The sequence below is a fragment of the Bufo bufo genome, chromosome 1 (assembly GCF_905171765.1).
Source record: "Bufo bufo chromosome 1, aBufBuf1.1, whole genome shotgun sequence".
Lineage (NCBI taxonomy): Eukaryota > Metazoa > Chordata > Amphibia > Anura > Bufonidae > Bufo > Bufo bufo.
In genome coordinates, this window is record NC_053389.1 from 620,829,182 (window position 1) to 620,973,360 (window position 144,179).

The window sequence follows — 144,179 nt, forward strand, 5'->3', positions numbered from 1 at the left end:
GGGGCCTCCGATGCATCATGTAAACCTATATAGGGGACAGTTGGCAGACTTGGAGGTGGCATCTTTTATTGGGGGACAGTGGGCAGACTTGGATGGGGGCATCGGACACTTAAAGCAGGCCTCTGATGCATCATGTATTCAAAGCAGGGCAGCAGATTTGCACGGTAGCCTCAGTGTATTTTATCTGTGCTAAAACCTATATAGGGGACAGTTGGCAGACTTGGAGGTGGCATCTTTTATTGGGGGACAGTGTGCAGACTTGGATTGGGCATCGGACACTTAAAGCAGGCCTCCGATGCATCATGTATTCAAAGCAGGGCAGCAGATTTGCACGGTAGCCTCAATGTATTTTATCTGTGCTAAAACCTATATAGGGGACAGTTGGCAGACTTGGAGGTGGCATCTTTTATTGGGGGACAGTGTGCAGACTTGGATTGGGCATCGGACACTTAAAGCAGGCCTCCAATTCTTCATATATTCAAAGCAGGGCAGCAGATTTGCACGGTAGCCTCAATGTATTTTATCTGTGCTGAAACCTATATAGGGGACAGTTGGCAGACTTGGAGGTGGCATCTTTTATTGGGGGACAGTGTGCAGACTTGGATTGGGCATCGGACACTTAAAGGGGGCCTCCGATGCATCATGTAAACCTATATAGGGGACAGTTGGCAGACTTGGAGGTGGCATCTTTTATTGGGGGACAGTGGGCAGACTTGGATGGGGGCATCGGACACTTAAAGCAGGCCTCTGATGCATCATGTATTCAAAGCAGGGCAGCAGATTTGCACGGTAGCCTCAGTGTATTTTATCTGTGCTAAAACCTACATAGGGGACAGTTGGCAGACTTGGATGGGGGCATCGGTCACACTTAAAAGAGGCATCGTATCTTCACAGGGGATGTATTCTCATATTAACAGCGGTTGTCAATGTGACAGAGAAGCTGCACCTTCTATTTACCCAGCATTACCAGATCAGCACATAAAGGAGCATGGATTTGCTTGACTTTTAATTTTGGCGGGAAAATACACCTGTGCATTTTGCACTATGTTTAAATCACCTCATAACTGCAGTTATAGCTGTAGAAAAGCCGATTGGCTGGCAGCTTATGGCCTAATGTAATAACATGAACCTTCATTGGTCAAAGGGTCATGTGAAGACTGCTGATTGGCTGTGCAGGAAAGTATATAAGAGGGTGACTATCATTCATCCCTTTGTGGGTGTTGGATTTTTGTTATGACCACAGGTTCATACTGTGTTTCAGAGAGTCTCCAGCCTGCTAATTGAATTTGAAAGGTTTTTCTAATATCTCAATTATATTCTGCGAGTTTTCCTTATTGCAGCAAGAGTGAAGTGCAAGCAGGACACAAAGTAAGTCTATTTTTCTTCAAAAAATGTACTTTTCAGACCACTCATTTATGTATACTGTTTTTGGCAGTCTATATAGCAAATGTTTACTTATTTTTAAGCTTGTGTTACTGCTTGTACAGCACCATATGTGCCACTTTTCATTCAAATGTGCCAGCATGCTGTCTTGCAAGATTTGCAAGCTTGTCCAGTCAATCAGTGTTGCTGCGTGTATAGCAAACATGTTCCAATTAGGGCTGCACGATATGGGAATTTTGTGCGATTGCGGCCCTTTTAACCACCTCAGCCCCTATAGCTTAAACCCCCTTAATGACCAGGCCACTTTTTACACTTCTGACCTACACTACTTTCACCGTTTATTGCTCAGTCATACAACTTACCACCCAAATGAATTTTACCTCCTTTTCTTCTCACAAATACAGCTTTCATTTTGCGGTATTTCATTGCTGCTGACATTCTTACTTTTTTTGTTATTAATCAAAATTTAACGATTTCTTTGCAAAAAAAATGACATTTTTCACTTTCAGTTGTAAAATTTTGAAAAAAAAACCGACATCCATATATAAATTTTTCTCTAAATGTATTGTTCTACATGTCTTTGATAAAAAAAAAATGTTTGGGTAAAAAAAAAAATGTAGTGGCAATTCTGGAGGAGTTGCTCAACCCCTAACACTGTAGCGTGTTTTACATTGGGGGAGCAGCCCCACCGCATGTGGACCGCAGCAAACTACTATCCCCAGCAAAAAATGCATACGGTGGAGGATGTCGGCGCGATGTGGCTTACAGTCTGGCTTTGTTCACATTGCACTAATTGTCCTGCTAGGCGTTTGCGTGGAAGCCTGGCTGTGAACTGGATTACATCACCTTCAGACCGTGTTCACACCATAGTTAGAGCAGTGGTAGGACCCTCTGCCATGCTGAGTGACCGTGACGTGGTGCATGAAGGGCTCCGATATTTTCCTGACAGGAATATATTGGCGAAAGTCTCAGCTTTTAATATCTGCATTTATGACTAGCCAGTATAGTCAGTGGTATATCCGTTTGGTGCATTTTTTTTCTGTGATTTATAAAAAAAAAATGGTTTGGCTAAAAGTTATGTGGGGTATCTGTGGAGGACGCTGTTATGTGGGGTGTCTGTGGAGGACGCTGTTATGTGGGGTGTCTGTGGAGGACGCTGTTATGTGGGGTGTCTGTGGAGGACGCTGTTATGTGGGGGGTCTGTGGAGGACGCTGTTATGGGGTGGATCCGTGGAGGATGCTGTTATAGGGGATGTGTTCTGACACATAGGGCCATGAGGGGGGCCAGCATAAGACATATAGCATCTTATGCTGGTCCCCCTCATGGCCCTATGTGTCCCCTCATGTGTCCTAAACTGCGCACATAACTGGCTTTGTGTAAAGTATTTTACTAGTGTGTGAAACAATCTCTCTCCTATTGATAACATGGCCGCCTCTGTACTCACTGTCACTATGAATGCACTGAAGCGAGCGGCAGCGAGCAGGAGCGTTACTAAGTGATGTCAGTCATGCGCCGGCCGGCCCGTTCGCTGCAGTGCATTGCATTCATAGTGACAGTGAGTACAGAGGTTGGCCATGTTATCAAAAGGAGAGAGATTGTTTCACACACCTGTGAAAAAAAAAAAACCTTTTTGATCCATATACAAATGACCTGATATGAGTCCTGTATCCGGAGAGGAGTCAAGCGTAAAGGAGCCTAGCACCGCCCCGCGTCCTCCGAATCTCCTCCTTGCTGGCTGACGTCACAGAGCTGTAGCGCCGAAATCTCGCGATGCGCGAGCTAGCGCATGCGTAGTTCGTTCCCTGTGCTGATGCCAGTACAGGGAATGAACATGATGCCGACACTGCGCATGCGCATTGCGAGATGCAGCAGGGATCCGGTTGTCAGTAACAGCCGCAGATTGGTGGACCTCACACGCGGGGGGAAGGAACGACTACAGGACGATAACGCTCGTCCTTTAGCGCTAAAGTTTGTTTATCCTCCTAAACAAAGGATTGTATTGTACAATGTGTTAAAGGTTTCTTGTTTGCGTACCGGTGTGGTGTGTGTGTGTGTGTGTGTGTGTGTGTGTGTGTGTTTATATATATATATAGTAGAGACTCCTTCACTGCCGAATAATAATATTATGTAGTACATAAAAACATCTGTGACATGTGCCGTGTTTCTTTATTCTTTATTCACAGGCTTGGTATCTTATTCAGTAATTTGCCATAGCAGTGTCCTGTTTGTTTAGATTCTGTGTTGGTGAGTATTCCCAATACAGTTAAGTAAATTTTTCAATCAACTAATAATATTGAATCGTTATAGGCTCCAAATGTAATTTGCTCAGAATTCCTTGATCCTTGTCTGGGGATTTCATACGTCTAAACCGTGAGTTATTACAATACATTATTTTTTACATTGTTAGATTTTAAAATATTTTCTTTTTTTTCTAATAAAGGATTTGTCGTTGATTCATCTGTCTAAAAGTTTTTGATTTCATCATGAGCAGTGAGTATAAACCTATCTTACAACATTCACTCCAGGTTAAAGTATAGTTTGGTCAATTTCCTTGTTATAAGACAGTTTTAGTATAGTGAAAAGGATAGTTATTTAGTACTTGGGGCTCTTTCACACTTGCGTTCTTTTATTCCGGCATAGAGTTCCGTTCGGGGCTCTATGCCAGAAGAATCCTGATCAGTTTTATCCCAATGCATTCTGAATGGAGAGAAATCCGTTCAGGATGCATCAGGATGTCTTCAGTTCAGGACCGGAACGTTTTTTGGCCGGAGAAAATACCGCAGCATGCTGCGCTTTTTGCTCCGGCCAAAAATCATGAACACTAGCCGCAAGGCCTGATCCGGAATTAATGCCCATTGAAAGGCATTAATCCGGATCCGGCCTTAAGCTAAACGTCGTTTCGGCGCATTGCCGGATCCGACGTTTAGCTTTTTCTGAATGGTTACCAAGACGCTAAAGTCCTGGCAGCCATGGTAAAGTGTAGTGGAGCGGGGGAGCAGTATACTTACCATCCGTGCGGCTCCCCGGGCGCTCCAGAGTGACGTCAGGGCGCCCCACGCTCATGAATGACGTGATCGCATGTACACGTCATCCATGCGCATGGGGCGCTCTGACGTCATTCTGGAGCGCCCCGGGAGCCGCACGGACTGAAACTATACTGCTCCCCACTACTACTATGGCAACCAGGACTTTAATAGCGTCCTGGGTGCCATAGTAACACTGAACGCATTTTGAAGACGGCTCCGTCTTCAAATGCTTTCAGTTCACTTGCGTTTTTCAGGATCCGGCGTGTAATTCCGGCAAATAGAGTACACGCCGGATCCGGACAACGCAAGTGTGAAAGAGCCCTTACCGATGTAAAAAGGTGATGGATTGCAGGAAGAGTTATTATGTTTTTTTGGTCTTCTGACCAAAGGACAATGAGCATTGTGTTTTCTTTTTAAAGATATGGAGAAAATCTACAAGGAAGTCTTCAATTTCATCAGCTTTGGAGAGTACCCGTCTGAGTCTAAGAAGATACAGAGGCAGGCACTACGACGTACCGCATCAAAATTTGCCTTAAAGGGTTAGTATTACAAAGACACTCCTTCTGATTATCTGTGCACATACAATTTTTCACTAAATAAAGCTCTAATATTTAAATTTTTCTTGTAAGATGGAGAGTTGTTCTTAGAAAACCGAAGATTTGTGAAAAACGAGGAAGAGGCCTGTAGAATCTTCGTGGAATTTCACGCGTCGCCCATTGGAGGACATTCCGGGATCAACCGAACACGATCGGCCATCGGATCGCGATTCTTCTGGCATGGAATGCATGTTGATATTACTAGATGGGTAAGAAACCATTCTAATCCGTATTTGGTATTAGGAGGAAAGGTGTACACCAATAACATGCCATTTTCATTAGATCCAGGAATGCCCTCAATGCCAGAAGTCTGGAAAACCAATCGCTGCTCCACAGCCGTTACAGTGTATAAAGGTAAATATCTTGTCTAAAATTAAATATACCCTTGGTGTTACAAAATGTAAGTCCAAAAATTATAAATAACAGATTCTATTCCCAATAGGTATCTGCTGTCTGGGAGCTTGTCGGGATCGACCTAACTGGTCCTCTTCCTAAGACGGTTGATGGCTTCCAATACATCTTGACGGCTACGGATTATTTCTCCAAATGGGTGGAGGCATTCCCATTGAGAACAAAGACTGCTGCGGAGGTCGGACGCCATATCTGCTCCATGGTATATCGACATGGTTGTCCCAAGAGAATCCTTTCGGACCAGGGTAGAGAGTTTGTGAACCAAGTATGTGTATTTCCCCTGTGCTCTTGTATGTTAAATCGGTTAGTTAACATGTAAGCTGTTTGCTATGATAATGGCACTGTAAAAAATTTTTTTTTATTTTTTGTTAAAGCTGAACAGCCAACTGTGTTCCATTTTGGGTATCGAAAGAAGTGTGACAGCGGCGTACCACCCACAGACGAACGGATTGGATGAAAAGACCAATCATAATATCAAAAGGCAAGTGTTCAAAATAAGTAGTATGCTCTCGGTCAATCACATATTAAGAACATAATTGCTCTTAAAATATAAAAAATAAATTTAATAGATCCATTCTGGCACATTTGAAATAGTTCATTTTATTATTTCCTTTTCCTAAACCTAGGCCATCTCTTACTGTTTTAATGCCCCAACTCCTTCAAAATTAATTTTGAACTATTTAAAAGTTAGAAAGAATCACTTATTTTTTTTCAAAGAAGCATTGTATTTTCACTATAAGAATTTATTTTATTTTTTTTAAATCACCGTCCAACACAATTTCATATGTCCTATTGTACCAGATGCTTGGCAAATTATTGTATAGTAATCTGATATTATCTGGCAATCGTTCGTTAATTACAATATCAAAGGTAATGTTTTTTGTTATGCCATTCTTTTTAGAGCCCTGACGAAGCTGGTAAATGAGAAGCAGAACAACTGGGACGTGTTTTTGGACGCTACCTTATTCTCCATCAGATCGAAGGTCCAAACCACCACCAAGTACTCGCCATTTCGTTTGATGTACGGGAGAGAGGCTGTATTCCCCTCCGAGGTTCCAGTTGAACTTCCGGTGAATTTTTTTTTTTTTTTTTTTTTTTTTTTTATGGTGAATTTGTAAAGTAACTTTAATATTATATACATATGGACAAAGTTTTATATAGACAATGTAATTTAAAATAAATTTTTGCCTTTTATTTTGTATATTCTACACAGCTTTCGAGCATCATTCTTCCGGATGAGAAAACGTACACTGCCTTCGTTGAGGAAAAGACATCATCGATGGAGAAGATCAAGGAAAGCACCAAGGAACACATTGATAAAGCCCAGGAAATACAGAAGACGAAGCATGCCAAGAAAGTGCTGAAGAAATACAAAGATGTGGTGTATAGTATCGGCAATGAGGTCCTCCTATATAATATGAGAAAGAGTGGTAGGAAAGGTGGACAGATGGAGCCTGATTTCTCTGGTCCTTATGTTATCAAGGAGCTGTGCGGCAAGGTGGTGAAACTTGCGAATTCCAATGGCGTTACGTTAAAGAAGAAGATCAACGTTGACCACATAAAGCCATTCAGAAGAAGTGAGAGGATCACAGTCAAGAAGTCGGAAAAAGATGTGACCATGGCTCAGGAAGACAGCACCCACCTGTCCCCAGGACCACAACGGACCTCTGTCATCAACTGGATAGGAACAGACAAGGAAAGCACTTTACAGGTATGTCAACATTGAGTTGAAATTGGTACAGACAAATAAGTTCATAGTTACATATGTATCTATAATACATCTGATTTTCATAGATATTTTATGTGTACAATTGAAAAGGGGATTAAGAATAAAGGTACTTTACACATTATGTATTAATGTCATAAGTGTAGGCGAAATCTTACTTAACCAATACAGGAGTGAAGGTAACCAGTGAGTGGAACAGGGAACAAGGGATACAACAGGTCACGTATTCACGAGATCAGAGACACAATAATAATCGGCCGGAACATGTCATTTAAAGTAACGAGTTGGGAGTGTCTGACATGTACTGGTACCATCCACAGTAAATTACGTGGCAATTGTAATATTCTACTATGTGCAATTGAAATTATAATATGTTAACAGTAAGCAATGAATATTGATTTTGACATTTATTTTAAAGCCCTCAGTATCAATCAATGTGGAACCCAGCATAGAAGAACGAGGTAGCATATACTGGTTGTAAAAAAGTTTGTTTGACCACGTTGGTCTTCTGTTTGGCCGTGCCCTGTTGGTTTGGCCTTTAACTCTTTAGCTATTTCTGCCCTTTAATATTTAGGCTTTCAGTATTTGCCACCGTTTGGCATTACATTAAATAAAATCAGTATGAATTTGAACAATACATGTTCTGGTTTTTTTATTTGACCCAATACTGGTTGAGTTTTTCACCCTTTGCATAACAGCAGCACTACAAAAGTTTTTATTTACAGTGATTAAGTAAAATTCATGGTAGGTGGTTAATATTTGTAGGACTGAACTCAAAATTTTAGATTTCTTAACCTTAAGTAAATTTTAGGATTGGGCAGACTCAACCAGTATTAGGTATTGGTCCCAGATTGCTATTACCGACCAGGAGTTTCAAATTATTTTTTTTTTTCTATTTTAGTTCATATGCTGTGGAAAGCTGAAGACGACGGCTCTGTGCAAGCAGTTGTTGGACCATACAAGCTGTATAGTTCATCCTTTTGTACACTACATGGCAATAACTGGCTGGTGGACGAGGTAAAAAAAATACATAATATTGACAAGTATGATTAACTGATGTGTATATGTGTAATCGATTTTATATTGTATGATGCAGGTTATTGACGCCTATATCCATCATCTGATAGCGAAGCATGAGGCAAGTGTTACGTACATTACTTCATTTTTTATGTCCTTTGCTTTAGTTAGATTACTTGCTAACTTTTATTGCATTTCAATAGGAACCTGTGCGCCAGTTTGATGCTGTTTTGTCCTCGGTGTTGTTTTACGGAAAAATAGAAACACTTGGAAAGGTTGGTTACTGTTTAAATTTGTATTTATAATATATAATTCTATAATAAAAATCCTTTTTTTTAAAATTATCAATAATATTGGTGATGGATCCCCAGGGTAACGAAACCTGCTATCTTGACAAAATTCAGAAGAACTGGAAGTACGGTTGTTTCCATTAAGACTTAACGCTGTCCAAGAGACTAGGCAAAACATGTATGTTGTAGTATACATTTAAAGCCATTATCAAAAAAAATGTTTTATGCTTGATTGACAGTCTATTCTTGAGCAAGTACAAGCCAGAAGAACAAGCCGCAGAGTGGAAGACCTGGATCCAGTATCACAACAACCAGCAAGATTCGAGTAGCTGTGGCGTTTTAGTTCTGCTGGTAAATTTATTTATAACCAACTTAAATTCTATGCAAAGAATCATGTCACTGTCGTTCAAAATCAGAAATGTTTTTAAAAAATTTTATTTTTATTTTTTGAAGTTCGCCAAGGAATTCCTACAAACAAGGACCATCTGGGAAGTCAAGACCACGGAGGAACATATAAGGGATGCAAGAATGGAAATAGCATGTGCCCTACTACAGTACAAAGGTCCGGTATATCTAACTATCTCCAAATGGTTAATCTAGATAATTACATTCATACAAAATGTGCACATATAATAACATCCAACTGTAAATTTATTCTTAAAATAATCCACAAGACATACAGACATAATAACATCTAGGTATGACCCTTTACTTGTTCTCATAAATATATATAGCAATAAACTCCTTCCCTTGAAATATCTGATCAATCTAATAATTACAGTTAATTGAGGTTTGTCATTTTCTCATTTGGAAAAATTTTCTCTCTAACATTATCTTTTAGCATGCTGATTGCACAACTGCTGTGTCCTGCGACGGAGGAGGAAGACTAATGAAGAGCTCCAGATCATTTTCTAAAAACAAATCGGTAGAGTTTAGACTACCTTACGTGCACTTTCAGTCTTCAACAGGTAACTATTCAAGCTAACAATCTTACCTTTTTCTTTGTTGGATCGACTGAGGCTAACGCTGTGTCCTGCGACTGAGGAGGAAGACTAAGGAAGAGCTCCATGTAAGATACTTGTCTAAGAACAAAGCGGTAGAGTTTAGACTACCTTACGTGCACTTTCAGTCTTCAACGGGTAACTATTCAAGCTAACAATCTTACCTTTTTCTTTGTTGGATCGACTGAGGCTAACGCTGTGTCCTGCGACGGAGGAGGAGGAAGACTAAGGAAGAGCTCCATGTAAGATACTTGTCTAAGAACAAAACGGTAGAGTTTAGACTACCTTACGTGCACTTTCAGTCTTCAACAGGTAACTATTCAAGCTAACAATCTTACCTTTTTCTTTGTTGGATCGACTGAGGCTAACGCTGTGTCCTGCGACGGAGGAGGAAGACTAAGGAAGAGCTCCATGTAAGATACTTTCACTTGGATTCCCATTTAGCAAACAAAAATTTAATTTTTTTTTAAATTTTGTGATACTATAGTAATTGTCAATGTCTCTCTAATATTGTTGTAGGTTTGTAAACTAACCTCAAATTTTTTACATTTTTGCTCAACAGAGACAACCAGTGTCCTCCAGGTGACTACTTTGAAGAAGGGATACATCTTAAATGGTCATATATAAAAAGATTAATACTATACCCTAGTTATCACAATATACTAATCTAATAATAAGTATATAGCCTACCACATGTCATACACTGTAGTATGTAGCCCAGCACATGTCATACACTCAGGGCCATCTTTAATATTGATTGGACCCTGGGCAAGAATTTACTTGGGCCCCCTGGATCCCGCCTTTCCACACCCTAGCATGCAATCATGCCCTCCACGTTGTGCAACACTGCACTAGGAAGCACCTATAGTGACCATCTGATGAGTGGCCACTAGAGGTGTTCCATGACCGGGCTGAAAGAAGCGTATTTTAAACATCCGCTTGTAGGATGATGCCACACAGACTGTTGTTGGATGCAAACGGGAAATGTTTGACACCTGTTGTACAATTGTGAACACAGTCCATCGAATTTGAGAATCTGCTTTTTAGAACAGTTGGAAAACAGGACTCCCCATTGTGTTGAACGGTTGCCGAGTAACCTTTTCCTTGTTTTTGTTTCTATATGAGTTATAGTTAAAAACTGTAAAAAAATAATTTGGTACTATTATTTTTTTTATATAATTTAATCTACTAATCTAATTTTTAAACAAATATGGACATATCAAATTGTGCCAGCCAAGCTGTCATTATTTGGTGTCATCTGAATACAACAGAACTGTTAATATCTTAACGTATTAACAGTATACAAATCACCTGATTGCTAACAGTATTTTAAAGGAAAAGAATAAATGAAACAAATTTTTTTTAACCCCCCCCCCCCCCAGAGCACAACAACACATGGTGAAAGGGTGTATTTTTAGCTAATACTTATGACATTGTGATGTATTGTACGTGTCCTGTTGAAAACAATATTATTTATGATTTAAATATTAATCAATACAATATCTATTAATAAAATACAGTTGTGGAATAAGATGACTCCTGTTTTTATTTAAGTAATCTTCAAAGTTGCGGTCAGCCAAGCAGGCACAGGCAGTAGCCTGTGAATGTGAACCACCCCCTCCCCCCCTTTGCGATCCCACTATGTCCAAATTAGTAGCGATTGTGTCAATCGGGTGATGCTGGCCGTAGTGACCCTGAGAATATAAGCTGGTCACCACTCCTTGTGCTGTTCTGCTTTTGGCCACTGCTCCCTCTTTGTCTTTTGCTACGCTGTAAGCGGTGTGTAGGAGATACAGTCACGGTGTAAGCAGTGTGTAGGAGATACAGTCACGGTGTAAGCAGTGTGTAGGAGATACAGTCACGGTGTAAGCAGTGTGTAGGAGATACGGTCGTTTAATTCTCCATCGTCACAGTATTTAGTTACCTCATCAGTATTACAGTCACTCACATTGGTTGAATTGGCACATGGACACACATGTGAGCAGTAACGCCACGTCAAGGCTCCAACCCTTGTTACTGACCAGTCACACACACCATGCTTTTCATTCATCCACATTTGGTATTCCAGATGTTTTGGACTACACCTCTCATTATGATTTGCCAGCATGATGGGAGATGTAATTCACAGCATGTGGACGGCCTATGGTTGCCGACCTCTGACCTCGCGGTGATCACCGTACACAATGCTGAAGTAGCGGTGCAAACAGGAGCAGCTTGTCACCTGTCAGATGCCCCTTCACTGCTCCAGCCGGGGGCGCGGGCCTCAAACATGGGCTTCTTCAATCCACTTCAGGTACTTCGTGTTCCATAGGAGAACATGCTGGTCAGAGTTGGGACACACAAAAAAAAACAGGTTAGAGTAAATGGCAGAACAGACGCAGTGCAGCAGACGGTCCACATATACAGCAGACAGACACACGGATTGTGGGAGACACAGAGACGGAGATGACAGAATCCAGTGAGCGACGGATTTGGTGGCAGATGTGTCCCTCTGGCTGGGGGGCAGCTTCTCATCCTTCTCCAATGAGTGACGAGATGGCTGCAGTTTCGTAGCAAAAAGCATGCCATGGCAGAGGAGATCTAGGAAAAAAATATTTTTTGGTGAAACTAGGGTTGTACACATCTTACACACAGGCCACACGTGCTGCACAGCTCCCCCAAATATAATACACTGCCCCCAAACATCTAACGCACAGGCGACCCCAATATACTTCACAGACCACCCCAATATATAGCACAGACAACCCCCAATATACTGCGTAGACCCCCAGAAAATATACTGCGCAGACACCCCCCAATATATTGCTACCGTGCAAATCTGCTGCCCTGCTTTGAATATATGAAGAATTGGAGGCCTGCTTTAAGTGTCCGATGCCCAATCCAAGTCTGCCCACTGTCCCCCAATAAAAGATGCCACCTCCAAGTCTGCCAACTGTCCCCTATATAGGTTTTAGCACAGATAAAATACATTGAGGCTACCGTGCAAATCTGCTGCCCTGCTTTGAATACATGATGCATCGGAGGCCTGCTTTAAGTGTCCGATGCCCAATCCAAGTCTGCCCACTGTCCCCCAATAAAAGATGCCACCTCCGAGTCTGCCAACTGTCCCCTATATAGGTTTCAGCACAGATAAAATACATTGAGGCTACCGTGCAAATCTGCTGCCCTGCTTTGAATATATGAAGAATCGGAGGCCTGCTTTAAGTGTCCGATGCCCAATCCAAGTCTGCACACTGTCCCCCAATAAAAGATGCCACCTCCAAGTCTGCCAACTGTCCCCTATATAGGTTTTAGCACAGATAAAATACACTGAGGCTACCGTGCAAATCTGCTGCCCTGCTTTGAATACATGATGCATCAGAGGCCTGCTTTAAGTGTCCGATGCCCCCATCCAAGTCTGCCCACTGTCCCCCAATAAAAGATGCCACCTCCAAGTCTGCCAACTGTCCCCTATATAGGTTTTAGCACAGATAAAATACATTGAGGCTACCGTGCAAATCTGCTGCCCTGCTTTGAATATATGAAGAATTGGAGGCCTGCTTTAAGTGTCCGATGCCCAATCCAAGTCTGCACACTGTCCCCCAATAAAAGATGCCACCTCCAAGTCTGCCAACTGTCCCCTATATAGGATTACATGATGCATCGGAGGCCCCCTTTAAGTGTCCGATGCCCAATCCAAGTCTGCCCACTGTCCACCAATAAAAGATGCCACCTCCGAATCTGCCAACTGTCCCCTATATAGGTTTTAGCACAGATAAAATACATTGAGGCTACCGTGCAAATCTGCTGCCCTGCTTTGAATATATGAAGAATTGGAGGCCTGCTTTAAGTGTCCGATGCCCAATCCAAGTCTGCCCACTGTCCCCCAATAAAAGATGCCACCTCCAAGTCTGCCAACTGTCCCCTATATAGGTTTTAGCACAGATAAAATACATTGAGGCTACCGTGCAAATCTGCTGCCCTGCTTTGAATACATGATGCATCGGAGGCCTGCTTTAAGTGTCCGATGCCCAATCCAAGTCTGCCCACTGTCCCCCAATAAAAGATGCCACCTCCAAGTCTGCCAACTGTCCCCTATATAGGTTTCAGCACAGATAAAATACATTGAGGCTACCGTGCAAATCTGCTGCCCTGCTTTGAATATATGAAGAATTGGAGGCCTGCTTTAAGTGTCCGATGCCCAATCCAAGTCTGCACACTGTCCCCCAATAAAAGATGCCACCTCCAAGTCTGCCAACTGTCCCCTATATAGGTTTTAGCACAGATAAAATACACTGAGGCTACCGTGCAAATCTGCTGCCCTGCTTTGAATACATGATGCATCAGAGGCCTGCTTTAAGTGTCCGATGCCCCCATCCAAGTCTGCCCACTGTCCCCCAATAAAAGATGCCACCTCCAAGTCTGCCAACTGTCCCCTATATAGGTTTTAGCACAGATAAAATACATTGAGGCTACCGTGCAAATCTGCTGCCCTGCTTTGAATACATGATGCATCGGAGGCCTGCTTTAAGTGTCCGATGCCCAATCCAAGTCTGCCCACTGTCCCCCAATAAAAGATGCCACCTCCGAGTCTGCCAACTGTCCCCTATATAGGTTTCAGCACAGATAAAATACATTGAGGCTACCGTGCAAATCTGCTGCCCTGCTTTGAATATATGAAGAATCGGAGGCCTGCTTTAAGTGTCCGATGCCCAATCCAAGTCTGCACACTGTCCCCCAATAAAAGATGCCACCTCCGAGTCTGCCAACTGTCCCCTATATAGGTTTCAGCACAGATAAAATACATTGAGGCTACCGTGCAAATCTGCTGCCCTGCTTTGAATACATGATGCATCGGAGGCCTGCTTTAAGTGTCCGATGCCCCCATCCAAGTCTGCACACTGTCCCCCAATAAAAGATGCCACCTCCAAGTCTGCCAACTGTCCCCTATATAGGATTACATGATGCATCGGAGGCCCCCTTTAAGTGTCCGATGCCCAATCCAAGTCTGCCCACTGTCCACCAATAAAAGATGCCACCTCCGAATCTGCCAACTGTCCCCTATATAGGTTTTAGCACAGATAAAATACATTGAGGCTACCGTGCAAATCTGCTGCCCTGCTTTGAATATATGAAGAATTGGAGGCCTGCTTTAAGTGTCCGATGCCCAATCCAAGTCTGCACACTGTCCCCCAATAAAAGATGCCACCTCCAAGTCTGCCAACTGTCCCCTATATAGGTTTCAGCACAGATAAAATACATTGAGGCTACCGTGCAAATCTGCTGCCCTGCTTTGAATATATGAAGAATCGGAGGCCTGCTTTAAGTGTCCGATGCCCAATCCAAGTCTGCACACTGTCCCCCAATAAAAGATGCCACCTCCAAGTCTGCCAACTGTCCCCTATATAGGTTTCAGCACAGATAAAATACATTGAGGCTACCGTGCAAATCTGCTGCCCTGCTTTGAATATATGAAGAATCGGAGGCCTGCTTTAAGTGTCCGATGCCCAGTCCAAGTCTGCCCACTGTCCTCCAATAAAAGATGCCACCTCCAAGTCTGCCAACTGTCCCCTATATAGGATTACATGATGCATCGGAGGCCCCCTTTAAGTGTCCGATGCCCAATCCAAGTCTGCCCACTGTCCACCAATAAAAGATGCCACCTCCGAATCTGCCAACTGTCCCCTATATAGGTTTACATGATGCATCGGAGGCCCCCTTTAAGTGTCCGATGCCCAATCCAAGTCTGCCCACTGTCCCCCAATAAAAGATGCCCCCTCCGAGTCTGCCAACTGTGCCCTATATAGGTTTAAGCACAAATAACATACACTGTGCTTACCATGCGAATCTGCTGCCCCTGCGCGTTCACACAGCCCTGCGCTGTGCAAATCTGCTGCCCGCGCGTTCACCGAAAGCAGCTGTTAAGATCAGCTGCCCTGAGACAAGCCCTCCATATAGCCAATAAGATTACAGGATTTAGAACACACCTACCTAAGAAGCCGCACGTACAGACAGGAAGTGACGCGGGCAGCAGATTTGTATGGGCAGCAGATTTGCACAGAACACCGGACGCCACCTCCTGAGTCACTTCCTGGACTCGCCGGAAGGGATGATGTTTAAGAGCGCTTAATGCGCCAGGCACTCACTCCAGCTTAAACCAAGAGGGGCAAGGAGAATGCTGCCCTGGGAGCAGGTCCCAGATTAACCAAAGAGTCCTCCCATCTCTCCCCTGCTCAGCATTGGTACGAGACTGCCAGAGAGCAAGGGAACCTCACGGAAAAGTGCCACATCTCCATGACTCCCCCCCCCCCCTCCCCCACAGGGAACTCCATATAAAATCTTCATCCTTCATCTCCCTGCTGACAGGCAGGAAGACCATTCTCTGCCCTGGCCTCTGTAGGGACAGGAAAAAACACTGGTGTATGGTGGAGGGAGGGGGTGTTTTAATCTCTGTTCCTGCCCCTACAGAGGTCAATCTCCTTGTTATGCAGTCATGGTGAGATGGAAATAAAAAAAAAAAACTCTTCTGAACGCCCATTAACAGATTGCAACCTTATGGAAACAATGCATTATGCCAGACCAGTGTCTTACAAAGTTTACGTATCTATATAGAAATCAGAGCGCCTTTCCTGACAGAGCTCTAAATACACTGCAGATAAATTTAAAAATTAGCATGTTGGATGTCTGGAGCAATCACTAGAGGGAGCATGGGAGTCTTGTAGAACTCAATGTATGACCATAGTTCTCAAGACAGATCTGACCACAAAGAGATTACAAAATTTAGCACAGAATTAACCCCATTTAGATTTAAACTCCCCTACTCCTAGTTAGAGTAATCAGGATGCATATTAAAATGTCCCCATTCTTCATTGCTTCAAATCCATTACCCCCTTCCAACAGTTGTGTGGTATAAATAATTCTACTAGTCATTAACATTGCCAAATGTACAGTATTAGTTGCTGTTTGATGACTGGGTTCACACATTGGTCCCCAAACCATTAACATCCAGATTGAATTTCATTGTAAATCAATTTGTACAACAACCAATTTGATTGGTAAGGAATACTTTTAAGCTGCAAAACCACACAACCATGAATAAAAACGGCTTTTAGTTTCAAGCAGAGATCCATTTTTGAGGCGTATTTAGCTGGATTACAAAATTTGCAGTAATTCAAATACATAATACGTAGGCCTACACTTTGTCACATCTGCTTGGAGGCTGCGTTTGGGGCCTCTCCCAGATTGTGATGTGGTCAGCGATTTCGATCAGTGATTTTGAGCCAAATATCAGGTGTGGCTCTAGACAGAACTGGGGCAGATCTTTCCTTTACACCTTATGCCGCTGGAGGCTCCAATAGTGGTTTTAGATTCCAATCATGGATGGAAATCACCAACTAAAACACGGACATGTGAATGAGGCATTAGTCTGGTAAAAGATAGGATCCCTAAGACTCCATTCTCACGTCCGTAATGTGTTTTGCGGACCGCACACCGCCAGAACTAATAGAATATGCCTATTCTTGTCTGCAATTGTGGACAATAGGACATGTTCTATTTTTTTTCGGGAACGGAAATGCTGTGTATACGCTATGCGCTTCCTGTCCCCGGGAGAGTGCAGGAGCGGTCAGGTTTTCTACAGAAAAAAAAGCCATTTTCCGTACGCCTCCCACAACAGCACTTCAGCAGGAGGGTACCCCACCCCCAGGGACAGGAAACGACGTAGAAAGCAGAAGTTTAAATGCCTCCTCCCCATTCCCTTCTCCAGTTGTTTCCTGTCCCTTGGGATGAGTGGAAAGCGGGCAGGCTCCCTCCTGCCGAAGTTCCATGCGCCCAGCCTGCGGTGAGTATTCCCTGCTTGTCAGGAGGGCTGCGGCGGACGCTGGGGGCGAGATACGGCTCCCACCACATGCTTGTGGCGTAAGTCCTGAGTTCAGGCAGCCCCAGACGGTGCATGGGCTCAGAGGAAGCCAATTGCAGGGCCAGAAGGCACGCGGAATCTCTGGGCCGAGATCCAGTCACGTGACCTCGGCCGGGCCATGTGACGTGCAGGCAAGTCATGTGACCAGGAAGTGATTCAAATTTGGCTTTGAGCTGCAAAAAAAAAACGCAGATTCCCTTACGTCCTAACCAGTGGCACAAATGGGGTATTCTGCCCCTGTGGACTGGTTAGGACAGGTGGAAGTTTAATGAACAAATAAAAAAACACCGGCATGCACACGCCCTCCCTGCCCCCAATAAAGAGGGGTGTGACCCTCCAAAGAATGTGTTTTTTTCTGTCCTGCGGACAGGACGGGACGGGACGGGTGGTGCACTCCTCCATCCCTGCGGTGGAGAGAGTGTTGTTTTTTTCCCCCCTTTTATTCTATTTTGAATCTTATAAGGTTTTACATGTTCCCTTGGGAGCTGCTCCGCTCCTCCGATGCGGCGGAGGGGGTCCTCCGGTTATGCCGCTGTTTGCCTCCCTTGCAGAGAGCCCTGCTACTGTGGGGCTTACCTCTTTTTCCGTGCTGGAGCGGCGGTGGCTGCGTCCCGCATGTCCTGCTGGACGCCGCCATCCTGCGGAAGTGACGTCAGGTGACGTCACTTCCGGGTTTTAGCTCCGGCCGATCGGATCATCGGCCGGAGGTGTATTTTCATATTATAGGGCCGTGGGGGGCCTTTAAATGTTTTCAGGGCCCTCTCTGGGTCCACAATATAAAGTTATTTCTTTTAGTTAGTCTTTTATTTTGATTTTTACGGATCCACTGATAGATGGATCGGATCCGCAAAACGCATCCGGACGTCTGAATGAAGCCTTACAGGGGCATGATCAATGACTGTGGTTATCACCCCATATAGACTCCCTGATCACCCCCCTGTCATTGATTACCCCCCTGTAAAGCTCCATTCAGATGTCCGCATGATTTTTACGGATGCACTGATAGATGGATCAGATCCGCAAAACGCATCCGGACGTCTGAATGAAACCTTACAGGGGCATGATCAATGACTGTGGTTATCACCCCATATAGACTTCCTGATCACCCCCCTGTCATTGATTACACCCCTGTCATTGATTACCCCCCTGTAAAGCTCCATTCAGACGTCCGCATGATTTTTACGGATCCACTGATAGATAGATCGGATCCGCAAAACGCATCCGGACGTCTGAATGAAGCCTTACAGGGGCATGATCAATGACTGTGGTTATCACCCCATATAGACTCCCTGATCACCCCCCTGTCATTGATTACCCCCCTGTAAAGCTCCATTCAGATGTCCGCATGATTTTTACGGATGCACTGATAGATGGATCGGATCCGCAAAACGCATCCGGACGTCTGAATGAAGCCTCACAGGGGCATGATCAATCACTGTGGTTATCACCCCATATAGACTCCCTGATCACCCCCCTGTAAAGCTCCATTCAGATGTCCGCATGATTTTTACGGATGCACTGATAGATGGATCGGATCCGCAAAACGCATCCGGACGTCTGAATGAAGCCTTACAGGGGCATGATCAATGACTGTGGTTATCACCCCATATAGACTCCCTGATCACCCCCCTGTCATTGATTACACCCCTGTCATTGATCAACCCCCTGTAAAGCTCCATTCAGATGTCCGCATGATTTTTACGGATCCACTGATAGATGGATCGGATCCGCAAAACGCATACGGACGTCTGAATGAAGCCTTACAGGGGCGTGATCAATGACTGTGGTTATCACCCCATATAGACTCCCTGATCACCCCCCTGTCATTGATTACACCCCTGTCATTGATCAACCCCCTGTAAAGCTCCATTCAGATGTCCGCATGATTTTTCGGATCCACTGATAGATGGATCGGATCTGCAAAACACATACAGGCGTCTCCCTGGAGCCTTCCAGGGGGGGGTGATCAATGACTGTGGTGATCACCCCATATAGACTCCCTGTTCACCCCCCTGTCATTGATCACCCCCCCTGTCATTGATCACCCCCCCTGTCATTGATCACCCCCCCTGTCATTGATCACCCCCCCTGTCATTGATCACCCCCCCCTGTCATTGATCACCCCCCCCTGTCATTGATCACCCCCCCTGTAAGACTCCATTCAGACATTTTTTTGGCCCAAGTTAGCGGAATTATTTTTTTTTTTCTTACAAAGTCTCATATTCCACTAACTTGTGTCAAAAAATAAAATCTCACATGAACTCACCATACCCCTCACGGAATACAAATGCGTAAAAATTTTTAGACATTTATATTCCAGACTTCTTCTCACGCTTTAGGGCCCCTAGAATGCCAGGGCAGTATAAATACCCCACATGTGACCCCATTTCGGAAAGAAGACACCCCCAGGTATTCCGTGAGGGGCATATTGAGTCCATGAAAGATTGAAATTTTTGTCCCAAGTTAGCGGAACGGGAGACTTTGTGAGAAAAAAATTAAAAATATCAATTTTCGCTAACTTGTGCCAAAAAAAAAAAATTTCTATGAACTCGCCATGCCCCTCATTGAATACCTTGGGGTGTCTTCTTTCCAAAATGGGGTCACATGTGGGGTATTTATACTGCCCTGGCATTCTAGGGGCCCCAAAGCGTGAGAAGAAGTCTGGTATCCAAATGTCTAAAAATGCCCTCCTCAAAGGACTTTGGGCACCTTTGCGCATCTAGGCTGCAAAAAAGTGTCACACATCTGGTATCGCCGTACTCAGGAGAAGTTGGGGAATGTGTTTTGGGGTGTCATTTTACTGATACCCATGCTGGGTGAGAGAAATATCTTGGTCAAATGCCAACTTTGTATAAAAAAATGGGAAAAGTTGTCTTTTGCCAAGATATTTCTCTCACCCAGCAAGGGTATATGTAAAATGACACCCCAAAACACATTCCTCAACTCCTCCTGAATACGGCGATACCACATGTGTGACACTTTTTTGCAGCCTAGGTGGGCAAAGGGGCCCATATTCCAAAGAGCACCTTTAGGATTTCACAGGTCATTTACCTACTTACCACACATTAAGGCCCCTGGAAAATGCCAGGGCAGTATAACTACCCCACAAGTGACCCCATTTTGGAAAGAAGACACCCCAAGGTATTCCGTGAGGGGCATGGCGAGTTCCTAGAAATTTTTATTTTTTGTCACAAGTTAGTGGAAAATGCTGATTTTTTTTTTTTTTCATACAAAGTCTCATATTCCACTAACTTGTGCCAAAAAATAAAAACTTCTATGAACTCACTATGCCCATCAGCGAATACCTTGGGGTCTCTTCTTTCCAAAATGGGGTCACTTGTGGGGTAGTTATACTGCCCTGGCATTCTAGGGGCCCAAATGTGTGGTAAGGAGTTTGAAATCAAATTCTGTAAAAAATGACCAGTGAAATCCGAAAGGTGCTCTTTGGAATATGGGCCCCTTTGCCCACCTAGGCTGCAAAAAAGTGTCACACATCTGGTATCTCCGTACTCAGGAGAAGTTGGGGAATGTGTTTTGGGGTGTCATTTTACATATACCCATGCTGGGTGAGAGAAATATCTTGGCAAAAGACAACTTTTCCCATTTTTTTATACAAAGTTGGCATTTGACCAAGATATTTCTCTCACCCAGCATCGGTATATGTAAAATGACACCCCAAAACACGTTCCTCAACTTCTCCTGAATACAGAGATACCAGATGTGTGACACTTTTTTGCAGCCTAGGTGGGCAAAGGGGCCCATATTCCAAAGAGCACCTTTCGGATTTCACTCGTCATTTTTTACAGAATTTGATTTCAAACTCCTTACCACACATTTGGGCCCCTAGAATGCCAGGGCAGTATAACTACCCCACAAGTGACCCCATTTTGGAAAGAAGAGACCCCAAGGTATTTCGTGATGGGCATAGTGAGTTCATAGAAGTTTTTATTTTTTGTCACAAGTTAGTGGAATATGAGACTTTGTAAGAAAAAAATAAATAAAAAATCATCATTTTCCGCTAACTTGTGACAAAAAATAAAAAGTTCTATGAACTCACTATGCCCATCAGCGAATACCTTAGGGTGTGTACTTTCCGAAATGGGGTCATTTGTTGGGTGTTTGTACTGTCTGGCCATTGTAGAACCTCAGGAAACATGACAGGTGCTCAGAAAGTCAGAGCTGCTTCAAAAAGCGGAAATTCACATTTTTGTACCATAGTTTGTAAACGCTATAACTTTTACCCAAAGCATTTTTTTTTTACCCAAACATTTTTTTTTTATCAAAGACATGTAGAACAATAAATTTAGACCAAAATTTATATATGGATCTCGTTTTTTTTTGCAAAATTTTACAACTGAAAGTGAAAAATGTCATTTTTTGCAAAAAAATCGTTAAATTTCAATTAATAACAAAAAAAGTAAAAATGTCAGCAGCAATGAAATACCACCAAATGAAAGCTCTATTAGTGAGAAGAAAAGGAGGTAAAATTCATTTGGGTGGTAAGTTGCATGACCGAGCAATAAACGGTGAAAGTAGTGTAGGTCAGAAGTGTAAAAAGTGGCCTGGTCTTTCAGGGTGTTTAAGCACTGGGGGCTGAGGTGGTTAAAGATATAAACTCAGAGGCTTACCCCGCCCCCTTGTGGGCGGGGCTTTCTTTTTTGGCGCCAACAACCCTATTTAAACTGGATGAAGCTCCAGGTTCAGTCTCCTGGAGCGCAGCTTGCTGTTAACCTTGAGTGTGGTTTGGTGCTAGAGTGTTGTTACCTCTGTGCTGAAAATTCTTCTTTGTGCTGTTTATATTGAGCTTGCTAGGATCTTCTGGGTAAAGATCCTAAAGCCTGCGATTAAGCCTTGTCTTCTTGAATTTTGCTAAATTCATCTCTCTTTTTAATTTTCAGCCATGTCGTCTAACGGTGACGGTGAGCGAGAGCCCAGCAGGAAGTCCGCGGGCAAGAGGCGCCACCTGCAGTGCCATGACTGTCAGATTGTCTTGGAGGACTCTTACGATTTCTCCCGGTGCCCATCCTGCAGGGCCAAGACCCTTCCCCAGCTGGAGCCATCTGTCCACGACGTGGTCGATTGGGTGAAGGGGTACATGGAGTCCAACATGTCCCAGGTCAACGCCTCCATACAAGAATTGAAGAGTGCCCTGGTCTCCAAGCGTCATCGTCCCTCCTCCCCCCATCGTGCTATGGAGGTCTCAGGGGCTCAGGAGGCGAGAGAGGGTTCAGCCTCTTCCTCCTCGGATGAGGAGGATGGTTTCGCATATTTTTTCCCGCTGGAGAAGGCCCAGCGACTACTAAAATCCGTCCGGTCGGGGGACCAGGACGTTGATCCGAGGGAAGCCTCAGCCTCTGCCTCTAGGGGGCCTAGGGCCTTTAAAGCGGATGATTCTCTCCTATCTCTGATGAAAACAGAGTGGAGAAAGCCAGAGAAAGGTCCAGTGTTGACCAAAAGGTTCAAGGCGGTGTTCCCGATTAAAGAGGATCAGGTATCGTCCTGGGGGCCTGTCCCTAAAGTGGACATGGCTATAGCAAAGTTATCCAGAAGGACCCTGATCCCTTCAGACGACGGGTCAAGTTTGCTGGACCCAATGGACCGGAAGGCGGACTGCGCCCTTAGGCGCACTTACTCCTCGGCGCTCTAAGGCTTCAGGGCCTGAGCATAGTTCCATACCTGGACGACTGGCTCCTCAGAGCTCCTTCCCAAGCGATCCTGTCCCAACACATCCAACAGGCTGTTACATTCCTACATCAGTTAGGATGGATAATCAATTGGGACAAATCCCAACTTCAACCAGCCACCTCGGTAAGGTTCCTGGGGTTCATGGTGGATTCAATCAGGATGACAATTCATCTCACTCCCGAAAGAAGGCAATCCGTGCAACAAACAGCCCGTTCTCTCTCTGTACCAAAACAGGTAACGATTCGAACGTGGATGAGGATGTTGGGACTAATGTCTTCAACCGCAGAGGCGGTACCTTGGGCATTATGGCACCTACATCCGCTCCAGTCGGAAGTATTAGCCAAGTGGAATCACAGTCCGGTGGGACTCAATTCCGTGCTCTCCCTGCCTTACAAAGTCCGATCCTCTCTGAGGTGGTGGTCCCACCTCACGGACGGCAAGTCCCTGATCCAACCCTCTTGGATCATACTTACTTCAGACGCATCCCTAGTAGGCTGGGGTGCGCATCTTCAGGACAAGGCAGTCCAGGGAACTTGGACACCTCAGGAGAGGTTATTGTCATCGAATCTCCTGGAGATCAGAGCAATCAGACTAGCTCTTCTTCATTTTGCTCCCATCATTTGAGGGAAAGCAGTAAAGGTACAGTCAGACAGCATGACCGCTGTACTGTATATCAACAAGCAGGGAGGCACGAGGTCACAAAGTCTCCTGAGAGAGATAGGTGTGATTTTGGATTGGGCAGAACTGAACCTCACCCACTTATCAGCCGTTCACATTCGCGGAGTTCACAATGTGATTGCGGATCGTCTGAGCCGAGGTCTTCCAACCGGAGAATGGTCACTCCATCCAGAGGTCTTCAAGGAGATAACTCTCAGGTGGGGCATGCCAGAGATCGATCTCATGGCAACGAGGTTCAACACCAAGGTGGAGAAGTATTGCTCCCTTTACAGGGAGGACAACCCGGTGGCAATAGATGCACTGTCAATCCCATGGAGGTTCAGGCTGGCCTACATCTTCCCTCCAATTTCCTTGATACCAAGGGTCTTGATGACGATCAGGCAGGACCAAGCGTCAGTTATCGCCATTATCCCATACTGGCCGAAAAGAGCTTGGTTTACCCAACTCTTACAGATGAGTCGGGGTCAATTTCTGAGGCTTCCCCCAGAGAGAGTACTGGTGTCGGGGGGCACCCAGGTCTCCTCAAATCTTCAAATGTTCAACCTGACAGCCTGGAGGTTGATCAGTCCCTTCCACGGATAGAAGGGCTATCGGGGTCTGTCTTGAGAACCCTGGAGCACTCCAGATCAGAAGCTACCAATAAGGCCTACTCCAGAATCTGGAAGATCTTTTCATCCTGGTGTACAAGACATCAGCAAAGATCCGCTGAAGCTTCCATCCCGATGATCCTCCAATTTCTTCAAGACGGTCTGGACAGGGGGCCATCACCAGCTACCCTTAAAGTGCAGATTTCAGCTATCTCTGCTTGTCTCAACAGAGCTATTTCTCAAGACCCCCTTATCAAGAGATTCCTGAGGGGAGCCTCAAGATTAAAGCCTACAGTAATCAGACCTATCCCGGCCTGGGATTTGTCGGTCGTGCTCAGGGGGTTATCATCTCCCCCCTTTGAGCCCCTAGAGGAGGCGGGATTCAGGTTCCTGACCTGGAAGATCACCTTCTTGTTAGCTGTTACCTCTGCAAAGCGAGTTGGGGAACTCTAGGCTTTTTCTGCCTTTGAGCCATATACAAAGTTCCTACAGGATCGGGTACTTCTAAAATTTCTACCTACCTTCATCCCAAAGGTTCCTTCCTTTGACAATATCAATCAGGTGATCTCCCTACCAACTTTGGCTCCACCCCCCTCCTCTGAGGAAAGAGGGCTCCATACCCTCGACATTGCGAGATGTCTTAGGATTTACCTGGAACGCTCCAAGGTATTTAGGAAGGATGAAAACCTCCTTATCCTTTTTTCCGGTACCCATAAGGGGAGGAAAGCCTCTAAGCCCTCCATCAGTCGTTGGATTAAAGAGGCAATTCGGGAGTCTTATATGTCTCAGGGTTCGGAGCCCCCTGAATTTGTAAGGGCCCACTCTACTCGAGCAGTGGCCACTTCTTTTGCAGAGAGAAGCTCGATCCCATTGGATGTGATCTGTAAGTCAGCTTCTTGGAGTTCTCACTCCACTTTTATCTCACACTATAGAGTGGATACCAGAATACATAGTTATTCCTCATTTGGCCGGACAGTGTTATCTTCCGCCAGGCATGAGGACCCTCCCATGGGGGTTTCTACTTGCTAAATCCCCATTTGTGCCACTGGTTAGGACGTAAGGGAATCGTTAATTTCTAACGATAATTTGTTTTCCCTTAGTCCTAACAGTGGCACACAAATTTCCCCCCTATGTTATTATGATTATGTTTGTCTACTTGTAATTACACATTCTTTGGAGGGTCACACCCCTCTTTATTGGGGGCAGGGAGGGCGTGTGCATGCCAGTGTTTTTTTATTTGTTCATTAAACTTCCACCTGTCCTAACCAGTCCACAGGGGCAGAATACCCCATTTGTGCCACTGTTAGGACTAAGGGAATACAAATTATCGTTAGAAATTAACAAGTGTCTCCAGCAGAGCGGATGCCTCATGTCTCTGCAGCAGGAGAAGCCTTCTGATGCCCCTAAGGCCCCCAGTCTGGTAAGCCTCCTCCTCTGGAGTAGTTTATATATACTATCACCTGTGGGATTTTGTTTTTTGTAATCCTGGTGACAGCTACCCCACTCCTGCCCCTGCTCTTTTTGTACTTACAGAATAGAGAAACCGGAAGGAGTGGGGAATCTGCACATTAGAAAAAAATGGTCCATTTGCAAAAAGAATCTGACAGGACAGAGCAAAAAAAAAACCTATCTGCCAAAAGTGTACTGACAAAATAATGGTTGAAGATCCCTTCTCTAGTGGAAAATTTATGATCCATTATAAGAGAAGTGAATTCAGCAGTGGAAGCAAAAATGGCATCCTTTCCCCAAAAACCTTCCACTTCTAAAATGGTCACAGAACCCCAGATAGAATGGGATATGGAGGACAACGATTTTAATGATTCGTCGGACTCAGGATCCTCCTCTGATGAGGAAGTCAGTGGTCCGTTATGCTCATTAGAAGACACTGACGGTCTCTTGAAAGCTATAAGATCAACTCTGAATATTGAGGAATCAAGTCAGTCAGTTCAGGATCAGATCTTCAAAGGGCTGGGTGATGGGAAGAGAAATGTTCCCCATCCATGACAGAATCCGAAAGCTTATTACAGGACGAGTGGAAGGACCCAGAAAAAAAAAAAAAAAAAAAAAGGCCGGTACTTAATTTTTTTTTTTAAAAGGAAATATCCCTTTAGTGAGGAAGATTCGGCTCTTTGGGATAAACCACCAAAGGTTGACACCCCTGTTGCGCGAATCTCCAAAAAGGCAGCCTTGCCTTTTGAAGATTTTGGCTTATTAAAAGATGCTATGGATAAAAAGTACAAGTCAGTACTTAAAAAATCTTGGGAATCCAATACCGCTATGTTGAGGCCTAGCATAGCTGCCACCTATACAGCTAGATCTCTGGCTCTCAGCTGGAGGAGCACCTGGTCTCAGACACCCCCAGAGAGGATATCCTGGCCGCCTTGCCGGTTTTGAAACAGGTCTCTAACTTCCTGGCAGACACTTCTGCCAATCTTGTAAAGTTATCAGCTAGGTCAGCGGCTCTTTCTAATACGGCAAGGAGGTCAGTCCAGTTACGCTCTTGGTCAGGAGATACCGCTTCAAAAAATAAACTCTGCAGTATCCCTTGCGAAGGGAAGAGTCTATTAGGTTCAGTCTCAGACAATATTCTTGAAAAGGCCTCCGATAGAAGGGTTTCCGCCAGAGTCCAGGTTCTTCCAACAGCGCCGTTCCTTTCGCCCCCAAAAAAAGGGTAGACAGGACTGTAGAAAAAAGGATCCCTCTAGTTCTTGGCAGTCCTCAAAAGGGGAGAGGTAAGAATTTTCTTTTTAGCCAGGATAAGTCTACAAAACAATCCTCCCAATGACGCCATGGGCGTGTGGGGGGGGGGGGGGGGGGGGGGATTGAAAGAGTTTGTCCCTTCCTGGGAAGGGATCTCAAACTCAGCCTGGGTCCTAGACATAATCAGTCAGGGATACCAGCTGAAATTTTGCACTCCCCAGCCAGACAGATTTATATTAACCCCTTAAGGACTCAACCATATTTCACCTTAAGGACTTGGCCATTTTTTGCAAATCTGACCAGTGTCACTTTAAGTGCTGATAGCTTTAAAACGCTTTGACTTATCCAGGCCGTTCTGAGATAGTTTTTTCATCACATATTGTACTTCATGACATTGCTAAAATTGGGTTAAAAAAAAGTAAATTTTTTTGCATAAAAAATACCATATTTACCAAAAATTTTGAAAAATTTGCAAATTTCAGAGTAATGCCCCCAAAAATTGTGATGACTTTACATTCCCCATATGTCTACTTCATGGTTGTAGCATTTTGGGAATGATATTTAATTTTTTGGGGATGTTACAAGGCTTAAACGTTTAGAAGCAAATCTTGAAATTTTTCAGAAATTTACAAAAAACCAATTTTTAGGGACCACTACAGGTCTGAAGTCACTTTGCGAGGTTACATAATAGAAACCGCCCAAAAATGACCCAATTCCATAAACTACACCCCTCAAGGTATTCAAACTTTGTTAACCCTTTAGGTGTTGCACAAGAGTTATTGGCAAATGGGGATGAAATTTGAGAATTTCATTTTTTTGCTTAATTTTCCATTTTAACCCATTTTTTTCACTAACAAAGGAAGGGTTAACAGCCAAACAAGACTATCTTTATTGCCTTGACTCTGCCATTTACAGAAACACCCCATATGTGGCCGTATACTGTAAACTGTACGGGCGTAGAGGGAAAGGTGCGCCGTATGGTTTTTGGAAGCCAGATTTTGCTGGACTGGTTTTTTGACACCATGTCCCATTTGAAGCGCCCCCCCCCCCCGAGTAGAAACTCCATAAAAGTGACCCCATCTAAGAAACTACACCCCTCAAGGTATTCAAAACTGATTTTACAAACTTTGTTAACCCTTTAGGTGTTCCACAAGATTTAATGGAAAATAGAGATACAATTTCAAAATTTCACATTTTTGGCAGATTTTCCATTTTAATATTTTTTTTTTCCAGTTACAAAGCAAGGGTTAACAGCCAAACCAAACTCAAATATTTATGACCCTGATTCTGTAATTTACAGAAACACCCCATATGTTGTCGTAAACTACTGTACGGGCACACGGCAGGGCGCAGAAGGAAAGGAATGCCATACGGTTTTTGGAAGCCAGATTTTGCTGGACTGTTTTTTTGACACCATGTCCCATTTGAAGCCCCCCCTGATGCACCCCTAGAGTAGAAACTCCAAAAAAGTGACCCCATTTTAGAAACTACGGGATAGGGTGGCAGTTTTGTTGGTACTAGTTTAGGGTACATATGATCTTTGGTTGCTCTATACTACACTTTTGTGCGGCAAGGTAACAAGAAAGATTTTTTGGCACTTTTTTGTTATTTACAACATTCATCTGACAGGTTAGATCATGTGGTAATTTTATAGAGCAGGTTGTCACGGACGTGGCGATACCTAATATGTATACAATTTTTTTTTTATGTAAGTTTTACACAATGATTTCATTTTTAAAACAAAAAAATGTTAGTGTCTCCATAGTCTAAGAGCCATAGTTTTTTCAGTTTTTGGGCAATTATCTTAAGTAGGGTTTCATTTTTTGTGGGATGAGATGACGGTTTGATTGGCACTATTTTGGGGTGCATATGACTTTTTGATCGCTTGCTATTACACTTTTTGTGACGCAAGAGGACAAAAAAAGGCTTTTTTTACAGTTTTTATTTTTTACGGTGGTCATCTGAGGGGTTAGGTCATGTGATATTTTTTATAGAGCCAGTTGATACCTAATCGATACTTTTTTATTTTAAGTTTTACACAATATTTTTTTGTTTCAAAAATGAAATCAATCATGTTTTAGTGTTTCCATAGTCCAAGAGCCATAGTTTTTTCAGTTTTTGGGCGATTATCGTGGGTAGAGTATGATTTTTGCGGGATGAGATGACGGTTTGATTGGTACTATTTTGGCGTACATGCGACTTTTTTGATCACTTTTATTACCTTTTTTGGGAAGTAAGGTGGGCAAAATGTCAATTGTCATAGTTTTTATTTTTTAATTTTTATGGCGTTCACCGTGCGGGGAAAGTAACATGACCGTTTTATAGATCAGGTCGTTACGGACGCGGCGATACCTAATGTGTAGTGTATTTAATTTTTTTATTTTTATTCAGTGAAGTTTTTTTTTTATCTTAATTTTTTTCACTTTTTTTTCACCCAGACCCACTTGGTTCTTGAAGATCCAGTGGGTCTGATGTCTGTATAATACAGTACACAGGGTACTGTATTTTACTTACACTTTGTCTGAACAGATCTATGCTTTTAGCATAGATTGTTCAGCACCATGGACAGCAGGATGCCTGAGAAGGCGTCCTGTTGCCATGGGAACCTTCCCCGCCTGCTCAGTTGCACAACTGTGCAGACGGGGAAGGGTAAGGATGGGGCTGTTGGGGGGGGGGGGGGGGCCCCGTCTCCCTCTGCTGTTAACCTTTTCCATACAGCGGTCCGTACGGACCGCTGTATGGAAAGGGTTAAACGGCTGACATCGCATCACCGATGTCAGCCGTTTATACCAGGGTGTCAATGTGCTGACACCCTGGTATAACCACTGTCCACCAACGATTAGTCAAGGGGAGGGAGGCAGGGGATCGCGATCCCGCACCACCCGCCCACATAATATCATTCAGGGGGTTAATAAAACTTTATTTCGGGCATTTTAAAGTTTGATCCCTGCGGTCAGAATCGGTTAAAAGCGCAGCAAACCGCAGGTCTGAATTGATCGCCGTTATTGGGGGGGGGGGGGGGGGAGTTGTGACAGGATGCCGGCTGGATGATTTCAGCCAGCATCCCGTTCGGATTAACCCCCGGGGCGCCGCAATCTTATTTTAAACTCATGACGTACCGGTACGTCATGGGTCCTTAAGGACTCGGGAAACATGCTGTACCGGTACGTTATGCGTCCCTAAGGGGTTAAACAAAAAATTTAAGTCAGATCACAGTCTCCTAGAGTCTCAGATTTCCCTTTTGTTTAGAAAAAAATAAAAATAAAAATAAGAGCAGTAGTTCCAGTTCCAGCAGACCAGGAAGGGGATTCTACTCCCCGATTTCTCGTATAAAACCAAATAGCTCCTTCCGAGCAATAATCAATCTAAGGCTCGTCAACAAGTATATAAAATACAAAGTTCAAAATGGAGACGTAAGATCTACAGTGAACCTTTTAAACACAAAACTGCTCCATGGTAACACTCGATCTGGCGGACGCATATTACCATGTTCCGATCCATCAGAAACATCAAAAATATCTACGTTTCACCATTTTCAGGGGAGAGAGTCTTCTCCATCTCCAGTTTCAGGTGTTACCTTTTGGCCTGGCCTCAGCACCCAGAGTATTCAAAGATTGCAGAAATCTCAGCTTTTTTCCACCAGGAGGGGATAAACTTCATACCCTATTTGGACAATTTTCTCATTACAGCAGCCTCCCAGACTCAGTTGCAGTTACAAGTGAAGTTTGTCCTGGAGACCTCAAGATCCCTAGGTTGGAAACTGAAACTGGAAAAATCAAAATCACCCAGCCGAAAGATGACCTTTCTAGGTATTCTTCTGGATTCCAGCCAGATGACCTCTTCTTCCAGAACAAAAGATTCGGGACATCAAATCAAAAAATTTCCAATTTTTGCGTCAGAAAAAGGTCACATTCCGAAGAATTATGAAAATTCTGGGACTCATGACTTCGACGATTCCTGCAGTGAGATGGGCCCAGGCTCACGGGAGACCACTACAGGAATTCCTGCTAAAACAGTGGAACAAAAGCATCTTCTCCCTTGAAAAGGCTGTTACCTTACCTCCAAGGGTCAAACTCTCCTTAGGATGGTGGCTGAACAAAAACTCAGTCAAGGGGGTCCCTTGGAAGCTCTCCAATCAGATTGTTGTTACCACTGAGGCAAGCGGGGCAGGCTGGGGAGCCCATTGTCAGGGTCAGCTGTTACAGGGGTCCTGGGATGCAGAGACCCTTCCCCTTTCTTCAAACGCCAAAGAGCTTCTGACCGTGTATATGGCCCTAAAAGCCCTGGCTCCAGTCATCCGAAGACAAAACTTAAAAATCCATCTCAACAAGCAAGGGGGCACAAAAAGCAGTTCCCTTTGTCAGATAGCATCTCGGATCTTTTCTTGGGCAGAGTCAAACATCCAGTCCATAACCGCTATCCATCTAAAGGGGGACGAGAACACACAGGCGGACTTCCTGAGCAGGAAGAGAATTTGGCCAGGGGAATGGAGCCTCAAAAAAGCAGTGTTCCAGAACATCTGCAGCAAATGGGGAGTCCCAATAATAGACCTTTTTGCTTCCCAAAAGAACAAACAAGTGGACCTTTTCTATTCCCGCTAGGCGAAGGACCATCCGGTGAGAGTGGATACCTTAGCGGGTCCATGGCCGTTGGGTCTGCTCTATGGTTCCCCCTTTCCAGCTCATACCAAAGGTTCTGGCAAAGATAGAGGAACGAGCCCATGTCATCCTAGTGGCACCATACTGGCCCAAAAGGCCTTGGTTCTCCCTCCTTCTTAACCTCTCCAAGGGGGACTTCTGGACCATTCCACAGTCTCCGTACCTCCTCCATCAGGGCCCAGCTTGGCATCCAGCAATCTGCCGACTAAAATTGACATCGTGGAATTTGAGCGCTCCATTTTGAAGTCCAAGGGCTTCTCTGATGCAGTTATCTCCACCCTGCTCTCTAGCAGAAAGCAAGTAACTTTCACTATCTACTGGAGAACTTGAAAAACCTTCCTTTCATTTGCCAAGGAATCCTACTCTTCCCCCAGATATGAGGGTTATCCTAGACTTCCTTCAGAAGGGGCTAGATAAAGGTCTTCGTGTCAGTACCATCAAGGTCCAGATTTCAGCCCTTCGTGCCTTCTTGGATATGAGATCGGCAGATTTGGATGTGGTCAAGAGGTTCATAAAGGGAGCCAGCAGACTTCACCCAGGTATTAGATCTACAGTTCCGCCTTGGGACCTTAATTTGGTCCTTTCCGTCCTTATGGACCATCCCTTTGAACCTCTTGAATCAATCCCCCTAAGGTTGCTGTCCTTTAAAATCAGCTTTACTCATAGCCATTACCTCAGCTAGGAGAGTGGGAGATCCACGCTCTTTCATGCAGACCTCCATACCTATCCATCCATGACAGGATTTTGAGACATGAACCCTCCTTCTTACCAAAAGGTATTCTCAAAATTCCACTGCCAACAGGAGATCTCCTTACCCACCTTCTGCGCACGGGTAAAATCTTTAAAAGAAAGCCGTTTCCACCATCTGGATGTACGCAGATGCATACTTGTCTATCTGGAAGCCACAAAAGGACTGCAAAAATCCAACAGTCTTCTGGTTCAGTATGCAGGCAGCATCAAAAATTACTATAGCCCGCTGGATAAGAATGATCATTGCAATGGCCTATACAGTTAAGGGTCTTACTCCTCCAGAGGGTTTAAAAGCCCATTCAACCAGAGCGATTTCCACCTCTTGGGCAGAATCCACCTCCTTGTCTCAGATCTGCCAAGCCTCTACATGGTCAAATCCTTCCAACCTTTAGTGGTTGAAAAAAGGTGGACGTTTAGTCCAATTTGGATTTGTCGTTCGGACGAAAAGTCCTGTCAGCGGCAGTACCCCCCTAATTGATTCCTTTGTTATTCCTCCTGCTGAAGTGTCATTGTGGGAGGCGTACGGAAATAATTACTCTTACCGGTAATTGGATTTTCCGTATAGCCTCCACAACGGCACTGGGTTTTTCCCACCCATTGTTTGCTTGTATTCTTTTGTCTATTATAACTTGATTCATATCTCCCTACAAATAAAAGGTTACTTCTTCAGCATCATCCTGGTTCCTTTAGTACTTACTGGAGAAGGTAATTGGGAGGAGGCATTTAAACTTTTGCTTTCTACGTAGTTTCCTGTCCCTGGGTACCCGCCTCCTGCTGAATTGCCGTTGTGTAGGCTATACGAAAAATCCAATTACCGGTAAGAGTAATCATCTTTTTTGTCACCTAACATTACATAAAGTGCAACACCAAGCAATCAAAATGGCGTATGTCCCCCAAAATAGTACCAAACTGTCACCTCATCCCGCAAAAAAATGACCAAGACAAAAATCGGTCAAAAAATAAGATATGGCTCTCAAAGGAGACACTAAAACATCATTTAGGTTTCAAAAATGCTATTGTGTAAAACTTAAAGCAAAAGTATACATTAGGTATCGCCACATCTAACGATCTGCTCTATAAAAATCTCACATTATCTAACCCCTCAGGTGAAACCAATAAAAATGTCAACTCTTCCTGCAAACTACGACCCTACACAAGATGGTCAGTAAAATAAAAAAAAAAAGCGTTCAGAAAATGCAAACATAATTTTTCAAAAATGCTTTATGTAAAACTAGACAAATTTGATATAATTGCATCCGTAACAAACTGCTCTAAAAATAGCACATGATCTACGTACCTTGTCATATGAATGTTGTAAATAAAGTGCCAAAACAGCCATTTTTTGGTTACCTTTCCTCACAAAAACAATTAAAAATCATATGTACCCCAAAAGAGTATGAATAGAACTGGCACCTTATCCCCTAGTTTCAAAAATGGGGTCACTTTTTGGGAGTTTCTACTGTAAGGGTGCATCAGGGGGGCTTCAAATGGGACATGGCATCTAAAAACCAGATCAAAATATGCCTTTTAAAAAAAACATATGGCGGTCCTATTCTTCTGCGCCCTGTCGTGTGCCCTTACAGTTTATGACCACATGTGGGGTGTTTCTGTAAACAGCAGAATCAAGGTACAAATTGTTTAGCTGTTAACCCTCAATGCGTTAAGGAAAAAATAAAAAAATAGAAAATCTGCCAAAAAAGTGAAGTTTAAAAATGTGATCTCCATTTTCCTTTAATTCTTGTGGAACACATAGAGTGTTAAAGTTTGTAAAAACAGTTAAGTAACTTGAGGGGTGTAGTTCCTACAATGGGGTCATTTATGGGGGTATCCACTACATAAGCCCCACAAAGTGACTTCAGACCTGAACTGGTCCTTACAAAGTGGGTTTTGGCAATTTCTCAAGAATTGCTTCTAAAATTCCAAGCCTTCTAACGTCCTAAAAAAATTAAATTACATTTACAAAATGATGCCAACATAAAGTAGACATGAGGAATGTTACGTAATAAATATTTTATGAGGCACTGTTTTAAAAGCAGAGGAATGTGAAGTTTTCAAAATCTCACCTAAAGAATTATTAGGAACACCATACTAATACGGTGTTGGACCCCCTTTGCCTTCAGAACTGCCTTAATTCTACGTGGCATTGATTCAACAAGGTGCTGATAGCATTCTTTAGAAATGTTGGCCCATATTGATAGGATAGCATCTTAGTTGATGGAGATTTGAGGGATGCACATCCAGGGCACGAAGCTACCGTTCCACCGCATCCTAAAGATGCTCTATTGGGTTGAGATCTGGTGACTGTGGGGTCCATTTTAGTACAGTGAACTCATTGTCATGTTCAACCAATTTGAAATGATTCGAGCTTTGTGACATGGTGCATTATCCTGCTGGAAGTAGCCAGAGGATGGATACATGTTCTCATTCTGTTTACGCCAAATTCGGACTCTACCATTTGAATGTCTCAACAGAGACTCAGACCAGGCAACATTTTTCCAGTCTTCAACAGTCCAATTTTGGTGAGCTCGTGCAAATTGTAGCCTCTTTTTCCTATTTGTAGTGGAGATGAGTGCTACCCGGTGGGGTCTTCTGCTGTTGTAGCCCATCCGCCTCAAGGTTGTGAGTGTTGTGGCTTCACAAATGCTTTGCTGCATACCTCGGTTGTAACGAGTGGTTATTTCAGTCAACGTTGCTCTATCAGCTTGAATCAGTCGGCCCATTCTCCTCTGACCTCTAGCATCCACAAGGCATTTTTGCCCACAGGACTGCCGCATACTGGATGTTTTTCCCTTTTCACACCATTCTTTGTAAACCCTAGAAATGGTTGTGCGTGAAAATCCCAGTAACTGAGCAGATTGTGAAATACTCAGACCGGCCCGTCTGGCACCAACAACCATGCCACGCTCAGAATTGCTTAAATCACCTTTCTTTCCCATTCTGACATTCAGTTTGGAGGTCAGGAGATTGTCTTGACCAGGACCAGCCCCCTAAATGCATTGAAGCAACTGCCATGTGATTGGTTGACTAGATAATTGCATTAATGAGAAATAGAACAGGTGTTCCTAATAATTCTTTAGGTGAGGGTATATTGACTCAAATTTATGACTATCATGAAATACAATGTCACGAGAAAACGATCTCTGAATGGCTTGGATAAGTAAAAGCGTTCCAAAGCCATTACCACATAAAGTGACATATGTCAGATATGACAAATTAGGCCTGGTCAGGAAGGGAACAAATGGCCCGGATGTGAAGTGGTTAAAAGGGCACAAAAAAACTAACACCAGAGTTAAAAAAAATGCAGTGCAAGAAATCTCATTATGTGAATTGTCATATGTAGAGCTGTCCATAGAGAGATGGAAACAGACACTCCCAATTGGCTACCCACCAAGAAGTTTTGCTGCCAGCATGACGAGTCATGCTGAAGGACTTATTAAAAGTCTGTCGGTACCCTAATACCACTCTGAGAGGTTCCATGGAGCTTTAATAAGCAACCTATATGTTTTTGGCATTCTGCTGTCTGTGCATGTACATAGATTTCTTTTGAATTCTTCATTTTGTAAAAAGTGACTTAACCTCCTAACAGTCACATTAAAATTCGGAAAACCCTCCCAAAAATATCACTTTAATTGTAGATTTAATACGTGTCTGCAGTAAATCTTGTTGTACAACTCAGGGAACACAATTGCATTTTTTAACCCCTCAGTTTATTATGCTTTAGGTGTTGGAGAAGACTTCTAGGCACAGAGGCATGCCAGTTAGTAGCCCATTTCCCCAGTGACCTACCTTGCTGCAGGAACCCTATAATCAATCTGCAGAGTCTTGCTGCTGTGTGATCAGATACTGTATTTGCATGTATTTGTACATTGGACCCCAAAATGAATTTTACTGGTGGACTCTAGGCTCACCTGTCCCTTGACCCCTTGTCCTACTTCGAGACAAGCTGCTGCCATGTGAGAATAGAGCAATTTGTACAACACTTTTTTTGGGTTTTCAGTTGCTTTAATGGGTCAGAAATTTCAAATTCACACGAAGACTTCTTAAATAGTTTATATTTTATCCAGTATCACATTCTCATAGAATCATTATTAGAGAAACAGTTTCTCTGTTCAAGCAGGAGACCTTTCATAATACTGAAAACTTCAATACCAAGCAGTAGACTGCAGCAAAACAAAATTGCACAATTGTTCATAGAGTACAGTAGACAAACCATACAGCATCTGAGCTCTTTAACTGAACATTAACTTAGACAGATTAATATATATTTTTAATTATTAATACCACACAAAAAAACAAAAAACAAAACATATGATGCATAAATATATCCTTATTAAACAAGTTACAAAAATACTGGTACTTTTGCTCCATTTCCTCATAAGGTTGCATTATTTGGCAAAAAATGGACTCTCCAATGAAAAAAGTTAACTAAAGTTGATCAGGTTAGAAGACTTTCAGACTGTTTGAGGTGGTGAAATGAGCAGCACATTAGAAGCATGACTAGATCAAAAAGGTCATAAGGTAGACCTTCTGAATCTGGTACACAAGCAACAGATCTTTACCACACACTTAAATAGTAAATTCATGCAATAAAAAGGAAGGTTGTAAGAGTCACAGAAATTAAAGCATGGCCTGGACTTGCTGTAACCATATCTTGTTCTACCACAGTTTCAGAAGTCATGAGGCATCTTTATTTAGACTAAGTTAATGAAGTCACCCAGCTGACTGGTTAATATTCCACAGAAAGTCCAAACCAATGCAAGGGATTTGCTTGACGACTCCATGTTGGGAGATCTGGACCAAACATTCGGAGGCATATGGAGAAATACAATGTTCAGTGAATACTTATTCATGTTTGGTACATCACTTCATGGAGGAAAAAAAATAAATCCAAAAGGGGTTGGAGGGAAGGTTTCAATCCTAGACATGTAAAAAAAAAAAATTTGAGTTTGATATTTAGTCAGCATGGTTTCATTATCCTGTTGCATTTTCGTTTAAAGCTGCTCTAATAGTCTGTATAGAGACAGGTCCTCATTTAGCACACCTTGACTCCAGAATTCTGGCTTCAAAATTTCACATTTGCAGCTTTAGGCTCACTTACCCAAACATTGACTTTTGCATTTTTTAGACCACCCACTCCAGTTTTGAACTATGGGTTGGGAAGTGGGCAGTTACCTATGTAAATAAGTTTCACTCCAGACTTTAAAACTCACTTCAGTAGGAGGGTGGAAGGGGTGCACCACCAATGAGGTCAGGTGAGGTAGTGGAAAGGCCATGGGTAATGAGCACTTCATTGTGGAAATGCTCATGTCTACATATTCAACTGCATTGCTGTACTCAGGACAGCAATACAGTTGAATGCAGCGACAGGGCATGGGAGCGATGTCTCCTCGACCAACTGTTTCCACTAATAGGCTTTAGCCTTAGTTCTTGTAGCTCAGAGGCAGATATTCCACTGCCTGAGCCATGCTGCATAGAGCTCAGGGCACAGACTAGAAGAATGCGTCTAGCACTGCGTCGCTGACAACAGAATGGAGGCAAGTATTTGAGTTTATTATTTTTATTTGGCAGCATGGTGTTGGGCCACAGTGGGATGGGGGTCATTTTGTAATCGAGAAAGCACTATGGGACATTGTGGCTGTAAAAAAGGACAATTTTTGTACTGGCACACATAAGGGGACATCCATTGTACTTGGGGCACTAACAGGGAGCATTTTTTGTACTTGGTGCACATTGTAAGGGAGTGATTTTTGCACTGGCACATTCTAAGGTGGCCACTATGGGGACATTTCTTTGACATGGGGCACTAAAAAGTGTTTTTGTACTGGCACATCATGAGGGAGTATTTTTTGTATTGGCATGTGTAAGAGGGTATATTTTTGTACAGGCACATTAGGAGGCATTATGACTGGGGGCACTATGGGAGAAAATGATGGACACTACTATTGGGTGCACTGTTACCACATAGTGCACTCTGGCAAATAATTACGGTACTATTGGTGGGACTGGTAATGGCATTTTCAGGGGGATTATCTGTTTCTGCAGTATAGTACTGGAAAGCACAGTGGGCACTGTATTAGAGGTGGCAGGATGGGGTATTCAGAAGGTGGTGAGGAGGATGGAAAAGTAGTTATCAAACTCTGCAGAGATAAGTCTGAAAGAAAGCATGGTGGTCTGGTCTGAATGGAAAAGATAAAGAACTTCTACATAGGACACATTGCTGAATGTACAGAGTATGTGGTGCTGTATTAACCTTATGTTTTATAGCTCTGTAAGTAATGTTTTCCAAGTAAAGTGGACCAGTCACCACGAAGTGCAATGCAATCTGAATTACCATGGTATTGAGCAGGTGAAAATGAGAAGATATATCTGTGGGAAAAGATTCAGTAAAACCTGTAATTTATATGTTTATATCTTTACAGCCCTGTGAATACCCATCAGTACAGGGAGGTGGTGTTTAGTGATTGATAGCCGTCAGCCACTGATAACCCCTCCCTCCTGTACCAATAGGTATTCACAAGTGGAAAAGCGAAGATAAATTGCAGGTTTTACTGAATCGTCAAAAATATAGCAATATGCTCATCTTCTCCTGCTCTACAAACATGACTCTCAGATTGCACTGCATTTTGTGGTGGCAGGTACTCTTTAAAAGGAAAACAAAAATTGATCATTGATAAATCTGGCATATAGTATGCCAACACAGACTCTAGCAAAACTGACTTCAAATAATATCCTAATGATAAATTCCTTTAGAAACTTCTACAAATCGTTCAGCCCTTTATATTACATTCTCAAAATTAAGTACAGTAATCTGCCATTTACAGAAGGATTATATACAGTGCTTTACTTACCAAAGAGCTTTTAGCAGAATTGGCGCGATTTCCATCCTTGCTGGGTGGCTTCAGATGGTGGATACCAACGCATCTGAGAATGAAAAAGGCATATTCTTACATTCCAAGGCAAATAGATACCAAATACTGTTAAGTGCCAATGAAACAAGGATTGTTAGCGTTTTGGACTGAATATTTAGCTTTTTGTGGGACATTCCAGCCTATCAAAATGGTACCAACATCTTTTCAATCTGCATTATAAAATGGAAAATAAAAAGCTACACCTTATACTTGTTAACTCAAGCAGCCAATTAATGCCAAAACAAAGACCTCCATCAACCCTTTCAGCCCCGAAAGTATTTTTTGCGTTTTAGTTTTGCGCTCTGTCTTCCCAGAGCCATAACTTATTTGTCTGTTCACAGCCATATGAGGGCTTGTTTTTTATGGGACAAGTTGTACTTTCCAAAGCTACCATTTAATATTGCATATGATGTAGTGGGGGGGGGAGAATCCAGTTTTAATTTTTTTATTTAAGACTTTCAATGTACAATAAAACTGACTGGTTACTTTTATTCTACAGGTCAGTACGAATCCCGCAATGCCTTATATTTATAGTTTGTGTTTTGATAGTGATAAAAAAAAATAAAAATAAAATAGGGGGAAAAAGTTGTCACCTATAACTTATAATTGTGTACGGAGCTGCATGGGGGCTCATTTTTTGCAGGGCGATCTGAACTTTTCATTGATACCATTCTGGGGTGTGTATAACTTTTTGATCAATTACATTTTTGTAGAAAATGAAGCGACCAAAAACTGCGAATCAGCCATTTGGACACTTTTCTGTTTTGTCATATGGGGAATATATTTTTATACTATGGGCATTTTCACACATTGTGACACCCAAAATGTGTATTTATTTTATTTTGGGAAAAGGTGATCCGAATTTATGTTTTTTTATTTTTATTTTATTTTATTTTTTCTTCACACTATAGTTCCCCATGCCATTATCATAGACTCCAATGCATTAGCATCTCTGAAGATTTTACAAGTTTCCCATGGAGCCCTATTACAAGCAAGGGCTCCATAGGAAATACTATGCAGCAGCCTCCTGTCATTCACAAAGACAGGGGCTGCTGCATACACACTCCAGCTCCTCCAAAAAGCGCCACACGGGGGAGCTGGAGCACCACCGAAAGCACGTGCTTTCAGTTTTCAGCGCGCTTAGATGCCATGACTGCATCTGAGGGGTTAAATGTCCATGATCAGCATTACTGCCAGTTGCTGACATGAGCCACAGGTGTCTGCTATATGAAGCAGGTGGCCACCTGCGGCTATGGCACCCGCTCAGGAGCAGGCACCATCTTTAAAGATGCGGCCAGCACCGTACTATTACAGCGCTGGTTGGGAATGGGTTAAAGTGCTAAAGAACATCTTTCAGCAGTGTCATAGCACCTGGTTTTGGAGGCAGTAGCACTGCATTGGAATATACTGACATCAGTACTCTAATGACTAAATTTATTGCAGAAGACCAATAGCTAGCCAATGATTGCATGTTAGTCACCTAGGGTGAGGAAAAAAATAAAATCAAAATTACCCCCTTCCCCAAAAGGTAAATGCCAATTAAAATGTATGGGCCTCCCACATGTGAAAAATGCCCGTAATATACAAATCTAAAACATCTATCCAATTTGGCAAATGGCAAAACAGAAAAAAAAAAATATATATATATATATTATATATATATATATAATAATAATAATGCTGTCTGGGCATGATGGAAGTTAGTTTTGCAACAGCTGGAGGGCCATACGTTTGACATCCTTGTGCCATGACATCCATTTTATCCCGGAAAAAAAAAAAATTAGAAATGTGTGCCTGCATTGAAAGGCAGGTAGGCTTAGACTCATGACTGCTGCATTCAAGAAGCACATTTCTACTTTATACAACTAGATACCAGATCCAAGATTAAATGGAAGCAAAAAGGCAAATTTCACCTTTGTCACATTAGCATGGTTAATTTATCTACAGCCAGGTCTGGAAAACTGCAGTGTTCTATAAAAGTAGTAAGCCAGTCTTGACAACTTAAGGCCTCATGCACACAACCGTTTAGGTCCGCATCCGAGCCGCAGTTTTTGCGGCTCGGATGCGGACCCATTCACTTCAATGGGGCCGCAAAAGATGCGGACAGCACTCCGTGTGCTGTCCGCATCAGTTGCTCCGTTCAGTAGCCCCGCAAAAAAACAAAAAAAAAAACCACACCTCTCATGTCCTATTTTGCAGACAATAGGCATGTCTACAATGGGCCGCCCGTTCCACAAATTGCGGAAGGCACATGGGCGGCTTCCGTTTTTTGCGGATCCATGGTTTGCGGACTGCAAAAAAAACGGCAGTCGTGTGCATGTAGCCTAAAGGAAAGTCCAGCCTTTGGTACTTTAAGGATCACCATGGTTTTGGAGCACTGAGTAGTACTGCAGATAAGGACTTCTAGGCTTTTCAGACTGCTCCCTTCACCAACATACAGTTTTACTAAGCTTCCATACAGAATGGAGAGGAGTCTGGACTCATGTAGTACTACTCCAAAATCACAGTGATAGGCTCCCTTTAAATGTCAGCAGCATTTTGTACCTATATAAGGCTGAGACGGGATGATTGCTGAGCAGAGTATATGATCAGGAGGGTGGCAGCCGACTGCTAGAGCCCATGTGTTTCACTGTTTGAGTGGAGTGACTCCAATTGACAAACTGGAGGTTTGGCCAGGCTCTCAGATTACATCCCTTGTGTCACATTTATCAAGTGTGAAAATAAAAATAAAAGATGCATCTCCCCCCCCCCCCCCGTGTACCTTCACTGAAATGAGATGCAAATACAATACACTTGTAGAAAGTGTATTACTGTGTGCCAGTGTCAAGTTTGCCACAGCTGTGCTTTGCAAAGCCAGTCTAAAAAACTAACCTCAAATACACCTACAACAGTAACCTCCCCCATGGTTTGTACAGTTAATGTCCAACTTGTAGCCTACAGAGTCAAGACCACTTTAGTGGTACAACCACTATCACATTGCTTCAATACCACTCTAACGCCAAGTCACTCCAATCAAACCAAGAACAGCTGCACCCAGGGCCACATTCTCTACTAGTGCTATATACAGACCATAGATTTGTGCTGCACAAGTACTGCATGTCTGGGTAGCCAAGTACTACCACACAGATGGCATCCTCAGAAAGGGAGGGGGGGGGGGGGAGTAATTAGAGCCACAGACCCTTTCTGGGATCTATATTCAGGTTTACAGAGTGGGTAAAGTGTCAACATAAAAAGTTAATATCCCTTAGAAGTCATGGTCCCTGACTTGTCGTCATTTTCTTATGCTTCCACTGCAAATAGCACATATGGAGTTCATTCCATCCATCTTAGTGGGAACAGGAAACACTTGTTTGTCACACGATTTTTAACCATAGATATCTGCCCCCTGTATGACTTATGATAGGAGTCAAACTGCTCAAGAGTCAAGAACTAACAATTTCATATATTCAGCAGCTTCTAACAAGTCATTTTTCACCAGATCCAACATGTTTAAACCACCTTGCCTGGTTGAGTAGCCTCCTCAGAAGTAGTACCACTCTTCCCTGCGGCCATTGATGAGAGCTTGAGCCATGTTTTTAGGTCTGCAAACATTTCATTGTTTGACTGGATTTAAACTATGCAGAACTCCCTTAAAAGATCCTTCACCCTGAAGATTGGTTTGTAAAATAAGCATATGAGGATTACACAACTACCCAATAGCCATTTCAGACAGATGTTTTCTGTTCAGTCAGTTTGTGGCAAGAGCAGGGGGAGGGAGAAGGAGATAACATTCCTCTGCTAAGCAACATCATTCTAGGAGTAAATCTACGTCAAGGGTGAAGCTACAAATTTAGACAGTGTTCTTAGGGACAGCATAGCCAAGGGAAGAACTCTTGTAAACTCTGGATTTAAGAAAGGAGATGCATTAAGTAGTTTTAGGAGCATTAAAAAAAAAAAAACCAAGTCATAGGAAATTGGTAAGGGCTCCAAACCATGCAACATTCATATCAGTATTTGTAATTCCAGGGTTCTGTTCCTATGCTGGATACTGCTGGTGCCCAATGGATCTCATTGCCCGTATGATTAGCAGTATTTATTCATCAGATTGCTCTTGCCACAGACAGAACACTGGAATTGCAGATGCTGATCGGCATGTAGCCTTAAACCAGATGACACTTACAGAAACAGTAGTAATGAAAAATAAACTACACAAAAAATAAAAACGAAAGACAAAAACAGGATTATGCCAATGCCACTTTCTATGCTTCAAGTACCCAGAATACCCTTCTTTTAGAACTCTGCATTGAACCATAATGTTTACTCTACTTAGGAACTGGGAGTTACCATCCCCCTTTGACACCAACACCATTTAATCAGTGCCAACAGTGGGACACAAAACTGACAAGATTGTTAACATCCAGTTTTATTCATAGGCTTTAGATTCACCCAACATACACAGTGCAACGTTTCAGCTCCTCCATGTTGCACTGTGGCTGTTGGGTAAATACCCTTAGATTTATACTGGAGTGTTTCTCTATAGTTTTTGGGGATCTGGATTCCGTTGGAGCTTGAACCAGAGTTTTACCTGTTACTGTGACAGGACCCCCACTGATCAGATACTGACTACCTATCCAGAGGATAGGTAATCAGTAAAAACCCTTAAAATCACTAAAATGTGCGTTTGCGAATATATATATTAAACCTGCCCTTATGAATGCTGATCTGCCATTCATCATCACAACAAGCTCAGGCCCAAATTGCATTTGCTAAAGGTATTAGTTATACCGACTCAATTGTGATGTTCTAGAGATTCTTCACCAGTGTAGTTCAGTTTGCCATGTCACTTCTAGACTACAGATTAATAGATGATTAAATAAACCATAGGACTTTCTTGTGAAATTGCTCCAAGCAGTCTTAGGTTAGTAGGTGAATATAATGTTTAACTACTTGGAAGAAATAAGTAAGCCATTTGCTTTTATGTTAGGGTACAATGGAATGCAAGAACATAAGGGGAAATTGGTTGCTAGGGACAACTAAGCCAATTTTCCTTTGCACTAGTTTTGATAAATCTCCCCGTAGTGTTCTGCTTTGGGTGCTCAAGACCTATCCCTCGCTCATGCAGCAAGATTAGCTTTTTCTTTGCATTTAAACCCAACACATCTATGTTCTGTGTGGTAGATTCACTGCAGGAAAATCTGCAGAAACAATCATTTATAAGGGAAGAAGTTTGTCACATTAGTCAAGAACAAGGAGCACCAAGCATAGTAAAGAGCTATAGTTTATGAATAGCTATGCACTTCCATGGAGAGATTCTGAAGACGGTCATTTGTGGTCTCACTGGTGGGTTTATGATACGCCCTTTCCAGCTAAAACCTTTGACTTGGCAGCAGGCTGAACATTTTTACCTGTGCATGTAGAGCAGCAGCTGCAGCCGCCGCTGCTGGGTAAGTAAATGCAGCGTGAGGGATTGCTGGTGCCAGCTCTGCAGTGTACAGTGGATAGGGAGACCAAGCTTCTGGTGAGGCTGGGATCAGTGCAGCACCCGTTAGGTCATCTAGAGGAAAGCAAAAACTATTTTTTTTAGTTTGTACACTTTATTCTAGAAACCATTTTCAGCCTAATGTCAGGGAAAGAACATATGTAAAGCAGCAGGCAAAAATCTTCACTTCATCTAAACACAAGCCTAGAGAAGCCTTTGACAACCTACACTGAGTGTTACACAATTTCAAGGCAAATTGAGAAGGCTGAAGGGAAGGATTAACAATGGGAAAATTGCAAAAATGTGCCAGAACAAGAAGTTAAAAAGGTTATGACTAGTGCCTGCAAAATAATTACATGCAGAAGTTGAATGGACAGGATCTAGTGATGCCAGTAGCAGGCAATTAACTAGTGGCAACTCAATGCCGTTTTGTGCATAGTAATGCACGCAAACAACCTGCACAGACTGGTTCATGAGCGCTGCCGCAGCTAAAGAACTCAGCAGGGACCAGAACCATTGTGAAGACAGGTCAAGACCCACAGAGACAGAATAAAGCAGTGGGGAGCAGGAAAGTACTTTACAGGTCTAGGGGAGTGGGGGTGAAATTTTAAAATACCACCTAGAGGCTCTGCTCTCCACATTGATTAATGAGGTCCAGCAGAGATCTGGCTGCTTTCTGGCATAAATACCAGGTTTAGTTTGGACAAAAACAATTAAATGTAACTTTGTCAAACCAACAGCCGGCATTTGTGCAGAGTCAGGCAGCTGGATCTGCTTGACACAGATGTGAACGCGGTGCAACTCGTGTGCAGTCTGACAGCCAAATTTCCTGTACTGACCACAGCATCATAGATTATTATGCAGTGACTTCTGGTCAGACGAGACATTTTGTCCAGGAAACGTTGCCATCACACGCTTGTGCAATACTGGCCATAGCCTATTAATTAACAAGGTTGCCCAGTTTATATTACTAGCTGAACATGTATGCAGCTAGTAATAGCCATTACTAAACTATTGGCATTGATCTCTCGAATATGAATAAATTCATTTTTAGGACTTGTGCACACAGCTGTAAGTATTTTGCAGTCCACAAAACAATCCTAGCCAAGTGCAGGCCGCCATTTACTTTTTAACTGCAATAGGACAAGTTCTATACGGAAATGAATGGGTCTGCATAGGATTTGCAAAAATATAGATCGGATGCGGACAAAAATATGGCCACATGCCTGTCCCCTAACCTGCATGCTGGCCTTCTGCTGGGGACATGGTTTCTATTCACTTACACTGGGAAATGGACAAGGAATTAGCGCATACAGTCCACTCCCAGTATAAATGAATGGAGGCCACTGATAGATGGAACCCACCATCAGAGGTCATGTTCCTAGAGCAGAACTGGCCTCTCAGGTCAGGGGAGCTCAATGTAAAAATGAATTGTCAGACATTGCCCATAGTTTAATAGTGCTTATTACTAGCTCCCTGAAGGTACTGTTACCAGTACATGTGTAGCCAGTAAAATACACTGGCCAAACCCTTTAACTACTGCAGTTTCCTTAACCGGATTCTTTCACAAAAATCAGTTTCAGAACTTACATGGATCTCGTGCAATGAAGTGTGCTCCAAGTGCAGGGTGGAGGTGTGTGGGGTTAGGTGTAGCCATTAATTTGTTTTTAGCCATCTTTGTGTTGGCCTTCGCAAACTCTAGTCTTAAGGTCTGTGGGTTCTCTGGATCAAAACGGATACCCTAAGGAAAGCAAATTACCAATGGAACATCTTAATAGACCAAATAGCATTACAAGATTCAACAATTTAAGAAAAATCCATCATGCAGCTTCTAGTACAGAGAAGTCTCACAGCTTTATTTAATATTGCCAACATACATAGTGTATTGCAAAACTTAAGAAAAGTTGGTAAAAGATGTTAAGGCTTCAATAAATTAAACAGCTAAAAAAAACAAAAAAAAACACGTTAATATTAGTTTCTAGATGTGAGTAAACCAGGGTATAAGTGGATAATAGATTAGTGAATTCTGCATCTTCTATTACGACGGATGTGCCACTCCTACTATTCTTGTTCGACATTATCAATGAATTGCTAGCAGTCTGCAATGAAGGTCCTGCTGCACATTACCAGTCAAGGAGTGTCCCTGTACAGCCCGACACTATCCAATCAGTGCTGTCAGTGTCAGACTGCAGGGAAGCTCCCCAAGTGGCAACACCCAGCTGGACCTTCATTGCCAACTGCTAGTACTGTATTTTTCAGTCTTTAAGACAGGCACTTTTCTTTCCTGAGAAGTGGGGAAAAATGTTAGTGTATCTGATAATGCTAGAAGAAAAATTGCAGTAAAATCCAGCTTCCAATAAAAACTGACTATCACAAGATTCACATGTACAGTTCATCCATTTTGGACCACGTACTCAGTTCTTACTCATGACAAATCACTTAGAGTGACCCCTTCCATATAACTATGCCCCCCAATCATATCAGGACTCCGTGTCACATGGTAAATTGGACTGGGTCACTCAATATGGAAAACAGAAGAAAATCCTAGATAAAATACTAACAACACTAGTGATGCTGTAAAAATCTAATGGTGCTTCTTGTTCAGGCCTGTGGGAGAGCAGCCTCCTAATTTACACATCCAATAGGCTTCTCCGCTTAAGTTCTCATCTATGACCTCCGGCCCTAACTGGAAGCGCAACTCTCCCCTCCATGAACCGAGAAGGCTTTTACATCACCTTTATGGACAATGCCAAAATGTAAGCTCACAGCAGAGACATTACGTGTGTGAAATATCCAATAGGTGCTCACGCACAACACCGTAGTTTTGATTTGCTTTGTTGTGCACCCTACATATTGCATGGAGCAGTCTGCATGTAATCATTTATATTGTGAAACTCTTGTTGCAATGTACATATGCTTGTCCCGACTATGTAAAGCATCAGGACATAATGCACACTTAACTTTGCATCAGGTCACAGTGCAGAAGGAAGAGTATGCCAGATCTCCCAGTCTGATCAAAATTTTCCTCCTTTAACCCTTTCCCGACCAGCGCTGTAATAGTATGGCAGTACTATTACAGCACACTGATCGGGCGGGTGCAGGCGCTGCGTCCGCCCGATCTGCGGCAGGGGTCCGGCAGTCACCAATGGCCGGCGCATACAGCAGGGCTTCGGTGAAAACAGATGCCAGCGCATTAACCCTTGATGACCTCTGCATGTGCGATGTGTGCAGAGGCAGAGAGCTTCCATCGGGTCCCTGTGCTGCTGTACTTAGGCATTGCGGCTGCCTTCCGGGAGAGCCGGTGAGATCCAGCCCTCTGGATCTCAGGCAAACAGGCTGTAAGTGTATTACAGTGTGCAATACACTTAACAGCCAATGCATCACAATACAGAAGTACTGTGATGCATTGTAAAGGAATCAGACCCTAGTCATATTTGTTATGGTCGTGTCTAACAACCTGCTCTATAAAAAATACCACATGATCTAACCTGCCAGATGACACTAATAAAAAACTGTGCCAAAATAGCAGTTTGTTACCTTACCTCAAAAAGTAATCTAGAGAAACCAAAAATTAGATGTACCCTAAAATAGTACCAACAAAACTGCCACCTTATCCTGTAGTTTCCAAAATGGGGCAATTTGTTTTTTAGTTTCTACTCTAGGGGTGCATCAGGGGGTCACCAAATGTGACATGGCAGCTTAAAATTATCCCAGTGAAATCTGCCTTCCAAAAACCATATAGCGTTCCTTGGTGTGCCAATACAGCAGTTAACGACCACATATGGGGCGTTTCTGTAAACTGCAGAACCTGAGTTTTCTTTGGCTGTTAACCCTTGCTTTGTTAGCAGAAAATAGAAAATTTGCCAAAAAAGTGAAATTCTGAAAGTTAATCTCCATTTTCCATTAATTCTTGTGGAACACCTAAAAGGTTAACAAAGTTTGTAAAAGCAGTTTTGAATACCTTGAGGGGTGTAGTTTCTAAAGTGGGGTCATTTTTGGGTGGTTTCTATTATGTAAGCCTCACAAAGTGACTTCAGACCTGAACTGGTCCTTAAAAAGTGGGTTTTGGAAATTCTGAAAAATTTCAAGACTTTCTTCTAAAATTTTATCAAAATGGCATTCACAAAGTGATCCAAAACATGAAGTAGACATATTGTGAATGTAAAGTAATAACTATTTTTGGAGTTACTACCATTATAAAAAGTAGCACATTTCCAAATTGCAATTCCCCTAATATTTCAAGATTTTTGGTAAATTTGGCATTTATAAATAAGACATTTTTTTACTCAATTTTACCACAGTCATGAAGTACAATGTGTGACGAAAGAAACAAAAATCTCAGAATGGCCTGGATAAGTAGAAGCGTTTTAAAGTTACCACATAAAGTGACACGTCAGATTAGCAAAAAATGGCCTGGGCAGGAAGGTGAAAACTGGTCTGGGGTTTAAAGGGTTAAAACCTAGGGGTGTTCTGGACAGATGCATCTTATAGATCTAGTAATTCACTTGTAACTTTAGGAGGAATAAAGGAATAACATATTAAAGTCCTAAGAATAGATACTCCAGATTTACTACAAGGGGGATGCAAGCAGTTGCAAAAACACATCAGGAGAGGATACAGGTCCTTAATTCCACTGCCACTTGAATTAAGTCACTTACATTTAAGGCATTCTTTGCAGCTTCCGCACCGGCCCTGTTGTCAAAGGTGACAAAGCCTACAGGCTGGAGTAAAAAGAAAAGTGTAAAAAATACTGATGAGAAACAAAGTAAAACTGTCTTACAGAGGAAAGGTTACCTGTTTTGAGGTTAGCTTGATGAGTGATCCTTCATAACCCTAAAAGCAGAAGACAAATTAAAAGAATTGGCTTCAGAGAAAGGCAAAGCCTGTGGTGTTATTGCAGCATTGGGAAGTGGATGTGCTGGACACTAGGAAAGGGTAGATCTGCATGACTAATCAGGGACAGCAGTGACAAGCTGCAGAGGGAGGGTATCTGCACCCTCTGCGATGGGGTGGTGCTGTGGTCCCAAGTAGCAGAACTGAAGTTCCCAGCAGTGCCTAAGGCTGTGCTCCGTCAGTGTGGAAATTTGTGCTTACGCTGTGCAATTTTGACTGATGAGATTAAAAGAAATTGACATGGGCATACAAACTTTAAAATGCCATTTAATACACAACCCTGTGAGCTGTATCTACTTGGTGACAATTTAGAATCAGTTTAAAGCAGCAACAATAAAATACATTTTAAAGTGTAAAATCCAAGTCAATTTTGCCCATCATTTGATTCATGTATAGTGGCAGAGTGGTGGAATCTGAAATGGTACCTTTCACTGTAGTAAGACCCCCAGTTCAGGCAAAGAAGGGAAGAGAAAAATACACCAGTTACCTCTTTTAGAGCTAAGGGATTGTAGCCATCTAGCATTTGAGAGCCTACCCCTCCCCTTAAACACTGGGAGATAACCCCATATGCTGTATTGTATGTCCTTGTAGTTTGATCACAATTCAATATTAAGAAGATCTTTTGCAAGTGGGGTAGGCAAAGCTTCCAAGACATGTAGTTTACTACATCAGATCACTTTTAGAATGCTTCGAGGGGTTGTGCAGGGAGTGCTGTCTCCTCTTCAAACAGCTGATCGGCAGGAGTGCCAGACCCCTGTTGATAAGATGACCTAACCTGCAAAACCCCTTTAAATGCCAGCCTTTGGGTAAAATTTAGTTATGAAAGCAAAGCTACTGTACATTCAGTTGCCCAGTTCAGACCTGTAATTAAGCTTGTCGTAACATTTCGGTACCAAATTGCAGAGTGGAGGCTGATCCTACCTTAAATGGGCGGAAAAGCAAGTATAGTTCCCTGGGTTTGATGTCTATTGGAAGACCACTGACAAAGAGCGTTCTGACCTGTAAGTTAGGAAATAGACAGTCAAGTACATTAATACATACTCTAAAGCTTTCATACTACACACAATTGCCCCATAGTTATACAAAATCCCCCTATGTGGAGCTTTAGGGCGACTAGCACACCAGTCAGATGGCTAAAGTATCTTCCATTATGGTGGTCAAGGTCTTTACAGGTAAGATTTATAGCATGCAAAAACAGTATAGTAGTGATAACATCTCTAGCATGGGTCATTTCCCAATACATGTGGGGCCACCAGACCCCCAGCATCCTCAGACTAAAGGGGTCAGAGCACTAGCACTTATGGGACATAATCAGTAAGGTGTACGATACCCGAGAAGGAATAATGCTAGCAAAGCCAGGTGGAGGACTAAAGAAACAGCAGAAATTGGGTGCAGTTCTAGGCTTGTGTGTAGACCGTTTAGTGTACATCAAAGTATAATTCAGCAGGGCTACAAGTAGCATGGGGGGGGGGGGCACGCTCTATTAGTTTGGTGACCATTTGGTATGCTTCTCAATCACAAAAATATAAAAATTATGTATATGTAGTTATATTTGTAAATTAACTACTTAATGTAAAAGTGGTCTTGTGTATCAGATTGAGGAAATATAGGTAGTTGGTCAACGTTTAACATCAATTGCCTACAAGCAACCATATTTCTGGATTAACCAATAGAGTATTACCAGGCAATGAATAGGGCTTTGCAAGTTAAACACCAATGCTATATAAATACAATAAAAATAATTAAACACATTGCTTTATTATGTACATTTTTCTTTAGTAGTGCCCCTGCGGTTTACACTTCTGGCCCATGGCGGGCTAACTTGCTCCATAGCTTCCTTCTCAGTGTGCTAGAGTGATCGCCTAGTGAAGCAGCCCACACACACCATTCATCCCCCCCCCCCCCCTCCTGAATTCATCATATATAGCCATCCATCTTTTCATACACTGGAGAATTAAACTATGGAGTTATTACACACCATATGCATCTCTGGAACTGTAATATACCACAGATAGATCCAGAATTTACTGCTGCCCACACAGAAATGGAAGTCCTGTAAAATGCATCATCAGAGAGCTGGATAAGACTAAACATCCATCTTGTGAGCCGTCATGTGACTCAATTATGTGGCCTGGCTTTGTTAACTTCCCAGGTATCCAACAGGTGAATAGTAGTATATTGGGGGCAGAACAGGTATTATATACCCAGGATCAGCAACCAGCTGCTGTGAAACTACAGCTACCAGCATGCAAACATGCTCAGCTGTTCTAACTCCTGTAGACATTAATGGAGCACTTTGGGAATTGTAGTTTCAGAACACTTGGAGTGCCGGAGTTTGCCGATCCTTGCTACATACAGCATTACTACCTGCAGCAGCATCTCATGTGTCAGTGTGCAGAAACAGATCTGTTTTTTTTACACTAAACTTTGATTACCTTGACATCACCTAGAGACAGGCAGCCATTTAAATACACAGAAATTTAGTTACAGTAATAACCACAATAAAATTATTCCAATACTAGCCCTATTGGATGTGATCTGTGAGCTCACCCAAGGCACTGTTTAAGACTGTTACTTACTGAACGCCAGGGTTTATATGAAGTGTCACAGGACTGATATTTCAGGTTTAGTTAGGCCGTAGATACATTACACAGGACTGATTCATAGACTAATCCATTCTACTGCATTTAAGGGTCAACCACCTGACAATGGATTTAAAATTCTGCATATAACAAAAAAATTCTAATTATGTTTTGCTATTTTATGAACATAAATAAAAACTGGAATACCCCTTTAAGTATAGAAAGTGCAGCATTAAGATTACAAGTTTTACAGAATTGCTCTACAAAACTCTACCAGTCTGCTCCACTTCTCCCTCTATAACCAGCTTGCTGCAGATTGCACTGCATTTTGTGGCGACAGGTCCTCTAAGGCCTCTTTCACATGGGCGTCCCGGATTTGCTCTGGATGAGTCACGTGTGCATTGCAGGAAACCCTTGCAAGTGCGCACGCAATTTCAGTCCGTTTTGACTGCGTTCAGTTTTTATTGTGCACGTGCAATGCATGTGATAAAACTAAATGTGGTACCCAGATCCGAACTTCACTGAAGTTTGGGTTCGGTGTTGTGTATATTTTATTATTTGTACATGGTTATAAGGGAAAATAGCATTCTTAATACAGAATGCTTACTAAAATGTCAAGGGGGTTAAAAATAAAAATTAACTCACCTCATCCACTTGTTCGCACAGCTGACAGTCTTCTTTCAGGGCCTGCAAAAAGGACCTTTGATGACAATCGCGCTCACCAAGTCGTGAGTGCGTTCATGTCAACGCAGATCCTGCTGAATGAAGATAGAAGTGGATGGAGAGGTTTTTTTAACCCCTCAATTGACATTTTAGTAAGCATTCTGTATTTAAAAAAAAAAATGCCATGTTAAGGGAAAATAGTGAATTTACTTTAATGGGGTCTGGGGTTGCTTCTCCTCATCTAGCAACCATGTGTAAAAAAAAAAAAAAAAAAAAAAAAAAAAAAAGAACACATCTGCACTTGCTTGCGATTTTCATGCAGCCACATTTCTATGGGACCTGCGTTGCATGAAAAAAAAAAAAAAAGAATATAGAACATGCTGCGATTTTCATGCAACCCACAAGTGATGCCTGAAAACCACCACTTCATCATTGAAGTGAATGGGTCCAGATTCAGTGCAGGTGCAATGCGATCACCTCACACATTGCATTTATGCGGAAAACTTGCCTGTGTGAAAAGGGCCTAAAAGTCTGACTCCCATAAACATGCATGCTTTGACTGGTTAGACATGGTTCAGGTAACCGTTAGAGTGCAGGAGCCGCACACTTTTGTAATGTAGTGGGCTGGTCACAGAATTTCTAATAGTGAGCTGCAGCGGTTATCTGATAACCAGAGGTATCAGACAGGACTGCCATGTGAATATACATTCTATGCTATGCCTCCATACATTGGTTGGGTCACTCCCATACAGAGCCATCAATAGGGTCTACCAATATCTTGATGACTAGACAGCTTAGTACACATTTCACTAGTCTGTACAGAGCAAAGAGTGCAGGGTTTTTCCTGCACAAGACATTTCAGCAGTTTACAGCAATCTACAGGCTAAAGACCTGGAGGCCAGCATTCAACCCTCACATCTCCTATAGCATTTGGTATTAGCCAAATACATTAAGATGCAGCCTAAGGCTACTTTCACACTAGCGTTAAGATTTTCTGGTATTGAGATCCATCATAGGGTCTCAATACTGGAAAAAATGCTGCCATCTTGTCCCCATTATCAATGGGGACAAAACGTAACTGAACGGAATGCTCCAAAATGAGTTCTGTCCTCATACCGGAGAGCAAACCACAGGCTTTCCGCCCCAAGATGCGGAGCAAGACTGATCCGTTATGACCCACAATGCAAGTCAATGGGGACAGATCTGAAAATAGAAAAACGGATCCGTCCCCCATTGACCCTCAATGGAGTAGTTCATGGGTATGTTAAAGATAATACAACCAGATCCGCTCATAATGGATGCAGACTGTTGTATTATCAGTAACAGAAGAGTTTATGCTGAACCCTGCCGGATCCAGTGAAAACGCTGGTGTGAAAGTAGCCCAATTCACAATCTGAAGAGTACTAAATATTCTTCTAGATATAAGTGTTACCATCAGCTGCCCTCGCTTCCTCCCATCTGTCATAGGCGCTTACTTCCACCTATGTTAGCAGCTCACTTATCAAGCCACCAGGGATGTTTTCTGTGTGAGCAATGACAAAACACTCCACATCAGGACCAAACGCTCCTATAACCTCTAAAATATTTACCAGTTATGTCTAATCTAGTCTAATATGCGCTGGTAGACACCATGGTGGGACAATTTGGGCTCAGAAGTGGATCCAGCTTCTTGTTATGCATGGCTGCTTTATGTTTGCATCAGTCCTGGCATTATCCATAAGGAAATGTAGTGGATGAATATTTTGGCTCTAGAGGGATTGTTCAGCTGATTTTTTTATTTTTATTTTTTCCCCCAAATAAAAAAACACGCGCAAGTATCAGAATGGGAACAGTAGAAGAATGGGCAAGTTGAATACTACCTTTTTTGCGGGGTAAAACCAAAAGTTTTGTAAGATCTTATAATACATTGCTCTAGATATGTTAACTTCATTTTGTTTCAAACCCATTAATTTCATACTTGCATCTGTTTCCAGGGATGCAACTAAACTGAATCTATTTGCCGGCCAACTAAACTGATCTCATGTTCATAACCGACATTAGTTAGCAGTTCTAGTTCTGCTACTAGCGATTCATTTTGCAAGTAACGCTATGAGTAGATGGTACAGGTTGCAATGCCCACTGGTTGAACAGCACAGGCAAGATTAAATCAGATAGTAGGCTTAATTAGCAGTTTGATCCAAGGGTAATTATACCAACGTTGATGTGCCATGGCACAAATATATTTGATAGTATCACAGGAGGGTAAACAAGGTCATGCCAGGCTCATTTGCCCGATATTTATCCAGCAGTCATCCAAAGTGCAACACAGGATATCAACTTGTGGAATGAATCTGTATTTGGCCATTAATGCATTTCAGGGAGATACTCCAGAAGTAAAAAATAAAAAAAAACTAATAGTGCACATAAACACTTACTAATGTCCATGTCCAATAGGCCACTCACACCAAATTTGGGGGAACCCATCACTATCAGGGTTGAACCAGATGTGCATAGTGTTTCACAGTGGTCCATAGTCCTTAGTAAATTACAAGATCATACGAATAGTCGGTCTCCCCATTTACCCAAATCTGGTAAAATATTCCCCTCCAGCCTCTGTAGAATGCCAGAGACCTAACCCGCCTTGCAGTGGTCAGTCAATTACCTCTGGTTTTCCATCACAATCCCAGCAACCAAGTACGGTCAAAACCAACAGTCATTTTGTAGTGGATCCAAATGCTGTAAAACTCCACCATATGAACTGCAGTTTGACGAACATTGTAACATACGGACAATGTCCCTGTAACACCAGTCACAAGCTTCTTTTTATTGCCACACTCTTAACATTAACATGTATAGTGAAGTGTTGCTATACATGTGAATGTTTAAGGGTTTCTACCATCATCATTTCTGTTATGTAGCCGACTGACATTATCGATGTGCTAATGTCAGCACTACATAAGTGTTTTTTACATTTGTCTTTGCAGCCATTCTGCTAAAATACACTTTTACAATATGCTAATGAGCCTCTAGGTGCTATGTGGGCGTAGATTCAGCACCTAGAGGCTAAAAAAAAAAAAAAAAAAAAAAAAAAAAAAACTAACCATGTATCCCGCCCAGGTCCTCCGTCCTGCCCGCCCCTCTTGATTGATGTCACGGTTCGCAACATCGTTGAGGAAATCCCGCGCCGTCCACCTCTGTATTTGGCAAAGGCGCAGTGAGTGAAGGCCATGCTCCTGGTGCTGGTTTCCTCACTGCGCCGAATAAGCCACAGTGAGGAAGCCAGCACTCACTGCGCCGAATACAGAGGTGGACGGCGCAGGCGTGGGATTTCCTCAACGATGCATGGTACTTGGACATCAATCAAGAGGAGCGGGGCGGGCAGAACGGAGGACCTGGGCGGGATACATGGTTAGTTTTTCGAGCCTCTAGGTGCCGAATCTACACCCACATAGCACCTAGAGGCTAATTAGCATATTGTAAAAGTGTATTTTAGCAGAAGGGCTGCAAGGACAAACGTAAAAAACACTTTAGTGCTGACATTAGCACATCAATAATGTCAGTCAGCTACATAACAGAAATTATGATGGTAGAAACCCTTTAAAGAGTATGGCAATAAAAAGAAATTTAGAGCCTACAATAACCCAAAAACAGTACCTCACTCCAACTTGTACAAAAAAAGAGCAAGGATTTTTACAAGGTAAAAAAAATCTCATTTTTTTATAAAAAGAAATTTAACTGGATGGTGGCTGATGCTGAAAGCTTGTTACAACCGATTAACTTACTCCAGAAGTTCTGAGCAGGCCACTTGTTTAACATCCCTGTAACCTCCAATATATTAGTCACGCAATGCAGACCATAAGACCGAGTCAAATTAACGTTAACAGATTACATGAAAGACATCGCTACACACTAAAGTGTCATAATAGCAAATCCAGTCTTTAAATTGACCCCAAATGAATTTGTACCACATTACCAACCGTGCCACAAAAATTCTTTAAAATAATAATAAAATTCATTGTTTTCCCTTGGTCTTAACCACTCTCAAACACAGCAATGACAACTAGATAGATCTTAAAAACAGGATAGGTAAGACTACCATTAAACCTGCCCATGTTTATATTAGGGTGTCATTTAAAGGACAGGCTATGTACACCTTTGATATTATAGCACTGTACTCAATTTTTCAATTAGTCTTTATTAAAAGTGATGAGCTGCTTTCCCTGCACAGCTTTGAGTTTATCCACTAGCAGGACCTGTATATTCTCTCTGCTCTGTCAGGCAGGGGGCTGATGGGCTCCTCATCTGACCTTTTAAACACTAAAGACAAATTCTTATCAATAAGAGAGCTTTAAAGTGTTTATGACCTTTTATTAGACTTGGAGCTAAGGGTTATTAGATGACCAGGCACAAGTGAAAGTACCATTCAGACCGCTAAAACAGTTAACCCTTTTAACAGAACTGCTCAATATTGTTATAAAAGAATTGAAATAAATGATTTTAGACCAAAAGGAGTAAAGATGTATATGGCGAGATACATTTATCAATATAATTTGACCATTGTATGCATTGCCTTCATATTTAATTTTCCACAAGTTTCTGTATTTGACTACACCCTTCCTTTAAAATTTTTTGAATATTATATACACCAAGTAGTGACATGATTCGTGTGTTTCCATAAAGTCTAGTGCAAGTAGCCCACTATCAGATTTAAGCAACATAAACATGTGTTAATTTGAGCGCTGATGTATAGTTCTTTTTACGCCTCACGGAGGGGAGAGCGTTCCCCCAAAAAGTGTAGAGCGCCAAATAAAGATTCATCTTGCAAGTTAATATCCTGTGTTCCACCTTAGATGACTGCTGGATAAATCAGATAAATGAGCCTGGCATGGAGGTGTGAGGGGGGACAAATACATGTGCTGATCTCGTTTACCCCCCCCCCCCCCTCCATCTTGAGTGAAGCGAGTACCCTCCTGTGATGTTCAAATTTTATTTGAGCTAAACATTAAAGCTATAATTGAGTGATGAGGCTCTTGCTGCAGCCAGTTACCATACAGCCAGAAAAAGAACAGCGACTGGTAGATAAATGGCTGATCTTCTTGGACCAGAAGACCTCTTTATATACTTTTTTTTACATGTAATACAAGCCAAAATGAAATCAAAATGCGAGACTGAGATGAAGGGAGAAATGACAGATTTGTGAATTTTCTGCTTGGTGTCCCCATTAGCAGGTCAGATCCAGGTGCTCTGCTTTACAGTACCCTTAAGCAGCATTGCACCACCCAAACTCAACATCTGATGTTCAGTGGCAAGGAGCCACATTACATGTACATCAAGCTGCAGCAGAGGCTGACTGAAGTCAGAAGGAATGTTATGATGCAGTTTGAAAACAAGAACACAGTACTTATAAGGCTGTAAGCATCATGTGCCGCGTAAAGCTGTTCCATTATCAGACCGCATACAACACCACTTCCAGTGTGATGGCAGGGACACATATGGAATACATCATGTTCATTTTATTCAGGCAGAATCCACTTCACTATTGTTTCATTTCTGAAATTTACCAAAAGCCCAGCGACTTCACAGCTCCTATTTGCCAAACAGCACAACATTTATGTTTAGTGGCCATGTCTACAGGACCTGTAGATGAAGTATGATGCCCTTAAAGGTAGTCTGTGTAAGGCTACTTTCATACTAGCGTTTTTGGCAGATCCGTTATGGATCTGCAAAATCGCTACCATTACAATAAAACCACATGCATCCGTCATGAACGGATCTGGTTGCATTATGGCCTATATAACCATGACAGATCAGTCATGAACACCATTGAAGGTCAATACGGGCTGGATCCATTTTCTATTGTGTCAGAAAACGGATCTGTTCCCATTGACTTACATTGCGCGTCAGGACAGATCCTTCTTGCCATCTGTGATGGGGGAATGTAACCAAACGGAACGCATTTCCGTTTCGTTCAGTTTTGTCCCCATTGACAGTGAATGGGGACAAAACTGAAGAGTTTTCTTCCACTATTGAGATCCCATGACAGAATTGAAAGCTAGTGTGAAAGTAGCCTAACCCTGTCTGTAATAAGCAGATCATTGCAGTGAAGTTATTTGTACAAACCAAGAAATGGCACATATTAGGCTTAGTGGCCAGAATGAGAACTGCAGGATTTTATGTCTGATGTCTATATAAATATTTACATTGAAAGTTAAAATTGGAAGAAGAAACTGAGTTTCGAAACGCATCTGGCAAAGATCCAGAAGAAAAATAAATAAATAAAATAGCACCAAAATGATATGCAACTGACAATACTAGCTAATTTCTCAAGCAGATGTTAAACGCCGAGAACTTTGCCATGGACCCCATGCGTGCTGAGACACCGTGACGTGGTGCATGAGGGGCTCAGATATGTTCCTGACTGGAAGATATTGGTAAAGTTCTCAGCTTTTAACAGCGGCCTGGGGAATTAGCTAGTATTGTCAGTTGCGTATCATTTTGGTGCATTTTTTGCAGTGATTTGTGTATGTATATATTTTTACATCTGCACATTGCTGGTCTCCGTGTTGTGGATCTGCAAAACACATACAGATGCGCGAATGGACCCTAAAGGAGTTCTCTGGGAATTAAGATGAAAATACTCACTTTATTATAAATATATTTCCAAATACCTTTCATTAGTTATAATGGCTTGTTTTGTCTAGGGAAGCAATCATTAGGAGAAATAAAATGGCCACTGTCCGATTAGTGCACACAAACTCTGTCCTAATCACACAGCAGGACAAGTTACATCACAACACTGAGTTAAAGAGCTGCCTCATCCTCCTCTCTGCTCTACTTGTCAGGGATTATGATCCTGGAAACAGCTGATAAGAACTTCAGCTAAATCTCTGTACAAATGGAGTTCATGAGGAGACATGAAGTACAGAGGATGGACAGAGACTGATAATGTGGGGCTGTGGTAATGGAGACTGCATACAAGTGCTGCTGCTCATTACCCACACCCCAACCACTCTGTGCTTCATGTCTCCTCATGAACTCCATTCCTACAAAGATTCAGCTAACGTTCTTATTAGCTATATTCAGGATCATAATCCCCAACAAGTAGGAGAGAATGAGAACAGCTCTGTAGCTCAGTGTTCTGAAGCAACTATCCATCTGTGATTAGAACAGGTTTTGCGTGGACTAGGACGGCAGCCATTGCTCCCAGACAAAATTAGCCATTATACATAGTGAAAGTTATTTGTGAATATATTTATAAGTAATATTTAAGTAATTTCATTTTCTTAGTTCCTGGAGAACCCATTTAACATTTTTATCCTTATCTGAAATGTAATTTTATTTTTTATTTTTATAATTTTATCTAAAAATAAATGTTATATTACTTAGAGCCAGCCATTAGTTGAATATTATATTACTATAGCTAGGTGGTTATAGCGGGCAGTGCTCTATTCTGGTGAGCTCTTCAGAGTATATATTCACATCCAGAAGAAGTCAGACGTGTTGAGCAGTAAGACTGCCCCCCCCCCCTTGAGTGACAGCCCGACATCTCACCTGGCCCTGTCAATCTTATGCCTGTACTGCTGCCACTTGAGCAGTACAGATGCCAACTGTGCATGCGCTGTTATACACTGCAGTACATGCGCAGTCAGCATCCACTGTTCAGGTAGCAGCAAAACTCCTGCCCAAAGCAACAGTGCAGGCATGATTGACAGGGTCAGGTGAGATGTCTAGCACAGTCAGTCAATGGGGAGGTGGGAGTTTGAGCAGCGGGACTAGCCTGCTGCTGGAGAAATCTGATTTGTATGAATTGATTTGCTCATCTCTACTGGAAACCATCTCCAAAAATGCATCTACCTTCACGGGAAGGATTTCCTATACAAAAACAAGGAATCTGTGTTAAAGTGGTGCTGCAGGCTACTTTGTGTAGATGTTCAGTTTCTGAAGACATGCCGTTTAGGTACTGAAAACAGGTCTGCGGTAAAGAAACTGACAAGACCCTCTGTACAAGACTCAAGATTTAAAAGGGATATCTGGTTATGTCTCTCATCTAGCCTACAGTGGCAAGTCTTACAAGAAATGCATTATGACGAATTATTTTCCCCTGCTCTAATTATGTTGCGGGCATTTCTGGCATGACATGCCAGACATAGGGCACATGGTCCTAGCCCCGTGTCAACTCAGGATATACAGGGGTTGCACCTGCAGTCCCAGGTGCCGTCTGCACCCGAGGCCGTCTGACCGTGCAGGCACAACCACCATACACAAACCAAAACCCCATTTAATGGTAAGGCTCTCAAATTGAGGAGCCTACATGCCTCATATTGGGGTGGGGAAGGTGAATTTCTGAAAGTTAGTTGAATGAAAATCTGGTTGCTATAAGCAACAAATTGCCTAATAAAAAATAAAGATAAATAAACTGGAAAAACATTGGTTGCAGGTCCTCCACTTCAGTTTTTCTAAACCTAGCTTCCATGTCTCATAGCTGCAGAAAACCAGGAACATTTAACAGACCTGTTTCTTTACCAAAAACTGCAGTTATCACAAGAATTGAGGTGTCTTTAAAGGGATTCTGTCATGACATTTGAGGCCTATAACCTAAAACATATGGCCAGGTCCCGACTAATAACCTGAATACGAAACTGTCCTTATTAAATCTGCCTGTGGCTCTATTAGCACATAAAACAGTTTATAGCCTGTCATTCACCTACCTAATGTGCACAAGGGGACGTCGCTTCATACAGGGTGCCCGGCTGCAGCCATCTCCGTCTGGTGCCCAGCGCCGCCTTCTTAGTTGAAATCACCCTCCCTTTCTATAGAGCCGCCTTCCTCACCTCAGCACCACCTCCGAAATCGTCCGCTCCCTCAGCCAGATCCCGCGCGTGCGCACTAGGTATAACCTGATGCGCCCGTGCAGACTCCTGGCAGCGACCTCGTTCAGCGAAGTGCGCATGTGCCGTCCGGCGCACTTCGCTTAAACCTGCCTTGACCGCCCTATTGCAGCCATCCTCACGGGATCTGGCTGAGGGAGCGGACGATTTCAGAGGCGGTGCTGAGGTGAGGGAGGCGGCGCTGAGGTGAGAAAGGCAGCGATTTCAACTGGGAAGGCGGCTGCAGCCGGGCACCCTGTTTGAAGCGACGTCCCCTTGGGCACCTTAGGTTGGTGAATGACGGTTATAAAAAACTGTTTTATGTGCTAATAGAGCCACAGGCACATTTAATAAGGACAATTTCAGATTCAGGTTATTAGTAGGGACCTGGCCATATGTTTAGGTTATAGGCCTCAAATGTCATGACAGAATCCATGTAAGGGGTTTTCTGGTTATAACAAGTTAACAGTGCTTGGCTATCTCCAGCACTCCCATAGACATAGGAGCGGTGGCACATGTTACTGACCAGCCTCTCCATCGGGTACGGGGCACCTGTTTGTTATCATCCGGAGTCCCAGCAGTAGGGCCCCAACTACTCATCTCTATCCTGTGTATAAGTGATAACTTGTTATAACCAGAATACCCCTTTAAAGCCAAACTAATGTGAAGATGGTTCTCAAAGGGTTGTCCAGAATGAGAAAAAAAAAAAAAAAGATATAAAATTACAGCACCACACCTGGTTGTGTGTGGTACTGCAGCACTAGTTTATTTCAAGCGAGTTGAGCTGCAATACCAGATAACCAATGCATGGCAGTTTCTGAACAAGGCGGGGGGGGGGGGGGGGGGGGGGGTAATTGGAAGAATAGAAAGGCAATACCTTCACTTGACATGAATAACCATAGGATCATTGGCCGCCAGCCTCTGCAAAATGGACTTTGAACTAGCCCAAAGTTTGCATACTGTAGACCCACTCAGTTTAGTTCAACTGATCAACAGAATTAGGCCTCATTTTTTAGCAACAGGTCTGTATTCATTTTTGCTGTGTGTCACCCGTGTTCCACGACCACTGCACAGCATCTCCTCTTAACTCCTTAAGTACCAGGCCCATTTTTGGTTTTGCATTTTTGATTTTTTCTCCTTTCCAAGTACCAGTGGCCATAACTTTACTTCATACAGCCATATGAGGGCTTGTTTTTTTGCAGAATAAGTTTTTTTAAACTAACTGCTTTTTTTGTAATGTGTAGGGGCAGTGAGTCTGACCATTTTTGCAATATACTTTAATTACTGAAATCGTACATTTCTATTAGAAAAAATCTCTAAAGTGACCCATTTTAAGCCTTAGCAACACTCCTGTCTGTTTACATAACTGGAGACCTGCTCAACATTGCCCGTGTTATGTAAACCGAAGACAGTGTTGCTAAGGCTCAGAATGGGCCACTTTAGAGATTTTTTTAATAGAAATGTACGGTTTCAGTAATTAAATTACAAAAATCAGCATTACTGCCCCAATACATTAAAGGTTACACTTTAAAGACACCATTTAATTTACCATGTCTTATTAGAAGAGATGAAAAAAGTAGGGTTAGATTGAAAAAAAAAAAAATAATCCAGCAAGGTTTGACATTACAGCATTCACTGTGCACTAAAGATAGCTTATTCTGTGGCTCAATATGAATACAGTAATACCAAACTTAGTTTGTTATGCTACTTTAGAAAAATAAAAACCTTTGAAAAAAAATTCCTCTTTGCAGTGCCATTTTCTGACAGTCATAACTTATATTTCCATCCAGAGAGCTGCATGACGGCTGTTTGTGGGACAAACTGCAGTTTTTATTGGTACCATTTTTGTGGTACGCATTACTTTTTGATCACTGTTATGCAATTCTATTTGGGGAAGGTGCTCAAAATGGCGACTCTAGTGTTTCATTTTTTCCTGTTACAGCATTCACCGCACAGGAATGTTTAAAAAAAATATTTTAATAGATCAGTCAATTTTGAACATGGGAATACAGATATATTAACAATAAAAAAATTTACATATTTTCATAAAAATAGGGTAAGGAGCGATAAAAAAAATTTAACGCAAGTTTAAAACATTCAAATATTGTTTACCAACTATTAGCCCCCTTAGGGGCTGGAACCTGGGACCTTTTGATACCTTGTCCTATTCACCCTAAGGCCTCTTGCACATAAACGTGTGCTGGCCGTGTCCGTACTGCGGACCGAAAATTGCAGTCCACAATGCATGGGCACCGACCTTGGGGATGCCACATGCGGATTGCGACCCCATTCACTTGAATGGGTTCCGTGATCCGTCCCACAAAATATAGGACAAGTTCTATCTTTTTGCGGAATGGAACCCCACAAAAGCACTCTGCAGTGGTTCCGTTGCGCATCTCCAGATTTGCAGACCCATTCGAGTGACTGGGTCCGCATCCGTGATGCGAAATGTAAACGGCTGGTGCCCCATGTAGAGATCTATTAAGGTAAATAGGATTTTCCCCATGCTCCCTGCTGAGCTGTGCTTTGTGCACAGAGCAGCAGGGAAAATCATCATGTCAGGCCTGGAAGGCTTCAGCGGCATGCAGGCTGCCATGGTAGCCGATTGGAACCCCACAATGTCACTGCTCGGGCTCCAACTGGAAGGCAGAGGGAGCCACATCCTTCTGCCTTGCCTCACAACTGTTGCAATCAGCATTGACCACAGCACCTGAGAGAATGACTGGGTTTGGTGGGATCAGCCGCTCCCAGTCATTGTGGCCAGGTGTCTGCTGTAAGTGCAACATGGGACTCTGGGGGTTTTATGCCACTTTCTTGAAACGCAGGCCTTGTGTGTGGGGGGGGGGGGGGGGGGGCGGCCTGTCCGCTCAACTTAAGAGACTGGTATAAATTAAACTTTCTGGCATATGGCACATCAGACATGCCCCCAATTTAAGGGGTATGCACTTAGAGAAAATGTCACCAGTTTTGTGGTAGTCTAATGGTGGCATAGGCTAGGGACAGATCACCTTCTATAACTCACCCAGCTGTTTAGGCAAAATAGAGACCGTTCAAAATACAGCACAAGTCAATGGGGAAGATTTATCAAGACTGGAGCAAAGGAAGTCTGGCTTAGTCCCTCCCCCCAGACTCTTTTCACTGTCTGAGGCCTCATGCACACTACAGTATTTTTTCACGGTCCGCAAAACGGGGTTCCGTTGTTCCGTGTCCGTTTTTTTCCGTGTGTTCTTGATTTTTGGAGGATCACCAGACATGAAAAGTGAAAAAAAAAAAATATCTAAGTCAAGTTTGCCTTGAAAATGATAGGAAAAGAACGGACACGGATCACAGATGCGAATGACTGTGCCTCGGTGTTTTTTCATGGACCCATTTACTTGAATGGGTCCGCGAAAAAAATAGGACAGGTCATATTTTTTGGACGGACAGGAAACAGATGACGGACGCGGATGACAAATGGTGCATTTTCCGAGTTTAACAGATCCATTGAAAGTCAATAGTCCGCAGAAAATCACGGAACGGTCGCGTGCATGAGGCCTTACTTTGCTCCAGTTTTGATAGATCTCAGACCTGATATTAACAGGGACCTAACCCAGAGCTGTTCAATACATATTTTCAACAAAATGGCTAGGTCAATTAAAGGGATTTTCTGTCTTTCTATATTGATGGCGTATCACCATCTGATTGGTGAGGGTCCAACTCCCCTGCTGAAGCTGTTCTGCAGAGCTGTACTCCCTGAAGGGAATGGGAGCAGTAACCAGCTGTGTCCACTGCACACGATGGATGGGGCTTTGTAGATCCCACAGAACAGCTGACCAGTGGGGGTGCAAAGTGTCAGACACCCACCAATCAGGCCAGTTTCACACTAGCACTAAGGATCCAGCAGGGAACAGCCTGCCGGATCTCCGCATTCCCGGAAGCTTGAATGTTTCTGTCTTGTCCTATTGACTAATAGGGACCAGCAGAAATCTGACCACAACCTGGCAGCAGTTTTCTTCTGGACGATTCTTACCATATTTGCTGGATCGCGGTCAAATCTGTGTTGGTCCCCATTATAGTTAGTGGGGCCGGACAGAGGTTCAATCTTACCACAATGCAGGAATGCAGAGAGATCCGGCAGGCTGTTCCCTGCCTGACCAGCCTACCGGAACCCTAGCACTAGTGTGAAAGTAGCCCAAGATATTAATGCCCTAAAGCAGGGGTCAGCAACCTCCGGCACGCCAGGTGTTGTGAAACTACATCTCCCATCATGCACACTGGCTTGGCTGTTCTCTGAACTCCCACAGAATTGATAGGAGCTTACTATCAATGTTTAATTTCTAACTTACGTCATGTAAAGATGCCTTAGCTGAAACATCAGTTTAACCATTAAGCCTCTAATACGGTGGAGAGTCCAGATACAACATGGTCCACCAATCTGGAATTCATTTAAGATTGATACTACAAACTAAGCACGCCAGGGAAGTGTGCCAGCACTTTGTGCAATCCTACTGTATTTCAGATAATGATTGTGAAAGTATAAAAATTAGGCTACATGCACACAAACATAAGGGCTCCGTGCTGCGGACCGCAAATTGCGGTGTGCAATGCACGAGCAGACCATGGGGCAGACACATACCAATCGCAGACCCATTCACTTGAATGGGGTCTGCACCGCAAAAAAGTAGTGCATGCGCTACTTTTTTGCGGTGCGGAGGCACGGCCACAAACACCATGGAAGCACTCTGTAGTGCTTCTGATCCGCATCTCCGTGAATGCGGACCCATTCAAGTGAATGGGTCTGCGATCCGGAATGCACATGGGCGGTGCCCGTGTATTGCGGACCTGCTGTATGCGGGCTGCAATACGGCCACACGGTTAATTATTTAGGCTACAGCCTGCAGGAGTTTAAAATAAACATGTACATTAAAACCAGGCAGTGTCATTTCTTCTGTTTTTATTTTACAATTGCAGCTCTTATTTTCTCAACATTATTACGGGGGGCGGCCATCTTGCCTGATCTGTTAACATTAAGAAAATTGCTTTACAGCAGCCCCATCGTCCATAGACAATGGTCAGGAGGGGACTTCACCGACTTCTATGGGACAGTTTTCTATCCATGCTCTGACCTGTGCAGAGGTCATTGTACAAGGAAAGAATAGATCAGCTCGGACCATCACCTATTGTGAATGGTGGATCCCATTTTATCTGTCATTCTAATCCTGCCTCTAATGGCATCATCTCTGTATAGATCAGCAGGAAACTGCAGTAAAGTTATCTGTACAGACCAAGAAGTGGCCCCTATTAGGCTTAGGGGCCAGTGCAAATACTGCAGGATTTTAATGTTTTAATGTTTAAAGGATCACTTTTTTTGCTTACGTGTAGGGCAAGCGATAGGTAACAATTTTGCAACAGACTGCACGAGTCAGAAGCACAGCGTCTGCACAGTCTAATGGACGGATGGCCCTTCGCAACGCTCTTTTGAAGAGTGCTGCTAAGGGCCATTTCAGCCCCAGTTTTCTACCAAAAATAAACGTTTTGGCTAAATAAAGTCTATTGCAAAATTGTTATCCATCACTTGCCCTACACTTTAGCAAAAAAATAAAATATGACAGTTATCCTTTAAAAATAGACATAGAAAATTAAGATGATCAATTCCTTTAAAAACGTTAAACATAAAAGGCGATTTTAACACTAGGTTATTTTCTGATGACACATTCCCTTTAAGCAATGTACCAAAGTGAGACCATTGGATCCTTCGTGGACACAAGGGAAGAAAATGAATTACCAAGATAAGGAAAATTGGCTTCTACTACAGGGTTTTTTGCCTTCCTCTTGATCACCTTTTCAGGGTAATCGGCCAAACTGGATTGAAGCCTGTCTCAGCATTGCTAAGTATATTACATAATGATCCAATTATAATTAGGTGGCACCAAAATGGTGTTGGAACGTCCTTCCTATCCGTTTTAGCAACTTTTATAGCAGCAATAGCAGGGAATTCACATACTGTATTGGGTCCCATGCACACATTCATTGTGCAAGACACCAATATGATCTGTGCACTTTCCCGTATTGTAAAAATGCCTGTTCGTGTCCTCTTCTAATCGGTTTTGCAGTAATGTATTTTTTTGCAGGACAGGCATATGGCCACATGGATGTGGACAGCGCATGGATGATATCCTTGTGCTGTCCACATTTGTGTAGCCCTATAAAAACGGGCCCATGGGCAATCTGCAAAAAATAAATAGTGAATCACATGTGGACCGAAAATGCGATTATGTGCATGAAGCCTTACTAAGCTATTGGCAACTATGGGGGGGGGGGGGGGTAGGGGTCACAGAGGCAGAAAACCCCCAGTTACAGGTCAATAGCTCAAACATATCTAAGGAAGGAGTATGACGGCTCGCGTGCTTACACTGGGATGGCTTATCCAAAAACGGATAAACACATTGACCGTTTATTATCGGCACTGCCGGAGATTCTTATCTTGGAGAATGGGCTTCTGCAAACAACGTGAAGGCGTTTGGACACCATTAGTATAAGCTCCCCCAAATCACACGGTTAAACCCTCTTTGTTCTGTAATACACCAGCCATTATGATTTTAATACCCTGCTCTTTCTTATATAGGACCTTAGAGGCCCTAGAAGACTACATTCACTGGAAGGACCATATGCATGAGACACCCCAACAGTGTAGTCACCACCCCCCCCCCCCCCCCCCCCCAATAATACAACCAGATGACTTGAGCTGGATTCAAGAGTACAATTTAAATAGGCGGCAAGTCATCCCAACTCCATGTGCGAAGACTACGAAAATGTGCTTTTAGGCACCAAAGTTGACGTCATGCACTGGCGATAGGCGGCAGTAGGACTGCAAACTAGCAATAGCAAAACCGGAATCTGAAACCAATCATGACTAATGGTATTAACAGTGGCAGGTTTATAGTTATGCCACAAATTTGTCTGGGGCAAGCCCAAGTTTATTTATGCCCCCCCCCCAAACACAGCCAGAGCCAAGTCCTTTGTCTTCCTCCAAACCTATGCAAGTAATTTCCAAAATGTAGGATTACACCTTTAAGTGTACATTAATCCATGAGAGGAGCCCTATATTTATATTACACATACTTCAGTATCAGCAGCTTCCTCCTGGTTTATACAACCCTCTACAGAAGTGCAGGAATGTAACAAGAAGAGATACACATCCTCCTTCTCCTAATATTTAATACTCCATAGACAGGAGGGGTAAACACCAGGACATGTGTAGCTGGCACCAGAGGCATGGCTTACTTCACCAGTGATGGCCTAGGACAACTAAATATTTACCAGGGACATTAGGCAAAAAAAGTTAACACAAAGCTACAGCCTAAAATATAAAAATAAAAAAAACACAATAAAGTGACTAAAATGTGAAATCACTGCAGCAGACAAGGTCATTTTGCATACCCTCCATCGCACTTGTTGAGCTCTGCTACATCTAGTGCTTTAAGTTGCAAGCAGCTAAAAGTTGCTACTAAGGCATTACAAGAAGCTGAGGAAGTCTTCAAAGAGAACTTGAAAGAAAGGTGGGATATTAAAGCTTTTACAAGGGGAGAAGCACTGGCGGGTGGGTGAGGCAGCCACTTACCTCTTCCTCTATGTTATTGTTGTGCTCACTGTCAGCCTTGAGAGTAGTCATGGTGTACAGACCCACAGCTGATTCCTCCGCAGAGTCCACGGTTGCTGATGGTGGGGTCCCTGGTTAGAGTACAGAACGTGCCCCCTTTTCTTTACCCCCTGGGCTGCAGAAGTTGTTGTGGTGGCTGCAGCTTAAGTTGGCAGAGCTTGTGCCCAACTTTCATGTGGTGTGTAAGTGCCCAGTGCGGGTGATGAGGTATATGGAGGCGGTGGGAGAGGTGTCTATGTGAGTGCTGAGGTGGGAGAGTGCAGGAGAAGTGAGGCGGGATGGCTGCTCTTTATACCACCCCTTCCTGAAGTGAAAGCTTAATTAAGGAGGGGGGGAGTGAGGCTGAGGACAAGCATGGAGGGTCATCAATTAAAGTTACACAGGAGGGGAGGGCTGGAGGGCTGGACCCAATGATGCTGTGAGTGGAATCAGCTGCTTCTCCTCCCTCAGTATCAGGGCAGAAGAGACGGCCAATCCTCTCACCATCATCCCCCGCCATGGGGCTTGTTGTCTGGTTTTTAAAAAAGTAAAAACTTTAATGTGAGTTTCAGAAAACTTGCCCTGAAGAGGTGTCAGTGGTGCAGAACCGAGAGTCTGTGGGGGGAGTGGTCAGTGCCGGCACACAAGGGGTTAACAGGCTTTCCTTACCGAAGAAACATGGAGGAGCCCCTGTCACTGAGGGAAGTTACATATCAGTGACTGGTCTGAGGTGACTGGTCTGAGTGTAAGGGCTCATGCACACGATTATGTATTTTGCGGTGCGCAAAACACGGATTTGCAAAACATGCGGATGACATCCGCGCGCATTCCATATTTTGCGGAACGGAACAGCTGTCCCCTAATAGAACAGCACTATCCTTGTCCGTAATGCGGACAATAATAGGACATGTTCTATTTTTGTGCGGAACGGACATATGGAAACGGAAGGCACACAGAGTAACTTCTGTTTTTTTTTTTTTGCGGACCCGTTGAAATGAATGATTCTGCATACGGTCCGCCAATAAAAAATAGAACGAACACGGAAAGAAAATACGTTCGGCCTTATAAATGGATCAGCAATTTTGCAGAACTGGTGCGGACCCATTCATTTTATTGGGACCGCAAAAGATGAGGACAGCACACCGTGGGGTGTCCGCATCCGTTGTTCCGTTTTGTGGCCCTGCAAAAAATATAGAACATGTTCTATTCTTCATGTGCGGTCCACAAAATGCAGAACTCACACGGCCGGTATCCGTAAAACACTGTTGGCCGTGTGAATGCACCCTGCGAGCTCATGCACACAAATGTATTTTGTGTCCACATCTGATCCACATTTTTTACGGGTCGGAATTGGACCCATTCACTTCAACGGGGCCGCAAAATATGCGGACAGCACACCGTGTGCATACGTATGTCTGTTCCGCAGACCCACAAAAAAATAGAACATGTCCTATTTTTGTCCACTTTACGGACAAGGATAGGACAGTTCTATAGAGCGCAGGACATTCTGTTCCGCAAAATGCGGAACACAGAAGGCCGGTGTCCGTGTTTTGCCGATCCCCAATTTGCGGACTGCAAAAATGGCAACGGTCGTGTGGACGTCCATGTTTATTATGTTCCCATTAGGCCTCTTGCACACGGCCGTTGTGGGTCCGTTCCCTGCATTAGGGACCACAATTTGCATTGGGGACCGCAATGGGTCTCGATCCATCCCGGCCGCCGCAGGGACGGATCGAGACCCATTCAACTTGAATGGGTCCGTGATCCGTCCGCACCGCAATTTTTTTTAACAAGTTCTATTTTTTTTGCAGTGCGGAGGCACGGACAGAAACACCACGGAAGCACTCCGTAGTGCTTCCGTGGGGTTCCGATCCGTGCTTCCATTCCGCATCTCCGTGAATGGGTCCGCATCCGTGATACGGAGTGCACACGGGCCGGCTCCCGTGTATTGCGGACCTGCCATATGCGGTCCGCAATACGGCCACGGACCCACAACGGCCATGTGCAAGAGGCCTTAGGCTTAAGCGAATTGAAGTCTATTAGTTCAAAACCTTCATTTTTATTGCTTTTTTCCATACAGAATTAAAATGTATTGGCTCCATGTAGGTAAAGTTTGTTTCGCCTGACGTCACGTGAGACTTTGGTGAATTACTACTGTATTCATATCTGCGTATTAGCCAGTACTAAACCCCACCTTGGATTCCTATTATACACTGTAAAGAATCTATGATCCGAAAGTCGATTGGCTCAAGTCTAGTTCCCATACTCTCCTCAGGTGGAGGCCTATAACTGAGGATTACTAGTCAGCACCGAAAAGTTATCTTCTAGGGGTGAGAAGAAGATATATGGGGTCATTTATCAGGCTTAGTTGCCAATCAAAATCCAACTTTCATTTTCCAAAGGAGCTGTCAAAAATGAAAGGTGGAATCTGATTGGTTGCTATGGGCAACTAAGCCAGTTCTACTTTACACCAGTTTGATAAATGACCCCAATAATATTTAGTGAAAATCTGTCACAGAAAATCTTATCTGGAGAAGGAGGGGGTTTCACAGTATAGGTATATGCGGTGAACAGTGCATTAAATATCACATAATAACTACGAACGCTGTCCGTAGCTGTCACTTTAATGGGTCCGCGATCCAGCCGTTCCGCAAAAAGTTAGGACATGTTCTATCTTTTTGCGCAACTGAAGTACGGGACGAAAACCCCACGAAAGCACTCCGTAGTGCTCCCATAGGGTTCTGTTCCGTGCTTCCGTTCCGCATCTCCGGATTTGCGGACCCATTGAAGTGAATGGGTCCGCATCCGTGATGCGGAATGCACATGGAACGGTGCCCATGTATTGCGGATCTGCAAATGCGGTCCACAATACGCCAACGGGAAGCACACGTTCATGTGACGTGTGTCGCAGCCAGGATAGCAGCGTAGAGGTGATCCCATAGAAATGAATGGGACCGCCACGCCATTTGCAAGAAATCTAACACTACTGGATTTTTTGTGACTCACGCTGTGATGCCATTCATTTCTGTGGGATCACCCGCTACTCTGCTGTCCTGGCCGTGAGCAGTGTCGCCATGTAGCACTACCTTAAAAGCCACATTGGCTGTGTGGTCAGAAGTGGCTCATGTAAATATAATGGAAGCCACATTCCTGTTTTTGTTTCCTCTACGGGTAACGCCAAATGATGCGGATGACATGCTTTTTTCCCAGAGGATTTTCGTGCAGGAAGAACACAGCATAATCTCCTGTACACTTTTGCATATCTTTATGTGCGGATATTGACCTGCTCTGCGGACTTTAAGATCCTTAAGATACAGAAAAATATAGGACAAGTCCCATCTTTTGCGGAACGGAGGCACGGATTGGAAGCCCACGAAAGCCCTATGACGCGCTTCTGTGGGCTTTCGGGTCCGTGCCTCTGCACCGCACAAGATAGGACACGTCCTATCTTTTGCTGTATCTTGCGGATTGCTATTTGCGGTCCGCAGCATGGGCATGGATCCCTTACAGTTATCTGAATGAGCCCTAAAAGATAAGTTCCATTCATCTGAATGGGGTTGTTTCTTCAACATGTGCATTTTTACGCACAGGTTTATGGGTAGCATTTTTCTGCACTTTTGTGTTTGTGTTTTTAGTGGCAGTTTTTGCAGCGTTCTGTGTGATAAAAAGAAAAAACAGCAAATTTAAAATTTGCAGTGTGTCCACTTATGTTGGAGATTTAACTCCTTTTTTAAGGCTCATGCACATGGCCTTTCATCTCAATATTCTTGTCAGTTTTGCAGACAAGGATAGGACATTTCTACACTCGGCCAGTATTCATAGTTTGCGGATCCACGACTTGTAGAACGCAGAACACTTATGGCCACTTAATCTTTCACACGAGGGGATTCCGTGCGGGTAATCTGCTGCGTGAAAGAGAGCCAAGCCCCGTTCTGGACAGCAGAGACACGGAGCATTAACATGATTGATAATGCTCTGTGCCTCTCTGTGACCTTTTTATTACAAAATGCGGTGACAACTTTATATCACTCTGATTTTGTAGTAAAAAGGTCAGAGAGGCACAGAGCGTTATCAATCATGTTAATGCTCTGTCTCTCTGCTGTCCGGAGCGGGGCTTGGCTCTCTTTCACGCAGCAGATTACCCGCACGGCATCCGCTCGTGTGAAAGAGCCTTTATGCAGAGGGTGAAATCTGCAGCACATCCATCTGGTGTGGTTATTTCCGCTGCTGAATTCCAGCAGATACATTGCAGATTTTTCACTGTGGAAAATTCACATCTGACTGGTCCAGGGTGGATATACCCCCGGACCAGAAGTGGTTCGCCCAAGAGGCATAAATCTTTCCATTAGGCCTCATGCACATGGCCGTTGATCGGCCGTTCCGTCCATTGGGGACCGCAAATTGCACAGGCAACATTCGTGTAGAATCCTCAGGCGGATCCAGACCCATTCAACTTGAATGGGTCCATGGTCCGTCCGCACCGCTAAAAAATTGTGCATGCATGAACAGAAACCCCACGGAAGCACTCCATGGTTCTTCCGTTGGGTTCCGTCACCTCTGTTCCACACCGACCTTCCGGATTGCCGAGTGAATGGGTCTGCATCCATGATTCGGGGTGCACACGGCTGGTGACTGTTTATTGCGGATCTGCTGTTTGCGGGCTGCAATACAGACACGGCTGTGTGCATGAGGCCTTATAATTTTTCTTTTTAGGTTCCACTCCTGGTTTTGGCTTACAAATATTGTTAATCACTGCGAAAGGTAACAATGATATGCAATTGGTGCAAGTGGTCCGCTGCCGACATCCTCCATTGTATGCATTTTTGCTGGGGATTGCCGTTAGCAACGGATCACATGCGGAGGAATTGCTCCCTCGGTTATAAACATGCCACAATGTTTGGGGTTTTTGAGCATTTCATCCCATTTAGGCCACTTTATTTCAGTTATTTTACAAATATTGTTGCATAAGGCCTCATGCACACGACCGTTGTGTGCATCCGTGGCCGTTGTGCCATTTTCCGTTTTTTTTCGCGGACCCATTGACTTTAAATGGGTCCGTGTAAAAATCGGAAAATGCACCGTTTTGCAGCCGAGACCGTGATCCGTGTATCCTGTCCGTCAAAAAAATATGACCTGTCCTATTTTTTTGACGGACAACGGTTCACGGACCCATTCAAGTCAATGGGTCCGTGAAAGAACACGGATGCACACAAGATTGGCATCCGTGATCCGTGGCCGTAGGTTACTTTAATACAGACGGATCCGAAGATCCGTCTGCATAAAAGCTTTTTCAGAGCTGAGTTTTCACTTTGTGAAAACTCAGATCCGACAGTATATTCTAACACAGAGGCGTTCCCATGGTGATGGGGACGCTTCAGGTTAGAATATACTAAAAGAACTGTGTACATGACTGCCCTCTGCTGCCTGGCAGGTGCTGCCAGGCAGCAGGGGGCAGCCCCCCCCCCTGTAGTTAACACATTGGTGGCCAGTGTGGCCGCCCCCCCTCCCTCCCCTGTAGTTAACTCATTGGTGGCCAGTGCGGCCGGCCCCCCTCCCTCCCCTGTAGTTAACTCGTTGGTGGCCAGTGGGCCCCCTCCCTCCCCTGTAGTTAACTCGTTGGTGGCCAGTGGGCCCCCCTCCCTCCCCTGTAGTTAACTCATTGGTGGCCAGTGCGGCCGGCCCCCCTCCCTCCCCTGTAGTTAACTCGTTGGTGGCCAGTGGGCCCCCTCCCTCCCCTGTAGTTAACTCGTTGGTGGCCAGTGGGCCCCCCTCCCTCCCCTGTAGTTAACTCGTTGGTGGCCAGTGGGCCCCCCTCCCTCCCCTGTAGTTAACTCGTTGGTGGCCAGTGGGCCTTCTCCCCTCCCTCCCCCTCCTAATTAAAATCTCCCCCCCTATCATTGGTGGCAGCGGAGAGTACCGACCGGAGTCCCAGTTTAATCGCTGGGGCTCCGATAGGTAACCATGGCAACCAGGACGCTACTGCTGTCCCGGTTGCCATGGTTACTTAGCAATTTGTAGAAGCATTATACTTACCTGCGAGCTGCGATGTCTGCGTCCGGCCGGGAGCTCCTCCTACTGGTAAGTGACAGGTCATTAAGCAATGCGCCGCACAGACCTGTCACTTACCAGTAGGAGGAGCTCCCGGCCGGACGCAGACATCGCAGCTCGCAGGTAAGTATAATGCTTCTACAAATTGCTAAGTAACCATGGCAACCGGGACTGCAGTAGCATCCTGGTTGCCATGGTTACCGATCGGAGCCCCAGCGATTAAACTGGGACTCCGATCGGTACTCTCCGCTGCCACCAATGATAGGGGGGAGATTTTAATTAGGAGGGGGAGGGAGGGGAGAGGGCCCACTGGCCACCAACGAGTTAACTACAGGGGAGGGAGGGGGGGGCCCACTGGCCACCAACAAGTTAACTACAGGGGAGGGAGGGGGGCCCACTGGCCACCAATGAGTTAACTACAGGGGAGGGAGGGGGGGGCCCACTGGCCACCAACGAGTTAACTACAGGGGAGGGAGGGGGGGATTTGAGTTTCACGATGTAACTCAAATCCGACGGTATATTCTAACATAGAGGCGTTCCCATGGTGATGGGGACGCTTCAAGTTAAAATATACCATCGGATTGGAGAAAACTCCGATCCTATGGTATATTAACTCCTGACTTTACATTGAAAGTCAATGGGGGACGGATCCGTTTGAAATTGCACCATATTGTGTCAACGTCAAACGGATCCGTCCCCATTGACTTGCATTGTAATTCAGGACGGATCCGTTTGGCTCCGCACGGCCAGGCGGACACCAAAACGACTTTTTTTTCATGTCCGTGGATCCTCCAAAAATCAAGGAGGACCCACAGACGAAAAAACGGTCACGGATCACGGAAAAACGGAACCCGTTTTTGCGGACCGCAAAAAAATACGGTCGTGTGCATGAGGCCTAATACTGACCAAAATACGCCCGTGTGAACAATGCCTTGTTTCTTAAAGCAGACCTGTCACCACAAAATACAATGCAATCTGACAGCACCATGTTATGGAGCAGGAGAAGCCAGGCATATTGACGTATATTTTTGGAAAATATTTTGTTAAATTTGTAATTTATACATTTATATCTTTGCTTTTTCCACCTCCTGTGAACAGCCACCAGTACAGCGAGTAGAGGTTATCAGTGACTGACCGCTATCTGTGCATGCACACTTATACACAATGTTATCAATCACTGATAAGCCCTGCCTCCTGTACCGATAGGTATTCACAGGCAGGGCCGATGCAAGGATTTTTGCCAACACAAGCAAAGCTACATTTTGGCGCCCCCCCCCCTTCCTCGCAGCTCACAAGGCCCTGGTCCCGTCTGCAGCAGCTGGCTTCTCCTCTGTGTGGTCCTGGTATCTTCTCTCTGCTTCAGACAATCACTAGTTTGAGGACTGTATTTTTCGCCCTCTAAGACACACATAGGTTTTAGAGAAGGATAATAAGAAAAAAAATATTTCCATTACACCTCAGGTCAGACCAGCAATCAGACCCCCAATGCTAATCAGACCTCAGCTCACAGCCCCAATCAGACCCCCAATGTTAATCAGACCTCAGATCAGACCCCCATGTCAGACATTAGCCCTCATCCATCAGCCCCCCATGTCAGCCATCATGCCGCCATGTCAGCCATTAGCCCCCCATGTAAGCCATCAGCCCCCCATGTAAGCCATCAGCCCCCCATGTAAGCCATCATGCCCCCATGTCAGCCATCATGCCCCCATGTCACATTTCTCCCCCTCCATGTCAAATCACCCCCCTATGTCACATCAGCCCTCCATGTCACATCAGCCCTCCATGTCACATCAGCCCTCCATGTCACATTTCTCCCCATTCATGTCACATTTTCCCACCCTCCCCCAGGGTGCGCCCTAAGGCAGCCGCTTGGTCTGCCTTATGGTAGCACCGGCCCTGTTCACAGGAGGGGGAAAAAGCAGAGATATAAATTACAGGTTTTACTGAATCTTTTCCCACAAATCTATACATCAATCTGTTCTGCTCCACCATGCTGCTTTCAGATTGCATTGCATTTTGTGGTTACAGGTCCTCTTTAAAATGGGGCGATTTATGGGTGGTTTCTATATGTAAGCCCCTAAAAGTCATCTCAAAACTAAAATGGTCCTTAAGAAATTTATTTTTATTTAAAAAATTAAAATGACATTTGCAAAATGTCAACATAAAGTAGACATATGGGTGTCACTATCTGTCTTAGGGCTCATGCACAAGACCATGTTTTTTCCCCGCATCTGATCCGCAAAAAATGCACCTATGGACCCATTCACTTCAGTGGGGCTGCAAAAGATGTGTGCAATTATCCCCACTGTTCCCAGTCCTAGGACACACAGATTTCCCAGTCAGCTGTTCTCCTGGCCCATTTATGACATTGGCGCCTGGGGCGTAAGTTTCGAGCCCCTTACTTTAGTTTCAAAAGTCATTTATTTGGGTTTTGAGCATAAGTAAGCAAGTAAACATACAAAAGATAGTATTTCAACAGAATTACAGAAAAGAAATATGAGTTACAGAGGCATATACATACTCGTTCATAATTCAACAAATATTCACAATATAGGTGATGATCCATCAAATATGAGTAGAGGCAACATTCATCAGAGAGGGGTCCCTCACCTTGGGGAGTTTTGACATAGCAACTATAATGAGATACTGTAGCGTATGTCTGAGACATAGGAAGAGGACAGCCAAGGTTCCCACACCTTCTCAAATGAACTGAATGTATCAATGCGTATAGCTGACATTTTCTCGCATTGGAGAATTTTGTTAATCTTGTCCAGTACCGTTTGGAAGCAGAGAGTATCAGTGCGCCACTTAAAAGCTATGTGAATTCTGGCCGCCATCCATATGTGTTGTGAAAGTTTAAATTTGGCATATGTCAACCAATTGGGTTTGTCACCTAATAAACAAAGAGGTAGTGTCATAGGGAAGCACTGTAATACTGTAGACAGTAAAGAAGTTGTTTGAGCCCATAACCGTCTAACTATTGGGCAAGACCACCAAATGTGATGCATAGTTCCTTCATCGTCGCAACCTCTAAAGCAGTTGGGAGAAACCTCTGGATAAATACGATGGAATCTGGCAGGGACCATATAGGCTCTGTGTAGTATTTTAATTGAGGTTTCAGCCAATGTGACCTGCCAGGATCCTTTCGTAAGAGTTTGGGATCTCTGGTACCATTTGGGGGGTGGGGATTCCTGTTGCATATCCTCCTCCCAGGCTCTCATATAAGGCAGTTTGTCACCTTCAGGTAAGTTGCATAGCAAACCATAGATACGAGACAGCAAACCCTGTCTGTATAAGGAGTAGGTAATAGATCGCTCGAATGGGGAGAGTGTAATATTCCTATCCGGTGGTTGTAAAGACTTCAGGAAGGAAAACACTTGGTTCATATGAAAATATTCCCCAACCGGGGGGGAATGGGTATCCTTGAAGTTATCGATTTGATATCAGTTTACCTCTAGTTAGGAACCTATATAATGTTTACCACCACATGAAGTTATGACGTTGGAGACCCGGAGAGAATTGGGGATTCCCTATAAAGTAAACCAGGGGGGACGGCTTGGATTGGAGATTATGTTTAAATCGGACGGATCTCCACAGGAGTAGTGAATAGTATGATAACAGTGAGGAAGAGCGTATGGAGTGTGGGACGGTGCCTTCATTCCAGATTAATGCTCTCCAGGAATAGTGGGAGATGCTAGAAGTCTCCATTTCAATCCACAGGGGATGTAACTTTTGATCTAGGTGGGTCAAGAACATTTGAGCTAATCTAGCCGCCTTGTAGTATTTCACAAAGTCTGCGACAAATAACCCCCCAACCGACTTATGCCTACACATGATTGATTTGGAAATGCGGGGACGCTTATGCGCCCATATAAACCTAAGTACATCTCCCTGGAGAGATTTCAAGTCCAGTAAAGAGGCTGGGACTGGGAGGGCTCTAAACAGATATAATAATCTTGGAAGTATCACCATCCTGGTAATGTTCATCCTCCCCACCCAAGACACTGGAAATTTCTGCCATGTAACTAGGTTCTGGCGTATTTTACGGAACATTGGTAGGTAGTTTGTTTTGTACGTATTCTCCAGAGTACCTGGTATGGAAACCCCTAAGTAGGAGATGTGTTGTGGTTTGTATTGAAAGGGGAATTTTTGCGGAAGCAGTGTTTTCATTATTTCCGGGGTATTGCATAGCAGCATTTCAGACTTGGCATGATTAATTGTTAGACCAGAGGCCTTGGAGAAGGAGTCAAGGAGTTTTAGCAGAGAGGGGAAAGAGATAATGGGGTTAGTGATCGTCAGTAGCAAGTCATCAGCGAAAAGATTCAGTTTATGTTCACTGGACCCTATTGATAGACCTTTGATGTCACTATGAGATCTGATATGGGCCGCCAAGGGTTCAATGGCTAGGGCAAATAATGCTGGGGAAAGTGGGCATCCTTTTAGCAAGACACCCCCAATAAAGGAGTGGTTCTGCAGGTGGTGACCACAGACCACTTCTCAGTTCCTATGCTTCCTGGCTGATGTTTTGGTCACTTTTGAATCCTGGCGGTGCTTTCACTCTAGTGGTAGCATGAGATGGAGTCTACAACCCACACAAGTGGCTCAGGTAGTGCAGCTTATCCAGGATGGCACATCAATGCGAGCTGTGGCAAGAAGGTTTGCTGTGTCTGTCAGCGTAGTGTCCAGAGCATGGAGGCGCTACCAGGAGACAGGCCAGTACATCAGAAGACGTGGAGGAGGCCGTAGGAGGGCAACAACCTAGCAGCAGGACCACTACCCCCGCCTTTGTGCAAGGAGGAACAGGGGGAGCACTGCCAGAGTCCTGCAAAATGACCTCCAGCAGGCCACAAATTTGCATGTGTCTGCTCAAACGGTCAGAAACAGACTCCATGAGGGTGATATGAGGGCCCGACGTCCACAGGTGGGGGTTGTGCTTACAGCCCAACACCGTGCAGGACGTTTGGCATTTGCCAGAGAACACCAAGATTGGCAAATTCGCCACTGGCGCCCTCTTCACAGAGGAAAGCAGGTTCACACTGAGCACATGTGACAGACGTGACAGAGTCTGGAGACGCCGTGGAGAACGTTCTGCTGCCTGAAACATCCTCCAGCATAACCGGTTTGGCATTGGGTCAGTAATGGTGTGGGGTGGCATTTCTTTGGAGGGCCGCACAGCCCTCCATGTGCTCGCCAGAGGTTGCCTGACTGCCATTAGGTACCGAGATGAGATCCTCAGACCCCTTGTGAGACCATATGCTGGTGCGGTTGGCCCTGGGTTCCTCCTAATGCAAGACAATGCTAGACCTCATGTGGCTGGAGTGTGTCAGCAGTTCCTGCAAGACGAAGGCATTGATGCTATAGACTGGCCCGCCCGTTCCCCAGACCTGAATCCAATTGAGCACATCTGGGACATCATGTCTCACTCTATCCACCAACGTCACGTTGCACCACAGACTGTCCAGGAGTTGGCAGATGCTTTAGTCCAGGTCTGGGAGGAGATCCCTCAGGAGACCGTCCACCACCTCATCAGGAGCATGCACAGGCGTTGTAGGGAGGTCATACAGGCATGTGGAGGCCACACACACTACTGAGCCTCATTATGACTTGTTTTAAGGACATTACATCAAAGTTGGATCAGCCTGTAGTGTGTTTTTCCACTTTAATTTTGAGTGTGACTCCAAATCCAGACCTCCATGGGTTGAAAAATTAGATTTCCATTTTTTAATTTTTGTGTGATTTTGTTGTCAGCACATTCAACTATGTAAAGAACAAAGTATTTCAGAAGAATATTTAATTAATTCAGATCTAGGATGTGTTATTTTTGTGTTCCCTTTATTTTTTTGAGCAGTGTATTATCAGGAGCCTCCCTGCCAGGGATGAATCCTACCTGATCTTTATGGATGAGGTCTGGGAGAAACTTGTTAAGTCTATTTGCCAGTATTGAGGTAAAGAGTTTGTTGTCAATATTCAGTAGGGAGATTGGTCTATAATTGGGTGCGAGCAAGGAGTCCTTATTAGGCTTGGGGATGACCGTGATGGTAGCATTGAGGAATTCCTCAGGAGGTGTGGATCCCTGCAACAGCTGGTTACAAATATTAGTGATGTGGGGGATAAGTATTGAGGCCAATTTCTTATAATAGAGGGCAGTATAGCCGTCCGGGCCCGGGGCTTTTCCCAGTTTAAGGGACTTAATAGCATATGTCACCTCTTCTGCCGAAACTGGTTTACACAGTTCAGACTGTGATTCTGGGGTCAAAATGGGCAGTCTAACTGATGAAATGAAATCCTCAATCTGAGAATTGGAGTTCCCTTCAGTAGCAGTGTAGAGTTGTTCGTAGTATTTGTGGAAGGTTTTATAGATGGTATCTGGGTGTGAAGTAACGTGACCTGGTCGGGTACGAATTTGAAATACTTGGTTAGTCTTTTGTCTCGCTTTAAGCTGACTAGCTAGTAGTTTATCTTTCTTATTAGCGTATCTGTAGTAGAAGGAACCCGTCCAGCGGATGGCTTTTTCCGTGTTGTTAGTAAGGATCATGTTTAGCTGCTGTTTTACATCTTTAATGGCTTTTAGGAGATATAATGAAGGAGATCTCTGATGTGCCCATACAAGCTTGGTCAGCTTAGATTCGAGGTTGGCTTGGGTCTCGGTACGTTCTCTTTTACGTTTGGATGCAATACCTATCAGTTTTCCCCTAACAAATGCTTTATGTGTTAGCCATAGCATCATAGGGTCAGTTTCAGGGGTAGCATTGTCAGTAACGAAATGTGTGATGTCCTCCTGCAATTGGGTAAGTATCGCGGGTTGCGTCAAGATGGATTCATTCAGTCTCCAAAGCGGTCTGGTAGAGTTCTGGTGAGGTAATGAGAAATCTGAGACAACCATATCATGGTCTGACCATGAGGATACTATATGTCTGGAATAAGACAAGTTGGGGAGACTGGATGTAGATGCTAAAATTAAATCAATACGGGAGTAAACCTTGTGTGCAGGGGAGTAGTACGTGTAGCTCTTTTGTGAGCCATTATGTTCCCTCCATGTATCGGCTAAGGAAAGGGACTGTAGGAGTTGGTTGATCCTGCTAGTCTGGGTTTTGGGGCGTGGTGTGGATTGCGGGACTGAACGATCCAGTACAGGGTGAAGAGTCAAATTAAAGTCACCACACCAAATTATTTTTTGATAGGAGAGAGTCTCAATTATTTTACCCATATTCTCCAGGAATGAAATGGGGCCTTCATTGGGGGCGTAAGTGTTAACTAAACACAAAGTTTCTCCTCTACAGATCCCAACCAAAATGACAAACCTTCCCTCTGGATCAATGTGTGTGTGGGTGATAGTTATAGGAAAGGAGTTTTTCAGTAGGATAACCACACCTCTACATTTAGAAGTGAAGGTGGACGAGTAATATCTGGTATATTGCGGGTGAAGGTATTTCGGGTGGGAGGTATGGGTGAAGTGGGTCTCCTGTAGACAGATGACGTCTGGCGCGTGCCTGAGGTATAATGAAAAGGCAGTTTTCCTCTTCCTAGGGGAGTTGAATCCCCTCACATTATGAGTTAGGATTTTATACATCGTGTAAGTTTAGAGGAGGAAGCCAGTAATAGCAAGGTGCCAGACATCATCTGAATCCAAACACCCCCACCACTCAATTATCTGAGTCACCACCCCTACCCAAATCATATACATATGCATTGCCTCTAAATAAAGAACAACAAAATGGTGGAACACATAAGGGGTAAGAATCAACATAGAAGAACAAAAAGGGCTGCGAGGCCCATAACTTACAACCTGTTTGGTAGGTAAATGCGAGAGGAGAGTCAGCCAAACCGTGGCTAACAATATCCTTCCACATAAACTCAGGGTTAGGGTCAGCATGAAAGTCCACATCGCCGGTACCCTATAAGAAAATAGTATAGCCTATTGTGCAAATCTAGGTCACATATCAATAGACAAATATAGTACACGATCTGAGAGGTTCAAACGGCCCCAGCAAGATGCTGGGTATGGCATATTAGGTATAGAGCAGTCAAGTGAACCTCGGTCTGCCCGACCCGGTGGAAGCCGGTGTAACTTTGGTCCAAACTCTCGCCGGCCGCTGCGGTAGTGGCGTGGTATTTGGTTGCTGGAGCGGGTCGCATTGTATCCCGGCCCGTTGCAGTGTTTCCAGGCCTTCCGACGGTGTGCGAACCGTATGGGATCGAGAGTTCAGCTGGAAAGTCAGGTTAAATGGGAAACCCCATCTGTACCTGATTTGTGCTTTCTGAAGGGCCTGGGTGACCGGCCGCATTTCCCGCCGTCGTCGGAGCGTGGATGGGGCTAAGTCCGCATACAGGTAGACCGATGTGGGCAGTCCCGGCAAGGCAGAAAGGCCCCTGGCAGCAGACAAGATTTTATCTCTGGTCCCTGGATGGTGAAATTTGAGGATTACATCCCGTGGTAAGTCCGAGCTGCGAGGCTTCCCCAGAGCTCTGTGCACCCGATCCATTTTCAGGTAATTTATCTCTTCCTGTGGCAGGAGAGTAGAAAACAGGGAGGAGAGGGTGGCTTGCATGTCTTGAAATGATTCAGGAAGTCCCCTGACCCGTAGGTTCCCTCTTCAGGACCTATTCTCAAGGTCCTAAATTTTTAGCTCCAAATCCGCTAATTGGATCTTATGGGAGTTAATGTCATCCCTGTCACGGCCTATGGCGTCTGAGATATCGTCGGCGCGCGTCTCCAGTTCAGAGACTCTGTTCCCTAGATCCTGGATCTGGCGGGAAAACTCTGAAACTGCCTGGGACAGTTCTGAACGGAACAAAGCCGCTATATTCTTGTACAGATCTTCTTGACCTGCGTTGCGGTCAGCAATGTCCGGAGGCGGCTCACCTTCAGATGAAGAGACAGGGCTCGATGGTTCTGCAGTGGCGTCCGCCATGACAGTATGCCGTGTCTTCTGGAAAAGTTCCGGTAAGGTCTGCGAGGGAGCGGGTGTACCAGGTATTCGTGACCTCCCCTTAGAGCGGGTCATCTTCGGGGTCCGTTGCATGTAGTTGCAGGCGTAATGGAGCCTGATTCAGGCGCTAAAGGAAGGGTGAAGTCGGCGTGCGGTGCGGAGCTCACAGAAACATGTCTTCCTCGTGAGCCTCGCGCATGCGCCCCCCCTTTCCCAAACCACTTACTTTAGAACATCAGGACGATGGTTTACATATCCTGGACTAATGAATCTCTCTGACCCATGTGCATTGGGGCCTTGGAGAGCTAGGCAGTTGTCCCATTTCCTATCCACTATCCCCACAGCCACAGGATTTGACAGACCTCTCACTCCTTTCAAAAAAGTGTGTATACCGGCATTCTCTGTCTGAATTCTATAAGGCTTTGGCGTTGCCCCCGTTGGATTTCCGCCCTCCCTGACCAATGGGCCTCTGATATGGAAACGGACATCCCCTCCGACCAGTGGCCAAGACTATACCGTTTCACGCACAAATCCTCTATAGCTAGCAAATTTCAGGAAGCAGGTTACAAAGTAATGTCTAGATGGTATTATGTACAGTACGTCTACATAAAATGTTTCCTTCAGCCTCCACGTTGTGTTGGCAATGTGAGACTGCACAAAGCTCTCAGATTCATATCTTTTGGCATTGTAGCAAGCTCCGACAGTTCAGGGAGACGGTCCACAGGACCCTTGCTTCAATTTTTTCAGTTTTCCATACCAAATGCAAATACCCTTGGTTTCTTTTTGCTATTCCTCTCGAAGTCGCCCACTCGTCTTCTCAGTAAGTCAATCTTACGACATTTGGTAAGTGCTGCTCGGGCCTGCATTCCAGTCCCCCTCCCCACTTTCTGTAGATCTTTGGGTTCACAAGGTGGAAGACCTCCGGAGAATGGAAGAGCTTGACAGCTCTTTTGAGAAACATCCACAAGGTTTTCATTACCTCTTGGACCCCGTGGTTTGTGTTCCAGAGCTCACCGGAATATCAGGCTTTATTGGACTAATGGAGACTTAGAGATTGTGGGTGTAATAATAATAAAGAGAAAAAAAAGAGGGGGGCTCTTTTTTTCTCTCTTTATTATTATTATTTTCGCCATCTGTCTTCCGTTCCTTTCCCCCTGTTCCGGGTTTGTCCCCCCTCCCTTGTCCAGGTGTTGTCTGTCTCCCCTCTTCCCTCTGATGGCTTTCTGTTGCCAATATTTCTCCATAGTCTATTCGCCTCCATAGTTATATGAAGATCGGTCATGCTATGTTGGATACGATATACCATTTTGTTTTCATTTGCCTTTCTGGTATCTATACTGCGATATGAAGACTGGACACGCTTTGTTGGATAAGATATAATGTTTAGTCTATGTTATTCAAGTGGCCTCTCAGCATACCTATATGGAACCCACTATCTTTATTGAAAGGTCAGATTATTGTGTTTTCCTAAGGCCTCTTTCACACGGGCGAGATTTCCGCGCGGGCGCAATGCTTGAGGTGAACGCATTGCACCCGCATTGAATCGGGACCCATTCATTTCTATGGGGCTGTGCACATGAGCGGTGATTTTCACGCATCACTTTTGCGTTACGTGAAAATCGCAGCATGTTCTATATTGTGCGTTTTTCACGCAACGCAGGCCCCATAGAAGTGAATGGGGCTGCGTATGCGGTGCAATTTTCACGCACGGTTGCTAGGAGACGATCGGGATGGGGACCCGATCTTTATTATTTTCCCTTATAACATGGTTATAAGGGAAAATAATAGCATTCTGAATACAGAATGCATAGTACAATAGGGCTGGAGGGGTTAAAAAAATAAAAATATTAAATTTAACTCACCTTAATCCACTTGTTCGCGCAGCTGGCATCTCTTCTCTTTTCTTCTTTGAGGAATAGGACCTTTGACGACGTCACTACGCTCATCACATGGTCCGTCACATGATCAATCACCATGGTAAAAAGATCATGTGATGGACCATGTGATGAGCGCAGTGACGTCATCAAAGGTCCTATTCCTCAAAAAAGAAGACAGAAGAGATGCCGGCTGCGCGAACGAGTGGATTAAGGTGAGTTAAATTATTATTATTTTTTTTTTTAACCCCTCCAGCCCTATTGTACTATGCATTCTGTATTCAGAATGCTATTATTTTCCCTTATAACCATGTTATAAGGGGAAATAATACAATCTACACAACCTTGAACCCAAACCTGAACTTCTGTGAAGAAGTTCGGGTCTGGGTACCACATTCAGTTTTTTATCACTCGCGTGCAAAACACATTGCACCCGCGCGATAAAAACTGAACAACGGAATGCAATCGCAGTCAAAACTGACTGCAATTGGGTACCTACTCACATGGGTTTGCCGCAACGCACCCGGACCTTATCCGGACACGCACGTGTGAAAGAGGCCTTAAAGGGGTTCTGCAGTTTTTTTAAACTGATTATCTATCCTCTGCCGATCAGCTGTTTGAGAAGGCAGCAGCACTGGCAGTAGCGCCGCGGCCTTCTCGCTGTTTACCGCAGGCCCAGTGACGTCACGACTAGAATCAAGTGCCTGGGCGGGGCTAAGCTCTGTTCACTTGAATGGAGCTTAGCCGCGCCCAGGCAAGTGATACTAGTCCTGACGTCACTGGGCCTGCGGTAAACAGCGAGAAGGCAGCGGCACAACTACCAGCGCCGCTGCCTTCTCTAACAGCTGATCGGCAGGGGTCCCGGGTGTCGGACTACCGATCAGATGCTGATGATCTATCCAGAGGATAGATAATCAGTTTAAAAAAACTGCAGAACCCCTTTAAATAAAGAATTTAAAAAAAAGTCCATTCCATGACCCCACAAAAAAATTTGAACATGTCCTATTCTTATCCATTTTGCGGACAAGGATAGGACATTTCTGAAGCAGTGAAAAAAAAAAGGCTGCAGGCTCTCAGCCGGTATCCATGGATCCGTGGTTTGCGGACAGCAAAAAAATTCACCACTAACATGAAGTATGGGCAGCACGGTGGCTCAGTGGTTAGCATTGGTGCCTTGCAGAGCTGGGGTCCTAGATTCGAATCAGATCCAGGACAACATCTGCATGGAGTTTGTATCTTCTCCCCGTGTTTGCGTGGCTTTCCTCCGGGTATTCCGGTTTCCTCCCACTTCAAAGACATACTGATCAGGAACGTAGATTGTGAGCCCCATTAGGGACAGCTTGATGCTGTGAGTAAAATAAATAAGTACAATGTGTCACGAGAAAACAATCTGAATTAGGCCTCTTGCACACGACCGTATGGCTTTTTCAGTATTTAGCTGTACTCAAAAAACGGATCCCCTAAAAATACGGATGACGTACGCGTGCATTCGTTTTTTTGCGTAACGGAACAACTGGCCCCTGATAGAACAGTACTATCCTTGTCCGTTATGCGGACAATAATAGGACATGTTCTATCTTTGAACGGAACGGAAATACGGACATAAATATTCAGCTCCTTTAGGCCTCATGCACACGACCGTTCCGTTTTTTGCGGTCTGCAAATTGCGGATCCGCAAAACACGGAAGACGCCCGGGTGCCTTCCGCAATTTGCAGAACGGATCAGGCGGCCCATTGTAGAAATGCCTATTCTTGTCCGCAAAACGGAAAAGAATGGGACATGTTATATTTTTTTTGCGTGGCTACGCAACGGAGCAACGGATGCGGACAGTGAATGGGTCCGCACCCGAGCCGCAAAAACTGCGGCTCGGATGAGGACCAGAACAACGGTCGTGTGCATGAGGCCTTACTCAGTACTTAGTTGAAGCCCCTTTGGCAGTGATTTCAGCTTCCAGTCTTCTAGGCCACAAGGTTTGCCAGCCATTTTTAGGCGTCTAGAGATGTTCGATTGCCTTCAAGTCAGGGCTTTGGCTGGGCCACTCAGGGACATTCACAGAGTTATCCCTCACAATCTTTCTCTGAATGAAAGATCTTTCATCTGACTATCAGACAAACATTACACATGGATGACTTCTTTTTAAATGATAATGGTCTGACTGTCATCAGTCGGCTAAGGGTACTTTTACACTTGCGTCAAAGTTTTCCGGTATTGAGTTCTGTCCTAGAGCCTCGATACCGGAAAAAACTGATCAGTTTTATCCTAATGCATTCAGAATGGAAAGCAATCTGTTCAGGATGCATCAGGATGTCTTCAGTTCAGTCCTTTTACGGTATTTGGACGGAGAAAAAAACGGCAGCATGCTGCATTTTTCTCTCCGGTAAAAAATCCTGAACACTTGCTGGATTTTTTTTCCATTGGAATGTATTAGTGGCGAATCCGGCATTAAAATTGCTGCATTGACGGATCCGGTCTTTCGTTCTGCGCATGCGCAGACCTTTAAAAAAGAAAAAAATATATATATACAGGATACGTTTTTCGGGATGACACCGGAGAGACGGATCCGGTGTTGCAATGCATTTGTGAGACGGATCCGCATCCGGATCCGTCTACAAATGGTTTCCGTTTGCATACAGATTGCCGGATCCGGCAGGCAGTTCCGGCGACAGAACTGCCTGTCGGAATCCAGCAACGCAAGTGTGAAAGTACCCTAAAACATGAAGAAAAACTGAAGAATAACAATATACATCTCCCAGCAACCATCACTGAAAAACACATTGCATCCATTTTTCACGCAGGTCCCATTCATTTCTATGGGGCCAGAGCTCCGTGAAAACCACACACTATAAATAATAATGTGATTTTTTTTTCCTGAACACAGAAATGATCAGTGATAAACGATGCTCATGTGCACAGACCCACTGAAATGAATGGGTCAGGATTCAGTCCGGATGCTATGTGTTCACAACACGCATCGCATCCGAATGGAAAACTCACTTGTGTGAAAGAGGTCTTAGGCTGCGTTCACACGAGCGTGTCCGGATTAGTTCCGGATGCGTCCCGGTGTGTTGCGGCAAACCCGCGCGAGTAGGAATGCAATTGCAGTCAGTTTTGACTGCGATTGCGTTCCGATGTTCAGTTTTTATCGTGCGTGTGCAATGTGTTTTGCACGCGCGTGATAAAAAACCGACTGTGGTACCCAGACCCGAACTTCTTCACAGAAGTTCAGGTTTGGGTTCGGTGTTGTGTAGATGTTATTATTTTCCCTTATAACATGGTTATAAGGGAAAATAATAGCATTCTGAAAACAGAATGCTTAGTAGGTGATCAGTTGAGGGTTAAAAAAAATTAAAAAAATTAACTCACCTTCTCCTGTTGTTCGCGTAGTTCTCCCGGTCTTTAGTTCTTTAAAAGATAAACTATGGGCTAAAGGACCTTTGGTGACGTCAGATCACATGCTCCAATCACATGGTCCATCACCGCGGTGATGTACCATGTGATTGGAGCATGTGATCTTACGTCACCAAAGGTCCTTTAGCCCATAGTTCATCTTTTGAGAAGTAAAGAAGAGACCGGGACTTACGCGAACAAACGGAGAAGGTGAGTTAATTTTTTTTATTTTTTTAACCCTTAACTGATCACTTACTATGCATTCTGTTTTCAGAATGCTATTATTTTCCCTTATAACCATGTTATAAGGGAAAATAATACAGTGAATAGACTGTCACCTAGCAACCATGCGTGAAAATCGCACAGCATCCGCACTTGCTTGCGGATGCTTGCGATTTTCACGCAACCCCATTCACTTCTATGGGGCCTGCGTTGCGTGAAAAACGCAGAATATAGAGCATGCTGCGATTTTCACGCAACGCATAAGTGATGCGTGAAAATCATCGCTCATCTGAACAGCCCCATTGAAATGAATGGGTCCAGATTCAGTGCGGGTGCAATGCGTTCACCTACCGCATTGCACCCGCGCGGAAATCTCGCCCGTGTGAACGCAGCCTTAGACTACCTGCACATGTTGCAGATCTGTATGCAGAAAATCTAACCAAAACCTGTACAAAAAGGCCTAGTTCACACATCAGTGTTTGGTCAGTGATTTCCATCCGTGATGGTGGAACAAAACCAGGATTGGAGCCTGCACCTGTGTTTATTTCAGCACTTGGTTTTGGCTCATGATAATGCATGAAAATCACTGTGTCAACTAGTCAACAAGTGTCAACTAGGCCAAACACAGAAATAAATCTTCAGTATTTGCTGTGTGTGGTGTTTTAAAAAATTTTTTTTGCAGATTTTCCGTTTTGACTCATTCACACGTCAATGATTCACAGACGTGTGCTGTACGTGTTCTCCAAGGACAACAAGCGTACCCATTCATATTAATGTGTGTATTGGTCCGTGGTTTTAGCCTGGAAGCGTGCTGTATTTTGTCCATTTATGGATCCTATTATTGTCTATGGATCCGTGAAAAACAATGACGCAACACGGATGCCTTCAGTGTTTCATCCGTGTTTCATGTACCATTAGGAGGGGATACAATGAAAATGAATTTTGAGCTGTACAGTATCCTTGAGACACGGATGACACACGGAGAGCAAAAAACTAACACACAGATCCTTTACGGACATCTTCACGGATGAATCACTAACCATCTTATCACGGATTACATCACGGACATAGACGTGTGAATGAGGCTTTTATTTTTAACCTATTGAAGTCTATGGGGAAAACCACTCTACAGAAGTAATTGACATGCAGTGGAATTGAAAATCCGTACAGCAGGTCGATTTCTGCATGGAAGAAAAAAGCAAAGGGTACATGAGATTTGTCAAATCTCATTCACTCTGCTGGTGCTGTATTACACTGAGCGAAAATCCATGCATAATCTGCATTGTGTGCGGCTACCTTAAAGGGGTTCTGCACTTTGTTTTAACTGATGATCTATCCTCTGGATAGATCATCAGCATCTGATCGGCGGGGGTCCGACACCCGGGACACCCGCCGATCAGCTGTTTGAGAAGGCAATGGCGCTGGCAGTAGCGCTGCGGCTTTCTCGCTGTTTATCGCAGGCCCAGTGACGTCACGACTAGTATCAACTGGCCTGGGTGGGGCTAAGCTCCATTCAAGGGAACGGAGCTTAGCCGCGCCCAGGCCAGTGATACTAGTCGTGACGTCACTGGGCCTGCAGTAAACAGTGAGAGGGCGGCGGCGCTCCTGGAGCTGCCTTCTCAAACAACTGATCGGCAGGGGTACCGGATGTTGAACCCCTGCCGATCAGATGCTGATGATCTATCCAGTTGATAGATCGTCAGTTTTAACAAAGTGCAGAACCCCTTTAAGGCCTCATACACACGACTATATTTTCATTAATTTCTATGGGGCCGCAAAAAAATGCGGACAGCGTGCAGATGTCATCGGCATTCATGCAGCAGTGCCGCAAATTATAGAGCATATTCTATACTTGTCTGTTTTGGAGACAAGAATAGGCATTCCTGCAATGGGGTCCTTGCACTGATCCCCCCAATATGACTCACTTTGAAAAATAAAAGATTGACCAGCAACCTGAAATAACAAACTTATCTGCTATTTTTGCCTTTTTGATCATAATAACACTAAAAAACACTAGTGTGTAGTTTAGCCCATGTTATAGTTCTGTTTGGTGGATCAGCTTTTACCCATGTATCTGTTTGCAACAAAAATGGGATCAGACCCTAGTACAAAGAAAGCATTCGTGAATTTTCCATTTGTAGCAGAATCCGATCCTATTTTTCATGACAAAAGATGTAGACACAAGTGTACAGTGAAGACAATCAGGCTGTAGTTACAGCTCATATAAGGAAATTGACCTGTGCAGGTCATCACCTAGGTGGGCAAAGAATAGGGCACACATATGATATCTAATTTTGCAATCAGAATACAATTTGAATGTGGTTTGCTACAAATTCACAAAATGTCACATAGAAGTATGTGAGTTTTAGGTCAAATGCTGCCCTCCATTGTTCAATTGGTCTGACCTAGCGTCCACTGCCTTCAGTTTTTAAATAAATTTAGGATTTGGCCCACACACTTAGTAGAGAGGAAGGTGCTCATAGAGAGGGAAAACCCCTAGAACATGCTCTGGAGCTGTTTTAAATGGAACTCTGGCCACCAATTTGCCTCACCGACTCTTGCTATATGTGCCAGGAAACACAAGTACCTGGTGTGCCTTCTGGAGTCCTTTGCTAGTGCTAGTGCGCTCCTACTCTGCTCTCCTCATCCTCTTGGTATGCATCCATTGTATTCTTCCTTCTTTCAGGTGTTTATGTACAGTTAGTAACAGATCCTATGCTTTTGTGTGTTTGTTACAGTGGTGCTTGAAAGTTTGTGAACCCTTCAGAATTTTCTACATTTCTCCATAAATTTGACCTAAAACTATGTCAGATTTTTACGTAAGTCCTAAAGGTAGATAAAGATAACCAACTGAAACAAATGTAATATATGTTGTAAAAAATAAAATAAAATAATAATTAGCCATTTATTTGTTGAGGAAAATTATCTCTGTGAGTGGCACAATTATGTGAACCTTTAAGATTAGCAGATAATTTGAAAGTGAAATTAGAGTCAGATGTTTTCAATCAATGGGATAATAGGAAAAGATGTGGTCTGCACACCGTTTTTAAATGTTTTGTCAGTACTGGAGTATTGTAGGAGAAAAAACTCACACAAATGTAAATCCTTTATTTGATAAGTAGTACATTTTCAAGCATGATCCAGATAATGAGGCTTAGGTAATGTACAAACCAGATACCATATAGAACAATTGTATGTTTTAGAACTGAATGGACCTTTGCCAACAACGTATCCCTAGTAAAAAATATCAACAAATGGAAATTAATGAACAAATTAGATTTCCGAGGACATCGGAAGAATAGTTGTTAATGCTCATCAGGCTGGAAAAGGATACAAAACCATATCTAAAGAGTTTAGACTCCACCAATCCACAGTCAGACAGATTGCGTACAAATGGAGAAAATTCAAGTCCATCATCAGGATGACAGTAAACAACAATGGTGTGCATGACAGGATTGCAAGGGGAAAGTCCCTGCTCTCCAAAAAGAACATTGCTACCCGTCTGCAGTTAGCTAAAGATCGCCCGGACGAGCCAGAAGTCTACTGGACTGATGAGACCAAAAGATAACTTTTTAGTTTAAATGAGAAGCCTTATGTTTATAGGAAATAAAATAATGCATTCAGCATAGAAAACCTCATCCTATCTGTGAAGCACAGTGATAGTATCATGGTTTGGGCCTGTTTTGCTGCATCTGGGCCAGGACAGCTTGCTATCATTGATGGAACAATTTTCAGAATTATACCAGCAAATTCTAAAGGAAAATTTAAGAACACCTGTGAGCTTAATCTCAAGAGAACATGGGTCTTACAGCTGGACAACACACGTCTTTCTACCAAGCAATGGCTAAAGAAGAATAAAGTTATTGTTTTAAAATGGCCAAGTAAAAGTCCTGACCTTAATTCAATAGAATTGTATTAGAAATATCTGAATCTAGCAGTTCATGTAAGGAAACCCACCAACATAACAGAGTTGAAGCTGTTTTGTATGGACAAATGAACTAAAATTCCTCCAAGTCGTTGTGCAGGACTGATCAACCAGAAATGTTTAGTTTCCGTTATTGCTGCACAAGGAGGTCACACCAGATACTGAAAGCAAAGGTTCACATACATTTGCTACTCAAACATGTGATATTGGATCATTTTCCTCAGAAAGGGTGGGTCCACATCACATTTTTGTCACAGGATGGAAAAGACTAGTATACCAAGCTTTTCCATCCTGCAAAGTCCAGCAAAAATGTATGCGTTATGCGTTTTGTTTTTACAATGGAACTCTATGGTGACGAATGCCACAGTATGACATCTGTCTGAGACATCCGTTAATGTATATGTGATCCCACTCTAGGGCCTAATGCACACGACCGTAGTTCGGGTCCGCATCCGACCTGCAGTTTTTGCGGCTCGGGTGCGGACCCATTCACTTCAATGGGGCCGCAAAAAATGCGGACAGCATTCTGTGTGCTGTCCGCATCCTTTGCTCCGTTCCGTGGCCCCGCCCAAAAAATATAGCATGTCCTATTCTTGTCCGTTTTGTGGACAAGAATAGGCATTTCTACAATAGGTCGCCCGTTCCGTTCCGCAAATTGCGGAAGGCACATGGGCGGCTTCCGTCTTTTGCGGATCCGCGGTTTGCAGACCGCCAAAAAACGGAACGTCGTGTGCATGTAGCCTAAGTCTAATATTTTGGACTCATCTGTGAGGACTTCTGTGAAACTGTGATGTAGTTTTAGGTTAAATTCACACAGAAATATAGAAAATTCTGAAATGTTCACAGACTTTCAAACTGTACTGTATGTATGTCCTCAGGCGACACATCACCACTGAAAACGTGCTGGGGACTGGAAGATGTGCATGCTGTAATTCTTTAAAGGGGTTGTCTGGGTTCAGAGAAGAACCAGGACATAAGCTCCCCTTCATTCATTTACCATGTATGAGTGGATAGCTGTTTACTGCCGGTGACGTACATGGCCTTTTCTCAGTATGCCAGGCAGAGGCTTCCACCTAGCAGTGAATCTGGTGGTGTCACCGGCACTAATGGGCAGTCTTTAGCGATACCCTCGCCTGTAAAACAGCCTAGGGCAGCGCTAAAAACTGCTCATTTGTGCCGGCGATGTCACTGGGCTTACTGCTAGGTCTCTGTCTAGCATACCCATGTGAAGCCCCCACCTAGCATACCCATGTGAGGCCTGGTATGTCATCGGTAGTAAACAAAAAGCCCTTGCACTGCGTGATGCAGTGCAGGTCAAAGGGGAGCAGTGGAGTAAGAAATGCTCTGATGCTCCACTCATACATGGTAAATGAGTGAAGGGGAGCTTATGTCCGGGTTCAGCTCTGAGCCCGTGCAACCCTTTTAACTTATATGCATGGCCTACCTTATTTAAATACCTACATGACAATCAGAGTTGCTGAAATGTCTTGTTTGTCCCAAAGATGGATCTTTGTATCACAAATATTCAAATGGCATATCTTGCCCTTAATTTATTGATAAAAGAAAACTTTTTTCAATTGTATTATCTAATCCCACCCGAAAACAGACATGAAGCAAACACAAAAAAAAAGGAAAGGATTCCCAGCGCCTTTTTTTTATTTTTATTGGTGAATTGCATCACTTTTCGTGTGACCCATTGTGTGTCTTTGAGAGATTTTCTAAAGAATATACAGTACAGACCAAAAGTTTGGACACACCTTCTCATTCAAAGAGTTTTCTTTATTTTCATGACTATGAAGGCATCAAAACTATGAATTAACAATTGTGGAATTATATACATAACAAACAAGTGTGAAACAACTGAAAATATGTCATATTCTAGGTTCTTCAAAGTAGCCACCTTTTGCTTTGATTACTGCTTTGCACACTCTTGTCATTCTCTTGATGGGCTTCAAGAGGTAGTCACCTGAAATGGTCTTCCAACAGTCTTGATGGAGTTCCCAGAGATGCTTAGCACTTGTTGGCCCTTTTGCCTTCACTCTGCGGTCCAGCTCACCCCAAACCATCTCGATTGGGTTCAGGTCCGGTGACTATGGAGGCCAGGTCATCTGGCGCAGCACCCCATCACTCTCCTTCATGGTCAAATAGCCCTTACTTTCAAAGTTTTCCCAATTTTTCGGCTGACTGACTGACCTTCACTTCTTAAAGTAATGATGGCCACTCGTTTTTCTTTACTTAGCTGCTTTTTTCTTGCCATAATACAAATTCTAACAGTCTATTCAGTAGGACTATCAGCTGTGTATCCACCTGACTTCTCCTCAACGCAACTGATGGTCCCAAACCCATTTGTAAGGCAAGAAATCCCACTTATTAAACCTGACAGGGCACACCTGTGAAGTGAAAACCATTTCAGGTGACTACCTCTTGAAGCTCATCAAGAGAATGCCAAGAGTGTGCAAAGCAGTAATCAAAGCAAAAGGTGGCTACTTTGAAGAACCTAGAATATGACATATTTTCAGTTGTTTCACACTTGTTTGTTATGTATATAATTCCACATGTGTTAATTCATAGTTTTGATGCCTTCAGTGTGAATCTACAATTTTCATAGTCATGAAAATAAAGAAAACTCTTTGAATGAGAAGGTGTGTCCAAACTTTTGGTCTGTACTGTATATTATGGCATATCTCTAGAATATGCCTTAACTTAGTGTTCCTCAACTCCAGTCCTCAGGGCCCACCTACCGGTCATGTTTTTAGGATTTCCTTAGTATTAATATAATTAGTGTCAGGGCATCACAACTTACCATAGATTCATTATGTTGGATATTCTCAAATCATGACCGGCAGGTGGGCCCTGAGGACAGGAGTTGGGGAACACTGCCATAACTTACTGAACAGTAGGAGTTAAAATCCCATGTACTTCACAAGAAGCAATGCCAAGCTTGTACAATAAATAGTCCATGGAAAAGAGTTGCAGCCGTAACTCATACAATCCCTTTAATGCAAACCTATGAAAACATCTGTATAATAGAGGATGCCTATGCCGAGATCAGGGTGCATCCAAATTAACCATCTTCTAAAACTGGGCTTGTTTATAGCTTTGTATATGTATCAATACTATTCTCATGACAGTTATGTATGTGATGTCTGACTGACAAGCGGGCTAGGGTGTTGATGTTTGTTATCCTTGTTGCTAAATTCATCTTTGCATCAGTCTGTTTTCTTTGATTTTGTCATACAAACCTGTTCATAAACTAAAATACCTGTACTTCAGGTTCATTGATAATGAGACTCATACAGAAATATGTTTACAACAGAAAATATGGTGCATAAATTGCATGTCATATTTATCAACTTATTTGACCATATTGCATAAAAAATGCTGACAACTTTTTGGGTATTCAAGAGCTCATTATGTCACTAGCATACAGACTTCTCCTTAGGTTACTTCTCTCATAGGTTTCACTCTTCCGATGCAGTGTTGCCCCAGGTAGTGATGATCAAGCAAGCTTAGGCCGAATACCGCATGTGCTCGAGCGCAATGCTCGAGTCTCCGCCCCGCACGTTTCTTGGCTGCTACGCAGCCAATAAAAATGCAGGTAAGTACTGCCCTCACTGTAATGCCATAGCCATGTTGGCTGCTGGCATTACAGTGATTGGCTGGCCGGAACGCGTCATCGGGTGTTATATAGCACCTGATAACGCATGTTCGGCTTATTCTTAGGCCGCATGCACACGGCCATTGTGCGGCCGTTCCATGCGCCCGTTGTGCAACATCTGTGCAGCAGGCCAGACACATTCAACTTGAATAGGTCCGTGGTCTGTCCGCACCGCAAAAAAATATGACATGTCATATTTATTTGCGGTGCGGAACAACGGATAGAAACACCACAGAAGCACTCCGTAGTGCTTCCAGTGTTCCGTTCCGCATCTCCGGAATTGCGGACCCATTCAAGTGAATATGACATTAGCTGCAACAGATCTCCAGTGTAAAGTGTGCGCATCCGAAAAATATCTGTGACATCTAGTGTACATTTTCAATAGACGGTGTCCGCTTCTGACAGTGACATTACCAGTGCCACATCTCCAGTTTAACGTGTGCGCTTAAAAAATGTATCTGTGACATACAGTGTACTTTTTACGTAGACGCTTTGGACAGTGATATTACCGGTGGTACCTCTTCTGTATAACGTTTCCTCATCCCAAATAGTCAGTCTGTAAAAGTGGCGTACTACTCGGACAACATTGTTCCCAGCAGCGACATGGGAGTCCAAGATGCATCCAGACATCCACCCCATGCTGTTTCAGTGGTGTTTCCATCAATTTAGGAACTTTTTGTATGAACCAGACACCCTCCCCTCTTCAGAGCAGGGGTTGTCTGGTTTAATGCTCGGGTTCTCCCATTGACTCCTATTGAGCACCCCGAGGTATTTGGCCTGAGCACCCGAGTACTATGGTGCTCGATCAACACTAGCCCCAGGTTCTAGATGATTTTCACAGTGCAAAACTCATGACTAGGGATGAGTGAATTGACTTCGGATGAAACATCCGAAGTCAATTCGCATAAAACTTACTCCGTACAGTATTAGAATGTATTGGCTCCGATGAACACAAAGTTATTACTTCGCGAAGTCTCCCGAGACTTTGCATAATAAATTCAGAAATTGATTTATACTGTAAAAACCCATTTCCCGAACTCGGGTTCGGTTTCAAGTGGTACCTAAAAGGTGGTTGTATATATTATATACTATATTATCTGCATGATAATACACTGCAATTTGTAGATGTAGATAGTTACTATTTTTGTTCCATCAGGTTTTTTTATAAAAAAAAAAAAAGCATAATAAAGAATGCAATATGTTCTTCTATTACTACATTACTTAACATTTCACAAAACTTTACATATACTTTACATATACTTAAAGGATTTGGACACCTTTGTAAAAAGAAAACTTACACTAATTCATTTATTTTGTGGAGAAAATCATTTCTCCAATTGGCTGTCTTTATTTATCTTTTTTCGTTTTTGATCTACAGCCTGATGTGCTTCCTATGCACAGGAGGCTGCTCTCAGTGGATTTACAGAGAATCCGTCACATGATGGATTCTCTGTAACCCCTCCTTGCTCCACATGGGAGCCCGCACTGTCTCCCCCCCTTAACCACTTAAGGACCACAGGTTTATACCCCCCTAAAGACCAGGCCCTTTTTTACAAATCGGCACTACACTACTTTCACCGTTTATTGCTCGGTCATGCAACTTACCACCCAAATGAATTTTACCTCCTTTTCTTCTCACTAATAGAGCTTTCATTTGGTGGTATTTCATTGCTGCTGACATTTTTACTTTTTTTGTTATTAATCGAAATTTAACGATTTTTTTGCAAAAAAATGACATTTTTCACTTTCAGTTGTAAAATTTTGCAAAAAAAACGAGATCCATATAGAAATTTTGCTCTAAATTTATAGTTCTACATGTCTTTGATAAAAAAAAAATGTTTGGGTAAAAAAAAAATGGTTTGGGTAAAAGTTATAGCGTTTACAAACTATGGTACAAAAATGTGAATTTCCGCTTTTTGAAGCAGCTCTGACTTTCTGAGCATCTGTCATGTTTCCTGAGGTTCTACAATGGCCAGACAGTACAAACACCCCACAAATGACCCCATTTCGGAAAGTACACACCCTAAGGTATTCGCTGATGGGCATAGTGAGTTCATAGAACTTTTTATTTTTTGTCACAAGTTAGTGGAAAATGATGATTTATTTTTTTTATTTTTTTTTTCTTACAAAGTCTCATATTCCACTAACTTGTGACAAAAAATAAAAACTTCTATGAACTCACTATGCCCATCACGAAATACCTTGGGGTCTCTTCTTTCCAAAATGGGGTCACTTGTGGGGTAGTTATACTGCCCTGGCATTCTAGGGGCCAAAATGTGTGGTAAGGAGTTTGAAATCAAATTCTGTAAAAAATGACCTGTGAAATCCGAAAGGTGTTCTTTGGAATATGGGCCCCTTTGCCCACCTAGGCTGCAAAAAAGTGTCACACATCTGGTATCTCTGTATTCAGGAGAAGTTGAGGAATGTGTTTTGGGGTGTCATTTTACATATACCCATGCTGGGTGAGATAAATATCTTGGTCAAATGCCAACTTTGTATAAAAAAATGGGAAAAGTTGTCTTTTGCCAAGATATTTCTCTCACCCAGCAGGGGTATATGTAAAATGACACCCCAAAACACATTCCCCACCTTCTCCTGAGTACGGGGATACCAGATGTGTGACACTTTTTTGCAGCCTAGGTGGGCAAAGGGGCCCATATTCCAAAGAGCACCTTTCGGATTTCACAGGTCATTTTTTACAGAATTTGATTTCAAACTCCTTACCACACATTTGGGCCCCTAGAATGCCAGGGCAGTATAACTACCCCACAAGTGACCCCATTTTGGAAAGAAGAGACCCCAAGGTATTCGCTGATGGGCATAGTGAGTTCATGGAAGTTTTTATTTTTTGTCACAAGTTAGTGGAATATGAGACTTTGTATGAAAAAAAAAAAAAAAAAAAAATCAGCATTTTCCACTAACTTGTGACAAAAAATAAAAAATTCTAGGAACTCGCCATGCCCCTCACGGAATACCTTGGGGTGTCTTATTTCCAAAATGGGGTCACTTGTGGGGTAGTTATACTGCCCTGGCATTTTCCAGGGGCCCTAATGTGTGGTAAGTAGGTAAATGACCTGTGAAATCCTAAAGGTGCTCTTTGGAATATGGGCCCCTTTGCCCACCTAGGCTGCAAAAAAGTGTCACACATGTGGTATCGCCGTATTCAGGAGAATTTGGGGAATGTGTTTTGGGGTGTCATTTTACATATACCCTTGCTGGGTGAGAGAAATATCTTGGCAAAAGACAACTTTTCCAATTTTTTTATACAAAGTTGGCATTTGACCAAGATATTTCTCTCACCCAGCATGGGTATATGTAAAATGACACCCCAAAACACATTCCCCAACTTCTCCTGAGTACGGCGATACCAGATGTGTGACACTTTTTTGCAGCCTAGATGCGCAAAGGTGCCCAAATTCCTTTTAGGAGGGCATTTTTAGACATTTGGATACCAGACTTCTTCTCACGCTTTGGGGCCCCTAGAATGCCAGAGCAGTATAAATACCCCACATGTGACCCCATTTTGGAAAGAAGACACCCCAAGGTATTCAATGAGGGGCATGGCGAGTTCATAGAAAAAAATTTTTTTTGGCACAAGTTAGCGGAAATTGATATTTTTAATTTTTTTCTCACAAAGTCTCCCGTTCCGCTAACTTGGGACAAACATTTCAATCTTTCATGGACTCAATATGCCCCTCACGGAATACCTGGGGGTGTCTTCTTTCCGAAATGGGGTCACATGTGGGGTATTTATACTGCCCTGGCATTCTAGGGGCCCTAAAGCGTGAGAAGAAGTCTGGAATATAAATGTCTAAAAAATTTTATGCATTTGGATTCCGTGAGGGGTATGGTGAGTTCATGTGAGATTTTATTTTTTGACACAAGTTAGTGGAATATGAGACTTTGTAAGAAAAAAATAATAATAATTCCGCTAACTTGGGCCAAAAAAATGTCTGAATGGAGCCTTACAGAGGGGTGATCAATGACAGGGGGGTGATCAATGACAGGGGGAGTGATCAATGACAGGGGGGTGATCAATGACAGGGGGGTGATCAGGGAGTCTATATGGGGTGATCACCACAGTCATTGATCATGCCCCTGTAAGGCTTCATTCAGACGTCCGGATGCGTTTTGCGGATCCGATCCATCTATCAGTGGATCCGTAAAAATCATGCGGACGTCTGAATGGAGCTTTACAGGGGGGTAATCAATGACAGGGGGGTAATCAATGACAGGGGGGTAATCAATGACAGGGGGGTGATCAGGGAGTCTATATGGGGTGATCACCACAGTCATTGATCACGCCCCTGTAAGGCTTCATTCAGACGTCCGGATGCGTTTTGCGGATCCGATCCATCTATTAGTGGATCCGTAAAAATCATGCGGACGTCTGAATGGAGCTTTACAGGGGGGTAATCAATGACAGGGGGGTAATCAATGACAGGGGGGTGATCAGGGAGTCTATATGGGGTGATCACCACAGTCATTGATCACGCCCCTGTAAGGCTTCATTCAGACGTCCGGATGCGTTTTGCGGATCCGATCCATCTATCAGTGCATCCGTAAAAATCATGCGGACATCTGAATGGAGCTTTACAGGGGGGTGATCAGGGAGTCTATATGGGGTGATCACCACAGTCATTGATCATGCCCCTGTAAGGCTTCATTCAGACGTCCGGATGCGTTTTGCGGATCCGATCCATCTATCAGTGCATCCGTAAAAATCATGCCGACATCTGAATGGAGCTTTACAGGGGGGTGATCAGGGAGTCTATATGGGGTGATCACCACAGTCATTGATCATGCCCCTGTAAGGCTTCATTCAGACGTCCGGATGCGTTTTGCGGATCCGATCCATCTATCAGTGCATCCGTAAAAATCATGCGGACGTCTGAATGGAGCTTTACAGGGGGGTAATCAATGACAGGGGGGTAATCAATGACAGGGGGGTGATCAGGGAGTCTATATGGGGTGATCACCACAGTCATTGATCACGCCCCTGTAAGGCTTCATTCAGACGTCCGGATGCGTTTTGCGGATCCGATCCATGTATCAGTGGATCCGTAAAAATCATGCGGACGTCTGAATGGAGCTTTACAGGGGTGTAATCAATGACAGGGGGGTAATCAATGACAGGGGGGTGATCAGGGAGTCTATATGGGGTGATCACCACAGTCATTGATCATGCCCCTGTAAGGCTTCATTCAGACGTCCGGATGCGTTTTGCGGATCCGATCCATCTATCAGTGGATCCGTAAAAATCATGCGGACGTCTGAATGTTGCTTTACAGGGGGGTGATCAATGACAGGGGGGTAATCAATGACAGGGGGGTGATCAGGGAGTCTATATGGGGTGATCAGGGGCTAATAAGGGGTTAATAAGTGACGGGGGGGGGTGTAGTGTAGTGTAGTGGTGCTTGGTGCTACTTTACTGAGCTACCTGTGTCCTCTGGTGGTCGATCCAAACAAAGGGGACCACCAGAGGACCAGGTAGCAGGTATATTAGACGCTGTTATCAAAACAGCGTCTAATATACCTGTTAGGGGTTAAAAAAAAAACATCTCCAGCCTGCCAGCGAACGATCGCCGCTGTCAGGCTAGAGATCAACTCTCTTACCTTCCGTTCCTGTGAGCGCGCGCGCCTGTGTGCGCGCGTTCACAGGAAATCTCGGCTCACGCGAGATGATGCCTATTGGCGTTAGCGTAGCCTGGGGGAGCCGCCGCAATGACGCCTTTCGGCGTTACAGTTGCGGGAAGTGGTTAAGGATGGCAGAGCGGTGCAGACTGTCAGCTGTAACATACAGATGACAGTCTGCTTCAAACTGCAGTCATAACCCCTTCCATGCCGTGGTCCTTAGGGATCGCTGTATGGAAGGTCTAACCATCAGGCTGCTGCTCTGCCATGGCAGCGGCCGATGCCATCCCTTTGCTCCCAACAAACCAACCGAACACCCCTTCTTCCCATTCAAGATCGCCGTCTTCCCAAGCCCCCCCCCCATCCCCCGGAAAATGTTTGCAGAGCGGCAGCAGTGAACAGAGTATCAGTGTAACAAACAGCTGACACTCTGCTTGAAACGTCCGACAATGGTGCTGGCACTGATGTCAGCCATTTTACCCCTTCCATGCCGCGTTCCTCAGGGAAGGGGCTAAGCATTGGGCCGCTTCTCTGCTGTGGCAGCGGCCCAATACTTGAATGGTTAGAAGAGGGAGGGAGCTCCCTCCCCCATTGGGCCGCTGCGCTGCTGTGGTAGTGTCCCAATGGTTACCATGGCAACCGGACGCCTTCACAGGCACTCGGCTTGCCATGGTATAGCTGAACCTGATCAGGCTCCTGATAAGGGCAGGAGCCTGATCAGGCTAAGTGTACATGCAAATACACTGCAGTACACTATACAGTGTACTGCAGTGTATTATAGAAATTAAGTAAATCTAACTTTTTTCTATATCCATTGAGTAGTTGAAAACGTAAAAAAATAAAAAACACTAAACCTGTTTGGTATCCCCGCATCTGTAATGACCTGATCTATAAAAGGATCCTGTAACTTTTACTGCACGGTGAACACCATAAAAATGAAAAAACTATGATAGAATTGCAATTTTGCCCACCTCACTTCCCCAAAAAAATGGTATAAAAAGTGATCAAAAGTGTAATATGTACCCAAACTTAGTACCAATTAAACCGTCACCTCATCCTGCAAAAAATGAGACCCTACCTAAGATAATCGCCCAAAATATAAAAATAAAGACACAAAAGCATGAATTTTAAAAAAATAATGCTTTTGTTGTGTAAAATAAAGTAAAAAAAAATGCACATATTAGGTATTGCCTCTTCTGTAACGATCTTCTCTATAAAAATATCATTTGATCCAACCCGTCTGATGAACGCCTTAAAACAACTAAAATAATAAATGTGCCAAAATGATACTAATCAAACCATCACCTCATCCCACAAAAAATGAGACCCTACCTAAGACAATCGCACCAAAAATAAAAAAAATATGGCTTTCAGAAAATAGAGACACAAAAACATGATTTAAAAAAAAAATGCTTTCATTGTGTAAAATAAAGTAAAAAAAATGCACATATTAGGTATTGCCACGTCTGTAACGACCTGCTCTATAAAAATATCATGTGATCCAATCCGTCTGGTGAACGCCGCAAAACAACTAAAATAAAAAAAGTGCCAAAAAAGCTGTTTTTTATCACCTTACATCACAAAAAGTGTAATACCAAGTGATCAAAAAGTTATATATGCCCCAAATTGGTACCAATCAAATCGTCATCTCATCCCGCAAAAAATTAGACACTACCTAAGACAATCGCACAACAAATATAAAAAATATGCACTAGTTTTGATAAATCTCCCCCATTGTGTACATAGCATTGTGTGTCGTCACACTGTACTAATCTGTGTGGGAAAAGTGAAAGTTCACAGACTGCACACAATGCTGTGTTCAGAAGAGAGTGCAGGTAGTGAGAACTGTCAGTAATGAGATCTATATCCTGCTTATAACGCCATGGTTCTGACTGTAGATCGCTGCACTAATGTTACCAGCAGAAATATCTATTGTGTCTGCAAATAATGGACTTTCTACAGAATGGAAAGTGAGAAATAGATCTGCTGATTACAAGCAGCCTGCATGTAAGTGGCTGAGAGCTGTGCTGTGTAACAGGATGTGGGGGCGGGACAGCAGAGCTGTGCCGATGCAAGTTAAATCAACAGGAATGCCCACAGAGCTGAGGAGACCTGACAACTATGAGTGAATCTCATATCAGAGCATTTCTGAGGGCATGTAAAGCAAAGCCGATACCAGTAAACAAACAAGTGCAATTTTATTATGTGCTGCATTACAGTAAGATATGGGGTTATCAATTTTTATGGCACAAAGGTGTCCATAGCCATAATAATCCACCATAATCCATACCTCTCACTCCCGGCCCCATGACTTCTCTTGAGCTGCACCAGTTCTCTGGAATGCCCTACCCCAAGAAATCAGGTTACATCACAACTAGAGATGAGTGAATCGAAGTGGAATTCGATCCGAATTTTAGGAGTAATTCTATTCGCTCCGAATCCAAATTTCCTTACGCTTCGTGGTAACGAATCGCATATTTTCCTAAAATAGCTGCTGCACGTGTGAGGACATGGAGCAAGGAACTCTGGGAAGGCGGGATCACCCATAATGCCATGTATGCAGCCAATCAGCAGCCAGCCAGCCCTGTGATGTCACAGCCCTAACAATAGCCTCCGTCATCTTAGATTCTGCCATTTTCCAGTGTGCTTAGTGCAGGGAAAGACGTCAGCAGGCGCTAGGGACAGTGCTAGGAAAAACTTCATTGTGCTAAAAAAAACTATTTACAAGTGCAGGGAAAGATTATTCAAGGTGTAGGGAAAGGATAGGGAGGAATCATTCCACAGCATGTGTGTTGAACAGGGTTCAGTAGGGGAGAGTTTACAGCCTGGGTAATAGGAACAATCCTATTACACCTTGCTGCACTGACTGAGGACCCAAATTGCCATTATACAACTCTGTAATTCCAGCAAACCGTTCTTGTTATCGGTGTGCAAGTGCGGTTTGATACAGCCATTAACAGGGTTTATTACAAGGAAATATTTCTACGTCTTATTTGCTCTTGTACGGTGCAGTTATGTTCTAAAGCATTTTTTGGCTTGTATTAGTGGGGGAAAAAAAGGGCTTATTAGCCATTGTGTGGTGAAGTGTGAAAATTACAGCCCTTTTTGTCGTATATTAGAGGCAAAAGAAATATATATTTGCTGTTCAGCGGTGCAGTTATATGTTCTAAAGCCCTTTTTGTCGTGTAATAGTGGCAAAATAAAAATAAATTTGATGTTCAGAGGTGCAGTTATATGTTCTAAAGCCCTTTTTGTCATGTATTAGTGGCAAAAGTAAAATATATTTGGCGTTCAGTGGTGTAGTTATATGTCCTAAAGCCCTTTTTATCGTGTATTAGTGGCAAAATAAATATATATTTGCCATTCAGCGGTGCAGTTATATGTTCTAAAGCCTTCTGTGGCGTGTATAAGTGGAAAAAAATAAGGGCCTATTTGCCGTTCAGCGGTGCAGTTATATATTCTAAAGCCCTTTTTGCCGTGTATTAGTGGCAAAATAAAAACATATTTGCTGTTCAGCGGTGCAGTTATATGTTCTTAAGCCTTTTTGTTGTGTATTAGTGGCAAAAGTAAAATATATTTGCCGTTCAGTGGTGCAGTTATATGTCCTAAAGCCCTTTTTTGTGTGTATTAGTGGGGGGGGGGGGGGGGCTTATTAGCCATTGTGTGGTGAAGTGAAAAAATTACTGACTTTTTTGGGGTGTTTTAATTTCCTTTTTATTTATTTGATCTAACAGTATGTCAGACAGAGAAGTGCCAGGGCCTGCACAGGAGAGTGGCAGAGGCCTAAATGTTTCTGGCACGGGCAGAGGTCGCAGCAGAGTAAGGGGCCATGGCAGCAGGTGTCATTTTGAGAGGACTGAGCTCCCAGTGTCAGCTAGCGGTCGTGTCTCGACCAGCAACCCAGCGGTTCTTGAATGGTTGACTTGATCTTCGTCGCAAGTGACATCAGACACCCCCAGCCAAGAGTCGATGGGTTCATCAGACACAACCCTTAGTTGGCATGGCCCGGAAGCAGGCCCTGTGCCTTCACCTGTCCTCAACCTGCCTCTGTCCTTTTCTGTTGCCTCAGCCAGAGAAGTATTGTATGTTGTGGGCTCAGCTCCACTATACAGTGAGGACGAGCTACTAGAACACAGTCAGCAGTTACTGGCAAGCCAAGATGTGGAGGAGACATCCGCCACTTCCTCCACTAGGCGGGCAAGTAGTGATGGAGGAGAGTGGCGGGGGAGCTGGTGTTTCGAGCGGTAAGGCTCCTGACCCAGAGACGGTTGAAGAGGACATCAGTGCAGACAGACCTCGATGATGATGATGTAGCTGATTGCACTTGGGAGAAGAGGGTGGCAGCTTGCCTGTGAGGCAGCGGCGGAGCCAGCAAGCCGCTAGCGTGGCCAGGAGTCAGCAGGGTGGCAGCAGTGGGAGATCGGTAGCTAAACGTGCCTGGGGTAGACCACCTGCTTCGCAGGAGCCTACCTGTCCAGGAAGTAGTGGTGCACGGGTTCACGGAGGCAGCGGTGGTAGCAGTAAGTGTGTAGTTTTGGGGTAAAATCACCTACTCAGCGCTGTGGCAGTTTTTTGTTAAGCCTCCGGGGGAGGTGACCATGGCCATATATAGAATATGTGGGCAGAAGGTGAAGCATGGCCAGGGTGCCAATGTTGCCAAACATATGCAGCGTCACCATAAAGTGGCCTGGGAGAACCATGGCTCTGATGTGGTGGTCCAGCCTGCTGCAGCAACCGCTGCATCAACCAGTGGCACGCAGACGATTTCAGGCAGTCAAGGCTCCACCACCTCAGCTGAAGGGAGCTGTCTGTCCTTCCCATCATCTACCGGTCCTGATGCTCCTGCTCCTCGTCACTCATTCCGTCAGCAATCGATCACTGATTCTGATCACTGAAAATCAGAACCATGGTGACCGACAATGGAAAGAACATGGTGTCGGCGCTGTGTCAAGGAGGGCTGAGCCATGCGCCCTGCATGGCACACGTGTTCAATTTGGTTGTCAAGCGGTTCCTGATCCTAAAGTCTTCCACCCACCTGCAAGACATCCTAAAAATGGCCAGAAAACTTTGCATGCACTTCAGCCACTCGTACACTGCAAAGCACACCATCCTTGAGCTGCAGCGGCAGAACAGCATCCCCCAACATAGGCTGATATGTGACGTTTCCACCCGTTGGAATTCTACCTGCCATATGTTGGACCGACTGTACCAACAGAGAAAGGCCATAAACGATTTCTTGATGATCCAAGCGGACAGGAGTACTCCCCTGTGTAACTTCGTTGTCAGCGAGTAGCAGCTCATGCGTGACACCTGCCATTTGCTCAGGCCCTTTGAGGAGGCCACATTATTTGTCAGTCGCCAGGACTACGGGATGAACAATGTCATTCCACTGCTTCATGTCCTAGAACAGATGCTGTGAAATCTGGCTGGTCATGGGACTGGAGACGTGGCGCCTACATCTTATGGCCACCTGAGCCCTGTGGGCGCTGAACTGGAGGAGGAGGACATTGGAGCACAAGTAATGTGTAGCGCAATGGGTGGTTTTTCTACACAGGTGACAGGAGAGGAGGAGCAGGAGCAGCCAGAGGAGCTACAGGGCAATGAGGAAGACGAGGCAGAGGGCCCAGACACACCATGGCAGTATGCAGTGGAGATGGAGGCAGGGAGTCCATCCAAGTCACTTGCGCAAATTGCCCTCTGCATGCTAACTTGCTTGGGTAGTGACAGCCGAATTGTCACCATTTGGCAGAGGGATGACTTATGGCTCTCCACCTTGTTGGACCCTTGCTACCGGTCCAAAATGGGAGCCTTTTTTTTACACCCGCTGAGAGGGAGGAGAAACTGAAGTAGTATAGAAACATCCTATGTAGTCAGTTGGCCGCTGCCTATCTGCTCCATTGGCCATCCTCTCGCAGGTCTGACCAGGGGGGCCCTCTACGCTCATGTTCCACTGCCATGGCTGCTGGGGAGGGGTGGGGTGGCCGGAGCAGTACCAGCTCCATCAGCAGCAGCCTGAGTCTAGAGTCGCTGATGAGCAGCTTTCTTCACCCGCCTAGTGAAGAAATTTCTCACCAGCAGCAGCATCTAGACCTGGAGCAGAACCTGAACCAGCAGGTGGTGGCATACTTGGACAGCACCCTGCCACCCCACATTGAAGATCCGCTGGACTACTGGGCAGCCAAACTGGATTTGTGGCCACAACTGGCCGAGTTTGCTCTGGAAAAGCTGTCCTGCCCGGCCAGTAGTTGTCATGGTCTTACCTTCTTGCTGTTCTCCTTCGTTTGACATGTGCTGGCGGCCATCTTGGTTTCTGGGTTTCTTGTAGCCTTCCACCCTGCGGCTCCTCCTTCCCACTGGGAGGAGCTGGATGCCTAGCTCATATATATAGGAGGTCTGTGGCTTCAGTTCCTTGCTTGGTCCTCTTGTGTTCACATGCTTCTAAGACTGCTGCTGCTTCTGGTTCCTGATCCTGGCTTCGTCTGACTACCCTGCTGGTTCCTGATCCTGGCTTCGTCTGACTACCCTGCTGGTTCCTGATCCTGGCTTCGTCTGACTACCCTTCTGGTTCCTGACCTCTGGCTTCGCAAAGACTCTGCTCGGTTTCACCATCCGTTTGGACTTTTGCTTTACAGCTTTATTTTCAATAAAGCCTTCTTATTTTCACTTATCTCTTGTTGTACGTCTGGTTCATGGTTCCGTGACATTAGGACCAAGCCATGAATTCTGACGGTACAGGGCCATCCTCGCTACCCACGCTGGTTGCCAGACTTGATCAGCAGGATCACCTGTTGGGTCGGTTCGCTGTGGCGTTGCAAACCCTGCTTGAACGCACGGCTCATTTCGCTCCCGTTGCCGATGGGTCGGTTGTCGCTCCTGGGCTCGCTCCTACTGCCGCTCCGGTTGTTGCGCCAGAGTCTACCCCGACACCTGTTGTTGCGCCTGCGGTGTTTCGGGGTATGACCGGTTCTGCCCCTCTTCCACAGCGCTTTGGGGGAGAGCCAACTCAGTGCCGAGGTTTCCTTAACCAGGTGGGCATTTATTTCGAGTTGCTGCCACATGCCTTTCCCACTGAGAGATCAAAGGTGGGCTTCTTGATCTCGCTGCTCTCGGACAAGGCCTTGGCCTGGGCCAGCCCTTTATGGGAGAACAACAATCCGGTGGTTGCCGAGTTTTCCAGTTTTGTTGCTTCTCTTCGGAAGGTATTCGATGTGCCGGCTCGTGCTGCCTCTGCTGCGAAGCTCCTTATGTCCATCAGACAGGGTTCACGATCCGTAGCTGAATACGCCATTGAGTTTCGTACCCTGGCAGCAGAGGTGGGCTGGAATAATGAGGCTCTGGTCGCTGCTTTCTCTCATGGTCTCTCGGATGCCTTGAAGGATGAGGTTGCAGCTAAGGACCTACCAGTTGAGCTCGAGTCTCTTATTTCTTTCCTGATTTTGATTGACACCAGACTCAGGGAGAGACCTTCCTTTAAGGAGAACCTGCGGAGGTCTTCTAACAGATTGGTGCCTACGTTTGCTGTCCCACCCGTGCCTCCCTCTCCTCCCACGCCTCCTGGGGGTGAACCCATGCAGCTGGGGTTTGCTCGCCTGTCCGAGGGGGAGAGGGCACTCCGGAGACGCGAGGGCCGATGCATGTACTGTGGTCTCGGTGGGCATTTTCGGTTGGCATGTCCGAACCGTCCGGGAAAACGCTCGTACCTGAGATCCTGTCGGGGGCAGATCTTGGGTGGAGTCTCCTCGTCCCCGGTTTCCCGTGTTGACAAACCACTGATCACTGTTGTCCTCTCCTGGGTCGGGGGCTCGGTGACGACCCAGGCGTTGGTGGACTCTGGTGCTGGTGGTTTGTTCATTGATAGTGTGTTCGCTGCCGCCAATTCCATTTCTCTGCAGGCTCGAGGTTCCCCACTGGCTCTTGAGGCGATAGACGGCAGACCCCTTCTGCCGCCACACGTGACTCATGAGACCCTTCCAGTGGGGATAGCCATTGGTGCCGTTCACAGAGAGTCGGTCTGCCTCCAGGTTATTTCGTCTCCACACTACTCGGTGGTCTTGGGGTACCCCTGGCTCCAGAAGCATAATGCGACTTTCGATTGGAGATCGGTCGAGATCCTCTCGTGGTCACCGCAGTGTGGGGCTAGTTGCATCCATGGGTCTGTCAAGTTGCTGTGTACTTCCTCGGACTCTCTGTTGCCTCCTGAATACGAGGAGTACCGGGATGTATTCGATAAGGTGCGCGCGGTTGCCCTACCTCCGCACCGCCCATACGATTGTGCCATAGAGTTACAATCTGGTGCCGTTCCTCCTCGTGGCAAAGTCTATCCACTGTCGGTAGCGGAGAATGAGGCCATGGAGGAGTACGTGAGGGAGGCGCTTTCACGCGGACACATTCGCAAATCTTCGTCCCCGGCAGGGGCTGGATTTTTCTTTGTGAAAAAGAAGGGCGGTGAGTTGAGGCCTTGCATCGATTACAGGGGTCTCAATCGCATCACGATCAAGAACGCTTACCCGATACCCTTGATTTCCGAGCTGTTCGATCGCCTTAAAGGGGCCACGGTCTTTACCAAACTCGACCTGAGGGCGGCATATAACCTGGTAAGGATCAAGGCGGGCGATGAGTGGAAGACCGCGTTTAACACCAGGACCGGTCATTACGAATCCTTGGTTATGCCCTTTGGGTTGTGCAATGCGCCCGCAGTCTTTCAGGAATTCATCAACGATGTTTTCCGTGACCTGTTGCAGCAGTGTGTGGTGGTCTATTTGGATGACATCTTGGTATATTCTGAATCCATGGAGGCCCACATTCTGGATGTCAGACGAGTGTTGCAACGGTTACGAGAGAACAAGCTGTTCGGTAAGCTTGAGAAATGCGAATTTCACCGATCCCAGGTAACCTTCTTAGGTTACATCATTTCCGCTGAGGGGTTCTCCATGGATCCTGAGAAGGTTTCGGCTGTCTTACAGTGGCCCCAGCCCAGTGGTCTTCGTTCCCTGCAGCGCTTTTTGGGCTTCGCCAATTATTATCGGAAGTTCATCAGGGACTTTTCCATGCTGGCCAAGCCTCTCACGGATCTGACCAGGAAGGGCAGTAATTCCCAGGTCTGGCCGCTCGAGGCCATCCGAGCTTTTGAGGCCCTAAAGTCCGCCTTTGTGTCGGCTCCGATTCTGTCGCATCCCAACCCTGGGTTGCCCTTTGTCCTCGAGGTGGACGCGCGTCTGAGACGGGAGTAGGCGCCCTTCTGTCTCAGCGTAGAACACCAGAGGGTCCTCTGCTTCCTTGTGGGTTTTACTCCCGGAAACTGTCTTCCGCGGAGTGCAACTATCAGATTGGTGACAGGGAGTTATTGGCCATCGTGCAGGCCCTTAAAGAATGGAGGCACTTGCTCGAGGGTTCGGTGGTTCCGGTTCTCATCCTGACGGACCACAAGAATCTGACCTACCTTTCTGAGGCCAAGAGATTGACACCACGTCAGGCCAGATGGGCTCTGTTCTTGTCACGTTTTAATTACGTGGTCTCCTACCTACCCGGTTCCAAGAACATCAGGGCGGATGCCTTATCACGGCAGTACTCCGAGCTGTCCAGGGAGGAGTCGATTCCGACTTCGGTCATACCTCCGAATCAGATCCTGGCCGCCATTCGCACCAGCCTGACCTCTCCCCTGGGTGAGCAGATTTTGGCGGCTCAATCTGGTGCTCCCTCTGGGAGACCCAACGGCAGATGTTTTGTGCCTGAGGAGTTGCGCACTCGGTTGTTGCGAACCTACCATAACTCCAAGACCGCGGGGCATCCTGGAAAGAATCAGCTGTCCTGGGCTGTTTCACGTCTGTTCTGGTGGCCTTCCCTACGTTCCGACATCGCCGCATATGTAGCGGCATGCTCCGTTTGTGCCCAGAGTAAGTCCCCTCGGCACCTTCCGTTGGGCCTTCTGCAACCCATAGCCACCGGGGAGCGCCCATGGTCACACCTGGGGATGGATTTCATTGTGGACCTCCCTGCATCCCGAGGCCATACAGTCATTCTCATGATTGTGGATCGGTTTTCCAAAATGTGCCACTGTGTTCCTCTCAAGAAGTTACCCTCTGCACAAGAGTTGGCCACGATTTTTGCCAGGGAGGTCTTCCGGTTGCACGGTTTGCCCAAGGAGATTGTGTCGGATCGGGGGAGTCAGTTTGTGTCCAGGTTCTGGCGCGCCTTTTGCTCCCAGTTGGGGATTCATCTCTCCTTCTCCTCGGCCTACCACCCTCAGTCCAATGGGGCCGCAGAACGATCCAATCAGGCCTTGGAGCAATTCCTTCGTTGCTATGTCTCCGATCACCAAGACAATTGGGTTGACCTCCTGCCTTGGGCTGAGTTTGCCAGGAACACGGCGGTGAACTCTTCCTCTGGGACGTCTCCCTTCATGGCCAATTATGGGTTCCAACCTGCCGTGTTACCGGAGGTATTCTCTCCCCAGGATATTCCAGCTGTGGAGGATCACCTTTCCGTCCTACGTGCTTCTTGGGTACAGATCCAGAAGTCCCTTGAGGTCTCTGCGCAGCGCCAGAGACTCCAGGCTGATCGCAGACGAGCGCCTGCTCCTTCCTACCAGGTCGGAGACCGTGTATGGTTGTCCACCCGCAACCTCAACCTTCGAGTGCCCACTCCCAAGCTGGCGCCTCGCTTTGTTGGTCCCTTCCGAGTGCTTCGCAGGGTAAACCCGGTAGCCTATGCCCTTGCGCTTCCTCCTGGCATGCGGATCTCCAACGTGTTTCATGTCTCCCTGTTGAAGCCACTGATGTGTAATCGTTTCACTTCCTCGGTTCCTCTGCCTCGTCCGGTCCAAGTGGGCAATCGTGAGGAATATGAGGTGAGCAATATCCTGGACTCACGCCTGGTCCGCGGTCGGTTGCAGTTTTTGGTCCATTGTCGTGGTTATGGTCCAGAGGAGCGTTCCTGGGTTCCCTCCGCAGATGTCCATGCTCCTGCCTTGCTCCGAGCCTTCCACGCACGCTTCTCTCAGAAACCGTTTTGTGCTCCGCGGAGGAGGGGCCCTTGAGGGGGAGGTACTGTCATGGTCTTACCTTCTTGCTGTTCTCCTTCGTTTGACATGTGCTGGCGGCCATCTTGGTTTCTGGGTTTCTTGTAGCCTTCCACCCTGCGGCTCCTCCTTCCCACTGGGAGGAGCTGGATGCCTAGCTCATATATATAGGAGGTCTGTGGCTTCAGTTCCTTGCTTGGTCCTCTTGTGTTCACATGCTTCTAAGACTGCTGCTGCTTCTGGTTCCTGATCCTGGCTTCGTCTGACTACCCTGCTGGTTCCTGATCCTGGCTTCGTCTGACTACCCTGCTGGTTCCTGATCCTGGCTTCGTCTGACTACCCTTCTGGTTCCTGACCTCTGGCTTCGCAAAGACTCTGCTCGGTTTCACCATCCGTTTGGACTTTTGCTTTACAGCTTTATTTTCAATAAAGCCTTCTTATTTTCACTTATCTCTTGTTGTACGTCTGGTTCATGGTTCCGTGACAGTAGTGTAGCATCAGAGCGGGTGTTTAGTGCGGCGGGGGCCATAGTTACCCAAGAAGAACTCACCTGTCCACCCAAAATGTGTAGAGACTGACCTTTGTCAAGATGAATCAGACGTGGGTCAGCCAGGATTTCCACCCACCAATGCCTAATGCATCAGACTAGATCATCCATGGTGCCACACCAACACTTTGATAAAAGAGACCGGTTTCTTCTGGCTACCTGCCTCAGCTACTATTCTGATGCTGCCACCCGCCTGATGCCACACATTGGATGCCAAGTGCTCCTTCTTTTACCCACCATCTTCAGCTGGTACTGGTATTGCCACCCACCTCCCCACTCTGTCACCAGGTCACTCTGTGGTCTCCTGATGCTGCTGCTGCCACCTCCACACTATGTCAACTTGCCATTTTTGTGGTCTCCTGATGCCGCCACCTCCACAGTATGTCACCTTGCCACTCTATGGTCACCTCATGCTGCTGACACCTCCACACTATGTCACCTTGCCAGTCTGTGGTCTCCTCAGGCTGCTTCCACCTCCATGCCTATGTCACCTTGGCACTCTGTGGTCTCCTCATGCTGCTGCCACCTCCACAGTATGTCAACTTGCCATTTTGTGGTCTCCTGATGCTGCCGCCACCTCCACACTATGTCACCTTGCCACTCTATGGTCACCTCATGCTGCTGACACCTCCACACTATGTCACCTTGCCACTCTGTGGTCTCCTCAGGCTGCTGACACCTCCACACTATGTCACCTTGCCACTCTGTGGTCTCCTCATGCTGCTGCCACCTCCACACTATGTCACCTTGCCACTCTGTGGTCTCCTCATGCTGCTGCCACCTCCACAGTATGTCACCTTGGCACTCTGGTCTCCTCATACTGCTGCCACCTCTACACTATGTCACCTTTCACTCTGTGGCCTCCTGATGCTGCTGCCACCTCCACACTATGTCACCTTGCCACTCTGTGGTCTCCTCATTCTGCTGCCACCTCCACACTATGTCACCTTGCCACTCTGTGGCCTCCTGATGCCACCTCCACACTATGTCATCTTGCCACTCTGTGGTCTTCTGATGCTGCTGCCACCTCCACACTATGTCACCTTGCCACTCTGTGGCCTCCTGATGCTGCCGCCACCTCCGCACTGTCATTGTTCCACTCTGTGCCCTCCTCCTGATGCTGCTGCTGCCGCCACCTCCACACTGTCATCGTGCTACTCTGTGGCCTCCTGATACTGCTACTGCCACCTCCACACTGTCATTGTGCCACTCTGTGGCCTCCTCATGCTACTTCCACACTGTCATCGTGCTACTCTGTGGCCTCCTGATGCTGCTACTGTCACCTCCACACTGTCATTGTGCCACTCTGTGGCCTCCTCATGCTACTTCCACCTCACCACTATGTCATAGGGCCCTCTGTGGACTTCTCATGCTGTTCCCACCCTCCCCACTTCATGACTGGGCAACTATTTTGCCTTTCAGCCTTGCTGACATTATCATTTATTTGACCCTTCTTCTGATCTGTCAGAAGGAAGGAAAAATGAGACGCACAACGGATCCTGTCTGTGTAGCAGCTGAAAGGCCTGTATGGTCCCATCAGAATTGGCTTGTGGTTTGATAGCCAAAAGCAGGAGTGGGTACAAAACACAGAAGATATGCAAATATTCTATTCATGTGTCATTTCTGTTTTGGATCCACTCCTGTTTTTTTTGGCATTAGCAATACTAATGGATTGCTGACCGAGTAAAGGTGGATGCTCCACAGACAGGATTAATTTTTGGGGGGGTTATTGTTCTGACGGATCAGAGGAAGGGCAAAATAATGAGTTACGTCAACACAAACTTACTGCTGACACCCTCTCAACTCTGTCGCAGGGCTCTACTTATATAAGTGTTTAATAGAACAGGTTCTGTAGACATTTATGTGGAATCAGCTGATGACGGTGTACAAGGAGTGCGCTTCTTTTTGGCGCTAACATTTATACTTCATATTTGAGTTGGTCAGTTTTGGCCCTGTGACTGCCCAAATAAGTGAAGTGTGCAGTGATTCTAAGAGCGACGCCTGTCATCTGCATGTCATACTGACTAAGTATTATTTCACTACCACAGCAGATTCTCTATACGTGTTACTGCAAGGCACAGTGTTCTACACCACTATAAAGGCTCTCTGCAGACAGGGAATAGCAATTTTTTAACGCGATTCGCCGCAAATAAATTTGGATCGAAACTGGCCGAATCAAATTTTTAAAAAATTCGCTCATCTCTAATCACAACATGCACAGTTTTAAGCTCTTTCTAAAAACACATCTTTTTAGGTAGCCTATCACATCCCCTGATCTAACTCCTCTCCATATATAGCCCATTTATCATTTCCTGAACCTGATCCTCTACCAAACTGTCCACAGCCCCAAGAAGCAGTTCATATATCGGCTGCTGACCTGCTCATGCAGCTTTCTATCTGCTGCCTTATTCTCCCAAGATGGCTGGACCATCATTCAAAACAAGCACTTCTACCTTTCTTGTCATCCCTATCTCCTCATAGATTGTAAGCTCTTGCGATCAGGGCCCTCATTCCTCTCGTTCTAATTATTGACTTGTCTGTTGCTATGTTATTTATGACTGTTTGTACATGAACCTCTGAACTGTAAAGCGCTGTGGAATATGTTAGCGCTCTATAAATAAAGATTATTATTATTATAGAGAGAAATAAATCAGTGTTCTGCAATCTATTGCTTTACATTTGTTAAACTAAGGCTAGGGCTACACCATTACATGTAGTCACGCGGCATAATATCACAATTTCATGCTACTACATTGCACGTGGATGTGGTCATTATGTTGCGACCTGCAACTTGATGCGAATGTGACCCATCAGTCAGCAGAAGTCCGACCCTGCTTAATATGTGTTTGACTTCATTCACTATCATTAGCTGTGACTGGCAGTGTGACATTTGCAGAACCTACGTTTTTTTGACAATACTGATGGATACCGATATAGATAGTAGGCTGATTGATTTAAGATGATGATTTATTTTTTTTTTTTACTGCAGTCGTGAGCTCTCATACCTGTATTACCACTGTTCAGATGACTAATGAAAGGCAGTAAACTGTGTAAATAGAGAGTATACATCACTGACCCAGAAATTAGTGTATATCTTCAGAAAAGAAAATGTTGCGGCTTTAAGTCCACACATGTCCAAATCAAGTACGTATACTATCAATGAAACTCTGCTGCTCTTCTCTGTATCCCACGCGTGAGGTATAGGAATTCTTGTGACCAAGTTTATACACCAGAGGTAGTATGGATAGAGTTAGTGAGAGAAAGGAAAACTGGGAGCGTGAGAGAAGGAAAGATGTGTGTGGGAGACGAGCCATGGGGTCTGGGAAAGGAAGGGCAGAATTTGGGAAGAGGCACAGTGAGGGGAATGTGAAGATAATACAGGAAGCCATACAAAATTGTTGTGATGTATGCAGACCGTTGCCACCTAATTATTATGTTATATGATAGTTATCTGTATACACGCTATCAACTCTTTTTCTTATGTACTTGATATGGATGGATTAAACTCTAGTGCCAGTGAATTTCTTGCCATTTCATTTTAAGAAGACACTTAACCTGTTCATGACCAAGAATGTTCGGAGTGTTTTCATGAACTAGAATGTTGCATTATATAGGTGATATTTTTTTGTTTTGTTTCTTAGTCTACCTCAAAAATTGTGTCTTTTTTTTGTGGGCTTTCTTATAATTTTTGAAATTAGAGTAGATATTCATAATTTTTGTAGGTCGCCTTCTGGGACAAATAGAAACAGGAAAAAAGTTATAATTTTTTTTTTTCATGATATGTTTTAACATTGTTTTAATAAATATTTACCCCCAAAAATGAATCCTGTAATTCTCTTGTGCATAGCGATCTCAAATATGTCTACACTGTATAACATACGCTATCGCTATAGCATCATGGATGCTTTACATGGATCTCCATCCCTTTAAACACATTTTCCGCTCATGGATGATAATCATCCAGGTACGGACATTTTTTGTAAAGGTGAGGTGTGCCCACTTTTGGGAGGTGCAGGTGCTTTTTTATGTTTTACATTTTAAAATGTTTTTTTTTTAAACATTTTATTTCTTTACATTTTTCAGCAGAAATTAATTCACAATTTTTACTGTGGGGGCACAGGTTAGCAGGGAACATATTATCTATGTGTTCACTGTTGTCCCCATATACTGATCACTTATATCAGAGATTTAATGGTAACAGCCCATTGATCACTATTAGTGATCTGTATACATATACATGCAGAGAAAACGCAGACTGTGTCTTCTCTGAATACTTTATAAGCCCCCTCCTCTAGGAAATCCTTCTATTTCTACATTCGATATGAGCACTGTGTTGAGGCGTTTTCTGTGACAGGGAACAGATTATATCTGACCCCTTTCACAGTACAGGATCAGGCTATCAGTGTGACAGCCCACTCCTGCTGTGTGCACGAGCACTGCTACCTCTTCAAACAGCTGATTGGCGGGGCTGCTGGGGGTTGGATCCCCTCCGATCTGATATTCATTACTTATCCTGAAAGCCATAAGGCCCATTACATCATATTCATCGATCACATGGCCTAGTTGGAGCTCAGTCTCATTCAAATGACATTTGACGTTTTAATATCTTTATATCTCATTCTTTGGGAGGTGAGGTGGGCAAAAATTCTGACAATATCAAATGTATATAGTTTTTTACATGTTTAATAAAATCTAAATGTGTTATATATTGCATCAGCATATACTAATATCCATAACATTTTTATTTTTCTGAAAATGCAAATGTGATCGCACACTACATCCAGCACTCTGCCCTCCATGCTGGATGAGACATTGGTTTATATTTTGGCCAAAGCATAGTAAGCCACTCACCGTGTCAAGGTTGTCTCATGAGTGGTCCCTAACTCTTGTTCCTACCTGTTTATGGGCCATGACAGCCACATAAAATCCAGGGAATGCAGGTCAGCATGCAAGCCAAGTACACTTTGCTTGTAACCCCGTCCGGTGCCATTACAGCTTTCATCGGATCCAGGGATGCAAGTACCAACATGCATGCTGAACCCACCATATACTTCTCCTGGAGCCAGATGGCTAATGGTAGGTTCTATATAAGCAGACTCAGTTTTATACTGACTTTAAAACCAGCCTCCAGGACAGATTAACTGGTCAGGTGTGCTTGACTCAAAGGAGATCGCCACGCCTCCAATATATGCTACAAAGAAAAAAAATAGGAAGTTTGAGTCAGCACAACCTGCCTGTAGGTGCAGATCACTATGGCGAAATACATACACAAACGGAAAATGCAAATGTGATCGCACACTACATCCAGCACTCTGCCCTCCATGCTGGATGAGACATTGGTTTATATTTTGGCCAAAGCATAGTAAGCCACTCACCGCGTCAAGGTTGTCTCATGAGTGGTCCCTAACTCTTGTTCCTACCTGTTCATGGGCCATGACAGGTAGGAACAAGAGTTAGGGACCACTCATGAGACAACCTTGACGCGGTGAGTGGCTTACTATGCTTTGGCCAAAATATAAACCAATGTCTCATCCAGCATGGAGGGCAGAGTGCTGGATGTAGTGTGCGATCACATTTGCATTTTCCGTTTGTGTATGTATTTCGCCATAGTGATGTGCACCTGCAGGCAGGTTGTGCTGACTCAAACTTCCTATTTTTTTTCTTTGTAGCATATATTGGAGGCGTGGCGATCTCCTTTGAGTCAAGCACACCTGACCAGTTAATCTGTCCTGGAGGCTGGTTTTAAAGTCAGTATAAAACTGAGTCTGCTTATATAGAACCTACCATTAGCCATCTGGCTCCAGGAGAAGTATATGGTGGGTTCAGCATGCATGTTGGTACTTGCATCCCTGGATCCGATGAAAGCTGTAATGGCACCGGACGGGGTTACAAGCAAAGTGTACTTGGCTTGCATGCTGACCTGCATTCCCTGGATTTTATGTGGCTGTCATGGCCCATGAACAGGTAGGAACAAGAGTTAGGGACCACTCATGAGACAACCTTGACGCGGTGAGTGGCTTACTATGCTTTGGCCAAAATATAAACCAATGTCTCATCCAGCATGGAGGGCAGAGTGCTGGATGTAGTGTGCGATCACATTTGCATTTTCCGTTTGTGTATGTATTTCGCCATAGTGATGTGCACCTGCAGGCAGGTTGTGCTGACTCAAACTTCCTATTTTTTTTCTTTGTAGCATATATTGGAGGCGTGGCGATCTCCTTTGAGTCAAGCACACCTGACCAGTTAATCTGTCCTGGAGGCTGGTTTTAAAGTCAGTATAAAACTGAGTCTGCTTATATAGAACCTACCATTAGCCATCTGGCTCCAGGAGAAGTATATGGTGGGTTCAGCATGCATGTTGGTACTTGCATCCCTGGATCCGATGAAAGCTGTAATGGCACCGGACGGGGTTACAAGCAAAGTGTACTTGGCTTGCATGCTGACCTGCATTCCCTGGATTTTATGTGGCTGTCATGGCCCATGAACAGGTAGGAACAAGAGTTAGGGACCACTCATGAGACAACCTTGACGCGGTGAGTGGCTTACTATGCTTTGGCCAAAATATAAACCAATGTCTCATCCAGCATGGAGGGCAGAGTGCTGGATGTAGTGTGCGATCACATTTGCATTTTCCGTTTGTGTATGTATTTCGCCATAGTGATGTGCACCTGCAGGCAGGTTGTGCTGACTCAAACTTCCTATATTTTTATTTTTCTGCCAAAGACTTGCCTTTTGTAGGACAGACTGTATTTTTTATTGGTGCCATTTTGGTGTACATAAGAATTTTTGATTGCTTGATATTATGTGGTGAAGTGACTAAAAAATACCTGTTCTGGCATAGTTTTTATTTATTTATTATTTGACAGCGTATATCTGATGGGGTATGTGTATACCTGATATTATGTGATATTTTTATAGGGCATTTCATTACAGACACGGTAATAGCTGATATGCTTTTATATTTTTTTCATTATACAATAAAATAATTTTTGAAAAAAACAACACATTTTTGTATCACAATTTTCTGAGAGCCATATCTTTTTTTTATTATTTTTCTTGCAATAGTCTTGTGTGAAGGTACATTTGTTGCAGGATGAGGTGACATTTTCATTGGCATCATTTTGCGGTACATAGTACTTTTTAATCACTCGCTACAGGGTAGATTATGTAATATTTTATAGAGCTTGTCGTTATGGATGCAACAATACCAAATATGTCTTTTTTTTTTTTTAATGGCTTGCTGAGGTGAAAAGGGCTTTTTGTCACAGTCTCTCCCATGACAGGGGTCAGAATATCTAAGAGACTGGCTGCACGTGATGTGATCTGACAGCCTCTTTGGTTTCACTTGTTTCTGTGTTGTTGCTGGCTATGACCACACCTCTTGTCTCAGGTGTAGCTTAAGTGGTCATTCCTACTCCTCTATTTAGTCCGATCTCACCCATCATGCTACGCGGTTAATAGCTCCTTTCTGGTTGTGGAAGTGCTGGTGTTTGGTTCTCCTCTGAGTTCCTGCTCGTCCACATACTTCAGAGTTAAGTGACTTTCCCCTATTTCTTGTTTGTTCTATTCCCCTATCTTTTGGTATTAGGCCTTAGGGAGTCTCCTGTTCCTTCAGCTGGGAAGGAACAGGTCATCTTTCGTCCTGACACTATATCCAGGGCCCTTTAGGGTCAGATAGGGCTCTAGGTTCCTGCATATGAACATTCCTACCATCGAGGATTCTCTAGGTGATGACCTCTCCCCCTTCCCTAGTTTCCAGGCCTAGTAATTTTTCCTTTCCCTCTTGTGTTTGGTGTGGAGTTTACCACCCACACTGCGCCATGACACTTTTTTTTACATTTGAAATGTTTATTTTTATAAAACCTTTTTTATTTTATTTTTACTTTATTTATTTTACACACTTTGTGTCCCCCATAGGGTCATACAAGACCTTAGGGAGACATTTAACATTTCATATTTTTTTTTACTGCTGTACAGCCTTACAGAGCTGATCTAGGTCTAGTAAAACCCGGCAGTTGATGCAGACTCATGGCCCCGGCGGTCACATGACCGCTGGGGCCAGAACAGGAAGTGGCATAGCGCTTCCTGAGCTGTATACTTATTTGGCGCTGTATGCTCATTTGGCACTGTGTATACAGCAATGGGGAAGGCAGGGACATGGAGGAACAATCCCTGCCTTCTCTATGGGGAGTCCTGCAGGGCTCCTCATAGAGAATTAGCGTGCATCTGCAATCTCCGAACAGATGTATGTGAATAACAATGACCTGCCCTGGCCATTTCAGTAGTGCTTGGTAGTACTCAGCAAGGTTAGCAAAACGGGGAAGAATGGTAATAATACAGGAACATACTACATACAAGGTTGGTAGTCTGATAACATAGAGCAGCAGTTGCATCAACCTTATTCACATAGATCTACAAGAGGAGTTGGGTTGCTAAAGTGGTATGAAACTTTTGAGCAAAAAATGTTTTTGCAAAGTTGCATCTATATTAGATGCACTGGATTCAATGAATAATAAAAATTAGGGTAGAAGCTAAAGAAGAAATATGCTGTCACACAGCTTTTCCAGGTGATGACAGGTCTCAGGGGTTGTCAGCAGCAGGACCCAATATTTTCTACTAATCAGCAAGGTAATTTGCTATAATTTTCACAAGGCACAAGAGGTTTATTTTCAGTTTCTTCAGTTTCTTCAGTTTCAGCAAATATGTTCAACTGAGAAAATAGGGGTGACATGATGTACACAATGGTGGTAAGTAACATGCAGTCCCCATCTGTCCAGTTTCAAGAGGGGCTTTGAGGCCTGATGGGCCAGTAAATCTTTAAACCCTATTTTTCACTGACAATATCAGTGTGCCTCCCCATTCATCAGATTTTGTTGAAGAAAATTTCTGCAACTGAAAATGAGTTCCATTTATCTGAATAGGGCTTGCCTCCAAAACAACCCCATTCAGATGAATGAAACAAATTTTCAGAAATATGTGCAACAAAATCTGTTCCAGTGGCCTTGTAATCCCCGTTTTTTCAGTGACCTGCCTGTGTGTTCTGGTTGTGTGGTTTCCCACCTCCTCAGTTCAGCTATGTGTGGTTTAGGTTACATTCACATGACTGCCATTCAAAACGGATGTAGTTCAATGGCATTTTTTTAAACCCAGCCCCTGTAATACCCTCATTATACATATTCCCCATGGACATCCAATGGCCCCATACTGCCCCAGTAGTTATAATGGCCCTCACATATTGTAATATTATATATAATGGCCCCTACCCCCACCCCAGTAGTGCCGACCGATTCATTTAAATAACTAAACAAATAAAAAACTCATCTCATCTACTTGCACAAGAGGGAACACAGGGACGTCACAGTGCTGGGAGTGTCAGGTACTATTGCCTCCAGTGTGAAGCAAGTTTCCCTCTTGTGCAAGTGAATGAGGTGGGTATTTTTTTTAAATTATTATTTTAACCCCTGAAAGGCCCTTTTTTACATAGTGTAGCTGTTTTTAACAGCTTTTTTTGTTTTTCACTTTGGTGTGAATGAGTCCTTACTCTAAAATGTATAATAAAGTATGTACTATTTATTCCCCGTGAGATACTTAAAGGGTAATGGTCATGTTTTCATAAAATCTACTTTAGCATATGTTACTGCTGCAGCAGCATTATGCATAAAACAATCTTTAGTTTCTGCACATACTACTGTTTTCCTTCAGTTTTTTCCCTTAGTTGCGGCTGTTTAAATATTTACAATATGAGGACCTTCTCAAGATGGCTCCTCTGCCAGTTCTCTGAGGCCAAAACTGCTTTCCCTCACTTCCCATACACCCTTGCTGTAGCCAGCAGCTCCCTGCCAGCCAATCAGATTGGATTACTGAGAGACACGCCTCCTCACTCTGAATCCTAATTCAGGCATGCAGTGTGAAGGACCGCCCCTCTGTCTTCTGTTTACATTAATTTGGGAGACAGACAAGCCCTAGTAACAAACAATTTATAAAAATAAATAAATAAGCCTCAAAAATACGTTGCTTGGTGGTGTCGCAGGTCCCGACGGTGAAGTGGGTACAGTTCACACAGGTAAAAGTGTTTCTTTGGATAGGACCGCGCTACCTCTGGAATCACAGAGAATCCACAATCGAAGCCAGCAAGATATTCACAAGCATGGGGAAGCAAACAGGCCAGTCAAAACCTCTCCTCCTCTCCTTTCCAGGCTTCTATGGAACACCAAAATTGCATCCAATAGTGAAGTACCGTCATGCAAGTCGGAGTAAAAACGGTTTTATTATACTCACAATGCACACGTATAAACAAGCAGTTGTATACTGCTTGTTTATACGTGTGCATTGTGAGTATAATAAAACCGTTTTTACTCCGACTTGCATGACGGTACTTCACTATTGGATGCAATTTTGGTGTTCCATAGAAGCCTGGAAAGGAGAGGAGGAGAGGTTTTGACTGGCCTGTTTGCTTCCCCATGCTTGTGAATATCTTGCTGGCTTCGATTGTGGATTCTCTGTGATTCCAGAGGTAGCGCGGTCCTATCCAAAGAAACACAAGCCCTAGTAACAGTCTTTTAAGGGAGCAGTGGAAAGGGACAGAGGACATTAATGAAAGCTGTTATTATAAGGTAATTACAGATCATTGACATACTAACTCAGGTATACATGCCTAGCAGTAATAAACTAGCAAATTAAAAAAATATGACAGTTACCCTTTAATCGGTAAGCCCTGTTAGTAAACTACATACATAACCTTTCATTATACACTATAAAACTAGAAAACACTTTTAGATATCAGTAAGGATAGAGCAAGAAATATTTTAAGACTAAACCAAAAATTATAAAATGATGGTGGTGGCTCCACATTAGTAAAGGGCAAATAACTTAAAGTTTGAGGACTCTCCATTAAAACATATTTCCAGTCGGATGTTAAATTAACAAATACAGATTTTCTAAAGAACACTTCTAAACTTATAAATTACTGTACAAGCAACAATTAGATTTACATTTATCATTATATATACAGTCATGGCTAGCCTTAGGCTTGACGGCTCCCTGGGCAGAACTTTCTATTGTCCCCATCCCCCAGCTTGCTGTTCTTTTCTGATAAAATACTGGACATATTAAATGTAAAACTGATTCATAAAATGTATTTGCTATTCTGTTTTGCACCAGTATCTTCATTTATATGACAGTATGAACTGTTGTAATTAGAGGTAAATTTTACTTTTACCTCTGTCAGTTAGGTCAGTTAGATGGCTACACACCTAGGCAGAGATGTCAGCACTGTTTAACGTTGCGTGTCCTTGTGGCTGGGAGAACAATGACAAACTGGAATGACTGGAAGAGGTGCACAGCAGTGAACCTCTGCATGGACGGATTGGCCGATTAGAAGAATGGTGCACCTTAATGATTCATTCTGTACTGCAAGTGAAATTGGATGTCACATTCCAAACCTAAGGTGGCAAATAGTATCTACACAAACCATCAGAAGATGTTTGCATGACATTGGGCTACAAGCCAGACATCCAGCTACGGGTGTTCCATTGACCCCATGCCACCACTCTCAAAGGCAATCATCGTGCACAGCAAGGTGGCATTGCAGGCTGAAATGGAGGTCTGTCCTCTTCATTGATGAGTTCCTCTTTTATCTTGAATGCAATGATAGACATTTGTCTGGGACCATTTGGGAAACACCATGAAGAGGCCTTCACAAGAGATTATGGCATTGGTGGTATAATGTTTGGCAGCCTGACCCCTCTAGTCTTCATTTCAGGTACACTGATAGCTCACGAGTTGCATTGATTTGATTGTGAAACCAGTGGTATGGCCATTTCTCCAGAGTGTCTCAGAAGTCACTTTTCAACAGGACAACACCAGGCCGCATGTTGCTCGTGCTACTGTGTCCCATCAAGCACATCTGGGACGTCATTGGTCGGCAATTTCAAAGAGAACTGCCAGCAGTGGATCATCATGATTTGTGTGCACAAGTGCATTAAGCGTGGCAGAACATTCCTCAGACAACCATTAATAACCTAATTGATAGCATGCCAAGGCGAGTAAGTTTTCGATACTGAATAAATTGAGATATAAAAAAAAAAAATCTATTTTATATCATTTGCGTATCATTAACATGTCTATTGATCCTGTTATTTTCATAATATTTTTTTTCTATATATTTTTGGTGTATCTTCTTAATTGTGTACTTACCTACTGACCAGGGCCGTGATAGCCATTTATTGTTACCTGCAAGGTCCTTTTAAAGGATTCTAATAAAATTGAGATTTCTTTAATATTTTTGAATTTAGTTACTTAAAAAAAAGAAGCCAATGAAAGTCATCTGTTTTTAAAGGCCATAAAAAACTGATGCAAGAAGGATAAAAAACTGATGTCATAAAGGGTTAAACTGCCATGGCATGAATGGACACACAGATGCAAAATGGCTATGAAAAACTGACACAAACTTTTTTAATGCCCTTTTTTTTTAACTGCTGTGTAAATAGTTAGGCAGATAAAGTCTGTTGGACAGGAATTCCAGGCAGAACAGCTCAGTGTCTGCATCCTCCCCTTCCCCTCCTATTTGTTGGGATTGATGAGCACCGAGGATTTGGCAGGTTCTCCATTTGCTCTGCCTGCACACTCTGCAGAACACCATGGTTTGTGGAAGGGGCTTAGAACAGACATGGTAGCTTTATTCCATAGGATGGAGAGCCCACTACTAGAGGATCCCTCTTCAGATGTGAAGATGGATGTGCCCTGTGTGGTCACACAGGTTGCACGCCAGGCCTTTTATACAGTATTTCAAAGGTTTATCCTATGATTAATGTAAAAAATGATTATCAGACATCTATCATAGTTCCCCTTGCAGACACTGGCTCGGTGCGGCAGCAGCCTCCTGTAGCCATGGGAATCAGGTCTCTGCTGTGGCCCACCCAGGGAACGAACATCATGGTTCCCCTGGCAATTGGAGGCAGTGCCGGCCAGGGGAACCGTGACGTTCTGAAGCAATACAGTGATCCTCTAGATGGGCCAGTGAGGGGACGCGTCGGGGCGTTGGAGCGGCAGCACGCTCAGCTTTTAGGTCCGCCCGACGAAGTAACGAAGGCTGGCACACTATATAATATATATATATATGTATGAATTTCTTGACCCCTTGTACCCCCTGCTGTTCTCTTGTTGTAATTGAAGTCTCCTCTGGCTCGGGTTTCTGGATTGGTATGTTTTTGGCTTATGTATATGTGATGTTTGTGGCGTTTTCACCACATGGCCTTTTTCATATTTTGAAAAAGACCGTGTGGCCAAAATGTCATGTATACCGCTGCCTTCTAATAAATATCTCTTGAATTGCACTACCCAAATACTGTGCTGCAGTTTTTCTATACTGTATATAACGGGGTGGGAACTCTACTCCATGCGCGATTAGCAAAGTGCCACAAGGCCGTAAATTAGTTAGGGATAGTGAGCCCGGGAAGTTTTAGGTCTCCACTATCCCTGTTTGTGTGGGACGGTAGTTGCCTTATCCGTTGTGCAAACAAAGTTCCTTGTAGACCACCTTGGTAAATTGAATTCTGAATCTGAACTTATCCAGGTTTTGAAGGTGTTGCCATTATGAATATTACTTTCTGTCATAAAAGAGAGCCCTTCAATATAAATGATCTGTAATCCAGATGGAACATGATCTGTAATTCAGCTATGCTGCAGACATGTGTTGTTGATTTACAAATACGCTCATGTGAAACAGGTCAGCGGAGTCTCTCTGAGCTCACCATGCCTTGTAGTAGTTAACGCAAATCGAACTGCATTGTATATATTTCCAGATCATGGGGACTATCTCTTTAAATAGTCGGACATAAGAAATGGGATCTGCGTACAACATAAAAATAGTTATGGAGTGAAAACCTCTCTATTAAAGATAAATTATATGCTAAAATTAGGCTCTCGGTTTTTTGTTTGGCTCTGAGAAAACAGAAAGATCTCAGCCTATTAAGTTATACAAGTGCAAAGTTTAATAAACATTTCTGCAAATAACTTGTGTAGCTGAAAAGCCTTCCTCTTGCTGCCAAATTTATGCAATAATAGAGCAACTTTACTCTTGGACGCAATCATATTTCATGCAGTAATTTGGCCTGACCTTTGGATTTGAACATATTTATACACTATAACAAGACATTGATAAGTGAGTTTGAACACACATGATGTCATATCGAAAATCTATAAAACTGACATGCATTGGATATCCTGCGTGTTATGAGAGGTGTCGACAAAACCCTGGGACTCCTAGGGTATATTAGCATGAGATGTTTCTCCGGCGGATGTTGACGCGGCATCTTTTATAAAAATGGTGTGATTTGCCCGCAATTAGAAACATTATATCTAAAAGCTGTGAAAATAACTACCACACTTAAAAAGGTTTTGCGAGATATCTTTACAGATGACCTAGCCTCTGGATAGGTCATCAGTAACTGATTGGTGGAGTTCTGACACCCAGAACGCCCGCCAATCAACTGTTTGAGAAGACACCAGCGCTAACAGTTGCACAGTGGTTTTCTCTCTGCCCACAAAGCACAGCTCCGTCCATTTGATAGCCTCTGTGCTTGATATTGCAGCTCAGCCCCATTCACTTCAATAGGGCTGAGCTGCGCCTAGGCCATGTAACTGATGAACATGATGTTACTTGGCCTAGTAAAAGCTGACGAAGGCCACGGTGCTATTGCGAGCACCGATGCCTTCTCAAACAGCTGATCGGTGGGGGTCTCAGGTGTCGGACCCCAACCGTACAGCTATTGATGACCTATCCAGAGGATAGATTATCAGTAAAAATATCAAGGAAAACTCCTTTAAGTAAATGTACCCTTAAGACAGCACCTCTATTTAATTGGCAGGATAAAAATAATTGTAAGGAACCACAATGCAATAGGCATAAAATCTTCATATTCAATACAAAAGAAGATTTCTGCTGTCTACATCGTTTATAGAGAGGATGGATAAAAAATATCTGAGCTTTCCGTAGATAGTCTGCTGGTTGCTGTTCATCCAGGCGAAAAACTAGAGGGATTTAGTGAGGTGGAGTCTGATCAGGAGGGAAATGAAGCATGGTCTTGGAAGAGGTTACTGTATTGATTGGAGGAGCTCAAGATGAAAGAGGGAACATGTGAGAGAGCAGTTGGGTTACATTAGGTGAGAAGATAGGAGTTAAAAGCACTGGGAAATTGACCTGGTTTTAAAGAAGGAAAAAAAGGAGACAGATATGGACTGACAGTAAGCTATAAACAATATAAAAGGAAAAGACAGACCAGCCATTTAAACCCCCATACCATGGGACCCTACCAGAGCCAAGGTGTCATTGGCATAAGCTTGTTATACATAAAAGCCCATTTCTACCAATTCCAGCAGAAAATACTGTATATTACATCGCATGCATCGGAAAATAAATAAAAGAACATTTATTATGTCGTTTATATATGCAGCCAAGGAATTCGCTCTGGTAGACAGGCTAGCTGACGCAGTATAGAGGCAACAACAAAGTCTTTAACTTAAACAGTTCAGTGTTTATTCACACTTGGCAGGTTAACAAAATATAGTCACCTTAGTTTAAATCCTGGTGTTCCATTTACACCTTGCTGCAGGTACCGCATAAGAAGATCAAGTCCTGGTGTTCACTTCACACCATGCTGCGGGTACCGCTTAAAGAGTCCCAGTCCTGGATGTCATTCCCTTGTCCTCCCAGACAGGTCGCAGGCATGCATCCAGCTACAAGCCTCATACACAGACACAGCCCTGCCTATTAAAGAACAACCAGGTGCTGCCAAAACCAGGTGCGGCACTTAAACTCCGGTCCGGTATTTGAGCTCACCTGGCTGGAAACCAGCCCAGCTGCACAGGTTGGGAGGAAAATACCTGCCTTCCCATACAAAACCCCTCACTGTGTCACACTAGCTATCCCATATCATGACAAATGGGATCAAAGATTCTTGATACTGTAATTGGTAAGGTATGAACATTTTTTTACAAAGGAACTATGGGGCATATTTATCAAAACTGGCGCAAAGGAAAACTGACTTGGTTGCCCATAGCAACCAGATTTCACCTTTCATTTTCTAAAGGAGCACAAAAAAATTAAAGGTGAAATATGGTTGCTATGGGCAGCTAAGTCAATTACTCTTTACAGCAGTTCTGATAAATCTCCTCCTTTGACTTCACAGCAATATTACAGCTCTGTACAGTCCGGGGGCTCATACTGTATCTCTGTGTGTGATTAACCCCTTAACCCCTTAGGGACACAGCCTTATTTCACCTTAAGGACTTGGCCATTTTTTGCAAATCTGACCAGTGCCACTAAGTGGTGATAACTTTAAAACACTTTGACTTATCCAGGCCATTTTGAGATTGTTTTTTCGTCACATATTGTACTACATGAAAATGAAGTCCAAAAAATAATTTTTTATTTATAAAAAAATACAAAATTTACCAAAAATTTGTAAAAAAATTGCAAATTTCCAAGTTTCAATTTCTCTACTTCTATAATACATAGCAATACCTACAAAAATAGTTATTACTTTACATTCCCCATATGTCTACTTCATGTTTGGATCAATTTGGGAATGATATTTTATTTTTGGGGGATGTTACAAAACTTAGAAGTTTAGAAGCAAATCTTGAAATTTTTCAGAAATTTTCAAAAACCCACTTTTTAGGGACCAGTTCAGGTCTGAAGTCACTTTGTGAGGCTCACATAATAGAAACCACCCAAAAATGATCCCATTCTAGAAACTACACCCCTCAAGGTATTCAAAACTGATTTTACATACGTCGTTAACCCTTTAGGTGTTCCACAAGAGTTAATGGCAAATGGTGATAAAATTTCAGAATTTAGATTTTTTGGCAAATTTTCAATTTTAATGCCTTTTTCCCAGTAACACAGCAAGGGTTAACAGCCAAAAAAATTCTATATTTATTGCCTCGATTCTGTAGTTTGCAAAAACACCCCATATGTGGCTGTAAACTACTGTACTGGCACACAGTAGGGCGTAGAGGGAAAGGTGCGCTGTATGGTTTTTGGAAGCCAGATTTTGCTGGACTGTTTTTTTTTTACACCATGTCCCATTTGAAGCCCCCCTGATGCACCCCTAGAGTAAAAACTCCATAAAAGTGACCCCATCTAAGAAACTACACCCCTCAAGGTATTCTAAACTGATTTTACAAACTTTGTTAACCCTTTAGGTGATTTAATGGAAAATAGAGATACAATTTCAAAATTTCACTTTTTTGGCAGATTTTCCATTTTAATTTTTTTTTTCCAGTTACAAAGCAAGGGTTAACAGCCAAACAAAACTCATTATTTATGGCCTTGATTCTGTAGTTTACAGAAACACCCCATATGTGGTCGTAAACTACTGTACGGGCACACGGCAGGGCGCAGAAGGAAGGGAATGCCATACGGTTTTTGGAAGGCAGATTTTGCTGGACTGTTTTTTTTGACACCATGTCCCATTTGAAGCCCCCCTGATGCACCCCTAGAGTAAAAACTCCATAAAAGTGACCCCATCTAAGAAACTACACCCCTCAAGGTATTCTAAACTGATTTTACAAACTTTGTTAACCCTTTAGGTGATTTAATGGAAAATAGAGATACAATTTCAAAATTTCACTTTTTTGGCAGATTTTCCATTTTAATTTTTTTTTTCCAGTTACAAAGCAAGGGTTAACAGCCAAACAAAACTCATTATTTATGGCCTTGATTCTGTAGTTTACAGAAACACCCCATATGTGGTCGTAAACTACTGTACGGGCACACGGCAGGGCGCAGAAGGAAGGGAATGCCATACGGTTTTTGGAAGGCAGATTTTGCTGGACTGTTTTTTTTGACACCATGTCCCATTTGAAGCCCCCCTGATGCACCCCTAGAGTAGAAACTCCAAAAAAGTGACCCCATTTTATAAACTACGGAATAGGGTGGCAGTTTTGTTGGTACTAGTTTAGGGTACATATGATTTTTGGTTGCTCTATATTACACTTTTTGTGCGGCAAGGTAACAAGAAATAGCTTTTTTGGCACCGTTTATTTTTTTGTTATTTACAGCATTCATCTGACAGGTTAGATCATGTGGTAATTTTATAGAGCAGGTTGTCACGGACGCGGCGATACCTAATATGTATACAATTTTTTTATTTATGTAAGTTTTACACAATGATTTCATTTTTGAAACAAAAAAAATGTTTTTGTGTCTCCATAGTCTAAGAGCCATAGTTTTTTCAGTTTTTGGGCGATTATCTTAACTAGGGTCTCATTTTTTGTGGGATGAGATGACGGTTTGATTGGCACTATTTTGGGGTGCATATGAATTTTTGATCGCTTGCTATTACACTTTTTGTGACGTAAGATGACAAAAAATGGCTTTTTTAATTTTTTTTTTTTACGGTGGTCACCTGAGGGGTTAGGTCATGTGATATTTTTATAGAGCCGGTCGATAGGGACGCAGCAATACCTAATATGTATACATTTTTTTATTTATGTAAAATTGTATTTTACACAATGATTTCATTTTTGAAACAAAAAAAATCATGTTTCAGTGTTTCCATAGTCTAAGAGCCATAGTTTTTTCAGTTTTTGGGCGATTATCTTGGGTAGGGTATGATTTTTGCGGGATGAGATGACGGTTTGATTGGTACTATTTTGGCGTACATGCAACTTTTTTGATCACTTTTATTACCTTTTTTGCGAAGTAAGGTGGGCAAAATTTCTATTTCATCATAGTTTTTATTTTTATAACGTTCACCGTAACATGACCGTTTTATAGATCAGGTCGTTACAGACGCGGTGATATCAAACATGTGTAGGGAATTTTATTTTTTTCATTTTTAATCAGTGATAAATGTTTTTTTTTTTTTCACTTTCTTTTACTTTTTTTTGACCCAGACCCACTTGGTTCTTGAAGATCCAGTGGGTCTGATGTCTGTATAATACAGTACAGTACACTATATAGTGTACTGTACTGTATTTTACTTACACTTTGTCTGAACAGATCTATGCCTTTAGCACAGATCTGTTCAGCACCATGGACAGCAGGATGCCTGAGAAGGCGTCCTGTTGCCATGGGAAGGGTAAGGAGGGGGGCTCCCTCCCTCTGTGACCCCATCCTGTCTGGGGGCTGCAAAGGCACAGCAGTCCCCCGATGGGAGAGGGAGGCAGCTCCCGACTGTTAACCTCTGCTCTTCCTTACGGACCGCAGTATGGAAAGGGTTAAATGGCTGACATCGCATCACAGATGTCAGCCGTTTATACCAGAGTGTCAGCAATATGCTGACACTCTGGTATAACCACTGGCCACAAATGATTATTCAAGAGGAGGCGGCGGGGGATCGCGATCCCGCCTGCCGCACCGCCCGCCTCACGCACCGCCCGCAACCCCCCCTGCACCTCCCGCCACCATAAAATCATTCAGGGGTGAAGGGGGGGTGAAAAAACGATATGTTAGGCATATTAAAGTTTCTGGGATCAGAAACTGCAGAAAGCGCAGCAAACCGCAGGTCTGAATTGACCTGCGGTTTGTTGCGATCGCCGACATGGGGGGGGGGGGTCACGGGACCCCCCCGCACATTTAGCCGAGGTGCCTGCTCAATGATTTGAGCTGGCACCTTGTTCCGATCACCGCCGGCCGGGTGGCAGTGATCGGAACAACACATGACGTACTGGTACGTCATGTGTCCTGAAGAGGTTAAAGATGAAGCCTGTTTTGGCCTTAAAGGGGTTATCCGTGAAATAAAATAAAATGACTGACTCCACCTAAGTATTACTTTATTATAAACACATTCACAAATAGCATTTATTACTTATTTATAATGGCTCATTTTCTTAAGTAGGGGAGGAGAATAATTAGGGGAAATAAAATGGCAGCTGACCTACTAGCACACATTCATGACACCAGGAACACAGAGAAGAGGTGAGACAGCTCTTTAGCTCTCGACTTTAAAGTAACCAGTCCAGCTATGAGTTAGGACGGGCTTTGTGTATGGTAATAGAGAAGTAGCCATTTTATTTCCCCTGATAATTGCCCCTAGAGAAAATGAGCCCTTATAGATAATAAATGCTATTTGGGAATATGTTTTAAATTTATTATCAGTAATTTTATTTTATTAATTCCCCTTTAAGGCCATATGTCACTTTATGTGGTAATAACTTTAGAACATTTCTACATATCCAAGCGTTTCTGATATTGTTTTTTCATAACATATTGTACTTTATGTTAGTGGCAAATTTGGTTTGCCATGTTTTTGTCTAAAATAAATCCAAAATGTAATACAAATTTAGAAAAATTAGCAATTTTAAGACAGTCATACCACAGTAAAACAGATTGTTTTTAACATTTTCCAGGTGTCTACTTTATGTTGCCATCATTTTCGAAAAGTACTTTTATTTATTTATTTATTTATGTTGGGGAGGAGGCATTAGAAGGCTTATAAGTTTAGCAGCAATTTTTAATCAATACAAATTCTATTTTTTTAGGGACCAGTCAGTGGCGTACATAGAGAAGGGCCCTATAGCAAGGATGAAACCAGGCCCCCCACACAGGACAGAAGGGTTTCCGCCTAAACCCCATTCAATGACCTTTGGGACATTTTTCCACTGCCTCATTTTCTAAAAGTTGTTCCTTTAGAGGGTAGAGTCCTGACCAAGTTTTTACCCCCAGTAGAAGAGGGGATGACCCCAACTGGGCCCCTTCTTGCCCTGGGCCCCATAGCAGTCTCATGGTCTGCTGCTATGGTAGTTACACCTCTGGAACCAATTCATTTATGAAGTGGCTTTCAGAGGCCAATATACCGTTTATAAATCACCACATTTAAACTGCACCCGTCAAAGTATTCAAAATAGATGCCAAAAACTAAGGAACACCCTCCAAAAGGCCCCATTTAGAAACTACACCTCTCATAGAATATGGGGGTGTAGTGAGCATTTAGACCCAACAAGTGTTTCATAGAATTTATTACAATTGAATGCAAATAAAAAATGCATGTAAGGAAAATAATATGTAGTTTTTCCTCAATGTTTTTCATTTTTACAAGGGTTATGTCACGGGGTTCCGAAGGTGCACTCGGTCCCCCATTGCCCGCAGACCTGTTGCTTAGCTTTTGGAATGAGGTTCTGTGTTTGACCTCATTCCCAGGGCGGCTTTACTAGCTGGGTGGCTCCCTGCTCCTAGTCTGCCTTGAGCGCCGAGCTGATCACTCGGTGCTCGACTGGTTGGTCTGTCGGTCATGTGACGCTGGCCACGTCACATGACCCTCACTCCCCACTATAAATACAGGCAGCCTGCTGGCTACAGGTTGCCTGTTCATTTCTAGGTTCCTGGCTATTTGTTGGACTGCTGAATACTTACCTGATCCTGTTCCCTGACCATCCTTTTGCCTGCTCCTCCTGTACTGCGCATCCGTCCTGGTATTGTGACCTCGGCTCCCACCTGACTACTCTCTTAGGACTCCTCTTGTACTTCTCTGCTCTCCTGGTATTTGACCCCGGCTTCTCCTGACCATTCTTTGCTTAATCCTTTGTACTGCGTGCTCTCTTGGTTCTGACCCGGTCCGTTCATGTTCCGTATTTTGTCTTGTCTGTCTTCCCTGCACATATCCTAAGTTAGGGACTGTCGTCCAGTTGTCCCCTGTCATCAGGACTCGTGAGGCAAGTAGGCAGGGCCAGGGGTGAGGGTGGAGCGCAGTGGTCACTATCCTTTCCCCTGTGGGTTTGTGGACGTGACCGTTACAGATTAACAGGCCAAATAACCACTGTATCATGAATCCGCTTACTACCCTGACTGACCATGTCTCTAGCTTGACACAGGTGGTGCAGGAGCTAGGAGAGAAACTCCGTTCTTTTACGTTAGGGCAAGGTTCTTCCACTCCTCTGCCCTCCAGTCCACATTTTGAACCCCAGATCAAGGTCCCAGAACCCTTTTCTGGAGACCGGAAGAGGTTTCTCTCCTTTAAGGAGAGTTGCAAACTCTACTTCCGTTTGCGCCCCGTGTCCTCCGGTCCCGAGAGCCAACGCGTGGGGATTATCATTTCTCTTCTACAGGGTGATCCCCAGGCCTGGGCATTCTCGTTACCTCCTGGGGCCAGTTGTCTGACTTCTGTGGAGGTTTTTTTTCAGGCCCTGGGTACCCTCTATGACGAACCAGACAGGGCCCTGGTAGCCGAGACGGCTCTTAGGGCACTGGTTCAGGGCCATCTCCCTGCAGAGGAGTATTGCACCCAATTCAGACGGTGGTGTGTCCCCTCAGGATGGAATGAACCAGCCCTGAAGAGTCAGTTTAGGTCTGGTCTGTCTAATAATTTAAAAGATCAATTAGTCAGTTATCAAATTCCAGAGACCTTAGAGGAGATGATGACCCTAGTTGTCCGACTTGACCGACGAGTTAGAGAGAGACGACAAGAACGACAGTTCTGTTCTCAAATGGTGTTCCAGCCAGAGGCCTTTTCCAGGGACAACACTGAGGCCTCCACCGAGGAACCCATGCAGGTTGGCATGACCCGGGGTAATCTTCGTCGCAGATGCGGAGAGTGCTTCTACTGTGGAGATCCTGGCCATTGGATCAACAAGTGTCCTAAGAGGGTCCTCTCTGACAAATCTCCTAAGGCAAGACAACCTAAAGACCAGGTACACCCTGATTTTTCTAAATATAAGCTTTTGGTACCCATAACAATTTCTCTGGGGGTTAATAAGTGGCCGGGTAAGGCCTTTATTGATTCCGGTTCAGCGGCCAGCTTTATTGACTTTGAATTTGCTAGTAAATTGGGTATTCCAATGTTTGCTTTACCTACACCTATCCATGTCATGGCTATTGATGCTACTCCCCTGATGGGTGGTACGGTGAGGTCATGTACCTCTGAAATTTCTCTGACCGTGGGTGTGTGCCACTCCGAGAGATGTTCTCTTTTAGTCCTGGAGAACCTACCGGTTGAGGTGGTACTAGGGTTGCCTTGGCTCCGTTTACATAACCCCACAATTGATTGGTCCAAAGGAGAGTTGGTGAAATGGGGACCTAAGTGTGACTCATGCTTGTCTGTGGTCCAGGCTGGGGTTTCAGTAAGGTCTAATACATTACCCTCAGTTATTAAAGAATTTTCTGATGTATTCTCATCCCCTACTCCAGAGGTTCTACCCCCCCCATAGACCTTATGATTGCTCCATAGAGCTAATAGAGGGTGCCGAATTTCCTAAAGGGCGAATTTATAATCTTTCAGGGCCTGAACGCAAGGCTATGGAAGATTCTATTAAGGAGAGCCTTGCTAAAGGGCATATTAGACCTTCAGTCTCTCCTATGGGAGCAGGGTTTTTCTTTGTTAAAAAGAAGGATGGTGGTCTTAGGCCTTGTTTTGATTACCGGAGATTGAATAAGATCACTGTCCAAAATAGATACTCTCTCCCATTGATTCCGGATTTATTTAACCAGGTTCTGGGGGCAACCTGGTTTTCCAAGATTGACCTGAAAGGGGCATACAATCTAATCCGAATCAAGGAGGGAGACGAATGGAAGACAGCGTTCAATACTCCGATAGGACAGTTTGAATATCAGGTGATGCCTTTTGGACTCAGCAATGCCCCAGCTGTGTTCCAAAACTTAATGAACGATATTCTCAGGGAGTTCTTAGGTAAATTTATTATTGTCTATCTTGACGACATTTTGATATTCTCTCCAGATTTCGAATCTCATGTGTCTCATGTCAAACAAGTATTAGAGGTGTTGAGGGAGAACCAGCTATCCGCTAAGCAAGAGAAATGTGTCTTTGGTGTACAGGAGATACTGTTTCTAGGGCATGTTTTGACTCCTCACGCCTTTAAGATGGATCCTGGTAAGGTTTTAGCAATTAAGGAATGGGTAAGGCCTTCATCCTTAAAGGCTTTACAACGGTTTTTGGGTTTCGCTAATTACTATCGTAAATTTATCATGAATTTTTCTGTAATTGCTAGGCCATTGACCGACCTTACGAAGAAAGGGGCGGATTTGGAGAATTGGTCTACCAAGGCCATCTCTTCATTTGAAACCTTAAAAAAGGCATTTAGTAGCGCTCCCATTCTGATCCAGCCTGATCAGGAGAAACCTTTTATTGTGGAGGTGGATGCGTCCGAGGATGGCGCAGGAGCAGTCCTTTCACAAGGTCCTGCTAGCCTCACTAACCTATGACCGTGTGCCTTCTTCTCCAGGAAATTCTCTCCCACGGAGAGAAACTACGACATAGGGAATAGGGAGCTGCTGGCTATTAAATGGGCATTTGAGGAGTGGAGGCATTTTTTTGGAGGGGGCAAGGCATCGAGTAACTGTTGTCACTGATCATAAAAACCTAATGTTTCTCGAGTCAGCTAAGAGGTTGAATCCCCGACAAGCCCGATGGGCTCTGTTTTTTACCCATTTTGATTTCTCCATTTCGTTCAGGCCGGGAAGTAAAAATGTGAAAGCAGACGCATTATCTCGGAGCTTCCATGCTTTTCAACCCACTGAGATGCCACCTGAATCCATCCTGCCAACAAACATCTTCTTAGCAGCTCTAACCCAGGATATCTCGGCTCGCATTAAGGCTGAACAACATCTGGCACCGGCATCCACCCCAACAGATAAGTTTTTGTTTCCGTACAATTTTGTCTCCAGCTGTTGGGGGAGTGTCACGATTCTGCCTTTTGTGGACATCCGGGTGTTGAGGGCACTAAGGATCTGGTTTCTAGATCTTATTGGTGGCCCACTCTGACCAGGGATGTTAAGTCCTACGTGTCAGCCTGTGAGGTTTGTGCCAGGTCTAAGACACCTAGGACTCGCCCTGCTGGTAACCTACGACCCCTACCCATTCCCAGTAGACCCTGATCCCATATCTCGATGGACTTTATAACTGACCTACCGCTGGCGGAGGGTAAGACTGTGGTTTGGGTAGTGGTCGATAGGTTTAGCAAGATGGTTCATTTCATTCCCCTGTCTAAACTTCCGAATGCTAAAACCCTGGCGTCTATTTTTGTGAGAGAGATTGTTCGTTTACATGGCATCCCGGAAAATATTGTTTCTGACAGGGGTGTGCAGTTTGTGTCCAAATTCTGGATGGCCTTCTGTCAAAGATGTAAAATTTCATTGTCTTTTTCTTCCGCCTACCATCCTGAGAGTAATGGGCAGACTGAACGCCTTAATCAGTCTGTGGAACAATTCTTGAGGTTGTATGTTGCTGATGACCAGCAATTATGGGTCAAATTTCTTCCGTTGGCTGAATTTGCTTTGAATAACTGTGTAAATTCTTCCGCTGGGGTCTCCCCTTTCTTTTGTAACCATGGTTTTCATCCCCGTTTTCATTCTGGGTCGTCCGTCTCCTCCTCTAACCCTGAAGCGGATAAACTCTCCTCCGAACTGTGCACAGTTTGGGCCCGGGTTCAATCGAACCTAGAAAAGGCTCAATGTTCTCAAAAACTCAAGGCCGATAGGAGACGTTCAAGGGGGGTAAACTTTCAGGTTGGGGATAAAGTATGGTTGTCCTCCAAGAATCTATCTCTGAAGGTAACTTCTAAAAAATTTGCTCCTTGTTTTATTGGACCATATAAGATCACGGAAGTGATTAACCCGGTATTTTTTAGGTTGGAGCTGCCTGAGTCATTCCACATCCATAATGTGTTCCATAAATCTCTGCTTAAAAAATATTTTGAACCGGTAGTACCATCAAAAGCCTCGCCTCCGCCGGTTCTTGTTAATGATGCTGTCGAGTATCTGGTGTCTAAAATAGTGGATGTCAGGAAGGTGCGTAATTCCTTGCAGTACCTGATTCACTGGAAGGGGTATGGACCTGAAGAGAGATCTTGGGTACCTGCCAGGGAGGTTCATGCTCCTAGACTTGTTCGTAAATTTCATTTAGAACACTCTGAAAAGCCATCGCCTGAAGTCTTAGGTCCGGTGGCCCCTCGTAAAAGGGGGGGTACTGTCACGGGGTTCCGAAGGTGCACTCGGTCCCCCTTTGCCCGCAGACCTGTTGCTTAGCTTTTGGAATGAGGTTCTGTGTTTGACCTCATTCCCAGGGCGGCTTTACTAGCTGGGTGGCTCCCTGCTTCTAGTCTGCCTTGAGCGCCGAGCTGATCACTCAGTGCTCGACTGGTTGGTCTGTCGGTCATGTGACGCTGGCCACGTCACATGACCCTCACTCCCCACTATAAATACAGGCAGCCTGCTGGCTACAGGTTGCCTGTTCATTTCTAGGTTCCTGGCTATTTGTTGGACTGCTGAATACTTACCTGATCCTGTTCCCTGACCATCCTTTTGCCTGCTCCTCCTGTACTGCGCATCCGTCTTGGTATTGTGACCTCGGCTCCCACCTGACTACTCTCTTAGGACTCCTCTTGTACTTCTCTGCTCTCCTGGTATTTGACCCCGGCTTCTCCTGACCATTCTTTGCTTAATCCTTTGTACTGCGTAGCTCTCTTGGTTCTGACCCGGTCCGTTCATGTTCCGTATTTTGTCTTGTCTGTCTTCCCTGCACATATCCTAAGTTAGGGACTGTCGTCCAGTTGTCCCCTGTCATCAGGACTCGTGAGGCAAGTAGGCAGGGCCAGGGGTGAGGGTGGAGCGCAGTGGTCACTATCCTTTCCCCTGTGTGTGTGTGGACGTGACCGTTACAGGTTAACAGGAGAAAAAGCACCCAACATGCTGCTTGGGCACAAAGTAGACATCAGAAGGGAAGGAGTGCCATTTGGCTTTTAAAACTTAGATTTTACTGGAATGGATTTGGGCGCCATGTCGAACTTGCAGAACCCTGAGGTACCACTACAATTGAAACCCCAAGAAGTAACCATATTTTTGAAATTGCACCCCCAAGGAGGGATTGTTTTGACCCCACAGGTGTTTCACCTGAAAAATTCAATGTTTTCCAATATTACGTTGCTTTAGCCCTGAGTGTTTCATTTTTGCAAACATTAAAAGAAGAAAAAGCATCACATATTTTGTTACTCAATTTTCTTTAATTAAACAAATGTGGTCATAAACTGCTGTTTGGGGACACAGCAGCATTCAGAAGGGAATGAGTGGCATCTGGACTTTGTAACATGGAATTTGCTGAAATGGTTTTTAAGATCCATAATTCTTTTTGTGTTTTGTTGACTGAGTGATGTGGGGGGGGGGTTGCCAGAGATGTGGTAGTTCCTATTGGTACCGTTTTTGGGTACATTTGGCTTTTTTGAACACTTTTTTTATTTGATTTTTGGGAGGTGATGTGGGCAAAAATTGCAATTCTGTCAGTGTTTTTTGTATTTACTATTTATTGGGTTCCCCATATGATATACAGTGGATATAAAAAGTCTACACACCCCTGTTAAAATGTCAGGTTTCTGTGATGTAAAAAAAATGAGACAAAGATAAATCATTTCAGAATTTTTTCCACCTTTAATGCGACCTAGAAACTGTACAACTCAATTGAAAAACAAACTGCATCAGCATGGCACATTTTGACTTGGCAAGATTTGTCCACTCTTCTTTGCAAAAGCACTCCAAATCTGTCAGATTGCAAGGGCATCTTCTGTGCACAGCCCTCTTCAGATCACCCCACAGATTTTCAATCGGATTCAGGTCTGGGCTCTCGCTGGGCCATTCCAGAACTTTAATCTTCTTCTGGTGAAGCCATTCCTTTGTTAATTTGGATGTATGCTTTTGGTCGTTGTCATGCTGAAAGATTAAGTTCCTCTTCATGTTCAGCTTTCTAGCAGAAGCCTGAAGGTTTTGTGCCAATATTGACTGGTATTTGGAACTGTTCATAATTCCCTCTAGCTTAACTAAGACCCCAGTTCCAGCTGAAGAAAAACAGCCCCAAAGCATGATGCTGCCACCATCATGCTTCACTGTGGGTATGGTGTTCTTTTGGTGATGTGCAGTGTTGTTTTTACGCCAAACATATCTTTTGGAATTATGGCCAAAAAGTTCAACCTTGGTTTCATCAGACCATAACACCTTTTCCCACATGCTTTTGGGAGACTTCAGATGTGTTTTTGCAAAATGTAGCCTGGCTGGGATGTTTTTCTTCGTAAGAAAAGGCTTTCGTCTTGCCACTCTACCCCATAGCCCAGACATATGAAGAATATGGGAGAGTGTTGTCACATGTACCACACAGCCAGTACTTGCCAGATATTCCTGCAGCTCCTTTAATGTTGCTGTAGGCCTCTTAGTAGCCTCCCAGACCAGTTTTATTCTTGTCTTTTCATCACTTGATGATGACTGTCTTCACTGTGTTCCATGGTATATCTAATGCTTTGGAGATTCTTTTGTACCTTTCTCCTGACCGATACCTTTTAACAATGAGATCCCTCTGATGCTTTGGAAGCTGTCTGTGGACCAAGGATTTTGCTGTGGGATGTGAGTAAGAAAATTTCAGGAAAGACCAACTAGAGCAGCTGAACTTTATTTGGGGTTAATTAGAGGCACTTTAAATGATGGCAGGTGTATGCTGACTCCTATTTAACATGATTTTGAATGTGATTGCTTAATTCTGAACACAGCTACATCCCCACTTATAAGAGGGTGTGCACACTTATGCAACCACATTATTTTAGTTTTTTTTGTTTTCTTCCCTCCAATTTTTCTTCCCTCCAAATTTTCAATTGAGTTGTACAGTTTATAGGTCACATTAAAGGTGGAAAAAGTTCTGAAATGATTTATCTTTGTCTCATTTTTTTACATCACAGAAATCTGACATTTTAGTGGTGTGTAGACTTTTTATATTCACTGTATATGATAACTTCATTCTGTAGGTTTATATGATTATGATGATACCAGATTTTTATACATTTATTATGTTTTACTACTTTTATATAATAAACTCCTTTTTTTAAAATAAAAATTTGTTGTATTTTGCATCCCCATATTCTAACATCCATGGCATTTTAATTTTTTCGGTCAATGTACTTGTGAGAGGGCTTGTTTTTTGCGGGCGGGCTGTAAATATCACTTTTTGATCGCTTTTTGTTTTATTTTTTTTTAGGGTAAGTTGGGCAAAAATTGTTATTCTTTTAGAGGTTTTTATTTTTAATTTTTATGGAGTTCCCCAAACAGTATACAGTACAGACCAAAAGTTTGGACACACCTTCTCATTCAAAGAGTTTTCTTTATTTTCATGACTATGAAGGCATCAAAACTATGAATTAACACATGTGGAATTATATACATAACAAACAAGTGTGAAACAACTGAAAATATGTCATATTCTAGGTTCTTCAAAGTAGTCACCTTTTGCTTTGATTACTGCTTTGCACACTTTTGGCGTTCTCTTGATGAGCTTCAAGAGGTAGTCCCCTGAAATGGTCTTCCAACAGTCTTGAAGGAGTTCCCAGAGATGCTTAGCACTTGTTGGCCCTTTTGCCTTAACTCTGCGGTCCAGCTCACCCCAAACCATCTCGATTGGGTTCAGGTCCGGTGACTGTGGAGGCCAGGTCATCTGGCGCAGCACCCCATCACTCTCCTTCATGGTCAAATAGCCCTTACTTTCAAAGTTTTCCCAATTTTTCGGCTGACTGAAATGATGGCCACTCGTTTTTCTTTACTTAGCTGCTTTTTTCTTGCCATAATACAAATTCTAA

At 44.0% G+C, this 144,179-nt stretch overlaps 1 protein-coding gene and 2 long non-coding RNA genes across 4 annotated transcripts; 1 reads left to right on the forward strand and 2 right to left on the reverse strand.

Moving 5' to 3' along the window:
* The first annotated feature begins 8,695 nt into the window (after nt 1-8,695).
* On the forward strand, nt 8,696-10,186 carry LOC120985698. Its single transcript, XR_005775569.1, has 3 exons — nt 8,696-8,801; nt 8,904-9,864; nt 10,014-10,186. It is a non-coding gene; the product is annotated as an uncharacterized LOC120985698 (long non-coding RNA).
* Nucleotides 9,303-15,353, reverse strand: LOC120985699. Its single transcript, XR_005775570.1, has 4 exons — nt 15,270-15,353; nt 11,673-12,031; nt 9,445-9,847; nt 9,303-9,361 (listed from the first exon to the last, which is right to left on the reverse strand). It is a non-coding gene; the product is annotated as an uncharacterized LOC120985699 (long non-coding RNA).
* A 21,033-nt stretch (nt 15,354-36,386) lies between these two features.
* On the reverse strand, nt 36,387-69,710 carry RBPMS2 (RNA binding protein, mRNA processing factor 2). Of its 2 annotated transcripts, XM_040413784.1 has the most exons (8): nt 69,357-69,706; nt 50,587-50,664; nt 49,567-49,605; nt 49,431-49,493; nt 46,363-46,513; nt 44,699-44,847; nt 39,255-39,327; nt 36,387-37,323 (listed from the first exon to the last, which is right to left on the reverse strand). In XM_040413784.1, exons 1-7 carry the CDS (start codon nt 69,405-69,407, stop codon nt 39,265-39,267), a joined length of 594 nt encoding a protein of 197 aa, XP_040269718.1. In that variant the 5' UTR covers nt 69,408-69,706; the 3' UTR covers nt 36,387-37,323; nt 39,255-39,264. The 2 variants fall into 2 exon arrangements, with proteins under 2 accessions (XP_040269718.1, XP_040269719.1); XM_040413785.1 differs by lacking the exon at nt 49,567-49,605 and having other exon boundaries at nt 69,357-69,710.
* Between the last annotated feature and the right edge of the window lie 74,469 nt (nt 69,711-144,179).

Coding starts and splice junctions, on each gene's coding strand:
- RBPMS2 (XM_040413784.1), bottom strand. CDS start 69,407: ATGACTACTCTCAAGGCTGACAGTGAGCACAACAATAACATAGAGGAA. Junction 46,514..49,430: donor CTGCAAAGAATGCCTTAAAT/GTAAGTGACTTA, acceptor TGCTTTCCTTAG/GGTATCCGTTTTGATCCAGA. Junction 39,328..44,698: donor CTGCTGCTCTACATGCACAG/GTAAAAATGTTC, acceptor TTTCATTCTCAG/ATGCGTTGGTATCCACCATC.